At 32.4% G+C, this 144,179-nt stretch overlaps 1 protein-coding gene across 1 annotated transcript; it reads left to right on the forward strand.

The window, feature by feature from the left end:
• Positions 1–1,770: 1,770 nt before the first annotated feature.
• Positions 1,771–99,089, forward strand: LOC142331705 (uncharacterized). The gene is made up of 7 exons (XM_075377739.1): positions 1,771–1,930; positions 10,042–10,219; positions 63,680–63,779; positions 84,338–84,446; positions 88,255–88,340; positions 94,649–94,790; positions 98,950–99,089. The coding sequence occupies exons 1-7, from the start codon at positions 1,771–1,773 to the stop codon at positions 99,018–99,020; spliced, it is 846 nt and encodes a 281-aa protein (XP_075233854.1). The 3' UTR covers positions 99,021–99,089.
• Positions 99,090–144,179: the final 45,090 nt, after the last annotated feature.

Here is a 144,179-nt window from a genome sequence, read left to right on the forward strand (position 1 = left end):
AACTCTTTGGAGTCTCGAAGATGCATTGTTTAGAACAAGCACAAACTCAAGCTATAGTAAAACTTACTAACTTTATAATTTTAACCTTAAATTAAAGTGTTTTATTTTTTTAAACATGGTGTATCATAGATACCAAAATTCTGTCAAATTAGTCGCCATTCATATTAAATTGTTTATATGAACAATGGAAAACCTAGCCAGCTATGTCAAAGAATAAGTATTACATTAACATTCAGCCAAGAGACTCCTGTAAATACTGTTACCACTCCTCCTGTAGATGTTACCTCAACCAAAAAGCAAAGAGATAAAATTTCCTTTTTGATTAACTGTAATGTGGGTAAAAACATCCTACTTTGAAGAATCATATTTCATGCATTTTTGTAAAAACGACTATGAAAAAAATTATGATAAACAATATTTTATAAATCTGGTAAGCAACTTTTCAGCATCTTTTCAAAAAAACTGTACGTTGAGTATCTTTTACTTTCTTTTTTTTTCTGAAGTGTAATCTTGTACAGTCTCAGGTCAACCATTCCTGAGATGGGCAGTTAATTGACACCCAACCACCAATGAACACCGGTATCCACGATCTGGTATTCAAAATGTTGCATATCTGCATCATTTTTGAGTAACGGTTACACTGTTATTTGTTTTGTTTAATTGAGGTTCGACTTTATCTTGTGGTTGTTTTAATGTATGTATTTCTTTTATTACATAGTCAGTGATTGAATTTACCATTTTATTTTAACTCAAAAATTTATATTTTGTAAAAAAAATGAAATCATCTTTTATTAGTTTTTTGGGTAAGAGTAGAAATTTAAGTGATGATATTTTGGATGAGCTAATTAACACAAATTTTGAAATACCAATAGACAGTGATGTGGAGTCTGATGTTGATGTGGATTGCAAACCAACATATTTTTTAGTTAGTAAAGTTAAAGAGTATTTACATACTATTAACCATCAGAGAAAGGAAACATCTAGTTTTACTAATGTAAATTTACCAGAAATTTTTGATGATACAAATAATGAGGTTAGGTTTGAAAATCAAAGTGGAACTGCTGCTGATAATATAGGGCAGAACTAATCTGTAAATAATGTAAACCAAACGTTTGCAATATAGATAATAGTATAAATAATACAGAAGACCACTTAATAACAAATCCACTAATATTCGGGCTAAACTTCTCTGGAGAAACAAAGCGATTGATCCACTGACCAACAATGACTTTTATGTTTGCACAAAATTAACCGATTTTAATGATTTAGATACACCTTATCAGTTCTTTTCATACTTTTTTGATGTACAACTCTTAAATTTGATTGCAGAAGAGATACATAAGTAATATGTACAAATTAAACTGAATAACCATTTATACTTTCTGTAATAACACTGCTAAAATTTATATGTATATTAATTATGATGCCAGTTGTTAAACTGGATAATACTGGAATGCTAATTTAGGTAATCAATTAATAATAGAAACAGTGGGTGTAAATAATTTTGAAGAAGTGCAAAGATTTTTGCACTTCAATGAAAATTGTACCAAGAGGTCCTGATAGTTATGAAGGCTTTTCCATGTAAGACTTATTGCTGAATTTTTAAATGAAGGTTTTAGAAGTGTACCTATTGAACCTAATCTTATGATCGATGAACAGATACGTGCAACAAAAGTTAAGCACTAAATTATGCAGTAAAATTGTATGAAACCCCGTAAGTAGGGTTTCACATATAATTTTGAAATTTATTTTGGTCAAGAAAGTACCCAGATGCTACCTAATGAGCCCAATTTAAGCACATGTGCCAATTCTGTAGTAAGATTAGTCAGAAGCATTCCAATTGGACAATACAGCAAAGTATATTTTGATAACTGGTATACTAAACCTCCTGTGCTGTTTTATCTACAAAAACGGCAGATTCATGCCATTGGTACTTTTCAAAAGAATAGATTTCCTGGATTGAATTTCCCACAGAAAAAGATATGAAAATATCCTGTAGAGATGCATATTTTGAAAACGTAACAGAAGTAGACAATGTAGATTGGTCATTTGTTACTTGGGTAGATAATAAAGTGGTGTCGGGGTAGCATCAGCCTTTGTAGGGAAGCGTCCGTTTGGTAAATGTAAGCTTAGAAACTATTATCTCATATTTTGACAAAAGGAAAAACATTTATGTAGAAATTCCTCGTTGACATTCTGTTGAGCAATCTCAGATTTATGGGAGTAGTAAATTTATTAGACAATCTAGTTCGCAGCAGAATATATATGAAATCGAACAAAATTGTACTCCCATATTTTCTATCATCTTGTGGATCTGACTTGTGCAAATGTATGGATTCTTTTTGGAAGAGTAAAGCCAGACAGTAAGATCATACAATCAAATTTAAAGAGGAAGTAGCAATAAAAATGTGCAAAATAGGAGAAAGAGATTGTTTTAAATATGGCCATCCAAATGCTATTGCTTTTGAAGAAGAAATTAAAGCAAAGTGAAAGAAAGGTCCAGCAATCATTGCACTTCCTGAAGATGTTAGGCAAGATAAGGTTGAGCACTGGCCAAATTGATGCTTGGCTTTGCTGTAAATATCCAAATTTTTCTGACTACTCATAAAATAAATAAATAAATGTGGGAACTGCTCCCTAAGTCTTAGTTTTAATATGGATAGAAATTTTTTTAAAAATCTTCATTGTCACTAACGCCCAAAATTCATCACATCATCATTATTATGCTTTATCATTACTTGAAGTTATTTTTTGTAACATTTTTTTCTGCCCATTTGTAAATAGTAGTGTTCCTTAAATGTAAATAGTTAAGTGTGCTGTACAGAAAATCATTATTCTGTGCTTTTTAGGAGATACTGATCTAAATTTTTGTGTTGAAATATTATATATTTTATTATTTGTTGTTTACTAGTGTTATGTTGATTTCTTATATCACATCCTATGTACCATGTATTAAAAACAGAAATGTGGCTGTCTGCATGTTCATGCATATTTGAGTCAAACCATAAAATCATTCCTCAAAACATTTGCAGTAGAAAAATAATTTTTTAAATATTATTTATATATTGTAGGTGTGTAATGGTTGTCAATAAAATTATTTTTTTAAATAAATAAAAATCATGCATATAAGGGTTAAGAAATTAAGTTCTGAAATTAATTTTGAATTCCTTGAACCAAAGATAGATATATTTCTGGACCAATTTTATCTGTATATAATCCAAAGTTTAATTACTAGTCAAAAAAAAAAATTACCCTAGGTCCTTTTTACACTTGTCTGATTTAACTGACAGTTATTAATATTACAGATAAATTTAAGCCAGTTAATATTTCTGATAAAACAATTTCTCATTTAAAAGAAATCATATCTAAATCATTTTCCTCATGTTAATAGTACATACCATAGTTTGCAGAAGTACTTTGTTTCACAAGTACTTTGCTTCTTCTGGAGAACTCTTGGGTATAACATCACTGTTTTCTAGGAAATACTCTTGAAAAGTCTTTATATCTTAAACAGCATTATGGAAATTCATGATGTGGTCCTGAAGACTTTTCTGAACCCAGTCAATCTTGGCAAGTACAGTATTCCAGAACCAGAGAAGAACAGCAAACTCAAATGTTAAAATCCGATGAAACAACCGAATTGCATCACTTCTTGTATCTGAATTTTCATCCTGATCATTGCAATATTTTCCAATAGTTCTAGTTTTATTCTACCAAGTGTTCTAGTTTATAATGTATCAGTTTAACAGCTACTATTCTGGTACTCTGGGTTTCTGACTTTGACTTTGTTGATATACCAAGAGCAGTTTTTTCAGTCTCTCTCATTGAAGAGTTGACCATTAAAATAAACATAGGTAGCTTGAAATGTTCTGAAAAATGTCACACCTGCTAACTTCATGACTAACAGCATGAATCCCAACCAAATTAAGTGTCTGATTATCACTATTAAAAAAATGTAACTTTTGAGTTAAGCGCAGCAAGTCTTTGTTGCACTCCTGATTTGTAGCTAGACATTACAAATACATTGTTGTAACACTGTGATCGACAGTATTTGAAAGGTAATTTATCCTTCTCCAGTTGTAATATTTGCTGCTTGTTTTTTATGGGCTTGAATGAATCCTAAGAAAGACTCATTCACAACTACAATTTGTTCTTCAAAGTTATATCTACATATCTAATGGTCTCAGATATTTGTTCTTAGTAAGCAGCATCAGGAGTTGAATCAAACATTATTCTATAGAATTTCGCTTTCTGGATATCATATACAAGTTTTTCTCTAACTGTAGATGCTCAAAGCTGGACTAACTCATTTTGTATGTCTGGTGAAAGCTAAGTATTTATCTAGTGGTCTCGGATGTTTTTGACCCCCTGCTAGGGCTTTAACTTCCGGGCAAGGTGACTGAGAATTTTGTTTAAATTCGCAAATTCTTTACTTTGGGCATTCTTTTAATTTTTTCTGTTGCGCTCAACTGATAATATTTCTTTATTGAATATTTTTAAAACAATAGAAATATGAAATTAATAACCGATCAAGTTCCAACGTTATTTATGTTGCTTAATTGTTTTTTATATTATGAATATTCGAATTAGTATAATTTTAAATTTATCACATACATAAAAACTTACGATTATATGAACTTTATATTTAAGCGAATGAAAACGGAAATGACATCGGAAGTGCACTTATGAGGGGACTTTATATAAAATCAATTTGTCGGCCCCAGATGCTGCGCCCGGGAAAAGATTTCCTTCCCTTGCCACCCCCTTACATCATTGCATTCTGCTTCACAATAACGCCCGGCTTCACATAGCTCAAGTAACTCGAGAAACCATCTACAAATTTCTTAGGGATTACTTCCTGATCCCCGTACAATCCTGACTTTGCCCAATTGGATTTCCACTTGTTTGGTCCACTAAAGGAGGCGCTACGTGGTAAAACATTAATGACGATGACGAGTGAAAAAATGTACTAAACTGACTCCTACTTCAAGACAAAGATTTCTGTGAAGCAGGTATAAATATGGAGAGACAAAACAGGTTGTTGGAGATTATGTTGAAAGTGAAAAAAAATGTTGCATTGATTAAATAAACCGTTTTAGTACAAGAACAATTTGCGTTTATTTATTATGAAAACCTGATAATTATGAAAACAAATATAACTAAAATTATGATATTTTAGGAAAGGCGGCCAACTGCACAATAGTAATTTTTCTCCTTTCTATTATATATATATATATATATATATATATATATATTGGATTTTATGAAATTACTATTTTGAAAAGTGCGATTTCGTATGTTAAATAAGTTTTAAGGGCTCATTTATTTCAATTAACTTTTAGATCTAATTTATTGTTTAGTAAAGAAATACTGAATAGACTTTACTGAAAAACCGAAAATAAAAGTAATTTTATCATTATTTCTAATACTTTTATGTACGTAATTTTAATCGGAATTAAAATTATACGATCATCGCTAGCACCATCATATCTACACGGACGAAAAGTTACGTGTTTAAATAATACAAAATAAATTTACTGACATTTATTTTCTTAACGTTTTAGTAAATTATTTAGTTCTTTTCTGTTATGCGCCCCGTTCACTTTTTTTAAGTGTTACTTATGAATTGTTTTTCCACATGTTCACGGAGTGCGGAATCTACAACCTTCCTCCAACACAAGACTAGCACATTTCCATACGGAAACTGCGAGTTTATAGTAAAGCAGGCCAATTTTTTTCTCCGTGGCGCGAGTGGTAGCGTCTCGGCCTTTCATCCGGAGGTTCCGGGTTTGAATCCCGGTCAGGCATGGCATTTTCGCACGTTACTTGTCATTCATTTCATCCTCTGAAGCAATACTTAACGGTGGTCCCGGAAGTTAAAAAAAAAAGGCCAACTTTTAGCTCGTGTAGCCATCTCACTCATAATAATGGTTTTACAGTTTACTGTTACACGGCAACTAACGAAAAATTACTTTTAACTTCATAAAAAATCATACAATAGTAGAATATTGACAAAATGCAAACTTTCATTTATCATTTTGCAACTAACTTTTCCAAAAGAAAACATCGTACCGAAAAATAGTACTTTGTAAGTACTTTTAAAAACTGTGCTTCCTACTTAACTGAGTAAATCTAACTTAAGCAATACTTCAAATACGGAAAAGTATTATGCAGACTTTTTGGTCGCCTACGTAATTACATGCTGCATGAAAAATTAGCTGAAATGTAACCGATGCCGCCATAAAAATTCACACTTATATAAGTCCAATAGCTCTCTGATTGAATTGGACCCATAAAGGTTTTTCCTTTTGACCCAAACCCAAAACGACTCATTCGTTTGAGTTTGTGCACCCGACATGCGATCGACGAAATTTTTCACGTAATTGACCGTCTGATGTCTAAATTTCATACCTGAAATACATTGTATATGCCTTATGCTTTCCACATATCCGACACGCTGTGGTGCCAGGCTCGATAAACTCCAGATTGACGTTCTCGGCAAACATCACCGAATACCCACTGTTGTGGTTATACACGGCTGACGTTATGTTTCCTTCGTCTGAAACACGAAGATTCATCTACGTCTACGGTTTAGTTTACATCTCTTAATTTTCCTCTGATTCTTCAACAGCAAAACGGCGCAAACTTCGCGTAAATAATTTTTCCGATCAGTAATACTGTACAGACTCATATTTTACTAGTCGGCGCAAACTTTCGTCAGTCAGGAGTGTATAGAAAAGTACGTTTTAATCGATCAGACGTTGACTTTCTTTTTTTTTTGTTTAACCTCTGGGTCCGCAGTCAAGTAATTCTTTCCGCAGAGGATGAGATGAGTGTTTTGTAAAAATGCCATGCCTGACCGGGATTCGAAGCCAGGACGTCCGGGTGAAAGGCCGAGACGCTACCACTCGCGCCACGGAGGCCGGTGCAGACCGGACGTTGACTACGCACCAGCCATGTCCCCTTTCGTAAACCTACTTCGCAGTTACATTATCTCTTATGATATTTCCACCGGCCATATCTGTAAAAGATGACTGCATATCGTGCACGTTGCACACAACCGTCTCTTTACAGTTGACTGCACGACCTAACTCGATGAAAGACATCGCGACTATCTATACAAGAATAAAATTGAAAAACATTAAGGAGATGAATGATGAAAATCGTTATATTACCGCCGAAGAAACATCGGCACACAATGACTTAACATTGTGTGCAATGTTAAGATCTATTTTGTAACTAATCTGTAAGCCAAACTGTTATTCGGATAACAGTTTTACAAAATTATTTATTTATGTACGATAATATTTAATCATATGATATGATGATTTAAAATATATTCCATTGTAATTTTATATAAATCAGCGAGAAATAACAAAAAAAAACAAGGTGCGAGGCGCATAACAGAAAAAGAATTCTCTAATTTTTACATAAATTATGCGTGTCTGAGCTGAAGGCTCATCGTCAAAAAATGATCAAGACGTTTGTCAGTTTGATAAACTCTTACTTAAACGCTTTTATTTATAAATACTCTCACGCTCTGGGGCATTATTAAATTATTTAAATTTTACCTAAAATTGATATTTTATTATTGTTAATGTTCAATCTATTTTAGAGCTACTTGTTTGAAAATCATTAGTGATAAATATAATTAAAAACAAAACAAGTAATTATAATATAAATACAAAATTAACACAATCGTTAATTTGCTGCTAAAGTAGAATATTTTAATTCGGCGATTCTCAATCCTTTTAGCTTCACGATCCTCAAAAAGTAAAAAAAATATATATAATGAATATTTCGCGACCCCCAACCTCAACCTAATAAAACCTAGATTAAACTATTTGGCTGGGTCTGTTTTCTAAATTGTGCGATGAAATGAGCGAAAAATTTCTTCTTTTCTATACTTATCGCGGGGAAAGTCTTATAATCCGTTTATTGGAATTGTGAGATGAATTAATAATATTTTTCCAGGATAAATAAAGGCCATTCTCAATGGTTTTACAGAATAATGGGTACATGCTGTTGTTGGCTTGCTTAGCTGATATATTTTCGCATTTAAACGAATTTGTTTTGTTGAATGTGAATTTATAAGGACATTATGAGACATTTTTATTATGCTTTTATTAAAAAGCTTGATATCTGGATTATTTGCCTTCAAAACAAAAATTTTGACTTCCGAATATATTGAGAAAAATTCGAATTAAGAAGACATTATTATTCATCACAGTTTGGATAGCATGAAGATGTATTTGCGTGCGCTAAAACTTCAGTTGGAGGAATATTTCCCGGAACAAAAAAATGAATTCTCGAAGAGATGGGTACTGAATCTATTTAGTGAAAACGTTGCAGCGCTAAGTTACCGGTTGCGATTCACGAACAGCTCGTCGAAATGTCTGACGATAAAAGGTTACAATTACAATTCACGTCTGACGATTTAGATAAGTTTTGACTTGCTCATAGAAATGAATATGGAAATTCAGTCGCGGAAACATTGAAAATATTCCTTTGGCTACGTCTTACCTCTGTGAAAAAGGCTTTTAAAACTATGGTTGCGCTTAAAACTAAATATAGAAATCGTCTTTTATTACTTGAAAACAATTTACTTTTGTGTGTTTCTAACGTAGATCCATTTATGGAGAAATTTTTAAATGAAAATCATACTATCATACTCGACTATCTCATTAATTTATTTTCTTTACATGTGCACATATAAATGTAACTAAAATGTTTATAATAAATGATTTTTTTCTGATAAAATGATCTATATATATATATATATATGAAAATTATGTATCGAGAATAATACACCAATGTATTACTTTTATAATAATTAGTATAACTGTACGAATCTGTTATTTCTTATGAAAATTTGTTTATTACTTTATGAAAAATGAATGAGGACATAACTCAATATCTTTTACCGGGGCATTATACTAACATTAAATATATTTTAATCTGTTGAAATATATATATTTGAAGAAAGCCTGTCTAACCTTTCTTTTTCCTGTTTAGCCTCCCGTAACTACCGTTTAGATAATTCTTCAGAGGATGAATGAGGATGATATGTATGAGTGTAGATGAAGTGTAGTCTTGTACATTCTCAGTTCGACCGTTCCTGAGATGTGTGGTTAATTGAAACCCAACCACCAAAGAACACCGGTATCCACGATCTAGTATTCAAATCCATGTAAAAATAACTGGCTTTACTAGGACTACTTTACTTTACTTTACTTTACTTGGCTGTAACTCTCGACTTCCAAATCAGCTGATTTGGGAAGACGCGTTAACCACTAGATGAACCCGGTGGGTTATGCCTGTCTAACCTGGCTACATAATTCTCACCATTACGGCCGGCTGCCGCAGTATACTTTCGGTGGAGAATGGTACTTTTTCTTTTCTTCCCCTCCAAAAGTTTGCTAGTTTTTCACCTGGAAATATTGATATTAACAATAGTCAGATTGGAGAAATAATTCAATAACCCGATATAACCATTTATATTATTAAACTCCAAATAGCAGGAAATATTGATAATATTAACAATAACTCAAAAGTTTGTTAGTCTTTTATCTGAAAATAACTCAAAATAGCAGGAGATATTTATACAAAAATAACCAGGATGTAGAAATAACCGATAACACACTAACATGCTGTTTTATACCTGTCATTTTAAACATTCTCCATATTAACATATTTTACATATTAAAAATATAAGCATTATGTATAATTATAGATGTAAATTATAAATATAATCAACCAAACTTAACCTACGCTCGCTTCGTTTGCTGGCCTCGACTAATTAACACTTAATGTTTTGATTATTTAAATAATAAATAAACACGATAATTACTCAATTTATTATTTAAATACTCAAAATATTACTGTGTTAATTAGTGAAGGTTAGCGAGCGTAGGTTAAGTTTGGTTAAATTATATTTATAAAATAAATGGTTATAAAAATGGTAATATAATGGTTATATCGGGTTATTGGAAACTCTCTCCATCCTAGTTATTCTTAATATTAATATTTCCTGCTATTTAGAGTTATTTCCAGCTGAAAAACTTGCAAACTTTTGCGGGGGAGAGAAATTAAAAAGTACAGAGACTCAGACTTTGCGCCGACTTTCCCAGGTGCCCCACGAACAAAAACGTGGGGAAATTGTTATCACACGTGAGGCCGGTTGCCCTATGGCTAACGGATTTGATTCTTGGAGTAAGTTGTGAGTTCCGATTCACCTTTTACCTTTTTTTCCTCTCTGTATATTTTTTGGTACAATATGCAATCTCGATAGTTTGCCTGACGGTCGGATTGACACAAAGCACAGGTTGGAGGAATTCTCCTGTCTTTCCTGGAATAATCAGCTGTTCGGTAACCACACCTTACACGGAAAGGGCCTAATACAATTGTTTTTGGTGTGCCCGCACTGTTGGCACCTCATGCACTACTTGAGGCCTGTCAGTTTCCGCGGTGTTTGGAATGACCTGCTGCAATTTGTAATGTATTTTAACTCGAATATATTTTTATTCTCCTGCGGCTCTAGGTTTATGGAAAATGTTGAAGTTGACTTTTTTGTTACTCAGTGGCGTGTATTTACTTTGACCCTCACTCTATGCCCGTGTCCATAGATTTCTTCCTGTTCATCTGCGGTGAGATCGAGTGATGCAGGTTCTAATCGCAACACGAAAGGCTCGTCGATCCTTTCTAGCGAAGATATAAACTATTAATCTATGTCCTTGAACTACATTTATGTTTTTCTTGTACGCTTCAATACCTTTAGAAATTATTCTAAGTTGCTAACCTCCTACCAGTCGAATGTTGTAATCTCCATTACCCACGACCGTTTCTATCAATTCGTGTAAACTAAGCGCATCATTTATCCCGTTTCACCACAATGGGTGGTAATTACACTGTGGTTATCGCTCGAATTTCCGGATAAATTTTTCGTTGTCATCTCAAATTAATTTTCTTTGTGTTATGCTTGGATTTCTATTCGATGACGTTAATGGAACACGCTTTTTTAACGATACCATATAATCAGACGTTACATCGTCGATCATACCAGCTGGTACAGAATCCATCCTAACTTCGAGGTTAGTTGGACTGATTCCCTAATGTAATTAAAATAACTTTGAATATAATTAATTATAACTTTCAATTAATTGTTAGTTACCTCTTATCAAAACACAAAAATAACACGCAATAATCCCGCACAAAGCAATAACACACAATTCTATTTTAAAAATTCACCTAAAATAAACACATTTTATTCTGTCAATAACAGCTGATTAATGACTTAATAAGTATGAATTTATTACATATATTTATTATACAAATCTTAAGTAGAAATTCATAAAAAGAGTAAACTACGAGCTGGAAGAATTCATCCTTCTTGTATTATCCATGGAAATGGAAGAGGGTATTTCTTTTTTATTTATGTAATTACTTAACATTTAATCTATATTGCTAATATTTTCTGATAAAGAAATGTAAATGAATAATATTAATGTTTTTTTTTTCAATTTTTATTAATAAATATAATAATTTTTAAAATACTATAAAGAAAAATTCAGCTTATTAACAAAATTAAACGTAATTTATTTAATTATAAAAATAATTTTCCAACATTTTTCTAGATATTTTTTCACCAAACTAAGGGAAACTCTTCTGGAACTCAGCCATTCATCACTTCTGTTTGCTTTTAACATTTGTATCGCATTTACAACCAAAAACGGTGTTTGATTTTTATAAAAATTTCCGTGAGATTGTTTGACGTTAGATGAAACTGTAATTTTCCATAAAATTTTCTTTCAAATTGATCATAGCTATTTCTCTTAGATGTGGATGATGATAAATGCGATGAAGGGTAAACTTCTCTAACCTAGCCGCAGTATTTCTTTCATCCGCTCTCGGCATAGTCTACATCTGACTATTTCCTGCAGCACTAATCTCTCTATAAGCGGTTACGCCTTTGATATTCCCCTCTTTCATATTTTACTCCATCTTTAAGGATAAAATTTGTCTCTGGGACGTTTTACTACTACTATACGGCATATTTATCTTACTTTTAGTCATTACATTATTAAGTGTAATGAGAAAAAGTGAATTATCAAAATTTCGTATAATCGTTATCTTTTAAATTGATTTTCGAGAGAGCGATTTTTATTGTTCTTTCAGAAACACAGAATTTAGAAAATAAAGAATACGAAAAAAATGTCTATGATATACCGGAAATATCATTTCAATATTTATTAGTCAGTGATGCTAAATGTACGTGGAAATAATGAAAACTGTGAAAAAGCGTATGTTTCAGACAAATGTCAAATTATATTTTTGATTTCCTGAGATTTTTATTCGTAATTCTTTATTATATTTAAAAAATACTTATTTTAAATGTAAAATCCTTTATTAAAATATTGTGTGGAAGTTAATGAAATCAAATGTAGGGCTAACTTCATGTAAACTGGCCAACTTTATGTAAACTTTGTTCGCAAACTCCTCAGGAACTATTTGACCAAATGTTTTTAAAATTTGCATGAATTTTTTATCAAAAGGTGCACAATTCAAGTTTGGTATTTCTAGAAATATTGATTGTAGAGTTATATTTACTTTTTTTAAGTAATCGATTCGAAAATAAGTTTTTAGGTCGTTGAACTCGGTTTTTCAATTTTTTTATCGAATTTTGAATATATATATATATATATATATATATATATATACACACACACACATAGTTTCTACGTTGATTTCTCGATTCGATTTTTATAACCTATCAAACAATAACAAAGTGCATAGGTTATGTAAATAATAAGTAAACAGACTTTTGGAATATTTTAAAATTAGATTTGAAATAGTAATCTGTATTATAATAATATACATGAGGAAAGTTACATTAAAATAAATTGAGTTAAAAATTATTATAAGAAAGAATTCAAAAAACAATTGGATTTAATATTAGAAGTGGTAATTTAAATCAGCATGCCTCGTAGACGAAGAGCAGGTAGAACTGTTAGCCGCTTAACAACAAATCAAAGATGAATGAGGCAGAAACATAAAACGAGGTGTATGTACCTAAGAACAAAACCTCCATTGTACTATCAAAATAATACGTAATTTATAAATCTCCAGGAAATATTTTAAAAAGATTTACATATCCTATATTTTCACGAGTGTATCAATTGTCAAGGCTTATTCAGCAGTAGTTCATAGATATACGTGCAGATTGTAAACTAAATCCAAATATAGTTAGAGGGGCTGATGTTGAAACAATCATTCAGTTTTTAAAGGTTGTTGAAAATGAAAAAGTTCAACATTAGTTGGATCTCGAGATGAGTTACGACTATTGAATATTGTTAACGAATTTAGAAAATTTTCATAACATATAAAATAATATACACGTGAAGCAAACCTGAAATCATTATACTTATCTGTGATATATATATTTAAAAAAAATTTATTTATTGTAAGTTGATCATTAATAAATTTTATTTATATTAAATTATAAAATTCGATGATCATTTCAATTCGAATTGAATACATAAATAGGAAATGAATTAGTATCACTTTCCGCCCGTTTGTGGTCCAGACACTCCTAGTCAATTTAATAATTCTTATTTCTTTAAAATAAACTAGTTAATCGTTTTTTGTCATTGGATTAAATAATATAATAAATATTTTTTTATTAAACCTAAGGTAGAAAAATATGAATACTGTTTATTTTTACAACCGATTAAAGCAGACAATTATTTTTTTTTCAACAAAAATTTAACAGAAACTGGTTGAATTATTAAATTCGCTGATGTAATATTTTAAATATTTCATTTTAATAATTTTGTTAACTTTTATAAAAAAAAAAAAAAAAATAATTTATTAGAACAAGGTATAAATTCCCCTACATAAAATGATTATAGAATTTTTTTTTTTTGTAAATTGAAAAGAACACTTCTCCGGATCGAATGCCGAATACAATATTGTGTTAGTTCATTCTGTTTGGAAGCTTTTTAAATTTAGTTTTCCTTCACAATTTATAAAATAATTTATTTTCTTATTTAATACGTAGTTTTTTTTAAGAAGTAATTATTTAGGATATATAATTTAAATGGTATGGTTAATAATTGAATTCATAGTTAATAATTTTTTAAAAATAAATTATAAATCGGTGTTAAAATCAAGCATTAAATATAGTATATGTATATATAAACTAATAATAATAACAATAAAATCTGTGCGGTTTTAAAGGCCTGTCGTAAAAGGCGACAGGTTGTGCGCCTGCCATAAAAGGCGAATAATGGGTTGACCTCAATCCTAAGGTGTGACATAACTGAGAGGATACAGGGGTCAATGTGTATCTCTTCTGTGGAACACCGGGCGACCTCCTGTTTAAATTTAGCCTTACCAGTGTAATATGGGACTCTGTGTTGGCTGACCCACCCTTTTCCTAGGTACTCGTGGGAATAGAATGAATGATTCAAATAACCAATGACGGCTAAAAGTAGCTTAAAGTCAGTCGAACCAACACCAAGCAGAGCAAGCATGGCAAACATACTACCATAACCACATACTCCAAACTCAGCCACGGATGTTTGGCCAGGACAACCGGCAACCATCAAAGATGGCGAACAATGACCACTTACAATGGACTGATGACATTTATAGCGCTGTTACTACACCGCTAACAATCTAGAAACCTCAGGCTACAAACAGGAATTACACAGACTCTTTTTGGGTCATTACTTCCACCTCAAACTGCTAGTCACAGAACAGAAGTTAGTTGACCAAAAGTGTCATCATAAAGAATAACCGCTTTACAACACTTGAACTTTAAACCATCTAAGACACAGTAGCCACCAAAATATACACAGCCCAACACAATGATCAAAGTAATATAACAACCAGCAAACCAATTATGCACATATAACAAATCGTTCCAACACAACCAAGCTCATCTCCGATCAGAAACATAGTACCCATTACCAGTGCACAACAAAGAACAAATACCTCCCAAAAAGACATTCCAGACATAACTACTGCCTACTCACTACTTCCCCGTCACCTAGTTACAAATTACTTTTAATCACTTGTCACACAAGCAGCCAAAGAATTAATGAAACTACAGCTGATCCAATGGTTAGGCACTGACCCCACACTTAATCCTCTGGTGAATTTCAAGCAGAACACACAACAAATACTCAGTCTAATCAATATACATATATATAATATATGTATATATATATATATATATATTGATTAGACTGAGTATTTGTTGTGTGTTCATTATATATATATATATATATATATAATATCCCAGTACAAAAACTCAAGCACCACAGAAGATATCAGCACGATGATATGCAACAGCAAACCTCACACTCACACAGAACAAAGAGAAACTACTACAAAAACCGAGAAGCCCTAACATCACAAAATCAAAGCCCAGGTGGCAGATAAGAATTGAGAAAAATCAATAATATCAAAAAGGAGTTAGGGTATCTCACCCAATTCGTTATTGGCAATACCTTAAAACGCATTAAAAAAAGCTATGAACAATCTCAAATACAAGTTACTCCAATAAACATCTTAAAAAATCTATGACTCACCCAAATTGAAACTATCAATTTTCGCCAAAAGATTCCATAGGTATATCGAATTCTATGAAAGAAAAGAATTGAACAATCTCATCCGAAGTAGCAAGAAACAGGTCCACCAACAAACAATGTTGAACAAGCAAACAACCATAAAATCATCAGAAACACAAGAACCTCTGATTTCTGAAAAAATTTCTGGTCAGAACCCAAATTTCACAATAACATCTCCTGGATCAAAGCAGGAGAAGGCAATGACCAGCAAATAAGGACACAAGTACAAGCAGATATCACACTTATAACTCAAAATATAATAGAAACAAACAAACACACAACTGCAAATGCCCCAGCTTAGACAACATCCAAAACTTCTGGTACAAAAAATTCACCTCAACACATGAAATACTCGCAACAAAACAGCAACATGAAGCATAACAAATAAAAAAAAATTATACTTCAATCTCATACACTCCCTAAATTTCTCACCCAAGGCGTGATGTATTTCAAAGAATAAAATCCATCAAACTATCGACCGTTCACCTGCTTCCCAACCTTGAACAAGTTCATCACTGTTACAATCTGTAAGAAGATAGAACAATACCTAAAACAAAACAGCATTCTCACAAAAGAGCAGAAACGATGCAGGAAAACAACTCTAAGGATGCAAAGAACAGCTCATCATAGTTATTGTCATCATGGGACTAACTGAAAAAGAAAATTGAAATTTTCACACCTGTTACAAAGACTACATAAAGCCTTTGACTCAGATCCCACAGCTGGCTATCCATGCCAAAATTGAGTATCATGTGAGAGGTTCTTCATATTTATTTGCTGGAGAGAATAAAGTGAGTTCTGATTACTCAAAATAGAGATGAATATTTTCACTGCCGCTCCTAACTTTTATTTATTGTGTAAGTCTATAAGATAAAAGAACACGTTCAACCCTAACTTGAAAGAAATAACAAGTTGCACCTGCTATTTAAATTTCTAGAGATTTGTGTTCTAGAGATTTATAAGATCCACCCACATCTCAGACAGTTCCTTACACAAACATAGTGGACCAAAATCCACCTGAAAACACAAACCGAAGAAATCCAAACAGACGATCTCCATATACGACGCGAAATTTTCACTCAGCGCCCTTAGTTTCTGTCTCTGTCTCAACCCACTCTCAAACGTACTCAACAATACAGACTGTGGCTGTCATAGCAGACACCAAAAAACAAACCAACTCAGAATTAACCGCTGCATGGAAGATATTAAACTTTTTGCAGCCACAGCGACACAAAAGGTCGGCTAAAAGAATTTCTCACAATCATAGAAGCTTTCACCTCAGACATCAGTATGGATTTCAGAATGTATATATTTATATATATATATGCAAGGTACTCCATATTAATAGAGGCCAATGGAATAATCACCAAACGGAAACAGCAAACAATTAAATACGTGATAACATGCAAATACCTAGGCTTCCATCAGAATATCAAAATCGATCACACACACACGTAAAAATTCAACTCCAGAAGGAATTCCAAAACCAGCTTTGACTTTTAAAAACAAAATAAATTCCAAAAACTTCAACAAATCTGCCGTATCCATCCTCACATTAGCCTTTTGTATCATCAAATGCTCACACTCAGTACAGAAAATATTGATATCCTCATTCACTTGGAACTCACTAAACACAGGATGTCACTCGCCAGCACATGCAAAGAAAGACTCACCATAGAGAGAAAAGAAGCAGGTGAGAATAATCAGAATGCATTTACCGCACACAAAACAAATACCGACATTCAGGATTCTTTCATACGAACCAAACCAGCCTAAATATACCTATAGTAAAAGCTGACAAAAAACTACAACCCCCTCACTCTATCCCACACAAGCCCGCAGCAGACACGCACAATCACAACAAGAAAACATGAATACCTGATCACAAAAAATACTCCATGGAAAATATAGAAACCACATCACACAAGACCACATGAACAAAAAACAGTCATACACCTAGTTACAGGATGGTCAGCTGTTCCTCGAAACAGTTTCCTATTTGCCTTTCAAGACAAAGGCATTAGCAACCCGAAATTACAAAAAGTACATAGTCGGTGACCCATCCTCCACAAATGATTCGTGGAGGAGATGCCATGAACATCAATAAAAGGACACAGTGGCACACATCACAGGCGGATGCAGAGTTCTAGCCGGAACCGAATAGACAGCCAGACAACGCAGCAGCTAAAGTAGTACATCAAGCACTACCATAACATAAACTCATTAAAAACACAGATCCCGATTATAATTGCAATAACATCCGTACTCGAAAATACTAAATGTAAACTGTACTGGGACGTCGACATTTATACGGATTAAACAATCCCCGGCAATTACCAGACATCACCTTCCAATGCAAAAAAAAAAAACACCTACTTAATCGAGATTGCCATCCCAACGACGCAAACATTGAAATTGGTACCAAAAATATATCTAAATATACCGATCTAGCGAAAGGCTTTGGAAACAAGAAAGTCATCATCCCCCCATTTTGTGCGTATGGGGCGAGCCTTTATCTCCCGATGATCTGTGCAGGGATCCGCCTGTCCGTTTCAATTATCGTGGGCACGTACATAACGGATTTCCCTATCTATAAGCAAGAAGCGGCTGTTCAAGAAATTAAGATTATATAAAAGCCGCTACTTTGTAGTTAGTTTGTGCTCGGCAGAACTCCAAGGATTTCGTTCTACGCGCAGGTTGCTGCAGCTTCCTTTAAACCAGAAGACGTAGGCTTTCAACTGGCACCAGCTCTGTCTAGTATGGTCGAACGTATCGTCAATGAAAAATTGAAGTGTCGGCCATCCAGAAAAAAATTGCCCAAAACCGACGCAGAAAAAACAGATTTTTCCAAAACAAATTGTTGCGCAACCTAGGAATGAGCCTTCGACCAGTTCAAAAGGTGAAGAAAATTGAAGTGAAATCGCAGAAGACGTCTGAACATAATGCGTTTTACTGAGAGTAAAAGTTGAAGTTGAAATACAGAAAATCTCCACTAGGGAACTGAGAAGCCAAAAATAAAGATATTAGAAAAGAGAATTTTGGTTGACTAAAAGCTCGGAGAACTTTAAATGAGAGCCGCATTTAAAGCCGCCCCACATGCTTTAGCGGGGAGTGCATCGACTCTCGACTCCACATAAATAAATAAATATATAAATAGATAAATTGCTCACCGCACCGTCGGAGCCGGTTTCATTTGATGCCGGTTGCAAAACATCCTCCGTAATTTACTGCGGATGATCAGAAAACTTCATCTTTGAGATTTCAGACACCGTGGAATTCGATGTCGAAATCCTAAGGAAGATGGAAGAAAGAAGAAAACAAAGGTTGGCCTAAGAGTAAACATAGGTGATAGAAATAAGAGTGTAGATTATTTTATGAGCTTTTGTCGAATTTAATAAAAGGATCAGTTTTTTAATAATTATAGTACCTCGCAGCTGTTTTGATAGATCTCACAAAATTTCTTTAGAAATAGATTTTGTGTTTTTAAGTGGCTCTTGCCACTTAAAAACGCATACAACCAAACTTAAAGAAAATTTTTAATAAATGATTCATGAAACAAAAATTATCGTTCAGCTGTTATATTCAAATTTAAGTATAGTTAAGTGTGTAATGTGTTGGTTCCCAGGCACACGCACTTCGGCGCATGTGTATGTGTGTAACGAAATTATTTAGATTATGCGAAGCTCCAAACAGGCTTACCTTCGGATTGTACTTACGAAGTTCACGCGGGACTCCGCGATGGAGCTGTGTGGGAGTAGGCGTTCGTTCTCCTCTCCCGGGCACCGAAGCGGAGTCAGATAGTTTGAACTCATTTGAGTTATTAAGCGGGATTCTTTAAGGGAGCTAGGACCAAATTTCGCTGTGTTTAAACTTTAGTGGGAAAGTTTTGTTGAAGTGGTAGTTTCTCGGATCTGAGACATTCAATAAGTCGGCTCATTAATAGTTAGTGCTAGGCGCGGAGTCTTCATTCCGCGGTTAGGCTTCTAGCTTAGTTCCTGAGGGCGACGTGGTAGCTGCAGCTGTCCGGTGTCTTCTTTCTGAAGGCATAAACACAAAAACTATCTCGGGTGAACTTTACCAATACAGATGTCCTCGGGGCATCTGCATCGGTGGCATCTCTGCGGGGCCTGAACTGAAAGCTGTGGTGCGCAATCAGTTTGAGGGCGAGAAGATGTCCTCCGTTAAAGCCACTACTGGCTAGGAACGGAGGGGGTGATGTAGCGATCGGACACGCTACGAGGTGGGATCTTCTCCCCTCGGGGAGGAATCGAGATGTACTTACGAAGTGGTCAAACGTTTGTAATTTAATATGATGAAAGAATAATTATGTAATATAAACAAATAATTTTTCAAATTATTTACAGAGTGGCGCACGAAATGGTCCAACATTTGTTTTGGTAATAATTGTTAGGTTAATATTATTAATGTGTTTTATGTTGGCAGAAGTAACACCAGTTCATGAATATTAGTTTCTTCTCTTTCCGAGTGCGCTTTTTGTGTATCGTTCCAAGATGGCTGACAAATGAAGACTGACTGTTGAACAACGCGTAAAGACTGTGCTGCTTTTAAATGAAACGAAACGTATGATGCTTGCACAAAGACGGTTTCGTTCCCCTTTTCCAACTCGGCGGTCGCCCTCATTTAAAACAATACGTAAAATTTACGAAAAATTTAATAGTGATGGTTCAGTAGTTGAGAGTAAGCGCAAACGGCCTGCCCAAGTTCGTTCTCCACAGAATGTCGAAGCTGTCAGAGCAGCGTTGCTAAGGACCCGGGCAAATCAACAAGAAAAGCAGCAGCACGACTTTGGATGTCTAGGCGATCTGTGCAGCGAATTTAAAAAAAATGATTTGCAGTTGTATCCGTAAAAAATAACAGTTTCATCCAAATTAACGGTTGACTACAAACATCAAAGAATGGCATTCGCTGAACGAGCTGTGATTTTCAGATGATGCGTATTTTCTCCTAGACGAGGTTGTAAATAAACAAAATGTGCGTTTTTGGGCTTCTGAAAACACGTTCTTCATGAAAAGGTGCCTCACACTAAGAATTTTTATGGGCGCTACCTCATGGAGTAATAGGGCCATTCTTTTTTGAACAGTGAACGTTATCTAAACATGCTGCACACATAGGGAGGATGAGAGAGAGGAGTATTGCTCCCGTAGTGCCGTCTCTGGTGTGTTCGTGGAAGGTAGTTTGTTTTTTTACTCCGCGTGTGTAAGGTACACAGGTTATCTAAACTTCTTATGTGTGTATGCGCACAACAGTCAAACACCACGCCTCTGGAAGTGTGAAGCGCGCAGTTCCGTACAAAGACTTTTGTACCTTTTTCATAAACTAGGGGGTGGCTACTGACATTAAGCTTAAGGATTATATATATTGTACAAGTATAAAGAAAGAATTAAAGAAAAAAGAACTCATTATATTAAATTTTATTGATAATATCAAGTGGAATTAGAAGGTGCTGCAGTTCCACAGTGCTTACACGTAAGAAGCCACTGACTATAACCTTTTGGACATTTTTAGAATTTCTTGAATGTTTCTACAACATAGCTAAAAATGTTTTGACGAGAGTAAAAAAAAAAAAAATAATGTATTTGCCTGAGATCGAACTGTAAACAAGCTAGATTTAAAAGGTAAATTAAACGAAAAGGAATGCAAAGAAAATTTATGTTTGTTGAGGAATGGTAGTGACAGTTTTTGTAAAAAAAAGAAATTGATGGGCCTATGAAGAAATTATGACTCTGAGAAACGCCGGGTATATAAATTAAAGTTATATAAATGTCATTGACATAATCTATATTCAGATTTTTACATTGTAAAGAAAAGACAACATTTTATGCCAGGCTTAATAGTGAAATTCATTGAAGATTTGTCTTCTTCAGTGAGCCTATTCTTCATCTGCATTATAAGCTCACCAAATTATAATTCAGATATTTTATTTGTTACAAGTACAGGTTATGCAGTAAATATTATTAATAATCTCAGATAAAGCAACTTTGGCCAACTAGAGATTCTTTTACTTAATGTACTGTACTTTATATACGCTAAAGCAATAAGAAAAAAAAGAAAACAATTATGAAGTTTAATCATTTGGTGTTAATCTACGCCACTTAATAATTCTATAATAGTTTTAATAATATATAAAGAATAATTTGTTTCACGTTTTTTATTTTCAGCTCTTTGTACAATATGCCTGAACCAATATTAAAAACTAGTTGTTGTGGATGCACATTGGAATTAGGTACCAAAATTATTGCCTGGTTAAACTTAGTAAGTCGTTAAATATTCTTTTTTATGGATTTCTTAATCTATTTGTGAAAAACAGTAATTTAAAATATTATTAAGTTTAAGATGTTTTGTTATCTAATTTATTTATTTAATAATCGAGGAAAATCGGCTTCATTGTAACGAACAATTAAATAAATGTTGTACAATAATGGTCTCGCTGTTAGAAAAATCCATTTAATTATAATAAAAATTTGAAAATATGTTTAAATAATTAATTCCTCTTCATCATACAAAAGCATTATAATTTTTAAAAAATATTCCTTTCCCTCATGACCTAAAAAACATATTAAAAAATGTACATGATCCAATGCTCTCGTTACAAGTTGAGAAATGTAAATTTCGGCTACAGCACCATTTGTTCTATATATTTAAAACTTTTTTTCACACTAAAAAAATTAGCAAATTATTGCACGACTCCTTATCTATCAATATAAATAAAAATGTAAATGTTCGTTTGTTTAAAATCTTAAATCTCCGAAAGTTCTTCACCGATTGCTTTGAAATTTTGACACAACGTTGCATTCGAATACGCGCGTTTTTTTATGTTACTACTATTTATATGCCTAAGATGTCACACCTGTGACAGGTAAAAACATGCTTTTTTTAAAAAACAGCTTCATCTGTTGGACGTAAAACCAACACAAGCTATACTAAATATTTTACGATTCCATTTCAATGTTTCCGATATGTGTGTCCGCTATAGACTATAAAACTACTGGACCGATTTACGCGCGGGGAAAAAGGGAGAAAGGGAAAAATCGGAAAAGGGAAAACTCGAAAAAGGTAAAAAGGGGAAAATGGAAAAAAGAAAAAAGGGAAAAAGGAAATGGAAAGGGGAATTCTTTATATATTCTAATATTTTATGGAAAACATTAAATTAACCAGTAATTTAATATTTTAAATTACTGTTTTGAAAGAAGAAAAAAGAAAAGGAGATGGGGATACAGGATGGGGGAAAGGGAAACAAGGAAAGAGAAATGGGCGTAGGAAAGAGAAAGGTAAGGAAAAGGAAAGGAAAATGAGAAAGGGGAAGGAGCGAGAGGGAAAAGGGAAAGGTTAAAATTTGCGAAGTTCCGTAATGTTCATTTTCTTAATGTTTGATCAAACTTTCAATTGTGCTTATTTAATTTATATGTATACTCAAATCTAGCAATATCGAAGCATTGCCGGGTCTTCTAGTTAATAATAAAAATTAAAGAGAGCCAAAAACAAAAACACAAAAAAAAACATAATATATATTTTTTGAGGTAGGGAATAAATTTTAAAGAACAATTTTTAAGTAGATTTTGCCTCTAGATATAACCCCTTCAATAGAGACTAAAATAGAACAAAGAAAATTTTCAAAAATATTTTTCTGCATTTTAGGCCTGGGTCTATCATTTTAATATGTAACCATTTCTCGATAGCTCTATATACGAAGTATAAAATTTCAAAAAATTGTTGAAAAACATTTAAACCAAAAGTAGATAGATAAAATTTTCAAAAAATAAATATTTAAATTCTAAGAAGTGGTGGTTGATTTTTGGTTTATTTATACATGCGTTGTGGGTAACAAATTTGCTTTTTTAAAGTTTTCTCTAAAATGTCTCAGAAGAGAATGGAAATTGCTTTTTATTGCGATAATCCCCACACCCTTAACGAACTTTGAAAAAAAAAATGATATGATCAATATCCCATTTATAGAAATATTTGAGCTAAAATTCAAAAAAATCGTTTGGCCAATACTGATGTATTACTAAAAGTGATGCGGATGCATACGTATTACAATACATACGCACATTTATATGTTTGTTTTGGTATAGATGAACTAGTTGGACCCCAAAAAAATAAAGATTTGCAAAAATCCAGATACCCAATTTTTAACATGATCATCATTTCCCATTTAAATAGCTATTCTAGCTATATTCGCCATGAAAGGAAAAGTTTTATAAAAAAAAAGTAGGGTACAAAATATATGATGTTTAAAATTTAATATATAGCATAAAATTACAGAATTCTCGATTCCATGAAAACCAAGATAATGTAAAAGATGAATCGTGCTAATTTTTTTTTACATCTTTTAACTAGTTTTCCTACCGATCGTGGTGATTAAAAATCCAGAATAAAACATTTGGTTTTACGTAGTTATAAAATCACCTATTTACTATAAAAACTGGTGAATCATAAAAATTTTTTTTTTCTGTATTAGTTAAAAAGCATTTTTCTACTCATATAGTAGGGACAAAAATAATTTTATTTTCCAAGTACTTATTTGTAGTCAGGAATCCCGAATTTGGAAAGAGATACATATTTATATATATATTATTATTTAAAATATTGGTATTCTTATTTGTACTGATATTCATTGTAAATCTTAATCCTATCTTTTTTTGTTTTATTAATCTATACAAGAATACTTTTCCGCTAATTGTCGCCCGCCATGAAACTTCTCGTATAAGCCATATTAGCTAAAAATTCATTATTTTATTTATAATGTTTATTTATAAGTGTTGTTACCTAGGCCGTATTAACCAATAGACAAATAAATCAAATGTCTAGGACCCGTAATTCGGAATTACTTTTCTTTTCTTTCTTTTTCCTGTTTAACCTCCGGTAATTACCTTTCAGATAATACTTCAGAGGATGAATGAGAATGATATGTATGAGTGTAACTGAAGAGTAGTCGTGTACAGTGTCAGTTCGACCATTCCTGAGATGTGTGGTTAATTGAAACACAACCACCAAAGAACACCGGTATCCACGATCTAGTACTGAAATCCGTGTAAAAATAACTGACTTTGCTAGGACTTGAACGCTGGAACTCTCGACTTCCAGATCAGCTGATTTGGGAAGACGCGTTCACCACTACACCAAGCCGGTGGGTAAATTCGGAATTACTAAGCCGTAATTCGACTTCAGTATAGAAAAATAAAAATAATAAATTTAAAAAAAACAAAACTTTATCATTAATAATATGCTGTTACTGCTTAATATTATGTTTACTTAAAAATAAACGTCATCATAGTAATTGAGAAAGTATTAAAATCGGATTATTGCCACTGGCGGATACAAAGGGAGAGCCGTGGTGACCATCGCTCCTCCTTGGAGGTTAACATGGTGTATTTAAAAAAAAAAAAAATAAGTAATACTTTTAAAATTTAAAATGCAAAAACAGTAAAATTTATTATTTTTTTAAAAAACAAAACTATGAGAAGACGGTCTTCCGTCTTCTGACGGTTTTTTTTCTGATTCCGAATAGGGAAATTCCCGATTATCCATCAGTTTGTGTTTGATGTTGTTCGCAACGTATATAAATGGGGCTCCAAATTTAAATTTTGTCTAGAGGCTAGTAGAGGATTAATCCAGTATTGACTGTATTACCGTAAAAATTTTGAAATTCTTCATGGACGCGTTATGCTATAACATATAATATAATTTACCATCAAATTCTGCTAAAAAGAACTTTTTCGCAATCATAACACAATTAAAAGAGTGAAAAAAATTATGTACCCAAGTTTTGTAAGTCTAAATTGTTAATGTATCCTGAGGTTGTTGGAGAAAGGAAGAATTCGTAGAAATAAATGAGTTTCTGTTTCAAAAAAAAAAAAAAAATATATATATATAATTTTGTGAGGTATCGGTTCATCAACAGGTATTCAGAGGAAAAACGGGCAAATGGAAAAATACTTCGTATCTTAATTATTTGCGATCATGATACCCCGGGGACCAATATTGTGTGCAATAAATAATTTCAACTGTATACGTTATCATATCCGATATCGATATTTTTCAGTTAATCATGTTGAACCAAATTCGGTAACATACAAAAACTGTTGAAATATCGTAAAATTCTGCCAAACTTCGACAGAAACGTAAATTTTTTAAAGGGATATTTGATAATTAATTACAAAAATTTTTATAGCGTTATATTTTTCTCCCTACATAAACACATTTAAATTAAAAGCGTTACGATTTCAAGAGAAAACGATTTCACTGTGGGGAATTTGAACACTTACCGGAAATGGGATATCATTAACGGAAAATACCTACATAAGTCTCGTAATTTGTACAAAACAGTGAACGATAGATTCTTAATAGATTTGCCCACTTTAGACGTAGACCTTTTTGGTTTGTGATTGAAACGGATGTGCCAGGCGCACGAATGAGAACGGAGGCCTAGTTCGTTTGCTTTGTAAGCAGAACTTTGGAGCGACCAATTTTTTGAGTTGCTCCGCTCCTCCAGCATCAAAATATTTACTCCAATTCCGCTCCATGCTCCGGTTAAAACAGTCTTATAGAAATTACATTAATTTTTTCTTTGATATATAAGTACATAACGAAACAACTTGTTTATTTACAATTAATTTATTTATTATTAAAAAAATTTACATACAACATAAAATTTATTCGTTGATTTTTAATAAATAAAATGGCAGACAGCAAATCGTCCTTTATCGAATGCCGATTATCACTTAAAATTAAACTTAATCCGGAAAGTAAACGCTCAACACTTGCTTGAAAAGTTATTATGCTTGAAGCGACTCTGCATGCTTTTCTGATGCGCTCCGGATAATAGATTGACATTATCAAGGTGAAGGTATTATCAAGGATAGACTATTAAAGCCATTCGAAGCCATTGGGCTTCGAATACATTGAGCTTTAATTTACCCACATCCTCTACTGCATTGCAGTCTTCCTCAGTTTGTTTGTCTATTTCGTTGTCATCTTTATTATGTATAGTGGAAATTCGATGACTGTTTTCTCTTCTACCCAATTCTTTTTAAAAATCATCATCTTCCGAATCTACGTTTATTATATTACAGATTGACTGTGACAGCTTAACAATTGCTGGCTCTTCAGCCAAAGCAATTAGTATTTGCCTTTTGATCCGTCGTTGGATGTCTGAAAGACCTTTTCTCGCTTTTAGTTTTTCTGCCGCACATAATAAGATTCTATACCTAGAATCAACATACACTCCGCCAAGAAAATGTTTATTTTGAAAAAGCTTTTCTTTCCGCTTTTTCATAGAGGACAGAATTTCTAACGCAACTTCCTCCAAATTCTTTCATACATTTTTCTAATTTACATCATTCTTTCATAAACATCCCCGGAGTAAGATTGGCAACTTGAAGGGCAATTGTCGAAATATTTGGCTTTTCTAAAACAGCTCTGATATCTTTTTCGTCATCCCATTTTGTTTTGCTAAGTTCTAAGTCTTTTGTCCCGGCAGCAGGTACTCGGTCGCAGTAGCCTTTGGAAAAAAGAAGACGATCAATCAAGCATGGCATATGTAGAACCCCACCTTAGTACTGTATCTAGGAAATCAGTTTCATCATACATTTTCAGCAAAATATTACGAATTATTGGCGTTCGTAATTTTAGCACAACCTGTCCAATTTCCCCTAATATTTTTCATTATTCGTTCATTCTTTAATCCATCCCAAATGGCCCAAATAGTGTGAATCCCACACCTCATTAGTTGAATTTTTGCGTTATCATTAGTCCACGCTGACAATATTAGAGAAGGAACTTTAACTCACTTTTGTGAAATGTCTACATTAATTTCTTTGATCTCTTCAGTTTGTTCATCTTCTTTAACCTGTGAAATATTTTCATGATTGCAAAGTTTATTTACGGCGGCATAGCACATGTTGTGTTCGCTGCATTATCTACCGAAATATTTAGTACTTGTTCATCAATTTCAAAGTTTCTTTAATTTGATTTTTCATATATAAAGAGTTATGCCTTCCTTTAGTATCGACAGCATCCAATGTTTTTATTTATTTTCTCGTTTTTTTCTTTCCAAAATTGTAAGAAAATTTCTATTTCCACTGGTTGTAGCACCTAGCTTTAATAGAATAATTTTCCTTTTAAAGTTTGTCTTAGATTGATGCGAGCAGACTCTGCTGTGCTTATTACTGAATGACGAACAGCGTCATGTCCTGTCGATACACAAAGCTTCTGAGTCATTTCGCCAGCAATCTTTGGAATCCTTTGTTATTTAATGTGAACATAGTGAGTGGTGTTATACTCGTACAAACCATTTCAACAAGTCCCTATTAATATCCATAGTGATTGTAATCTTCGATGATCTAAAATGTGTATCAATTTTTGGTTGATCAGTTCTGCATTTCTTATGACATGAAAGTGCAATGGTAAAATTTTCGTGATTACGTTTTCTTCTTGCAGCGGTTTCGTCTTGTTGATCCTTCTTTTTAACTAACCCTTCATCAATTTCAGGATGATTATGCTTCACATGCCGCCAAAGATTGAACATTTTCGACAAACTAGTTCCACTTGCCTTGAACTTGCATTGTATTCGTCATTTACAATGTATTCCATCTTGGATGTGACTGACTTCTTCGCGTTATCATATTAAAATATGAATATCTCTTTAAGCTCTTCTTCCGTAAATCGACTGTCTATCATGGGTGACGGTTTTAAATTTTGGTTTGACAACATGGCTTAAATAATCAAATATTTAAGGGTTATTAAATGAGAAATAACGCATATAAACATTTGTGAATACAAAATAACCAAATGATAATTTTACCTCTGCAAACAAATTACGATACACTATTACAACAAACTGATTGCGAACAGAAATGAACGACTGTCACACCACGATCAAGCAACAACGCAAAAATAGTGAGGTTATGTATAGCTTGACAAATTTTCCACATGTTAAATAATATCAGTGTTGTAAACTTAACAATGCAAAATATCAAATGAGCCGGTAAGAATGAAAGTGCCGTAGGTCATTTATAGCCAACCGAAGAAATTTAATTTGTTAAAATTGTTATTGAAAAATCAAATATAAGAAATTAATATTAGTGCTGCTCCAAGTGGTGAATTTCTGTACCAATGACTAAAGCCACTTTCATTCTAAACAAAACAGAACTGTCAGAGGATTTCGAACATGGACGTAACTCAATTTTTAAATTCTATGACTAATGCCTCTTCCATTCTCACGGGGTCAAATATTTAAAAAAATATATATATATCGGAGCATACAAATTCTCGTGCTCCGGCTCCACTCCTGCTCCGAATAAAAATCCTTTGCCCCATCTGCTCCATGCACATACTCCAGTTCCACTCCAAAGCCCTGCTTATAAGTGTATTATAAAATAGTTGAAACGTTTGGTAAACATGTGTTTAGCATCCGTGACCGACTATATAGGACTGTCTAGGACTATATAGTGTGTCATTTTAAAACAGAAAAATGTTCATTTTCACTTGTGATTGAAATGGGTTGTTTAATTTTGTAAATTGCTATAATTTTGATCCTTCATTTGGTTTATTAGAATTGTACTGTAACTAATCGTCACAGTTTGTTAGTTTTTCAAAGTGAAAATTACTATACAGAGATTTAATAAATCATAAGAAGCTAGTTGTCATGTATATATTAAATATGAATGATCACTTTTTTTTAAATTATTTAAATTAAATTTTAGATATTCTATTTATTTATTAAAATAATAGTAATTGGCCATTATGGTTACCCATTAATAGTATAATTCCCCATTAATATTAGAATGATAGATGACAATAAATTTTTTCAGGATTTGAAAAATTTCACACCCTTTTGAGATTTGAACACAGAATATTTATTGTGAAAAAAAACAAATTAATATTGTGTTAATCTATATTGCTTGTAATAATGATTAACAACATATTATTAACATATATTGTTAATTTAAACACCCATATTACGTAACAAAAATTTGTTGTAATAAAATACAGCTCTAAACTTTATAGATGATAATATTGAGTTGAAGGAACAATTTAGTCGAATAAAGATTTTAGGGAAAAATAAATACTTTCAAATCTAAAAAGATGCCAGTGAAATGTGATATCAAATCAATAGTTCCATTATCTAACAACAGATTGTAATAATTGCAAAACAATTCATTTTATTTCAGTGATTAAGCTATCAAAGCATTAAAAAATTTCTATAATTTTAAAGAATTACTCAAGTTGTAATTACTCAGTTGTGATAATAAAAAAATAAATATCACTAAGTGCTAAGAATTTGTATTTTAATATAACAAAGTATACAATTATATATTTATAGTCAGCAGGAAAGTAAATTTCTAGTAGAGAATTACTGAGAAAGAAGTGCAGTGTTTCATAACAATGAAAGATACAATCCACATATTCCTCATGTATTGAAAAATCAGTCCTATTGAATTCTGGTGTACATATAGAACTTTATTACTTGAGTTTAATATGAAAATATTATATTCATTTGTAACTTAATTGAATAATTAATTTATTTTTAATACAGCAACTATTTTTAATCAAAAAATTATTTTTATGTACACATTTTAGTTTTCTACATTACAAAACTGAACATTAGTTTCACATCAAAGTTGAAAAATTTTCAGATCTCTGGGATACTGTATTTCTATTTTAGGCAGTTACATAAACTCTTGAATATTTATTAAAAATTCAGAAGATTATGTTTTTAAATCTCTGACAACATTCTGTGAAAGAAAGAAATTTCTATTGAAAGATATTAAACTGCCTATTAGAACACCCATAACAGCAAAAGCTATTCACTAAAAAGCAGACAAAAATAAAATTGAATCTAATGTAAATTTGGTAATCTAATTAAATGTAATTATAATGTGTTGTTTTAACTGTTAGGATTTTATAATTACCTCGTATCAATTAACATGTCATGAATGCTAATAATGAAAATTACTAGTTACTGAAGTTTTATCATAAATTATTAAGTTAAAAAAATTACTAATTATTACTTACTTTTCTAAATTATTAATTATTAAAAATACTTCAGCTGTAATAGAACATTAAACTCAAAGTAGCTGCTAGTTGTTTACTGCTCCACTCAGGCCTCACCAAAATTACATGTCAGAGCTTATCTGACAAGTTGTAAAATATTTGTCTATTTCAAGTAATTATTTAATATATTGATCAATTATGATTTTTTGTTTTTTTGTTGGCAGACTGAAGGAATTTGTTATTCTATCTTTTTTGCGTTGTATATTATTTTGATTATTCAATTCGAAGTAATTTCTAGTGATAACAAACATATATCTCCGGATATTAATGATGGTAAGTTATGAAAATATACTACTGATTTATTAAAATCAAATATTACGTTTATGTCTAATTATTCTAAAGTAATAAGAATAAAATATTTATTTATTAATTGAAATCATCTCATCCGTAGTTAATGTGTTGAAAACTAGAAGAAATGCTTTCAGTTTCTGAGTGTGACAGTAACTTCATATATGCCATAATTGTATATTAATTATCTTTTATTACATACATACATATATATATAATTACTGTAAACTCTTGATATGGATAAAACATACACATTTTCAAAATTAACTAAAAATTAACAGAAAGTCTAAGCTTAATTCTAGAGAATTTTTATTATGATTCATTTTGTTTTTGAATGCCAATTCTTGCTCATAAAAATGTACTGATAATGTAAATTAAGAATAATTTTATTATATTTTTTAAGTTTAAACATACATGAACAACATGGCATCAAAAGTGTGCTTTTCCAAGGAGGAAAACAAGGTTGTATTATATTTATACTTCAACTACTCTATATTGATATGAATGATTTTACATTTGTCCTCCTAAAAAAGCCGAATTAAAAATGGTATAAAAATATTAGGAATGTATAATACTTCTAATTTGCAGATATATTTGAATAAATTTGGAGATTAGTTTTTTAATGCAGTTGTTATTTAACAAAATGTAATTTTAATTGGGAAGAATTTTATACCAGTACTTTTGATCATCCAAAACTTTTGAGTCTGATTTGTATTGAGAAGTTTCTTGCCTTCTACACCACTTGAATGATTGTTCTTTCAAAAACTGTTAATTTTTTGGCAGTATTAAATGGTGCTATGGTGCCACTATGTCAATGTGTTTCTTTTTTTTAAGTGTTAAGGGGACTGGTAACACCCTATGCTGACAGTGTTATTTTCAGCAATTTTTCAGCATATATAAATTTTCAGCATATTATGACAGATACACTTATCTCTGTAACTACACATGCTAACAATTCTTACAATGCTTACAATTTTGAAATTTTTACCAGTTACTCATTCATAATTTCTTATCATGTAGTATCAGAATCGATGCCACAACATTAGTGATGAATATTTAAAATTTTTCAAATTTTTTATAAAATTCTTTTATCACTTGAAAAAGTAATTTAAAAGATCTAATTTTTTAATTAACACAGTATCACAGTTAATTATGGTGTGAAAGCTATATTATTATGTCAAGAATAAGAGGTAAAATTTTCATGTAAATATGTTTCATAGTTTTTGAAAAAAATATATTTAAACACTACAATTTTGAATTTTCAGAAAAATGGGTTTAAAGTTTTACTCACTGATTTTTTTATAATCATAATGTATATTAATTCTGCAGAATTATCTAGCTCCTCCTCATTGGCTTCCATCTTTCCAGTAATCTTTTATGAAATTTCTTCTTCTGCCTGGCTAACTTGGTAAGGTTCAAAACTGCTTTTTCTGCTTCTTTTAGATGCACTAAATCTTCAGATTTGAAAATTTGAATAGATCCTGTGGTTAATTTTATGTTGCTCATACACTAAACATTTGCTAATACACACATCATTAAATGTTAAAATAGCAACATATAAACCCAATTTCCTTAGTATTTATTCTTTCAAGTACTCTTTTAGGAATCTTTGTCCGCATCAGATTGTTGAAACTTTTGTTAATGTTTTGTGTATATCCATGAAAATATTATATAACATTGTGATTGATGAGTTCTGAAACAACTGCTGAGCACCTGTCATTTTCATTGCACCACTTGAACCATCAAAATTTTTGGTTCAATTGTCTCTGGAATGACCTTTTGTCATACTACACTTCTGGCAGTACTTACTCATTACTACTACATCTAAAATACGTTTCCTACGTTTACAGTAGTTACTCCAACAAATCAGTTCTTCAAGTTACGACCTAATTTTTGCCATGATCTGTCAATAGCAACAACAATATCAAGGTTACAATTTTCTTTCACAGCTTCTTCTATTGCTGCACTTATACTGCAGTACTATCTTATACTTATACTGCATTATATTAGATCTACCTCCTGTAAAGATGATAAAAATTTATATTTGTGAGTTTTTTGGAAAATGTAAACAGTCTATTAAAAATATCAAGATGTTGTACATCACTGGATGTACAAGTTTGATAATATTATGACAGATACTCACTATTTATCCATAGAACTTGCTTCAATGAAAATGCACTCTCTGTAAAAATTGATTTGTTAATACTCACAATTATAGGTACTAGGATGCCAAAAATTTATATTTGTGACATTTGAGTTGACATTTGGATCAGAGTAGCAATCCAGTAAACTTTGGATCGATATATGTCCAATACACTTTAGAAAAAAAAGAGTGTTTGGACATATTAAGGGAGAAAGCATGTTGCAATTAAAAACATTACAATTGACCACCCTGAAGAACACTTACTCAACTTACAATTGACCACTTACTCTAAGGAAAAACAATTTTTTAGCATGATTATTTAAATGGGGCCATCCCATTTAAATAAACCAAGAGAATTCTTAATTTCTGAATTTCCAGAAAAATGAATAGGTCAAAGAGAATCATTAGTACGGTCAACACATTCTACAGATCTTATACTACTCAAATTTTTTTTGTGAATCCATTTAAATTCCAGTATTTATATAAGTTTCTGTAGCAGATATTGAAGACCTGAAGAACCAAATACTTTTGTAAGTTAGTCTGTTACTCCTGATAAAAATACAAGGAGGGCATTTCAGGATAGAATATACTACTGATTAGAGGTTGGAGGTGGAAGATTCCATTTTAGGCATCTCTGCTCTTATTGCATTAACAAACTAATAACAATTTTCAATGTTTTTATTAACATTAGGTGTAAACGTTAATAAAAATGTTATCATTGTTACAAAAGTGAATTGATTTTTCTGATAGGTTTACATTTGTTAAATCTAATTATAGAATATTAAAAAATAAGTATCCTAAGTCATTAGGCTTTTTATTGATTAATATCTTGAAAATGGGTAGAAATATCAGTGCACAATTTTTGTTATCAATTTTTTGCATAGATTGATGTTTATATGACTATATTACTATTTAAAATGATAAAGTTGAATGCAATATAACAGAAACAAGATGGTGGTCAACATTTTAGAATAGATTAAAAAATATTTATCTTTTTTTTTTAATTTTTAAAGTTTTAGTTTTAAGTTAATATCAGTTTTATGTAAATTTTGTTAATTGTAAAATATTGTGGCTATAAATTGTTGTCATAATTATCAATTTGGCATTCAAAACAATATATATAACAAAACAAATATCATTGCATACAAATTACAATTACAAAACAAACATGAGGCCCTTGGAATATATAAACTAAACTGTTTCAACTGCATGAGATTCTACAATGGTCAAACAGGACACGATTTCAAACAAAAATACAATTTAACAGTTTAAAACTCTCAGTAGTAACATACAGCCAATTATCTCATAGACACAAATTACAAATTCATCAATATTGACAACAACTTTATATTCTACACATTCACATAAAAAGGTTGACAACTTCCTGTATTTGAACATTAGGAATTATATAAACAAACAAAAAACTAAAAATGTTAAAACAAATGAACATACACATAAATTTAATACATTTTTTTACGGTAATCTGAATACATGTCTATAATAAAAAAAAATAAAAAAATAGCTAGCAGTAACATCAGCCGATGGCAGTGTGTGAACAGCAGCATCATTTGCTAAAGATGGTCAGTCATTTACAAAAGATGACTGAAATCACATTGAAATTTTTGAAAACTTATATAATAAAATTTGATCAGTTTTTTGCTGCAGAAGTTTTTATTTTAAATTTATATTTATTTGTATTTATATCATATATGAACAAAAACAACAAAATTTTTATTTAATATTTTTAATTTTAAATGAGGATGTCACAGCCAATTAGCTGTCATATGCTGAATTGTTCTGATAATGCTAATTTTCGCATTCTCTTCTCATTAATTATTTGTTTTTCATTGTATTGGCCAATTTTCAACCTTCTCCATAACTTATTTCTAATATCAATAAATGTACACTCTAAATGTGAAGTAAGATGCTTTCTAAGTTCAATTCCATCTTACTATCTAATAACTGTATTTTTAACACTTCCTTAGCCATTGTTATTCAAGTTTTTATTTTGTTTTCATTTATCCAACCTTCTGTTAACATCATATTAGACTGTTTTAATTATTCAATTTTTCATTATTTTGTATAAAAATTCATTCCTTTTTATCTCTTATCCTCATTAATTTTTATTTCGAAACATTTATTTTTATTCCAATTTCTGTCACAATATCTTCTAATTTTGTAATTATCTGTTAAATGCCCTGTGCTTGATCTATTTAAACTATTATGTCATCTGTAAACCTTGTGCAATTTATGTTTTTCCTCCTATGCTGCTACCTTAACTTTCTTAAATTATTTTTAATATACATATTAAGCAAAATTTAGAATAAGTGATATCCATGTGATACTCCTTTCTCTACAACAAACTATTCAAATTATTGTTCATCCCGTACCTTTATTACTGTTGTCTGATTTAGATACAATTCTTTAACTAATAGTCCGTCACTTCAATCTTTTATTTATTTTAAAAATAAAATATATGCAACTCATTCTGCCATGACTACTGGAAATGGAATATATATATATATATATATATATTAAATGTCCAATATTGCTTAAATAATTATAAAAACAACATAAAATTTGAGGAGGGTAAAGATAAAAGTTTTTATATCTTAACATATTAACTACATTGTGGTAGGTGAGCTGTCGAGACAGCTCAACACATGTTTGTTGTTTGCTAGTTATCACAGAGATTGGTTAATTTGTACAGTTCACTGTGTATTGTTAATCTATGTTCTTTAATTAAATAGTATATAATTTTTGTTTATGTCTTCTTAATTAATAGTTTATTTTATCATTTTCTTTTATAATTAAGCAATTTTGTTTGGAGTATCAATTATATCCTCTTCATATTGAAAGTAAGTCATCGGGATAAAGTGTGTAGGCTCACAGGTAGCCTTCACTTTCTTCCAAATGTGTACTACAGTCATATTTCTGCTAATTGATGTCATGTATTGTTGCTTGGAAAGTTTTTTTGAATCTGTGATGTCATTTTGCATACGCTCTGTGTTTTTCAGACAATTAAATTTTTTGATGTTGGATGTTTCTTGAAACGTGTATTTTTTCTTCCTTCACTAATTTCATCAATGCACCATGGAAGAGGGAGGCTTCGTGGGTTTCCTGTTTGTTCTGGGAATATACATCTTGATGCTGAGTCTAATACTGGATTGGTTATAGTGTTGAAATCTAGTTGTTTTGGGGAGTTTCATGTCAGTAAAGATGCTTGTCCAATCTGCCTTATCAAACAACCAACTTTTGGGGATGGGATATATTTTTGTTGAGACATCAATTGAAATTCGAACTAGAAATTGATTCACTCCCATAGAAGTCTACTGAAACCTTGCAAGTGTACTTTGATATGATTGATGCACTTTAAATACTAAATCTATACAGGACATTGATCTGTTTCTGGCATTAAAATAAGTTCCTGAGCCATCATTTAATATAACAAAATTAAAATTTAAAAGGAACTTTTCCAACTCTTTCCTGGGGATCAATTTGTTACGGACTCCCAATTGGTGGTTGTATTGTGTGCATTAAAGTCATCTGTTAATAGTGTGGGTGGGGGAAGCTGGGTAATTAAAAGCAATATGGCATCCTTCTTCCAATCAAAATTTGACAAATATATGCTACATTTAGTGATCTGCAGCAGATGCTTCATTCTGATTGTGATCGCCAGCAGATTTGCCTTATTTCAACTGCTTTGGTGGAAGCTCTAGTCAACGGTAATATGGCTATCCTCTGTCTAATTTGGCAGTTAATCTCACTGATTAATATACTTCTTAAGTTGAAATTTATATCTCAGCAGGAATGTGCTTCCAGCTGACATATACAAATGGGTCCATATCATATACCAAATATTGGAGCTCAAAGATGTTTGAGAAACATCCATTGATGTTCCATTGAATGGTCGATTCTTTTAACATTTGGGAGTTAATTTCAGGAATTGTCCTTTGGCCAACACTCTTTTCTCTTCTATTCCAGCCTCTGAACTGTGTGTTGCTATAAAATTATGTTATCGCCTGTGTAGTTCTCAGTCTCCAAGTCTGAGACCAAGGAAGTGGTGGACAAGATCGGGCATAACTCGGTGCTCTGTGAAGGAAGCGATTCAGAGGCAGGAACAGGAGTGTCACTCAACAGGCGTAGGCCACCAGTTTGGAAAGAGTGTAAACAGACTTCCTTGTGTGATTTTAGGTGGTCTTTATGGTTATGGTTGTAAGACTATCTCAGAAGAACATGGCTTCAAAGGCTCCTGAGAGGGTTTGAAAGGGGATTCTGCATCAACATCTACAGTAGAAATAGTGACCGCTACCTGAGTATATGTTGTTGTTAGTGTAGGTTTACGACTGTTTACAATTTTTTAGCATCAAAATAGCTGGGCTTCTGGAAGGTTTTAATTTCCTGAACAGCTACTTCATCTTTGTAAACAGCACAGTTTCTTGATCTACATGAATGCTGTCGATTGCAGTTAATGGAAATGGGATAATCCTTGCATGGTTCTCTTTCTTGAGTTTCTTCATCACACAAGCATCTGTGGGGGTCTTCACATCAAACCTTGGTGTGACCAAATCACTGACACCTGAAGCATCGCAAAGATTGAGGTACTAAAACTCGCACATCGAGATGGTGTACCAGCGTTCATTTTCTCCGGCAGGTTAAGTCTATTAATAGTGAACACAAATATACAGAAGAAAGAACATCGCCATTCCTTTTCAGCCATCGCCATTCAGCCTTCGGCACTTTATCACTCCCTGTGTGTATAACTTCTCAATGATTTCTTTCTTGGAATAAAGTAAATTTTGACAGACAACAACATATTTTGATATATTGAGAGTGCTGTGAGGTTCAATGCGTATAGCAAATTCACCAATTTTGTTCAAAGCAAGAATCTTCTGAAACTGGATTTCTTTGGTTGTCTTAACGCAAAGACCAATGAATGATTTTTGTATTTCTTTTACTGGGCCATATGCACAATTAGTTATTTCACAAGTGAAAAAAAAGGACTTACTCTCACAAAACTAACATCTTCCTTTGTGATCACATGGTAATTAGGTCAGGTTGAACTGCACTTGAATATGGTTCTCTGAAGACTCCTCACCTCATGTTGAATTCTTCCTGATTCAGCACTCCAGTGAAATGCCTGGTTCTAAATGAGGGTGTTTACGTGAGCCCTCTGCCACAATAGTTGTTCAACTTGCATTATGCATTAATCCTTTCTGTAACAAGGCTGGCTGCAAGGGTGCACACCCCCACTTCAGAGCTACCAGACTTGCAGGATCGATCCCCGATACTCTTGTAGAACCAGCGTATGTCCTGGCAGATAGCAGATGCGCAATCTCTGCACTGACTACAGGCTTCTATTCAAAGCTTTCAGGGCTTTCATGCACTGACTTCTGTGGACGTGACCTTACTATATGCTTGCCATTGCGGGGGCCATGTTTACAACAGAAGGGTTTCTGTTTCATCTACAATCACATCAACCCTATCCCTATCCACCACATCACCACCTCTAAAGGTATATATATATATATGTATTGTACTTATGTACAGCGTCGCTGCCCTGGATGTGGAATGTATGTGGGTATGCTTCTGACCTCGAAATTATTTTACTTCAGGACAGTAAGGCTATTGATCTAATATTTACTAATATTTTACCTTTCTGTTTATTATTCTACTAAGATTACTAAGTAGTGTTTGTGTTTCATTGATATATTACTTTATCTTATCTTAGTATTCCAACTTTCCAGCTGATGATTTTTAAATTAAACTGTAGAATGTGTGCTTAGAAAATGTTGTGAATTATATATTGTATTAGTTATTGTAAATAATGTATTGTAAAATGAAATATTGAAAATAATGCGTTATTATTAACTACATTGTTTTGTGGAAGTTATAAAGCTCAGGAAAGGGTGAAAAACCATGTTTTCTGTAATTCTAAATGAAAGATTTATTTCTGATTAAACTAGTTTTAATAAAATTTGTCAAACAGAAGAGCTTATTTAATTGGTGTGTATTATATGTATTTTTTCTAACCGCTCATTAGAAATTTTTTATAACTCAAATTTAGTTTTCTTCTTTTGTAACCTAGACTATAATAAAAGATTATCAAGAAAACTGTGTAATTAATTATTACTATTTCAAGAATACTGTTATCTTAGTAATACAAATAATGAAATATAGTTAGAGATTTTTAAATAGTTTTGTATTAAAATTTACATATTTTTCTTTACATCAGCAGGTTATTTGCTTGTAAGTATTCGTATTATTTTATAAATATTTATTCATTGTATAAGAACTTCATTTTAATAATTTTTTTCTTTTCAGTTTCCTTTGAAGTATTACTTATTGCTGGTTCAGTCCTTGGATTCTGCTTTTTTTTAATAGTGGTGTTTTTCATTGGAGTATTTGCTGTAAGGATTAACAACAGTTTCCTATTCAAAGAAGTTTTTTTTAATTTAAAAATCAACCATCTGAGTTGATTTGATGCACTTCTTTGTAGAACAGCAACATACAAAGTTACCTAACTAAAGATTAATTACTGTAAAGTATAAAAGAAATAAAGTAACTATTACACACTTAGATATTATAAAGTAATTTATTGATGAACACTACTAATTATAATGAAATTTCAGTGATCTACAGCTCTGTCAAATAGGAATTGCTTGCATGGTTTTTCTTATAAGTGTATTTTAGAGTGTTGAAGATGATAGTCCCAGAAGTGTATGTTCTAAGATTGAAAGAAATAAAAGAAAAGAAATGAAAGATTAAAGAACATTCAGTCTACCTTTACAGCAAACATTTTTAATTAGTTTGTATTTTTTTTTTTTTAATTTTTGTAGCTCTTCACTGTACATTTTTCACTAATACTGTATCCTTCCTGATATAAGGAAACTAGATCTAGTGTCCAGATCACAAAATTGTATTAATATTTTGTAAGTAGATATTTCTAACAAGATAAGGAGATATATATTTAAAAAATTTTCTTATCAGATAAAGAAGTTTGTTGGCTTTATTTGCGATGATTCTGATCTTATTGCTCCATTTAAGGGCATCTGATTTAATAACTACTAATAAACTAATAATTAATAATGCCCATTATTTGGACCAGAACGCTCTGGATAAAATGCTACTACTTTGCTACAGAGATCTCCTGCGGGATAATCATTTTTATAACACTTAAGTAATATATTTCCTCATTATGAAAAACAAGAAAGAGACAATTTTATGGCATGTTTATTTCTATTTATTTATCAGATATGTTATTCCTTGTTGCATTATTTATTGTTTTAGTCAGTCGTAAAGTAACTTCTCTAAACCTTTATTAAAAGGAAACTATCTTAATAAGAGGTTGACCCACCATGATATCTGATTATTAGTTCTATTCTTTTACTTTCTTCATGCAGTCTACCAAGCCTGTGTTTTGATACCAAGAAAAATATCACCTAAATATTTACATATGCAGATAATTTTTTGAACAGATCTCTTACTCAAAGAAAACATGTGGCTTGAAATTTCTAAAGTTGTTAAATTTAGATCATACTGAAATTTTATATATAAATTCACTTTACCAGTTTACATCTTTTTATTTGCTCTTAGTCAGTAATTTGTGTTACATTAAATAATTTTTTGTTATGTATAATTTCATTTTTATGAAAATTACAATTATTGTATTATTTTATGTTCATTACAGAAACGTCCAGTTTTTTTCCTTCCATGGTTGTTAATGAGCATTGTTATTATAGTCTCGACTGTTATCTATGCAGCGTATGAGTTATTTCAAATTGGATTTTCTTTCCATTTTATTCTACTATTAATACATTTTGGTGAGTGGCATTTTATTAAAATAAATTGTAACAATCTTATTTTATATTTCATATGATTTTATTTTGTTAGAACTTCATACAGCGAAACTAGAATAATTTGAAAATTACATTAGAACTTTAAATTATTGAAAAATTCAAAGGGTTAGGCAAATTTATAACTTGAATTTTGTTGGTCAGGTTTGGATGAAATTATTATATGTAGGTTTGGCTTCATTTAAAGAAAAGTGTACATTTACTACTAAACAACGGAAATATTTATTAATTTATCTGTTCTTCAGAAATACAAAAAATACATTTTTTTTAAAACAGTCTGAACATCTGTTACTCGGCATAAAATATATTCTTACTTAATCACTAGTTCCTGAGCTTTAACTTTAATAAGTAATCTACTCAGTGGAGCATTTAATGTTTTTGAGAAAATAATTTTTACACATGTACTCATAAGGTTGAAGAGTTTTTGGTCTGTCACTACTTTTTTTTATTCTTTTGCTGAGCCCAATTTTCAAACTGATTGACATTGTAAAAAGGCCAATTTTTTGTATTTGCCAGTTTAAACACCACCCAGAGAACCAAAGAGAAAACATTTATGTACCTTGCAAGATCATGTTACCTATTTTAGTGTGTTTCTGGCACCACAGGTAGGCCTGATGTGTACGTATATGAAATATTATTTACATGTTAATTTATTTGTACCTCATTTAAAGAATTTCAAATAATTAAATTTTTATTCAAACAATTATTCAATACTTTTTTTTCTTATTTTAGTGGTATCCAAGGTCTATAACTTGGTTTTTGAAATTTGCACATTCTCAGGGTCACTGAGAATGTGACCCTCTTAGTTACTTAGGTAACTAAGAAACTTTTTTTGGGGTTTGATCTTATTTGAACTCCCAAAAGTAGTGAAGTTAAAAAAAACGTTTTTCCTTTTACCCTTTAATGTGGGAAATACAGTCACCATGGGTCTTTTACTGAAAGAATAGAATAATTTTTATACATTATTCGTAACTTGCATATTTATATACTTTAATATTCCACAAAAGTTTCCTCTTTAGTAGCAGGCTGTTGATGGCGAAACCCTCTGTAGCCAGACTTGTGTAACTTATCCTGTATTTGTTTTAGTGAGCATTATTTTAAAACTCATTGACAGAGTGATGTTAGTTCTATTAAAAAAAAAAAATGTATTTTATAAAGAGGTAGGTAATTTATTAAAAATGGCAACAGAAGAATTCTAAGGCTCTTACTAGTATGCCAAAGTAGTTATCTTGGTTACACTAAACCAGTTCTGTTTTCTGGTTTGGTAGAGGTGGATATTATTATTTTTAAGGAATAATTGTCTATTTTAAAAAATATTTTGTTCGCATGATTAGTATTTATAGGACACCAAACAAATGCTAATATCCATTTTTGTATCATGAAAGTTCATTCTGACTTTTTGAAGGATTCTTAAGTGATGACATTTTATTTCAGACCTGTGTTCAAGATATTATTCCTCAAATAAATGGTATATATCATAAAGATGATGTTTACCAGTTTTAGAATTTTATTTATCTGTATCTATCGCTATACAAGATATGTGATTCAGTTTCTGTCACAATAAAGTTTATATTTTTTATTTTACAATTAATATTAAATTTTATTAATTACTTGAGATTAATTAAAAAAAGCAATTCTTTAAAATACTGCTAACCAGGAAGAATGAATTAATTACTTTTCTTTAGTTTAATGTTTTCTGCTGTCTGTATTTCATTACATATCTGACACATAATAAACATAAATGTAGTCATTTACCTGATCTTTCAGTTCTTAAATAAACTGTTTATCTGGAAATGAATATTTTTCTTAACAAATTCAAATCTAACATTCCATTCCATGACTATATTCTGATTTAAGATGCCATAGTCAAATTCACATAATTAAATTATATCAAAATCTATTACATCACAGTAAATGTTTCCTTTATAAAAACGATCCGGAATTTGAAAAATGGTTTGATTTGGTACTTGCAAGGATTGTAAAGAATGGTTTCATTAAAAACCATGTAAAATTACAATTTTTTATATCGATTTGTCAATCTATATTTTACAATATCAATTTTTCAATTGAAAGCTGCAGTATGACTGTATTTTTGGGATAATTTTTTAATGACAAAATTTAATCTTGTATTTTTATTGGGTCCAAAACTAACAATTACATTATTTAATTCTTTTTTTTTTTCTTTTTTAAAAGGTCACTTTTATTAACATGATTAGAATTTGTGTGAAATATGCCATTTTTATAGTTTGTTTAGCATATATGTATTTATAGTCCATCAATGATATTATTTTGTCCTTCTCATAACTAATTTTTGTGGTAGATTCTTTTTTGATGGTAAACCATAATCAGGCCTGACCTTTAGTTTATGTAATTATCATGTACTGTTATCATTATTATTATTATTATTATTATTTCAGGGAGAATGAGTATAATGCTTGAAAATTTGTTAAATTAATACGATGTACTTTATTTTTGTTTTTATTTGCATTTATGATTTTATTATTTTTAAGTTGAGCTATCATTTTGTATTATGTATTATATTTTATTTTATTTTAATGTATGTGTACTTATTTAATCTTATTTACTGTACAAAGGACACTAGGAAAGTTTAGCAGTTCAACATTGTTTTTTATAATTTATCAAAATAATTTCACCACACATTATATATTTCTCCACTCTTTGAAGTTACCATTCTTTTAAAGAAACACTGTCTGTTTCATTGGAGATCTGGGCACACTTATTATCCCAAACTGTTAGGAGGTCATCATCGCTCTATAATGCCTCCCATTCAGTTTGTTCTTCACCTGGGGGAACAACGTTGTCCCAAGGAGTGAGGTTACGACTGTAGGGAGATTGCTCTAACAGTTTTATTTCAGGGCTGGCTGATTACTCGGATTAGTCCTTGGAGTGGTGCACTGGAGTATCATGATGAAGAAATCACATGTCCATCCTTAATTTTGAGCCCAGCTTCTTGAGAGTTTCAACAACTTTAGACAGGCATTCCTTAGTATACTGCTTTTGTGTAACTGTCCTCTGTGTCTCCGACACAACTTGCATTAAAGTTCTCTCACACTAAAAAATACAGCCACTGTTTTCTTCTTCTCTAATCTGCATTTTCAAACAGCCATGTAAAAAATTATGCAGTACCCAAAGAGTACAAAATTTTCTTACTTGAAGGTGGTCTCACAGAACAGCAAAAGCTGCGTGGACATTAATGACCAAGGACACCTTTATTTAGTGGTAGGTTTAATGTCTCTCTGTCTAAGCATTTTTCGTACTTCATAATGTTTACCTCAGTCTCTGACAAAGAGAGTTGACTGACCTTGGAGCATCCTCAAGGCCATAATTTCCTCTTTAAATCTCTTAGTAAAACTCTTACAATCTGATTTTAGTAGCATAATTACAATTTTGAAGGTACTTTTTTGTGGCCTGTGTTTTGACAATTTAACCATCCAGTTATAGTGAGAGGACCAGAACTGGTGAATTAAAATCATTTTGGTATATTATTGTTGATAACTTATAAAGTTTTGTGAATGTATATATCTTCATTACTGATAATCCATAAAATTATGTTAATATATATTTACACATTAACTAAACTCACTGTTGAATTAATCATAAATATCATTTAGTACTCAGATCTTATTTACATCAAAAGAATGTGCTACATAATATCAAGAGCCTGGTAAAAAAATGAATTATTGAGCAAAGTTCTTATTGATCAGCTATAAAAATGTTTAACCTATTTCTGAACATTTTGTATCAGGTTGCCATGAAAATTTAAGTTGGAATTGCTTATATTCGATGATGGAAACATGAATTCAAATCTATTACATTTAAATGATTTTGAATGTAAACTTTACTAATATTTTTTTGTTTATTTAAGTTTTGTTAGTGGTATTGTCTCAGGAGTGTAGCAGGCATAATTCTAAATTAGACTTATTGTAAACAAGTTGTTTACTATCTATTATGAGGCAATATAATTCAAAATAAGAGGATATTTTTATGTTCCATGTGCAATGGAATCCGATTTCATAAACAGGTTACAGACAAAAATTTAAAAACTATTAATGAAAATTCTGATTTTTTTTTTGTATAACAAGAAAATACACAATAAACAAAGTATGCACTTATGTTGTCTTGGAGAATCCAGTTCTCACTTATGAACAGATTCAGCCCTTTTTTACTTTTTTATATTCTTAAAGTTTACCCATGACCTTAATGTAATACTAATGATTCATTTTTGATCTTAAGCTATCCATACACTTACGATGATTACTATGATGTTATACTATATAAAAGAAATAATAATAATTTAATTTTATCAGCACAAAGTTAAATTTTTACTTATCATTGGCACTTGTTTCATCCTAGTTAATCCTGAGAATCTAATGATTGATGTGAATCTATTTAAGTCTCTAATAATGTCTCATCTTAGTTCCAAAAAGCTAACTTCCAATAAGGTGAATATAACTAATGTTAAATACCCATTGCTGCCGGCCTCTGTGGCATGAATGGTAGCATCTCGTCATTTCATCTGGAGGTCCTGGATTCGGATCCCGGTCAGGCCTGGCGTTTTCACACATGCTACAAATCATTCATCTCATCCTCTGAAGCAATACCTAATAGTGGACCCGGAGATAAAAAAAAAAAAATACCATTGCTAGAAACTTAATAAACATATTTCCATTGTAACCAATGTCTTATGTTTGACTGAATAAGATCCACCACCAAAGTGTAATTTAGGTTACAGATTGCTGTAAATCATTTCAAATTAAAATAAATTTAATAAATTTTCTATTTTTTTTCCAGTTATGAGAATATACTTCTTCTTGGTTGTATACAGTTACTATCAACAAATTAAGACTTGAGTATCTAGAACTTGAAAATAAACCTTTATTATATATCTACCTATTGCATGTATGGTACTATAGAATTTGTTCTACTTACAACAAATGCAATCAAGACAAATATTTTTCTTATTTTATGTGTTACTCATTTTATAAATGTGTGTAGTTTAAATAATAGTGTTATGCTCTTTAGTGTTGAGCAAAAACCTTTATACAGTTGGATAAAGCTCTTTCCTTCATTTAAATGTTTTTTTCTATAAATATTGATTGCTACTTTTACTAATTTTTTTTTTTTTTAGATTAATACTGTAAAACGTTTTATTATTAATGGAAATTCTTTTTCATTCTTACAATTTATTCTTCTTATTTAATAAATTATCCAGAAATAAGATATGCAAATGTAATAGAAAAGAAATGGAGAAATAATATGATTATAAACATGTTCATCAGTTGTGTACAAAAGAATTACCACACAATTTATATTTTCAATAGCCACCTGCTTTGATGGGTTAATCTATCTCTTTCGGATTTAAAACTACCACTACTTTTTTTGTTATTCAGCTTAAAAATTCACCAAATGATTTTTAATATTCAGTTTCTGAACCTTTTTTTAAAACCAACACAGAAAAGTTAATATAGAGAAACAGAAATGAATTTTGCAGCCTAATGAAAGCTATAATTTTGTTACTGCATGAAAAGCTAATAAAATCAGTTTTTTGTGAATGATTACTTATGGTCAATAGCGTGTTCTTAGAAAATTATTTGCTAATTTACAGAGCTGTGGTTTATATAACAAAAAATTCATATAATTTCTTTTCTGTACAAATGTGGTTGGTTATTTTTTAAACATTTGCCCCCAAAAAAATTATTATACTTGTAAATAAAATTAAAAAAAAAATGAATGTGGGTGGTTCTAAATTCAGAAGTTTTTGATTAATCATTACACGATGAACTACCTCAATAAATATTGATTTAATAATAATATTATCTATAGCTGATATCATATATAAACAAATTTCTCTATCGGAAAACAAAGTTTTGATTTATTGATAAACTATAATTTATTATCTTTTTAACCTGACCAATTTTCTTCCTGTTCTGGAAACAAATGTGAAGATGAGATGTGAAATATATTCCCCTTTAAAATCCCAGTACTGTAATTACCTGATATTTTTGTTAAATCCTCATTTCATGAATATAAAATTGATTGAATATATGCTTATTTGTTACGTACATAACATGTGAAGATTTGTTGAGTTTATCAGGATTAACAATTTACCCATTTATTTTCTTTAAAACAGGTGAACAAATGAAAGCCTAATAATAACATTTAATCTTTAATGCTACCACCATTTCACTTCTTTCTATGGGCACTATCTTTATTTTGTTGGTGTCTCATTAACAAGACTACTAAACTTATAAAATACAGCTACAATTATATAAGTTATTAGGAGTTTAAATGGATCTCAACTAAATTGCATGCTTATCCTACTATCATATCATAGAGACTTCTAAATGAATATGAATCAGCTATTCATATTAATAAATGTTAGAAAAAGGAGTAAACAGTAATGTTAGCAAAATAATATTTTTTAAACATGATATGAGTATAGCATAAATACGAAGACTGTGTTGAATTAGTTGCCGTTTGTATTAAATTGTTCATGTGAACAATGGAAAATCTAGCCAACAATATCAAAGAACAGTGATTACATTAAGATTCAGCCAAGAGACTCTTGTAGATAAAAAAAAAATAGGGAATTATAAAACAGAATATTTCAGGAAAAATGTTCAGTTTAAGTAAAGTTATTTAGTTTTAAGATCCCAGCGACACATTTCCATTTAGCGAGTGAGTTGTTGACACAACTTATTTCAAAATATTGAATTGTTTTGAGTTTCTCCCAAACTGAATTAGCAAAAGTTTTGGTCTACATTTATCAAGGTGCAGTTGAAATGCCGAAAAAGGAGAGCATTATAGTTTACAAGATATTGCATATCTGAAAACAGATGCTGAAAAATGTAAAAAATTGGGAGACTTTTTGTTAAAATATCTGGAAAGGGCTTAAGCATGACTTGTGTACATACATGTAGTTGACAAACTCTTCACTTTAGTTGTTTCTAATTACTGTGTTTTTAGTGATTCTAAGCAAATTCCTATGTAGTACTCTTAACAAGTGATTTTGTAGGCAGTGTTCTATATAAAATATAGCATATCTATAAACTGGAATCAGAATTCTCACCTTAATTCATCTCTTTAAAACTCTCTGATTTTTCAGCTAAAGCATTAATTTGATTTTATTACAACAGTGATTGTGAAGTAAGATTAAAGTATTTGATCAATGATCAAATGATCAATTATTTGATCAATGATCAATGACACACAGACACACACACACACACACACACACACTTTTTACTAAATACTGCTTCTGTAAAATATGTTATGTGTCGGCCATATTCCCCAATGGGGGGAGTCTTATTCTTTAAGACTTTGTGGGTTGGAGGTTCCCACTGGCCTAGCTTCTGCAGCTTTTCTTCACACTCTATACACAGAGTTGCAGAACACTTTACATTATACACATACACTATACCAAAAACATTACAGTAATTACAACATATAACCTTACACAACAACATTCTACACTATTTATTCTTTTACTTACACTCAGTGGTGTTGCGACAACCTATGAAACGCAACCGTACCCCAAGGTGGAAACCATGGGATACGGAAACCATCCAGCCATCGTGCCGATGGCTGGATGGCTCTACGTATTGAGTCTTGAATGATGTCCTCTGGACACTTGGGCGAACCCAGTTGTATTTAGCTTAAACTTCAGTACACATGCACTCTGCTGGAGTGGTCCAGATTGTGTCCTGAGTTTATGAGGTATAAATTGCAAATAGAAAGCGTGCCTTTTATTATCGAAGATCCACAAAATGTGTTAAACATTCCCTTTTCTCTTCATGTACTAAGGTAAGCATTGTAAAGGTCCCATGACACTTCCACTGGATATGATAATATCAGGTTCAGTATGTTATCTCACTTACTGAATAGCACATTACGATATCTTTTATCAATTTACAATAAAATATTCTCTGACCAGGTGTTTCCAAATTCCTGGTCAGAAGCATTGGACATCCCCCTATTGAAACCTGGTAAAGATAAATCACGCCCTTCCAGTTACCATTCTACATCATTAACCAGTACCCTGTGCAAGTTGATTGATACCTTGAGAGAAACGCCCCCAAACAATGCGGTTTCCGCCAAGGTAGTTCGGATATCGAGCACTTAGTTACCCTTGAATCTGTTATTCAAAACGGCTTCATACTTCGCCAACGCTTGGTTTTTTGATATGCGTAAGGAGTACGATACATCTTAGAGGAGAGGAATCCTAAATAAACTGCATGATTGGGATATACAAGGAAATCTCCTTGCATTTAATTTGGGTTTCCTTAACAGTCGTTCCTTTCGAGTTCGAGTTAGAATGACGATATTCTGAGGTTACACGCTAGAAAACGGAATATCACAGGTAAGTGTATCTTACTTGCAGTGGCCGTAAATAGTATTACAAACTGCATGCGAAAACCCGTTATGTGATCTTTATTTGGTGACGATTTCTCAATTTACGTAACATCTTGAACCTTAGCTACTAGCGAGAGGCTGCTCCAGAATACAATAACCCGTTTAGAATCGTGGTGTAAAACGACTGGATTCACGTTTTCTTTGGAGAAAACGAAATGCATCTGTGTTTCACGCTTGAGGGAAAATACTGATGCTGAAATGAGTTTTACATGCTGAACCAATTGAAGCGGTTAGATTTTAACCAGTGCACGGGTTTCACCAACGACTAACGTGTACTGGAATATCTAAAGGAGCTGAAGATAAGATGTTGAACTTGCTGAGGGTTTTATCTGATACTAGATAGGGAGCTGATCGAGTATACACGTTGCGCTTCTACCGAGCTCTAGTCCGTTTCCGCTTGGACTACAACTGTGTGACTTATTCGTCCGCACGGTCCACCGCTCTTAGGATGCTACATTCCGTCCATCATTTATTCATCTGTCTTGCAATAGGTGCTTTTAGTCCAGCCCTGTGGTAAATCTATTGGTGGAAAGTGGTGAGCAATCCCTTTCGAATAGACGGGATCAAATGATTTGCACTTACGTAGCTCATATTAAAGCGAAACAAATTCATCAATCTTTCGATGCAATGTTATCTAACCAACATTTGATTCGATACCAAGAACAGCCGAGATCTACTGCTCACTGAGCATCATAACTCACCGCCTTTTCTCAACTCTAAAAATACAGTTCTTCAGTCCTTAATGTTGCTCCATATTATTACCCACCTTGGTAGCTTTCTCTCGTTAATTACTGCTTTGATCTTCGTCAATATATAAAAAGAACACAAATCCGGTTATCGTACAAAACGAATTTTATAATATTAAAAAACAGCATGAATCCTGATGTTACAGTTTATATGGACGGCTCTAGAAATGTTAATTCTGTTGGTTGTGGTATTATGGTTGGCAACAGAACATAGATGTTTGGCCTTCCCAGCATCACCAATATTTTCGTTGTAGAACTGTATGCCTTTAATAAGGCCTTACATTTTTTGTTAGCCCAAAATTTCGATATTTTCGTGCTTGCTTACATTCCATGAGTGCCTTACACACAGTGACGTATACTTCAGACAACTTGTTGTCGGTAAAATTCAGTGTGTTATTTCGAAAATGACTAGACGTAATACAACAGTAAGCTTCTGCTAGATCATCAGCCACATAGAAATTTCAGGCAATGAACGCGCGGATAGTGCGGCAAAAGAGGCTTGTTTTCAGCCTCCTTTTACCAACTGTGCTGCTTCGAAAGTTCTTGTCTGTTTCCAAAACTGGTTAGTTCATGATGAGTGGCAAAGTAAATGATATGCTACTATAAACGATAAACTTCGCCCATTTAAGAACACAGCTTCACCGTGGAGCTACTCATGCAGAAAAAACCGTCGTGAGGAGGTTATTATTTGCCGTTTGCGAATAAGGGCACACTAGGTCATTCATGGATATTTGATGACTCAAGCAGACGCACCAATTGTGCTCGCTGCGACTGCCGGTACACTACATCTTTGTGGATTTTATCTGATATGCGGCATTACGTCGCAAGTTTAAGCTGGGGACTAACATTCGCACTATTCTTGGCGATGATGATTTAAGTTATCTTATGTTTAAGATTCCTTAGGGCTGTCCGTTTATATTAAAATACTTGCAATTGCTGTGTTTCAGCTACGTATGCCATCTGCCGTAAAGAAGATTGTTACTCAGATATATAACGTAATTTATCTAACATAATAACGTGATCTAACGATTTTAATCAGAACTATAACGTGGTGTATTTCTTCATTTTAAGATGTATTTTAATTGTTTGTAAACATGTTTTTGTTTTTATTTAATTTTTAATTGTGAATTTTTACTATATAGTTTTTTTAAAACACATACATCGTGTTCGGGCGATGATAATGCCGAAGCTTTTTTCGCCCAGGAAAAAAGTTCCAAAATTGGAAAGGTTCTTATAATTAGCAAGATACTTGACTTACCTGAGGATATGAGGAGAGGATTTCTCATTCCTTATGTTTTTTTACTTAGTAATATATATATTATATATCAGCAAAAAAAAAAAATGCTTTCTAAGCTACCCAAAATGAAGGTTATATTCAATACTACAAATGATATCTTCATTTTATTTACCTAATAGATTTGTTGATTAGCGAAAATCATTAGTCTCATTCAGAGTATCTCTAATAGATGCCTCTTGTAACTATGGTGAAGAAAGTTGGTTTTTTTTTCATCTGAAACTCTCTGATGTAATTCTAGTTTAATTGTATAGTCTGTTTGCATTACAAATGTATACAAAAACAGTGAAAGAGAAAACTATTCGTTTATCTTTATCTAGTGAGCTGTTAGTATACTCAACAATTCTAAAACTTGCCTGGTTCTACGGGATCCAATTGTTTGGTATCACGAGCAAGAGCAATGTCAAGATCTTACAGCGGTTTCAGAATAAACTAACGAGGTGTATAACGGAGACACCTTGGTTTGCAAGAAAAATTGAGATATACTTTATTTAGGGTTCCATATTTGCGAGAATGACTCACAACGTTTCAGTTCAAAAGTACGAACTGCCACTTAACGACCATGCAAATCACTTGACAGTGGACACTCCTAGGCAATGCGGATGACATTAGAGAGGTTGAAACGACTACTTATTTTGGACCTCACCTCATTACCTCCATACTGCCTTAGTGCGTCGATAGTAACTACGACTGAGAATGCTGTGCATTATCTGTTTGATTCTTATTTTTAAAAATTTGTTGCTTATTCATATTTTGCTTTCTTCAGATTATTTCATCGTCATTCAAGTATTAGTCATAATTACTTAATATACGTTCTTGCAACGAAACATCTTTATAATACTAGTGTGTAATTCTTTAGGAATTTCTCTGAGTATTCATTATCATGTGACTGCGTATGATTGCAGATACAATTTATTCAAGGTTTATATAAATGTAACAAATTGTAAATAAACTTTGAAAAATAAATCTGTCAACGGTACACACCACGCTCATTTTATACTGAATTTAAGAAATTGAATTCTACAAAGAATTAATAAAGTAAAAACGGAAATAAAATTCAAAACTATATTATCGATTGTATTTGATCGTAGAAGGTTCAGTCATTTCCAGTAAAAATAAATTTTACAGTATTTCCAGCTGCAAAAGTAATTTTAAAAAATCCCTTTCGGCACGCCGGAAGGCGGAGGTAGATTTCACTGGTGCTAAGTAGGGGATAAAAAAAATGTCCACCTAATGTTAAGGAATTTATTCAATACAACAGTTGCATGTGAAAAAGGTTTCACATATTTAGCATGTGACAAGCCCCATTTTCTTACAATTCCAGCAAAATTTTGGTAATTCCTTGCCTTAAGGGTTGGTCATATCAAAACTTTTTCAGACAAACGTTGTAGGTAATCTTTAGAGGATTAATGACCACATTAAACGATTCGATACTGTACCTAATTAGGGAGCTATGATTTTTTTTGTCTTCAAAACCCCATTTTTTCCACCTCCTAGGCTCTCTGGATTGGTAATATCAAAAAAATTTACTTAGATAAGTTTTAGGCCCTTATCCAAGGAATAGCAGGAACTTTAAACAAATCCGATATTTTATTTAATAAGAAAGTTATAGCGATATTTCGTTTTTCGAAAAAGCCCCCCCCCCCCATTTCAATCCCCATGGTTCGATTTTAGCCATTAACGACTTCGACCGCGATTTTTTATCGTTGTATTTTATGTATCAATTTAAAATTGATTGGCGCAAAATTACGGCAGTTATTGTATCAACAATATATATATATATATATATATACAGAGTGATTCAGGAGGATAGGGCAATACTTTGACAACTCATTCTGTCTGGAGGCTAAAAATAAGAAAAAGTTCATATAAACATAAGTCCAAAAACGCTTCATTAGCGAGTTATACAGAGTGAAAGATTTCGCCCAAGTTTCAGTTCCTCCGGGTAAATTAAGGCTTTCTGAAATTCTGGGAAGGTCAATTAAGGGGCAAATTTAATTGTTTCTTATGGTTTTTGAGCTGGGAAATCGAAAAAATAGGTCACAGAACTGTATCTCAGTTTCTAAGATATCCCATGTAAAACGACAAAAATAGGGTCAAAACACACATTTTTTTACGTTTGCTTTACAATAACGTTGTTAAATTGGGAATAAGTCATACATTTATTAAACATAAATTGTAGAGAATTTAATTATAAGAGGATTGATGTAAATAATTTCAACAGAAAATAAATAAAACTTTAAACATGTCGAAATCTACCTAAAAAAGTCAACGAATAGCATAAATTTCCCAATTTTTTGGAAGGGGCATATCTAACTCATCATTCTACCCCGTAGGGGAACACATTCACCATGGGACAGTTGCGGTCGCCACGCCACACCCTCCGTACCAAGCCCTTATGGGCTTTACCGGAGGTTATCTATTTTTAAATTAAAATTTTATCGTCATCAATGTCTAGTATGTAAAAGTCCTGCCACTTAAGAAGAAAATAGTAGAAAATATATTAATTGGAGGAATCCAGAAAGGGGCTAAAACAAACCCTATCAGTAAAGCCAACAGGTCCGTTTAACAATCATTCTTTGTAATAGTGCCCGCTGACACACCTGAACAGATGTTGTTCTGTGAGAAGAGTTAGCGGACCAGGGTAGGAACTTTTTGGGAAAATGTGAGAGCGGACGATCATTCTCATGCTTAAAAGTTGGGTCCGGTCCTGCAGGTCAAGAGATAGGAGTAAAAATACTCCAGGTCAGACCAGTCGACAGTCAATCTGCGAGAGAGTGATACGATAGAGTTTGTGAGAGAGTTCTAAGCGAGGAGTTATTACGCGAGTTTGAAGCGAGAGTATTCTGCGAGGAGTATAGCTGCTAATTTCTAGTGCGTACTAATTCGACGCGATTAAAGTGACATCAAATATAATTCCAGTAAATGAAAACAAGAAGTGGTTCGGTGAGTTACTATTAGACTATAAGTGACAGAGAAAATGTACTAAATTTTATTTCATAAATTGTTAGGGTAATTTTATTTGTGAACACCAAAAGTATTTGCATGAAAGAACTTTATACTTGTCTTATATATTGCACCATTGTTGTTAATACAAGACTAGTGGTTAAAAGTGTGAAGACCAGCGGACATGCTAATGTATTTTGTCAATGCGAGTGAATTCTGGATGTAATATTTAACTACATGTAAATAAATCCTGATTATTTTAAATTCTGTTTTGTATGTAATCACTGTTTATTATTGATATTTATCATTATTAATAGTATTGTGGTTGTGATTACTATTATTATTATTATTTGTTTATTATTGTTTTATATATGGTCTTAAATTAATAATTTGTAAAAACATTCTCAATTGTCAACTTCTCAATATCCTTATCATCGAGCCGCAAACACGCGACAATATTATTATAAATCAGGATAGGGCTGAAGATTCGCTTTTAGATTTGCGAAGTGTTATCCTCAAAAAGTGTTTTTTTAATTCATTGTTGCATTGAATCCGTGTTCTTGATAAAAATTTCCATGCGTGTAATTATAATTTTGAACAACCTTTAAAAAAATTAAATAATTCTTATAAAATTACATCAAAATATTAGTAGCCAACTACCAATGATTACAACTGTAATGCACTGGACGATTTCTAGAACAATTACAAAGTTAAATACGAAACAACTAAACCCACTGTTTTTAAAATTATGCTACAATAAAAGTTTTAGCTAGCATAATTTTAAAATTATGGTTGTAAACTAAAATAATTTTTAATTTCAAATAAAAATACCTCTATCCTCCTCAATACAAAAGAAAATCGAATTATAATTTGAAAGCTCCGGTTTTAAAACTTTTTGAAATCTTTGGAGGTCTAATATTAATAATTATAAAATACAATGTTATAATAAAATATCCAGTAGAAAAACATCAGTTTCAATATATTTTATTAAATGACGTGAAAAACATCTACTAAGAACAACTTAGCATCAATAACAATAGAATTTACATATGAACAAATCACATGTGAATCAATATTCGATAGTTTTTTAATGAGAGTAACCTAATTATGTAAGTATGAATATTTACAAATACCTATTACACAAATTTTAAGTAGAAATTCGTATTGTCTAACGAGTGGAAGAATAAAAACGTCCTGCATTAACAATGGAGTAAGAGGGTTTTTCTTTTAATTTATGTAATTACTTGTTTGACAAATTATTTTTTTATTTTTTATTTCATAATACTTTATTACCTAAAAAATTAGAGAATAAATAAGAAAGTGAGGTTAGAAAAGATTATTTTGTATGATAATTTTAATATTTCTTAATTTGAGAATTAAATTTTAAGGTTTTTGTAAATACCAAACAATTTCAATATTATAATTGTCAGCTTTTCTAATATACAACTCGTTAAAAATTTACAATTATTTAAATTTATGGTAATTGTTTAGTTGAGGTGCCTCAACCCGAAATCACAAAAAACATATCAAATTAATTCAAAATTAATATTTATTCATATATTTTAGGTGTCGGAAAAAAGAAAATTATAAACAATTGGACATAGGGATACAAATTAAAAAAAAAGAAAACTCAACAAAAACGCAACAGAACTACTAAAAACATTACTAAACAACTAAAAACGAACAACAAAACGAAAAAGAAACAGAACTATTAACGAAACTGCAATAATAACCACGAAGAAAAACACAACCGCAATCATCAAGAGCTGAACCTAACCTAATTAATTATTTATTACTTAAATAATCAAAACATTACTGTTGATTAGTCAAGGTTAAGTTTGGTTAGATTATATTATTTATTTTCATGTTTATGTCATTAAATATGTTTCACTATGATGTAAGTATTTTTTTCGATTTTCATTGTGTCCATCCGTTATTTGTATCATTATGTAAATTTTTATTATTTTTCTATTTTCCGACACCTAAAATACATCATTAAATGAATAAATATTATCTTAAATGAATTTGATATGTTTTTTCTGTGAGTTCGGGATGAGGCACCTCAACTAAATAATTACCAAATTTATTTGTAAATTTTTTTAATTGTAATATTAATGAAGTTATCGTGAAATTACTAAAAGATAATCACTAAGACTTAATCACTAAAAGATAGGCTAAATTACATTTACAGCCAAACACGGTTTTTGATTTTTATAAAACCTTGCGTAAAATTGCTTGATATTATATAAAATAATGAATTTCATAAAATTGGCTTTTCCAAAATGATGGTTCCTTCCTCTCTTAGATATGGATGGTGATTAAATGCGATGAAGGGAGAACTTTTCTAACCTAACTGCGGTATTTCATCTACTCTTGTCATATTATACAACCGCTTATGAACTGTACTACTAGTCTGTTTTTGAGCGGTAACGCCTTACATATTCCATTCTTTTATATTTTACATCTTTAAGGGTAACCTTTGTCTTTCGTGTCGTTTTGCTTCTACTATACGGCTTAAGAATCTTCCTTTTTGCCATTTAAACTTTTTTTTCTCCACTTACAGTGTAAAAAATGAATTATCCAAATTTTGGATAATCATTAAGTTGATATTAAAGAGGACAATTTTTACCGTTTTTCACGCACACACATAACTTTGAAAAAATAGCAAAAAGTAATTAAACAAAACACGAAGAAATACTGAAATTATCTTTTCGATATTTGTAAGTTTATGATGTCAGTTGTCCCTGGAGAAATGAAAACAGTTGTTTAATGTTTCAATTTAAAATTAGATTTTGGATTTTATGTAATTTATTTAAATTATAATCAGAACCCTTTTCTTTTTAATTATTAGAAGGAGCCTGATGAAATCGGATATATTTATTTTATGCATTGTCTGTATGATGATTTTTCAATTCGATTTTTATAACCGATCAAACAACAACAAACTTGTATAGGTTATGTAAATAATAAGTAAACAAACCTTCGGATTATTCCCATATCTGTGTTACAATAGTATACGTGAGGGAAGCTACGTTAAAAATAAACCGAGATAAAAATTTATTTAAAAATAAAAACAAAATCCATAAAACGTAGGAATTTCCGTTTTAGATTAAAAGTGTAAATAATTATATAAATGAGCATGCCTCTCTGGCAAAGAACATATTAATAATAATAGTACGTTCGAAGATCAAACAACAACAACAACAGATCAAAGATGAATGATGCAACAACACAAAACGAGGAATACAACGAAGAACAAAATGTCGATCACATTACTTATGAATAAAATAATACAGAATTTCCAAATTTCAAGGAAATATAGTCAAAATCCATTATATGCCCACAACGCTTAAACATTTTTCGATAGATTTTACTGTTAAGGGGCAATTAGAAAAGGTTTTAAATGACTAAAACAAACGGTTTTGGTTAGTTGTCGTATTTCATTATAAATTGTTTTTTTATTTCATTAAATTGTAAATTTTGTATTTCATTATAAATACAATATTAGACTATTAAGGTGGCTAGTAACCAACTATATCCTGAAGTATTGCCTCAAATGAGTTTGCTCCTGCTGGAAGTAAATTCACACAGATAAATATCCAGCTTTTTTTCCTGTTTAGCCTGCGGGAATCACAGTCTGTTACTACTTCAGAGGATGAATGAGGATGATATGTATGATTCTAAGTGAAGTGTAGTCTTGTACAGTCTCAAGTTGATCATTCCTGAGATGTGTGGTTAATTGAAACCCAACCACCAAAGAACACCGGTATCCACGATCTATTATTCAAATCCGTATAAAAGTAACTGCTTTAGGATTTGAACCGTGGGACTCTCGACTTTGAAATCAGCTGATTTGCGAAAACGCGTTCACCACTAGACCAACCCGGTGGATTAACTATCCAGCAAAAATTACACGCCCTTCGCCCTATCCTTCCCAAGCTACGCACAATCCCAACAAGAAAAGATAGACACCTACTCAAAAAATATTCCATGGAAGATAACACGTCAACTAAAAACAATCATTCACCTGGTTACAAGATTGTCATCTCTTCCTTAAAACAGATGATTTCCTTCTTGCCATCCAAAACTAATCGGCGACCCCATCCACCACAAATGACACATGTAAGAGATGCAATAATAAAAACAGTGGAAAATCTTGACTCCGAAGGGGAAGACATCCACTACGTCCAGTCGTCACACCATCCCCTCCGTACCTATCCCTTAGGGGCTTAACCGGAAGTCGCCTTCAACAAGCCTCAAGACATCTAGCAGTCTTGGCCTCAACCAAGATTCTACCGATGCGAATGCCATATGTGACATATCACATATGTTCAGTGTACTAAGGGTAATGTCCATCAGGATCCAACAGACATTACGCTTCAAGTTCTAAAATAAGACTATACCGATTGAGCTGACTACTACTATCTACCCGGTGAAAGGTCGCAGTCTTTAGCGTGGTATCCCTCCGTACCACAATACGAATAGAGTTCCTTTCCCTTACAATTCTTGGCCACGTGCCCTAACCCGGAACACTTGAAGCAACGGCTCACTTGTAAATGGTCCATAAACTTGCGGGAATGATGTTCAACTAAAACACGACCCTGATTCTCAACAAACTCTTTACGAATCTTCTTATCGCTCACAACCATATAATGCATATCACTATCCCGCTTACCGCCCGAAACACAATCTTGAATTTTTCCCGATAATCATCATAATCGTAATCCGATAAAACTATATTCTGATTCCAGGTCGCATTCAGGAAACCCTCCTCCCCCAGGGAATGTGGCACATCGTAAATTATTACCCTAGTCCGCAGAGGCTTTTTCGAGACGGCCTTAATTTGATATTTACGTAACTCTTCAATTTTTTGAATTTCACGTTCGGTTTCAGTATCGTTTGCCACGATCCATATCCCTTTCGTGTTGTCTCTGACTATCCTTAAACATGCTCCCTAGGATCAAGTTTCTTTATCAACCAGTGACGAAAGGCCAGGAGACTTGTGTATCAACACCACCTGGTGGCTAGAAGCAGGAGGAGCGCCGAAACAACCTCCGAAACCATTTAGCAACCGATTTAGGCCGAGAAGCCCTCGATCTATTCCGGTAACCGATCGTGTCTCTTCACTAATAACAAAAGCAAAAATCTTAGTTTGCGCATGCGGAGCAGGATATACGCAACTCTCTTATTCCTAACATTCCTCGGATCACAGACAAACTCCTCCCTTACAACCAAACAATTTTAACATATCAATCACTTCCGTCACTGTTTCATTCGAGACCAAATTTGATGAGGCCGACTATTTCTCGAGTTTCTTCAACGCAGCGACCTCAGCCTACTTGGCCTTCTTGGCCTACTTGGCCTACTTGGACTGTAACGCTTGCTTTCCGTGACCAGCATTAGTCGGACCAAAAATTTCCTCAACTAACCTAGCGTCTGAGGCAGAATCTTCAGCAGTTGCGCTAACATCCCCAACTGCTTCAACACCCCTCACAGCCTTAACTTTCCCAACCGCACCTGAAGTCATCTTCAGGTGCCATTATCCCCTTTCCTTTCCTCCGGGACTGCACCCACTCGGTTCGTTGTTGCGTCTGACTTGCAAGCTATAGCTGAAACCAAATACACAAGCAGACATAATGCAGCAGCTAAAGTAGCACACCAAGCCTTAGCCAAAATATAATTCATCGAAAACACAGATCCCTAGTACAAATACCCAACAACATCCATACTCGCCAATACTAAATGCAAAGTGTACTGGGATGTAGACATTCATGCGGATAAATCGATCCCTGCCAATAAACCAGACATCACGCTTCCAATCAAAAAAAGAAAAAAACAAATCACCGACGTAATCGACGATCCTACCTTCCTCAACGACACAACATCGAAACTAAATACACTGAAAAGTTATTCAAATGCAGCTAATTTGCAATGGAAATAAAAAGGCTTCGGTTGCAAGAAAAATTCAACGTCATCACCCTAATATCTCACCCACTTACATCCCATCTAATGCAGTTATAGCTCAAAATTTCTACCATTGTCAGATCTTTCTTTAATACAGAATCATAATAGTATGTGGAATTTGACATAGTCCGTCAGTGCAGATTAAGACCGCAGTCATGAGAGGAAGAGATAATAAGAAAATAATATTAGTAGCAACAATGTGTCTAATAGTTACAAAAGTGAAACAAAATTATTTCGCTTAGATAATAATTTTCATAGGCTAAATAAAATATATATATATACACACACACACACACACACACACACACACACACACACACACACACACACACACACACACACACACACACACACACACAAACACGTATGTTACATTTAAACAAAATTGAATATTGGGTGTTTTAAGATTAAAAATAAAGTTGTTTGTAAATTTTTATCAGTGATAAATGATATAAAATTATTTTATATATAGAAGTTACGATTCCAGTAATATATAGTCAAGTTAAAATTATTATAAAAGTACATGGTGTGAACCCATTTAAAATTCTAAATTCAGCAGAATTCGATAAGATAAGTGCATATTCAGATATACAAATTGTGAACCAGTTGTTGATAAGATAAGCAGAATTCAAAACACAGCACTACAAATAATATAATACGGTATTATACTATAAAATATAACTTTCTATATACGTGTATACATTATATACTCGTGTATATATATATATATACACGAGTATATTGACCAATACCAGAAAAATTCACTGGATTCCCCGGTTCCGCTCGCAGCAAGCCATAAGACATCCGCACCAAAACAACTGTCCAAGTGCTTTCCGCTGGAAATTAGCCAGCTGTGCACCAAATCCGGCGGACGCACCGAGGCTAAACTCTAAATCGATCAAGCGCGAGAATCGCGACAGCTGATCGCCAGTATCGAACTCCCGCCAGATCTGGCGGACCTTAAATAACCAACAAAACTTTCCATGACCACAAGTCTAGGCCACAAAGTACACAACACGACAAACGATAAAAAAACCCATTCATAAGTTATGAACACACAGATCCTTTCGTACAAATGTAGTTAAAACTTCCATGCAGTGTATAAAACACACTCACGAAACTCACAGAAAAGAAAAAATCACTATAATAAACCAAAAACGGCAGGAGCGCGAGCAGCGCGACCATTCGGCCCTTCCCACAGTCCTTACAATTATTATTATAATAATAATGATGATGATGATGACGTTCACGACGACAACGCTGACGATGACAGTGATAATGTGCGATAATATCTATGCACATGTCTGGGGCGGGTAACGACAAGTTATTTCGGTAGTTTCACTTTTATCGGCGGGGATTGATTTTGCTCAGGTGCTTCCCTGTGAAGTACGGGATTGGCGGACTTGAGCTGACCAGGCTGGTTGCGGTTGTGCTTTTCGGCTTTGCTGGTTGCAGCGGGAGATGGAGGTATGATCGTGATCTATTTTTGCCGACGCTATTCGTAGTGCGGACGAGGAGTCCCCATCTTTCTTCTCAGTTGTGGAGCCGGGTTATGGTGAGCTGATGTTAGCTTATCCAAGTCTTGCGCCGCTCAGTGTGAGTCAGTCACTTAGGCTGTTGGCAGGGATTGTCGTATGGGTTAGGGTACATGAATCCTTATTGTTATGTTCGGGCCCTGGGATGTCGGTATAATTGGTTAGGTTTGGTTTGGTTACCTGACTTCTCGCCCAGGGTTGAACTTGTGATAGGCGGTTGGCTGGGGAACCCAAGTAGCATCAATATTTCAGAAAATGTATCAGTGTTCAACAAAATACAAAGTTACTGGTATCTAGATTTATTCGTGAGGGTCCAAACAAGTTTACCTTCGGATTTTTCTTATGATGTGATTAAAATTTCATCGTCCATTATTACTGTCTGAAACATTTGTGATTTAATAAGATTTAAGTTTTTAAAAACTATTTTTTACTTGTCTGGTATCATAATTCTAAAATAACGCTCATAAAGCATAGCTCTAGGGCATAATTGAGCTTGGAATCAGATCTGATATAAAAGCTTGGAATTCAGTATATTCCTGAAGAAAGGCCTCTTTTTATTGACTCTTCTGAAGTTAGCATGAAAGCAGTTTTACTGCATAAGAAAGAGTTTTTATTGGTAAAAAATAGCCATCCATTCCATTAGCTCACGCAGTTAACATGAAAGAAACGTATGAACTATGGTATCAGAATTTGAAACAATAAAATACAAAGACCACGTGTGGCAAGTTTGCAGTGATCTGAAAGTCGTTGCGTTACTTCTTGGTTTATAAGGCGAGTTTACCCAATATTGTTGTTTTCTTTATCTTTAGGATAGTCGTGATAAAAAAAGATATTCACAAGTAAAGGACTGGCAATTGGGACGTAACGTTTTGGCTGGTGAAAAAAAAAAAGTAAAGCATTTATCGTTAATTGATAGTGGTTTTAAAATCATATTACCGCCAATTCACATAAAACTCGGACTAATGAAAAATTTCTTAAAGACAATAGACAAAGATGGACAAAGATTTATCATTTAAAAATAAGTTTTTATAAATTGAGTGATGGTAAGCTCAAGGAGAGTATATTTATCGGTCCACAAACCAAGAAACTGCTCAAGTACTCAACTTTTTATGATAACTTAGCAAATTTGAACAAGCTGCATGGAAGTCCTTCAGAGACGTTGCTGGTGGATTTTTGGTAAAAGAAAAGATGAAAACTATGTTTTCTTGTTAATAAGCTGTTAGAAAACTACAATGATTAGGATGTAGGATGTCATTAAAAATTCATTTCCTATACTACCATCTAGACTTATTTCCCAAAAATTTGGGTTGTGTCAGTGATGACCAAGGAGAGCGTTCGCCTTTCCATCAGGATATTATTCATCTGTATAATAATCCATGACGGACCATGGATCATAGGTACCAAGGAAGATGGGATCCTGGAATGACTGGTGACTACTGTATATTTTTGTTTAGAGAAACTTATCAACCATCGTACAAGCGAAAAATTTGTCAACATATTTTTTTTTTAAATTGAAGATAAGACGATTGTAAGGATTTAAACATCTAAAAATTGTTATTTTAAAGAAATTTCCAACGATTTAGGCTTTTATAAAATATTATTTTAAATTTGTATTAAAGTATTTCAATTGATCTGTGTTTGAATACATAAAAATGTAGGTGATTTAAATAAATTTTGAATGAATATACATAAATAATAAAGTTATAAGTTCTAATAGTTATAAGAAATATGCAAAGAATAATTTCTTTCACAGATTTTTTTTTTTAGCTCTTCGTTCAGTTCGGGAAGAAGAAGAAGAAGATTTAATCCTGTTTGTTGCGGATGTGATCTGGAAACATGTTGCAAAATTATTGCCTGGTGTTCCTTAGTAAGTCGTTAAATATATATATTTTTTAATGAATTTCTTTATTTATTTTTTAAATTCAGTAACTTAATATTACATTAACTTTAAATTAGTGTTGCGTTGTATTGTATTAACCTAATCCTTAATCATTAAGGAGAATCTGAATTATTTAACGAAAAATTAAATAAATGTTCCACAATAACGGCCTCACCGTTAAAACGATCCATTTTTACTACCTTATACGAAGTAAAGGAAGTATTGTGATCGCGAAAAATTTCGGTTTTCAGATTTCAACGGAAATATCCATTTTGACCATTCCTGTGTCCATTTTGACTAGTTTCGGCGTGACATCTGTACGTATGTATATATATATATATATATATATATATATATATATATCGCATAACTCAAAAACGATTAGCCGTTGACTGTTAAAATTCTGGATTTAGGACTGTTGTAACATCTAGTTGTGCACCTCCACTTTTAATTGCAATCGACTGGACCAAAAATGTTCAAAAAATGCCCAAAATCTAAAATAACTTGGATTTCGGACTTTTTCTTAACTGCAGTAATAAGCCCTCATTGAGAGCTGTTCAACTATAGATCATCAGTGTTACTTATTTTCATTGGTTCCAGAGTTACAGCCAAATGAAGTTTTAATTAATGAAATATTTGGAATTTACAAGGTGAAGGCACATCGTTCGATTCAGACTACATCTCCTTTTTTAACTTCTTTTTTAATTTAAATATTTTTGGAATTTATTAATAATTATTAACCTCAGATTGTAAAAAGATTTTTACAATAAATAATAATTCAATAATAACAATAAAAAAAAAATGAAAAAAAATGTCAGAAGTTATTAATGAAATATAATTAAAAATGTGTATATGTAAATTAATAGTCGTACAAGGAAGTCGTGTGTGCCCACATCAGATTTTTTATAATAACAATTTGAAAAAAATATATTTAAATATTCTTCTTCGTTATACAAAAGTACTATAATTTTTCTTTCCTACCACTCATAACTTTTAAAAAATATATTAATAAATGTATGTGACCAAATGCTCTGGTTAAATTTGAGAAATATAATTTGGCAACTACACCATTTTTTTACTTCCTTGTACGAAGAAAAGGAAGTAGAGTGATCGCAAAAAATTTCGGTTTCTAGATTCCAACGGAAATATCCATTTTGACCATTCCTGAATCCATTTTGACTAATTTCGGTGTGACGTAGATACGTATGTATCTCGCATAACTCAAAAACGATTAGCTGTAGGATGTTAAAATTTTGGATTTAGGACTGTTGTAACATCTAGTTGTGCACCTTCCCTTTTCATTGCAAGCGACAACCGAAAGAGTCCAAAAAAAAGCCCAAAATCCAAAAAAAATCTGGATTTTGGAATTTTTATTAACTGCAGTAATAAACCCTCATTGAGAGCTTTTCAAAGATATATAAATAGTACTAATTTCTATTGGTTCTACAGTTATAGCCAAATGAAATTTTAATTAATGAAATATGTGTACCTTAGGGGAAGGCACATCGGTTCGAATCAGACTTCGTCTCTTTTTTTTAAATTTAAATATGTTAATTTATTAATAGTTATTAACCTCTCATTGTAAAAAAAAACTTTTACGATGAATAATAATTTAATAATAACAAAAAAAATCACAAATTTGTTAATGAAATAAAATTCTGTGTACTTTTCATTTAAAAAAAAAAAAATAATAACGGGTAAGGGTAAATGTAATTTAATCGGCGTACAGGGAAGTCAAGTGTTGTCCACATCATATTTTTTATTTATAAATATTTTTTCACTTGAAACAGGCTGGCTGAAGTAATGTATGACTTTCATGGGTATTAAGAAAAAAAATTAAAAGCGTTAGAACCAGAAACAAAAAACTCTTATTTATTTTAGAAGTGGGGAATTAATTTTAAGAATTTTTTTTTAAATATTCATATGTACTTTCATTCGTTAAGTTTAGAAATTTTCTAATCTAAAATTTTTTGTAGCTCTAACAACCCCTTCAATAAAGGGTAAATAAGAAAAAGAAAACTTTCAAAAAAAACGTTTTAGGTCCGGGGTCTATAAATATTTTTAAAAATTGGTAGAAATTTATTGATAGCGCTATGTGTGATGTACGAGTATAAACTTTCAAAACGTTGTTGAAAAATATTTAAATCGAAGGTAGATAGAGAAAAAGAACAAAACTTTTATATACAAAGTTCATAAACAACTCTGTATATCAAATTTAAAAGGTGGGGGTTGATTGTAAAAAACCGTTTTTACTATTTAGTAATGAGTGAGCATTTTTAAGGGATTGCATTGCAAATAAGATTTGTTTTTATAACGGTTTCTCTAATATGCCTCTGATTAAAATCGAAATTGATATTTTTGCAATAACCCTCATTCCTTATCGAATTAACAAAAAAAATTAATATAATCAATGCAAAGTAATACAATCAATTTAATATTAAAAAAAAAAAGAAGTAATATGATAAATGCCACATACACAGAAATATTTGAACCAAAACTAAAGAAAATCGTTTAGGTAAATCCTGAGATATAAGATTAAAAGTAGTGCGACACGTATATACGGACTACATTTATACGTACACACACATGTTTATTTTTACCTAGATGAACTAGCTGGACTCTAAAACGTAAAAATTTGCAAAAAACCCGAAAAAAGTTTTGATATGATCATCATTACTGCGCAGTGGCGATGAGGAAGCGATTGATAGATTATACAAATGGTGTGTAGTATTTATGAAAAAGGGGAAGTTCCGTCAGACTTCAAAAAGAGTGTTATATAGTCATGATACCAAAGAAACCAGGAGTAGATAAATATGAAGAATACAGAACAATTAGCTTAACTAGCCATGCATCAAAAATCGTAACTAGAATTCTGTACAGAAGAATTGAGAGGAGTGTGGAAGAAGTGTTAGGAGAAGACCAGTTTGGTTTCAGGAAAAGTATAGGGACAAGGGAAGCAATTTTAGGCCTCAGATTAATAGTAGAAGGAAGATTAAAGAAAAACAAACCAACATACTTGGCATTTATAGACCTAGAAAAGGCATTCGATAACGAAAACTGGAATAAAATATTCAGCATTTTGAAAAAAATAGGGTTCAAATACAGAGATAGAAGAACGATTGTTAACATTTACAGGAACCAAACAGCAACAGTAATAATTGAAGAACCTAAGAAAGAAGCCGTAATAAGAAAGGGAGTCAGACAAGGATGTTCCCTCTCCCCGTTACTTTTTAATCATTACATAGAACTAGCAAGTAATGATGTTAAAGAACAATTTAGATCCGGAGTAACAGTACAACGTGAAAAGATAAAGATGCTACGATTTGCCCATGATAGTAATTTTAGCTGAGAGTAAAAAGTATTTTGAAGAAACAATGAACGGCATGGATGAAGACCTACGCAAGAACTACCGCATGAAAATAAACAAGAAAAAAACGAAAGTAATGCTATGTAGTAGAAATAACGAAGATGGACCACTAAATATTAAAATATGAAGTAAAAATAACATTGCTTTGCAATCAGTTGTTCATCATTTTGAAATAACTGACCACTCAATGTTATCTTTAAACTAAACTAAACTACTCCCTGACATGTGAATGTCAATTCCTTCAATAGAAACGGTTAATTTGATTTTTCAAAAATTAGTGTATCTATCCATAAAAATGAATTAGATAAAACCGACTGGTATTGTTTGTATATTTATGAACATGTAAATACGGTTTTTCATGCATTCTTAAAGACGTTTGAATGGTTAATTCAAAACTCATAAAGTAAAAAATTATAGGAAAAAATATAAAAAACCTCGGTTAAATTTTCACGTTTTAAATAAAATCGAAAAAAAAATTTATCCAGAAAGTGATATAATCAACTGTATAACAATAACTTTTAAACAATTACAAAAAACTACGCGATCAAGTAAAGTGTAATAGCTTATACTAAATTTCGATTTACAATGAAATTCTAACTAGTTTAAGGAGTAACCAGAAGGAACTTTGAGTATCCTAAATAAACTTATCGGTGAAAATAGTAACTAAGGAAATAAGCCAAATTAAAGGTAGCCATTGTCGAATAATATTGGACACTTTCTGCATTGCGAATGAATTAAATAAACACTTAGTGAATAATCTGCCATTTTCATCGTAATGAGACCGTCCAAAAACCGCGTTAAAACATTATTCTATTCCGAAAATACAATTCCGTCTTCAATGGTTTGTATGCCTACGCACAAAAGATAAATAGAAAATATAGTATAATCCCTTAAATCAAAAAAGTCCCCTGGGCTTGGTCAAAGTGCAGTAGATACAATAAAGGCTGTAATAGACAAAATATCTAATATACTAATCTTTATCTTTATTGTTCGCATGGCAACAGCAGTGTATTCAAAGCAATTAATCTATCATTATTTCAATATATCGTCACCACCATGCTAATGTAACGAATATGAAAAATCGAATTTTTCAGATTTGTTTTTTTACTACTAATCTGAACGTTCTTGTGGTAAATTATTCAATGCGTATCTTTTTTAGGAAGGCTAGTATAAACTTTTCACTTTTAAGGAATATACCTATATAGAATTTAACATCGAAACGGATTTTTTAACTCTCCTGAAAGGTTGAGATGTTCACATTCGTTACTTTAGCATAGTGGGGACGATATAAGAGGCTAAACGGAAAAAAAAGAAAGGCCCATCAAGTTCGAGGTGGAAATTCTTTGAGTAACTAATCCGGCATTATCTGTGTTGTCCCTCACGGCTGTGAGCTTTCGGCCGAGCTCTTTTTAGTATATATTAACGATTTATGGGGGGGGGAAGTGAGTAGTGTAAAAATGCCGGTTCTGGGACAAGCGTCATCAATGACGTCACGACAATGAGTTAGCTTGCGAATCCGAGTCTGATATCTTTAGAGATTCATGGATAGTAGGATTCGTCCCTTTATCGTTCGTTCCTTTATCGACATTAGAAGTAATAAAGAAAGGAAAATATTTTGGTAATAAAACAGAAGTAGTAAAAACGAAAATGTCAGCAATTATTGAATATAATTTTTGCGTAACAAATTATCTGAATGGGAATTTTATCTCGTTTATTATTTGTAAAAAAATATTTTTTTATAAAAAGTGATGAATAAATAGATTTATAAATTGAAAAGAATTTTATTGTTTTATCCTTATTTCCCGCCTTTAATATATAAGTTAAAACTTAATCATTTTAAATTCAGTTTATAATTAAACGATGGGCGTTAAGCAAGGGATAGCAAGAGAGCTTCACAAGCAAGCTCGTGGAAACTATTCGACAAGATCAGTCGAATTGAAAGGGGTAGATGACTTGTATCAGGCAGCCTTAGTAGAAATGATACCATACTCAAGGTTTAATAGAGGATATAAATATATTATTACAATTACAAATTGTTTTTCTAAATTTGCTTTTTCTTTTCCATTGAAGAGCAAAAACGCAGATGATGTTGTATAGGTTTTCGATCCCATAATTCATAAACAAAAAATGAAACATTTTCAAACCGATGATGGAAACGAATGGTTTAATTCAAAATTGAGATCGTTATTACTAAAATTCAATATAAATCATTATTCGACTTATTCTGATAAAAAAGCATCGATAGTGGAGCGGTTCAATAGAACTCTCAAGACTAATATGTGGCGTAAATTTACCGAACAGGGTGATTAACGATGGATAAGTATATTGGATGAAATAAAATATAACAATATTAAAAAAAAATATATAACAATAGGGTGCATCGAACTACAGGTTTTAAACATAAAGATGTTTCTTAAAAAATGACCGCGAAGTGCTGTTAAATATATTAAAGGTTGCAAAAAAACGTCATCAGCATACGACAGCGAATAAATTTAATGTTGGTGATCGGGTAAGGATAAGTAAGTATAAAGACATTTGCGAAAGGATATCTTCCGAATTAGACTAATGAAGTTTTTACAATTTTCAAGGTGAAACAAACACAACCTATAACGTACATTCCGATGGGAAAGGGGAGGTGTTAAAAGGGAGGTTTTATACGGAAGAACTTAGTAAAACCAAGTACGGCAACGTTTATTTGGTTGAAAAAGTATTAAAAACGTGGTGATAAATTATTAGTCCGCTGGTTGGGATTTGATAAGAAAGAGGACTCGTGGATAGATAAGAAGGACTTAATAAAATAAATTAGGTTTATGTAATCTGTTCAGTAGCAGAGATGGATGCCGAAGAACAAGATCGAAAGCTGACGGTAATTAATTTTAACCGTTTAATAGGCAAGGTATCCGATTTAAATTCGAAAAAAGGCATAGTCCTCTTCTTCCAGCCATCAGATGCTTGGTTGTAGGTCCCTCTAATTCTGGTAAGACGAATGCGGTTTTCAATCTTTTGTTCGATCTTAGCGGGTTGAGGTTCAGTAACATATATGTTTTTTTCTAAATCATTGTACCAGCCTAAATATTTATTTTTAAAAATTTTATGATTGATGTTGAAGGGCTAGGTTACTATCCTTATAGCGATAACGATGTTATTGTGGCACCGGAAGAAACGGAGCCGAATTCCATAATGATATTCGACGACGTAATATGCGAAAAACAGAATAACATAACAAAATATTTTACTATGGGCCGACACAATAACATCGATGTGTTTTATATGAGTCAAACGTATAGCAAAATTCCTAAGCAGCTGGTCCGAGATAATGCGAATTTTCTCATGGTCTTTCGACAGGATGAAAGAAATCTAAGACATATATATCATGATCATATTACACCGGATATATCATTTGAAAAGTTTAAAGAAATATGTAACGAGGCTTGGAACCGGATAAAAAATCAATTTTTAGTAATCGATAAGAAAGGAGATTTCGATAAAGGGCGGTACAGATTTAATTTTGACATCTTTATCGGAAAGCCTAAAAAAAGCATAAAAAGCGCTAAAAAGAGCTTGAAAAAAGCCTAAAAAAGCCCTAAAAACCTAAAAAAAGCTTGCAGGCTAGCGTGCACGCTTATGAATTAACCTAAAAAGCTTCAACATACTTAAAGAGAGATATCGAGTGTATGTTGTCAGATGAAACGTAAATGCCTACTATGGAGGATCGTGAGCGTATCACCGCGGAGATTGCCGAGATCCGCATGAGTATTAAAAGAAAACATGGTGAATTGGAGAGAGGAAGATTCGAGTCCGATCTAAGACTTCAACAGGATTTTAAGCCGCTTACTGAACCTCTGATTAAGATAGCAGAACAGTTCGGTTCCGAAGAGGGAGAAAGGGGAAAAAGGATAAAAAAAGAAATAAATTTTAAAGAAAGTCCGCTACCGAAAATCTCAGCCGATGAGTTGCGCGAAAAAGAGGAGCGGGATTATCGAGAATTTGAAAGAGGTTCGACATGGGATCTATGTTCGATCAACTAACTGAAGAAGATAGGATAAAACATAGTAAGCGTTCTTTAGGAAACGATAGATCGCGGAGTGCGGTTTCTGATGAACCAGAACGTGAAACTAAGCGGTCAACTGTCAAGTTACACCAGAAGATGGATACGTCTAGTCCGCTTCCATTTGAGTTAGCCCAACCGTCCAACCTTCCGATCCGGTAGACGATGAAATGGCCGGTATAAGACGTCGACAAAAGGCTAAAAGGTTTCTTTCTTATTCGGCTCGCCGCCGAGCTGAAAAGGCTGAAGGAACCGAACAGCCATCTAAAGTTGAATAGCCACCTAGGGTCGAACACGAAGAGACTTATGAATCGCAGCCCAACATAGAGCAATTGTTGAATACGCCCGAAGGGAAAATGCAAATGAGCATGTCTTTCAAGACAAGTATGCGAGAAGGGCTAGCACAGGAACTTATGCTTGACGCCATCAGAGATGCGGAAAACAACATGGATAACGTTTACGGTGTTTTGAAGGAAACGAACTGAAGACTGGTGATGCAATAATCGATTTCGATAAAGAAAGTAACATCCTAATAAGAGAAGTGAAGTATCCTGCGAGCCGAGGTTCGAATTACTTTTCGGGAAAAAACCGAAGTTATTCATGGAAGAAGATTTGGAAGAATATAAGAAAACTGTAATCGCAACAAATGCGCATGAAGAAATAATTCTGCTCTAAAACGGGTAAAGACTAATTCTTGATTTAAGTATCTGGAAATAATAAGCAAGTTTTTCCACCGTTTGTCTCAAAAAAACGAGGTGAAGGTTTAGTACCATCCGCAATGACTTTGAACGAAAACCATAAAGTTGATTACGTTTATTTTGATGATTCTAACGAAATCTGTGAGAGGTTAAAACTGTTGATTGCATCGAAAATGGCGGGTAATACTGCTCATGATAATGAAATCATATCAATAGTTGAGGAATTAAAAGAACGAGGACTGATAAAAGGAGAAGGCGCACTGTAAGCGAATCATTTGAGAACGTCAGTTAACAGGTTAGGTCAGACAGAATTCAATTCGAGAATCCCGTTTAGGTTACTTATGAGGGCGATATCGACGCCCGCGAAAAAAAATTTGCAATCTTGCATCAGCTGAAAATTATGATGATGCTGTTAACATGGATGATTGCTTATATTTAATTGAGCAGTATGCTGCAGATCATGATTTTTTTAGCGTGTGAAATACAAACGCATTTTAAAGTGGTAGATTTCAAAGTAACTCGCGCTAAAAACGCTGCTCATCCAGATGACGAAAATGATTTGGTAACCATGAGATATGTACGGTTCCTCATTCAACAGAAATTCGATGATGTCATCGCTAAAGTTGAAAATATGATAGGAAAAGAAATAGAAAATCCTTTAAGAAGCAAAATTACGAATGATCCAGTTGTTCGCCAGCGATTAGAGGAAACTATTTCTCGATTGAAAAGTGAGGTTCAGAAAAATGCGGCAACTCAAACGGAAAAAGAATCTGATATAAATACGGATGCAACGACTGAAGATTTTTAGCCGGGTATAAAATGAAGAGTGCGAACAAGTGTAACGTTAGTAGTAAAAGAGGAAAAGGATTGATAAGTTCGATCGGAAGTCTTCCAGGTGTTGTAAGTAACGTTGTAGGAACAGTACTCAATCGAGCTGTAGATCTACTTCCTTTCGAGGCTCACATACCTGGTTACCAATATTGCGGCCCCGGAACAAAACTAAAAGAAAGATTGAAGAGAGGTGATCCTGGTATAAATTCGCTCGATAAAGCCTGTAAGGCGCACGATACAGCGTATAGTATCTACAGCGATTCTCAGCGAAGAGCAAAGGCTGATTAAGAGTTAACAGAAAGAGCTTGGCAAAGGGTGTCTGCGCCTGATTCTAGCATTGCAGAGAAAGCTGCTGCGTGGGCTGTAACAAACGCTATGAAAATAAAGAGCAAATACGGCGGGAGATTAAAAAAATCTTCGGCCAGAAGTGTGCGAAAAAAAACTATAAGAAAAAAAAGGTGCTTATCTTGAACCATATCGATCTAAAACCGGATGCGGCATAAGAAAACGCCGATCCGCAGGTCGCAGACGACATCGTCGTCAAAGCAGAAAAAAGCATTAAATTTACTACGCAAGCACCCCATTCAACCTTTGTCGGATGCAGAGTTAATACGGTTTGCGCGAAAAATTAATCTACCCCACTTCAGAGGTGTTTTCATGGACGATACTTTACCAGCTAGAATAAATAAATTCGAATCGGGAGTAGTGAACTTGGACACAGCGTCCTCAATCCGGGCACGCATTGGGTTTATTATAAAAAAAAAGCGAACGTGTTTTATTTTGACAGTTACGGTAATTTACGCCCCTAAAGAGTTAGTCCATTATCTTAGATCCAACAAAGAGAAAGTTAATATTCAGTATAATTTAGACCCCAGACAGGATTTTAATTCAGTTGTTTGCGGACATTTGTGTTTAAAGTTTCTGATATGTTCTGCCTAAACGGAAAATCTTCTATATTGTCGGCAGATTTTTTCCTTCGATAGAACTCGGCGATGCCGGGTGGGAAATCGGTCTGATCGATTTTATGTCATATGGACAACATTCGAAATGTAGAAAAAGGAAAAAAATAATGTTTTATTATGATTACCAAGGCGAAAAATCGATAAAGCTTCCACCAGGGATGTATGAGATTGATGATCTGAGAATTAAATTAAAACATGCGATGGGTGGCTGTGATGAATCGAACGCAACTGATGATGAAAAACGAAAGCAACGAAATCGCGGTAAAGATAATACAAATTGTTCAATTAAAATCTGAATCGAACCTACCACGATGCACTCGTGTTTATTTTGTACTGAAATAGTAGATTTTACAAAGCCGTAATCTATCCGTACTTTGTTGGGATTTGATGAAGCAGTCCTACCGGCAAACGTTTGGTATACATCTCAGAAACCTGTTAGTATTTCATCTGTAAATTCAATACGCATAAGCTGTAACATCGCCCCCGGTTCATTTGTGGGCGGAGAAGAAGGTCATATTATTCACGAATTCTATCCCAAAGTTGGACGGGGATATAAGATAATTGAAGTACTCCACAGCGTCATTTATCTTCCGGTCAACACCAAGACCATAGGAATATAACTGTGCACGTTTTTAATCAAAATTCGGAACTAATAACTTTCGGCGGTGAAGAAGTGACAGTGAGACTACATTTACGACGAAGAAACGATGGTGTTGATTTTCATTAATAAAGCAGAATATAAATCCCCTCCCGCAGTCTCACTAACAGACAGTCGACCTGTGAAGCTTAAACGGTTAACACGAGAAAACGTACGATTTCTGGAAACTTTAGGTTTTAACGTCTTACAAAAATGAGCGGACAGATAATAAATGTTGATACTGCGAACGCCGTATTTGATGAAACCATTACGGGTAAAGAATTTCATACTCATTACCCTTATGCTGCATCAACATTTAATAATAGTGACAAAATTAGAATTCCTGTCCAGCAACAAGATGTGTGTACGCTACCATGCGAAAGTTATTTACTCATCGACGGAAAGTATGATGATGCTAACGGAGCTGCAGATCCTGCACTAAAACTATGCAATAATTTTGGCGCGTTACTTTTCGATGAAATCCGTTACGAAATTGCAGGACAGGAGGTGGATAGGGTGAGAAACGCGGGGATAACTTCAACGATGAAAAATGCTCTATCATTGAGAAACTTCGAAAAAGATTCTATTTTCATGAACGGTTGGTCATCGGACGGCGTTGATGATATACAACCGGTCAACGGCGTATATATCAATGGCGAATCGGCAACGTTTAAAGTATCACTTCCGCTGAAGATGCTCTTAGGCTTTTTTGAAGATTATAATAAAATACTGCTAAACGTTAAACAGGAACTGATCCTAGTTCGGGCTTCCACTAACAATAATGCTGTTGTCGTTCCAGCTGGAAAAACATTTACCTTCGGAATAACGAAAATTAGATGGAAAAAGATTATCGCTTCTCAGACTGGTAGATAGAGATGAACCGATTTCGATGATGTTCCGAAAGTGGAACTTATACGAATATCCAACTCCACCTACCAGTAAAGATGTAATTTGGACAGTTAAAACAACAACGCAGGCGGAAAACCGTCATTATGTCATCATTGGATTTCAAACATCGAGAAAAGGAGACGCAACAAAAAGAGCTTCGAATTTTGATACCATTTCACTTAATAACATACGTTTATATCTGAATTCGGTATATTATCCTTATGAACACATTCAAGGAGATAACATTATATTATACGAAATGTTTAAGAATTTCTATCCTTCCTATTATAACAGGAATTCTCAAGCGGCATTAATTGTTCCATCTAAGTACTATGTTATGCTGTTGATCTTTATAGATTGCTCAAAACAAAACGACACTTTGAAAACTGGCGCGGTCGATATTAAAATCGAGATAGAAACTTCCGCCAACATTCCCGACAACACAACAGCCTATTGTTTGATGATAAGTGATTGCATAATGCAATATTCTCCTTTAACAGGCACAGTCAGAAGCGTTTCCTAACCAGTATAGTCAGTTAATCGGTGAAGTCAACATGTCGGTCTTTATATCGGATTTTACTTTTTTTCGTTTACCCAACGCTGATGTTTACATTAAAGAATAGTTTTCATTCCTATGGATGGACACAGATTTGAGCAATATCTATTCAAACCGCCTTTCGACTATGATGATATTCCATCTTAAACTACTAGAGTTTCAATACAAAACTTCCAGAAAAAAATAGGATTCAATTGGAATTCAGGTTTTATCGAATACTTGAGGTTATCATCCATTTTTGAAAATTTAGCACCAGTGTGCACTATATATGTAAAGAGTAAAGAAAAGAAAAAAGTATTAGAACAAATAATAAGCAATAAACTGTATGTAGTAAAAGACCTTGACGGTTGTGATTGTCCTTCTATCGATTTATTCAGTTCTTCAATAAATAAAGTGTGCCCCTTCAGTGAAAAACATGAATGCGCCATGAAAAAAGCTATATGGTTATACATGTGGTGGAGCGAGCAAAGTTAATTTTATTATATGTTGGAGAAATATACATTTTTTCCAATGATTATAATAAAATACTACACTACATATATTTTTACACATGCTGAAGTAAGCACAAGGGGCGACTATGCAACCCTGCTTTCTTACCTATATGAATATAATATATACATCTACTAAATTACAATAAAATCATACATACATTGATTATAATAAATTCTACTGTTACCAATTTTTATTGTACAATATAGAATTATATTGTTCACTAAACAAATAGTTAACATTCATCCGATCTTTCTGTAAGAAAGTGTATCTTTACAGAATTATAGTGTTTTTTATTAATTAAAATTGAAACAATATCGTATAATGTTTCTGTTGATAAAACAGAAAATAGATATTTATCTTCCCCATCCTCGTCATCATCATCATCATCATAAAAAATTTTAATTTTATCAAGACAAAAATAGACATCGGCTATTTCTTTAATTGAAATAGAACATAATGAAAAAAGATATTTAGTAAATAAGAATAACATATTTTTGAATCGATGACATTCTTGAAATTAAACCTGCTGTATAGACTGACTTCAAAATTTAATTCATTTTCGTCTAGTAATGAAAGTAAATGCCTTAATGGTTCGATAACTTCCATTAAACCGCCAGTTATTGCTGGAACCAAACGTAATGTCGAACATGCTACTAATGAAAGCGGCTTGGTTACTCTAATTCAATAATAACTGCTGCAATAATTTTTTGAACATTTTTTAACTGAAAAAAAAAACAAAATTGAAAATAATTTAATGATTAAATAAACGTTTCTAAAGGGATATCAACATGCCTTCAAGGTAATGATAATATCTCATTAACTGCGACACGTTTATCATCATAGCTGCTTAATGCTAGTTTGTTTACAGTTACAGTTTCGACTAAATGTTTTTTTGATCGAATCAGTTTCATTTGAACATATCAATCTTTGTAGCTATCATCGCCTACTTTCAGTAAACTGAACGCCTACTTTTTGTAATAACTGATATTTAATTTGTTTTTTACATTTTTTTTATTCCTTTAGCTAGCTTTTTTCGTTGAAAAAGTGTATAATTTTGCTCTTAATTCAATAAATTCTTTTATAGGAATGCCGTTACATTCATCCTTAAATTTACCTAAAACTTTTTTATTTTTAATTGAAAAAAGAGGATGCGAAACAGGAAAATCGGACGTGTCAAAATACTCGATTAAATTTTCATCTTGTAAATCTTAGTAAAAATCATTAGTCTCTATTTCATAAAAAAAAAGCTATCGGTATCCATATAAAGAAGATTAAACTTAATCTATATTTTTTCTTCATTACATTATAATAGAAATTATACATTAATGTCTTACTAAGTTCTAGCACTGATAAACCCACATAAAGAGGTTTATCTAATTTTATTTATTCTTTGGACCACTGAACTGCGCAAAGATTTTCATCATATATTATTCTATCTTTAAATGTTGGTTTCGCGATAAGTTTCATCAACCTCTTTTCTGACGAAACCAATTCTAAATTAATACGTTTCCTAACGTTTTCCATACACTTCCTAAATACTGCATTGTTCATTAACTAGAATAAGTCTTTTTCAAAATCATTTGTTGCCGATTGGCGATTTATAGTATTTAAGTTTATATAGCTTTTTAACCAAGGAGATTGATTGAATTGCAGTATTTTATGTACTTTAGTTACACTAAGTCCATTACGAATAGCTTGCTTTAGATTAACAAAATGACTAATGTAATTAGTTTTAGTTTTTAATGTTGTTACTACTAATTTTGTGTGGGATGAAAAGGGGGAACTTCATTTATCGGAAGAAATAGAAGATCACTGTGCGCATTATGAAGAGATTCAGGATACTCCACGTCAACTTCAAGAATATAACCGATTATACCATCATCTTTAAAGGATAATATAGTATTAGTTATTGATTGCTGAATTTTTTTTCAACCTATCCAAACATTTTGTTTCGGTAAATGTTGGCTCATTGCCCAACCGTATAGGTTATTGGCATCTAGATATGATAAATATCTGTGCGGTAATTTATTATCATGTTCTTCAGGTATGTAAGGATTGTTTGCCTTCGCATACTTTTTAACACAAACCGATATTCCCCCTCTAATACCCCTTTCTAAAAACATGTAAATATCATAATCTGTGATTAATTCGAGTAAAACTCGCGTCTTATAAAGCATAGCATCAAGTGGAAAACCGGGAAGTGTAAAGTAATATGCGCAATCTAAACCGTATTCTTTTAAACAAAGTAAACGAAAATTTTCGAATACATCAGCTAAAAGAAGTACATCGCATTTTAAATAGAGATCGCTATATTCACCTAAATTTTTTATATTGAAATGATTCCAAACAGTTTTAGCATGAATATAATCACTTTCGTCAATATTTCCTCCTGTAAGCGAACTATAAAATTTCTCTTTAGGTGGTAGTTGAGTACCACCTTCCCAGGAGTTTGTGTACTCATAAGGATAAACTCCTTTTCGAGTTACAAGATGGAGTTCATCTCGTTTAAATAATTTTTCTAAATGAAAAAACTTTTCGGTGGGTAATGTTTTAACTAAATAATCTAAACTAAATGACATAAACCGGATTGAATCAACGAAACGAATAGACATATGGTTACTGATAATTTTTGTAAATGAAATATACTTCTCAGATGTATTCGGGATTAAATTTATTCATATCCTAACGCTTTTACAATAAAATGCGAAACATAATTTGAGCTGTTATGAAGAAAAACAAGAATAAATGTTTGATTACGCCTTTGTAAATTGCATTTATTACAAAGAGCAGCTCTATATTGACCTGTTAAATGGCAATGATCATGAACTGGAATCACCTGCGAACTAAATTTAATTTCATACATCTGACAAGAAACCGCAGAATCGAATGCAATTTTATCTTCGTCAGTAAATATAATTTTTTTATTAATTTTTAAATATTTTTCTATTTTTGAACAAATATCTACAAGCACTGCCATAAATTTTTTAGCAGCATCTTTTCCTCTATATAAGAAAGGAGTCGAAGGTAGAGTATTTCGCATTAAATCAGGAACTGATGGAATTGAAACAAAATATAAACAAAAACTCATTGGAATATGGTGTTCTGTAGATACACTAAAAGATTTTTCATTGCTGGGATAGCTGCGGAAACAGGCTTTAATATGCATTCAAAATCGGCATAACAAGCAATTGGCACTGCAAACATATGATGAAAATTTTTGAATTTTAACATAGGTGGGCAGCCGTTAGATTCAATCTCGGGGAGAATAATTTTTTCTGGCGCATTTACTTTACATTTTTCTATATGCTCATTCATTTTTATAGTTGAATATTTATCTGTTTTATAAAATGTAAAACATCCTTTGCAAATAGTAATCCTAAGGTTATTTTTGGTTAATTGGGAGCCGATCAATCTTTCAAAATTGGTTATATAACAATAATGAAAAAACTTCATTGTCCGTTAAAAGTAACAAATCAAAATGTTCTTGCGTTCTTGTAAACATAATTTAAATGGAAATATTATTCCTTTCTCGTCAAATGAATTTACATTTACAGAAACATTATTTTTTTCTTCAAAAATTTTTATCTCTCCTAATGGCGTAGGAAACTTTATTCCGCGAAAATTGAATTTATCTGAAAGTGCCTTATATCGTTTATCTACTCGCTCACGATGAGTGCCTTTTATAAATCGACAAAGAATAGACCATTTAAAACAAAATTCATCATTATTCTTAATATTAATAACCGCATGCTTTTGTTGGAGTTTGCTTGGTAATGGAAGATAGCATGAGCCTCTTAAAGGCCGAAATTTGTTTATTCTTACTAATATCCCATCTAAAGTAATAAGAGTCCACCCACTCTGTTTTCCTTCAAAACTAGCTTCCTCCTCAAGCAACTGTTCGGTTGCGTCCTGAATAGCATTATCTATATCGTTTATTCTATATATATCAAAATTACTAGTTTTAAATCCTACATCTTTTATATCGCCTGTCATAAGCTTTTTATAAGTTAATTCTATTAATATATTAAATTTAACAGAACCATAACGAGCTAATGATTCTGTTAATATTAAAACAATATGTTCGCTAGCATTTTGCAATGCTAACCATACATCTGAACAAACATCATTATCGTTTTTGTAATAATATGTTAAAAGATTGCTTGCATTTTCAATTAGAGTAAACTCTCTCCCACATGCTGAACTGCTTCCAACCTAACTCTTTTATATCTATTGTCCATTTTCCTGTTTCAATCCTGTGAAAAAAGTTTTTTAATAAACATTATTTTTAATGAATCAAACAATTAATCAATCATTTAATTTTCTGGTTGTAAAGAAGAAACATTTACAACCGGTCTAACTACTTTATACTTTATACCCGTTTTCAGTTTTACAATTATCGCACGCTTGCGAAATAATATCATTAATTAATTCAAAACGTTCATCATCCTCATTAATAACCATTTCCAATTTAGTTTTGATTCTTTTATACCTATTCTTAAACGAAAAACCTTCAATATCATTCGTCTCAAACAACTCTAACCTCACCAAATATTTTCCCTTTTTTGCTGGTGTCCAGGCTATAAATTGCTTATCATTGAATTTCATTTCAATTGATTATGAATAAGTCAAAGGTTCACGTTGCAGGACAGCCTCTTCGTTTAAATTGTCTTCAATAGTTCTTTTTTTAATATAGACTTTCATATAACTCCATATTTCATCCACATCAGATTTTAAAAACTGCGGCTTTTCGAAATCATCCAATCCTCTTGCCCCTACAAGAATCTCGCTACAGGGTAATGTTCTTTGTAGCGCTGATTAATCTTCTCATCAGCTGGAGAATTTTGTGAACCGGATGGACCCGGTCTAGCTTCATTTTCCGCAAGTTCGGCAGCCGCCATACCTTGTAACATAATTTCACCGTTGTTAACGAATTGGACATCATCGGATGTAGTAAATCTTCTTGCCCAACTCATCTGTTTAAAAACAAATTCATTATTTTATGTTTTTAAAATAAAATTTCGTATATTTTTCGAATGTATAATTTGTTCAACATCATCAATAAGTAAATTAAAAACATTTTTGAAGAAATACAAAAACTAAGAGAAATGCAAACAGATACTGCAACAAGTTCGCTGTGCAGAATATTATTAAAATCAACGCATATAAGTTCATTTAAGCATGTGATAAATACATAATATTTCTTATATTGAACTGATTTATAATCTTACTCCTATTCACGATTTTAAGTACAAAATTATGTGGAGTAACAATTGCAATTTTCCACTGTAAACATTTCAAAATTTTTATTTCATAAACGAAAATATCATTTATACTATATAATCCAAAAGTCAAACTAATTTATTCGCTTACTGAAAAATAATTGTATGCCTCAATAAATTTCGAACTTATAAATAAGTTCGAAATTTAGAAGTTAATAATACACAAGCTATTAACCTCAGTTCCGCACATTCAACTTTTTCTTTCGATAAAAACTGATTTAAATAAATAATTGCATTAGTAGCTACACTGAAATATGAATATTTCTTAAAACAAAGATCTCTTATCCATTTTTTAACATTATGTATACTATCAATATTTAAATTTTGATTATTGTTCAAATTAATTCTTGTAGTAAATTGCAACTGCTTTTTAATTTAAGTTAAAAATACTATATCTGAAGTTAAATTTTCATCACACATTGCTAATACTTCATCCTGGCATGATTCTAAACAAAATAGCATGTTGCTGAAAACAAAAAGTTATATAATACAAATTAATTATTGAATTTAAATTAAATTAAGATTTAAAAAAAATAACTCAAGACCAACCCTCACAGTGTAGAGGATGAAATATTGTGGTAAATGGAATTGGCTTTTCTGCTATTACTATTACAGCAGGAGGAACTTCTATATCCTATTCATCATCATCAGAATCTAACGATTCACCTATTATATCCACAACATATTCGGGAAACAGTCTTTGACAATCATCAAATAAGTCCCCTAATGCGCGAGATTCAAATGGGACCAAATACTATCTGGTTTGACATTCTGGTCCAATATTCTCACATTCACTACATACGTCTTCATCACTTTCGTCAACCTCTTTATCAATCTAACATATTTTTAACATCAAATTAATTTTTTCTGCACACACATTTTTAAACGTACTTTTACAATGATTTATCTGAAAAAAGGATACATAAATTTTATTTTAAATAATAATTAAAAGTAAAATAAAAATAGTATTTCAAAGATTTAAAAATAACTAATACTAAAATTAACTCACCGTTCAAATAAAAATATTCTTTTCAATATACATCAAGTGTTCAGTTATTATAATTTGTATTGAAATCTGAAAAGAAAACGAAAAATTACTATTTAGTATATTTTATTGAGCGTAGCAAAAAATATAATTTGACTTATTATTAGTGACGTCATTGATGATGGCGGACGAGGGTATGACGTCAGAGGGGTGTGTGACGTCATTGATTGACACTTGTCCCAGAACCGGAATTTTTACACTACTGAAGTGCACTTAACGGTGCTATCACAACATTTGCAGATGACACAGCCTTAAATTCTAAGGCAAATGATAGAAGTGAGCTTTGTAGCAGGATCCGTGACTATATCCGAGGCTTCGCATCTGGTTTGAGTACAGCGGCTGAATACAAAAACGTCCAATTTAATCGCTTTTAAATTGAGGTCAGATTTTGAGGAACCATTAGCCCTACACTCAAATAGTTGTAAAACTTGTGATTGCAGTTGTAATCTGATCAATGAAACGGACTGCGTTAAGTATTTGAGAATAACCCTGGATTCTGGACTTAAATGAGCAGTTCACATACAAAAATTAAAGATAGAATTTGTATGTGCATATCGAACACTTTTTTCCTTAGCAATAGTTGCCCTGATTTTGTAATGAAATCTCTGTACTACCCTTTAATTGAAAGCAAACTGCAGTTTGGTGTAACAATATGTGGTGGTGCTTATCGCAGTGTGATGCATCTCTTGATCATGGGGTAAATTCCGGACAATCTCTAAGAAACCTCGTCTAGTGTATTCATTAGAGATTTTTCAACAGTAGGACTTACCACCCTTAAGATACCTATATTTTTACAAGGTCTTTGAAATCTTTTTTATCAGATGTTAGCAAAAACAACAAAATTACTTTTGGCGAGTACACAACCTACGATCAGTTGGGAACTTCGTACTACCAAGACAAAATAAAGAGATACAACACTATACCCGATGAAATAAAGAACTTTACTTATACAAAACTTAAATCTAATACTAAACAATGGCTTTTAGGAAAAGATAATGTTGATTGTTTATTTCTTTAAGCTGACATGATTGTCTTCTGTATACATACATATATTCTTTTTTATCTATAAACATTTGAACAAATAAAATAAATTAAATTTATGTTGGTAACTTCTTCTATAATTATGTAATTCTAATGGTATCAAGGTTTATGGGCATAAGTTGAATGTTAATTCTTATTGTAAATAATAAATATTAGTATTTTTTAATTTACTTTTGTTACAGGCAGCACACTGCCTTTATGTTATATATATATATTTTTTTTTATTCATTAAATGCAATTAAAATATGTGGTGGTAACTCTCATACAGAGTTTTTCTCAGGAGTAATTTCTATTTTCTCTTCACCTCTAAAGACACTGTAACAATAAATTGTCAGAAATAGATATATTCGATACTTTAATAATGTTACTATTTTGAAAGTAGAATTTACAATTAAGCCGATAACATTTTTTTTGTATGAAAGTATAATGTAGCTATGAAATTATCTCAGGAATGGGCAACCTGAGACTGTACAAGACTACACTTCATTTACATTCATACACATCATCCTCTCAAGGAATAACTTCTCATGGTTCCAGACGCTAAAACAGAAAAAAAAAGGTGCTTGCATTTTACTGCCCACTCAGGTCTCACAAAATATTACTTACAGGACTTACCTGAAAAGTCGTAAAAAGATTATTTATTTCGAGCAATTACTTAATATATTTATCAATCATGTTTTTTTTTTTTGTTTTTGTTAATAGATTGAATCAATTTTGGTTACCGCTATAATTTTTTTGGCAATTATCATAATCAGAACCAGTTCAGAGGTAGCTTATAAAAAAGAAAAAATAGATGAAGTAGAATTATTAGGTAAGTTATGCAAATGTATCGCTGATTTATAATAATCATATATTATGTTTATATCTAATTATTCTAAATTAATTTGATTAAATATTTGTGTTTATTAAATGAAATAATTTCATCAGTATTTAATGTGTTGCAAAGTAAAACAAATGCTTTCAGTTTATTAGCCTGAAATTGATCTTCCATGTATCATAATTATATATTAATTACTTATAAATATGTATAAAAAAACAATTTTTATTTATAAAAATTTTATCATAAACTCTTGTATGTTAAAAATACATATATTTTCAAAATCAACTAAAACTTTTCAGAAACATTTGTGTCTCTGTATTCTACAGAAATTTTGTTATAATTCACTGTAGGATGTTACTTGGCAATTCTTTCTCATATCAATATACTGATAAAGTAGATGAGGAATATATATTAAGTATAAATATATTTTTTAAGTTTAAACACATATGAATAACATGGCATTAAAAGTGTGCCTTTCCAAGGAAAAAAAGGTTAAAAATTCTCCTTTTTACTTGAAATACTGTTTTTTTTTGTCTTCAGTCATTTGACTGGTTTGATGCAGCTCTCCAAGATTCCCTATCTAGTGCTACTCGTTTCATTTCGGTATACCCTCTACATTCTACATCACTAAAAATTTGTTTTTCATATTCCAAACGTGGCCTGCCTACACAATTTTTCCCTTCTACCTGTCCTTCCAATATTAAAGCGACTATTCCAGGATGCCTTAATATGTGGCCTATAAGTCTGTCTCTTCGTTTAGCTATATTTTTCCAAATGCTTCTTTCTTCATCTATTTGCGGCAACACCTCTTCATTTGTCACTTTATCCACCCTTCTGATTTTTAACATTCTCCTATAGCACCACATTTTAAAAGTTTCATATCTTTTCTTCTCAGATACTCCGATCGTCCAAGTTTCACTTCCATATAAAGCGACACTCCAAACTTACTTTCAAAAAACTTTTCCTAACATTTAAATTAATTTTTGATGTAAACAAACTATATTTCTGACTGAAGGCTCGTTTCGCCTGTGCTATTCATCATTTTATATAGCTCCTGCTTCGTCCATCTTTAGTAATTCTACTTCCCAAATAACAAAATTCTTCTACCTCCATAATCTTTTCTCCTCCTATTTTTACATTCAGTGGTCCATCTTTGTTATTTCTACTACATTTCATTACTTTTATTTTGTTGTTTATTTTCATGCGATAGTTCTTGCGTAGGACTTAATCCATGCCATTCATTGTTTCTTCTAAATCCTTTTTACTCTCAGCTAGAATTACTATATCATCAGCAAATCGTAGAGTCTTTATCTTTCCTCCATGTTACTGTTACTCCGAATCTAAATTGTTCTTTAATATCATTAACTGCTAGTTCCATGTAAAGGTTGAAAAGTAACAGGGATAGGGAACATCCTTGTCTGACTCCCTTTCTTATTACTGCTTTTTTATTATGTTCTTCAATTATTACTATTGTTGTTTGGTTCCTGTAAATGTTAACAATCGTTCTTCTATCTCTGTATTTGAACCCTAATTTTTTTTAAATGCTGAACATTTTATTCCAGTCTACGTTATCGAATGCCTTTTCTAGGTCTATAAATGCCAAGTATGTTGGTTTGTTTTTCTTTAATCTTCCTTCTACTATTAATCTGAGGCCTAAAATTGCTTCCCTTGTCCCTATACTTTTCCTGAAACCAAACTGGTCTTCTCTTAACATTTCTTCCACTCTCCTCTCAATTCTTCTGTGTAGAATTCTAGTTATGATTTTTATGCATGACTAGTTAAACTAATTCTTCACATTTATCTGCTCCTGCTTTCTTTAGTATCATGACTAAACACTTTTTTTGAAGTCTGACGGAACTTCGCCTTTTTCATAAATATTTCACACAAGTTTGTAATATTTAATCGCTTATATCAATCGCTTCCTCACCTTCACTGCGCAGTAATTCTACAGGTATTCCGTCTATTCCAGGAAATACTGTATATTGATAATAATGGTTTTAGATTTGTCTTCCTGACAATTCCAAATTGAAAAATAAATACTTCTAATTTGCAGATGTATTTGAATAAATTTAGAAATTAAAGTTTTTAATACAGTTTTTATTTAATAAAATGCAGTTTTAATTAGAATTTTATTCCTGTACATTGTCTACAATTTTCATTCATTTGGGTTTGTATTGAAGGTGTTTGTCTTTTACACCACTTGACTGAGTTGTTTTATCAAAATGTGTTTCTCTTTTTGCTAATACAAAATGTTGTTACGATGTCAATATGTTGTCATGATAAGGAAATAAAGAAAATAGTTCATTATCTACTATTTATTGACATAGATTCAATTTGTAAAGAAAATTATTTAATTCCTTGTTTCAATGAACCTAGATGATTTTCACAAAGAAACTCACTTCAGAAGTATACTTCTTTTACTAGGCAATCAGTGCAATTAGTTATTTCACGAGTTTACCCTTGCAAAGTAATCATCTTCCTTCATTATCATAAGACACATAGGTCTGGCTGAACTGCTCTTGAAAATGGTTCTCTGAAGACTCCTCACCTCATGTCCCTCCGGCGAATGGCTGGTTCTAAACGAGGGTGTTTATGTGAGCCCTCTGCCATGACAGATTGTTCAACTTGCATTATAAGTTAATTCATTTTGTAGCAAGGCTACATGCAATTGTACACCCCCACACTACACAGCTACCAAACCTGTAGGACCAGTATATTTCCTGTCAGAGAGCAGATGCACAATCTCTGCAGTGATGTCAGGCTTCTACTCAACAATGCTTTCAGGACTTCAAGTACCAACATATGTGGGCACTTAACGACATGCTTGCCACCATGTGGGGTATGTGGACAATGGTAGAGACTGTTACACCTGAAATCGCATAAGCCCTGGTCACCACATGGCCAGATCTAAAAGTAGTAAGTACATTTCCAAAATATTTTTAAATTGTGGGTGATCTGCAGGTAGCCAAAAAGTCTAGTTCTTATAGTGTGATCGGTGGATAGAAATCAGGTCAGAAGAAAGTTAACATTATCAAGAAAGACACATGGAACCACATTAGCCAGCTATATTATTTTACTATGTATGTAAAATTGTTGCTGCCCTAGACGTGGAACATTGGTGATCTCAGGGCAATAAGCTATTGATCGAATACTTAGTAATATTTTACTTTTCCAATTATTATTCTATTAAAATTAATTAGTAGTGTCTGTGCTTTATTGATAATATTATTTTTTTATCTTACCTTATTATTCCAAATTTCCAGGTAATGATTTTTAAATTAATAATGTATTGTAAAACGAAATATAGAAAATAAAGCATTATTATTATTTTTGAACTGCATTGTTTTGTGAAAGTTATAAAGCTCAGAAGTGGGTGAATAACCATGTTTATGAAAATTCTAAATAAAATGTTTGTTTCTAGTTAAACAAGTTTAACGGAAATTGTTAAAACAGTAAACTTTAATTTTTAATGAGTATTATATATTTTTATAACTTTGTTAGAAATCTATTATAACAAAAATTTGGTAGCCTTCTTTTGTTAATAAGATTATAATAATATTAAAAAGATTAAGAGAACTGTTTTGTTTACAGTTAATTAAGATTATAAGAATATTAGGTTTGTTATCTTAAAACATAGATAAAGATTAGTTTAGAAATTTCTATATATTTTTCTATTAAAAATGACCTGCTTTTTATTTTAGCAGGTTATTTGGATGTAAGTATTCACATTATTTTATAAATATTTATTTTCATTTTGTTGTTATAAGGATTGTATTTTTATATTTTTTTTTGTTTTCAGCATATTCAGTATTTACATACATAGTTGGTTTTATTACTATACTTTGGTTGATTGTATCAGTATTGCTTATCAAGGGAGTTTATAATGTAAGGATTAACTGTTTACTATTTAAAACATTTGTTTTTAATTTTAAATCAACAATTTCAGTGGTTTGGTGCAATTCTTTCTAGTTTATATTCTACCCCATCATTATACTAATGCCATATTTTCTTAATCCTTTAGACTAAATACATTGTATTTTTCATACACCCTAATCTTTATCTTCCTTTAGTGTTTGCATCCCTAAATTTCCTTCAAGAACCAAACTCACTCTAACCCTGGATGTCTTAATACCACACCAACCTTGCCTTCTTTATTAGATTATACTACATCTTTTTCTAATTTCTTTTTACAACTTCTTCTTTTTGTACTTTATAATTATCATCTCTTCCTTATAAATTCACTAAATCTATGTTGTTTTCTTAATCTAATTAACAATGATCTACAATTACGTTTGGTTGTCTTAATAATATCAGAAAATCTTTTTTTGTCTGTTTCATTCATATTTATCCTAAAATAACAAATAATTTTAAGGCTGCTACTACTTCATGTTATGCTTTTCCTGAAACTGAATTGATCCTTATGACCTTTCATGCTATTCTATAAATTAATGTATTAGTTTGGAAATATGACATTTTAAAATTTACAGGGTAGTATTTGAATAATTTATCTGCACCATCCTTTGAAATTCCCATTTTGTGAAATTTTCTTTATTTTATCTTTTTAAGTGGTAACTATCATTCTTACTACACATTATGAACTTTATATTGCTCTATTAAAACTGATTTGTTATTATCACTGACTAAGCAAAGCAAGAATTAAGTATGATTTTGTTCAAAATTTTACCTGTGTATTTGTGAAGTAGTTAGTCAAATGTGTTTTCCAAATTTTATGAAATTCTGTGAAAAGATTTTTAGCTATTGGGTGGAACAATATACTTGTTTACAGAACGAAGAGGCAGTAAATTGTGATAATATTCATGATTTATTTTTGATTAGAAAACTAGAAATTAAAACTTACAAATTTTTAATACATTGCTAGATTGAGCTGTTAATAGCACAACAGCAAAAAATTAATTTCATATAAATTAAAATTAATTTCATTTTAAAATAATTATTATAAACTTAAGATATCAAAAACTAATTTATTGATGACAACATTTGGATACAATGAAAATTCAATGATCTATAGCTTTTTAAAATAGGAATTGCTTGTATGGGTTTTCTTAGAAGTTCATTTTAGAGTGTTTAAGATAGCATGAGAAGTGTTTATTGTTAGATTGAAAGTGATTCGACTACTGTGGTTATCTGTAATATCCTCAAGATTTTGAAGATTCAATAAGATCTCTTTTTTGATTCTTTTGCTCTAAAAAAGACAGTTAAAAGATATCCAAATCTATCATCACAGTAAAGTTTTAGTTAGTTTGGAATTTTTTGTAGCATTTCACTCTAATTAATTATTTCAATTGTAATTATCATCAATTATAGTTTAAATTATTAATAGAATAGTATCCTCTCTGACGTAAGGATGACTGAATTATATTAATATTTCTAAGCGGTCAGGAGGTAGATATTTGAAAGATTTTGTTAGCAGATAAAGAAGTTTGTTGAGTTTATTTGTGATGATTCTGATCTGATTAATCCATTTAAGGTCATATAATTTATTACTAATAGCTTAATTATTAATAACATGAATATTTTTTGCCCTTCAAAGTATTCTGTTACTAAAGAATGAAAATCAATGGATCTAATGTTCCCTACAATTCTGTTAGTGAAATATTGAATAATTCTCTTTATGATCTATCTTCTTTTGTGTAAAATATAATAACATTTTTAACAGCCATAATGTTAATTAGAATGTGAAAAATGCCAAACCTGTCCATGATTTGAAACAAGAATCTTCTGGATGAAATGCTGCAGCTTTGCTACAGTCTGCTATCATTTTTTTTTAAATTCTGTAAACTTTATATTTTGTCAGTGATTATTTCAAAATAGATAAATAAATAATAAATGATACATTGAGCATTATCTTCAACAATAATAATTTTTATTGACAGTAAAATTTTATTTATTGGTATAACAAATTTTTAATTGAATACTTATATTAATAAAGTATAACAAATTTTTAATTGAATACTTATATTAATAAATAAAATCAATAGGAAGAAATTTATTATTATTATTTTTTTTAATAATTTATGATGCATATTTAATTATAAATAAATAATTATTTATTTATTACATATAAACAAATATATCTTGTATATGTAAAAAAGAAAATGTTTGAAACAGCATCACGTGAGAACCAACTGACAAATTGCTTTAAACTTTTCAGGAACATTCATGTTATCCTAGGGAATGCTTTAACCCATAAATTGAAACTCTAAGCCAGTTTGAGGGTGAAGTTGTGAATTAAAGATATTCATTAAAGAAACAGAAATTAAACCTTTTACTCTATTATATTTTTGTCACCATGGCAACAGAAATACAATGAAGAAAAATTCTTCATTTCTTTAATAAATATCTTGTAAAATGTATTTAATATTCACACTACTGTGCATACTACTATTCTGTCTTTTGTGATTTATTTTTCCAAGTGTAAAGTTTGTAACCTTCTTTATCATTTCCTCTTCTCTTTTTTTCGTAAAATCTTTCATTATTCATTTTTCTTCTTTTTCCTTCCATGTAGTTTTTTCAATCTTTTCATTATGCCCTCTAAGAAGAGATCAGATGTATGATGATCAGAACTGTCGCTAAGCGTAGCTGGGTTGGGAGAAACCAAAGCAGAAAGAGAACAGTGCATGAAATTTCTTATCATGAGGATAATGAATGTGTTGGGGGTTCAGATGGGACGATCCTGGCTGGCTATATGGTTGGACCCACCGGGTTGGTCTAGTGATGAACGCGTCTTCCCAAATCAGCTGATTTGGAAGTCGAGAGTTCCAGCGTTCAAGTCCTAGTAAAGCCAGCTATTTTTACAAGGATTTGAATACTAGATCGTGGATACCGGTGTTCTTTGGTGGTTGGGTTTTAATTAACCACACATCTCAGGAATGGTCGAACTGAGAATGTACAAGACTACACTTCATTTACACTCATACATATCATCCTCTGAAGTATTATCTAAACGGTAGTTACCGAAGGCCAAACAGGAAAAAGAAAGTGGCTATATGGTTGGGCAAGTGAAATAGTTGAATTTTTTTTTCTTTTTTAAAATCTAATTCATTACATATAATAGTATAATAATATCAAATATTTCAACTGTTAAATAAAATAATTTACAAAATGTTATTAATGAATTATATGAGAATCCACAAAATTATATGTAATATATATGCAGAAAAAATTAAACATTTAGAATTAAATTCTAATAAACATTTCATCTCCTTTGTATTTTATAAAATATTTTCTGTTATTAATTATGGTGGATGTTTTATCTCCTGTTAAACATTTGTGTGCTGAGGAAAATTATGCTGTGCTGTATAAATTTTTTTACATATTAGAAGAATGCAGGCAGCGCAGAGAAATATTTTGCACTTTTACTAGTTTACACATTTACATGTGCATGTACATGTGTACGTATAAAATTATAGAACATACATGTACATATACATATATTTTGGATAATTTCTATATTTTTAAAAAATCATTGTATATTACCTATGTTTATCCTTTCTTATATTGATTATGATTTAAAACATAATTCAGAAATGAAAATAAAATATACATCATTAGGCATTACATACGAGGGTTGACCAGAAAGTAACTTACGTTTTGAAACAAAAAAACAACCAAATAAAAAAAGAACTTTTATTATATACAATTTAAAGGGACAATCTTAAACTATTTTTCTACATAGTCACCATTTAAATTGAAGCACTTACATAACGATGCACAAGCTTTTCAGTTCCTTCCCTGTAGAAATCTGCCCCTTTAGATTTTTGGCACCAATCTTGCACAAAACTTGTAACAATCACAACAAGCTTCCCCGATTTAATTTCATGCAGTAAACTTCGTGAAATTTGGGGGAAATGAAGCGAGAGTTCCGTAACCATAATGCGGCGATTTTCACGAATTTTATCGTTGATTTTAATCGTCAGTTCATCAGTCACAAGGCTAGGCCGACTACTGCGGTCCTCATCATTGCCATTTTTAAACTGAATGCACCACTGCCTCACTCCGCCATCACTCATTATTCCATCTCCGTACACCTCACAGAGTTGCCGATGAATTTCAAATGGTTTGAGGTTATTTACCAGTAAAAAAACTAATCGCTGAACGCAGCTCACAACTCGATTTTCTATTGAAGCTCACATTTCAAATTCTCAACGAACAAAATAGAAAAATCACAGTCCGCACGCTACGACAGCTTGATGTGTACTGAGTGGAGAAACATTTTGACGCCAAGATGGTGGCTCTATCCCCACCTATTTCCAACGCTAGGCACAAACCTAAGTTTACTTTTTGGACCGCCCCTCGTATAATTTTTTAGGTTATTCTTAGGACATGTGTACAAGAGAGCATAATATGCCATGAACTTTATGATATAAAAATAAAAGTAACATGTTATTATATAAATAATGTGAGCTTGATGAATAATTTGAGGGAAGAGTAGAACTAAATAGTTGAATTTCAATTATTTATATTTTAACTAAAATGAATTTGCTATAACGCAAATTATCTAATTTCAATATTTAGTTGTTTTTTGCTTTCTTTTTTACTTCCTTGTACGAAGTAAAGGAATTATTGTAATCGCGAAAAATTTCGGTTTTCAGATTTCAAAGGAAATATCTGTTATGACCATCCCTAAATCCATTTTGACTAGTTTCGGCGTGACATCTGTACGTATATATCTCGCATAACTCAAAAACGATTAGCCATTGACTGTTAAAATTTTGGTTTTAGGATTGTTGTAACATCTGGTTGTGCACCTCCCCTCTTAATTGCAATCGACTTGGCAAAAGTGTCCAAAAAAGCCCAGAATCTAAAAAAAAAACTTGGATTTTGGACTTTTTCTTAACTGCAGTAATAAGCCCTCGTTGAGAGGTTTTCAACGATATAAGTGTTGATTCTTTCCATTAGTTCCAAAGTTATAGGCAAAGAAAATTCTAATTAATAAAATATTTGGATTTTACAAAGGGAAGACACATCGGTTCGAATCAAGTATATTAATAATTATTAACCTCTGATGTAAAAAAAAATTACGATAAATAAAATTCAATAGTAACAAAAAAAAGATATGGAAAAAATATTATAAGTTTTTATGTAATTTTCAATTTAAAAAATGTGATGACAAAATTTAGCTACAGTCAATTTGCCAATACACATTCCCAACAGAATACATCTAATAAGATCTACTATGAGGATTCTGATAAAACATTTTTTAGGTTGATGCTCCTTTTCAAAATCTTACCCATCTTTCTATAGGTCTAATCTTTTACTGCAATCAATATTACAAAGATGATGTAAATAATCATTTTATATACAGTAAATTATAAATTTTAATGTTATGTAAGTAAACCTTTCTTAGATGACAGGCGTAGACTACTCTGATCATTTTGCCCTATGAGAATGTAAATTTGTAGCATATGAAAAAATTGCATGCCTAACTAGGATTTGTACCCAAAAAACTCTAAATCAAAGGCTAAAGCAATACCACTTCGTCAGAGAGATCGGCTTGACTGTGAGTTCTGAGAACTAAGGTTATAAAAACTGGTTTTGAAAATTGGAGGTGAGGATACAACTAAGAAACGAAGGCTATTTCATCATAGAGAAAAAATATTTTATTTTTATAAAATATATAAAACTAGTACGTTAATATTAATTTACTTGATGCAGAATAATTATTATTTAAAACAGACAACTAAATAATAATTAATAATAACTAATTAATAATATATTAGTTTTATATATTTTAGAAAATAAAAATTTCTTTCTCTATGATGAAATAACCTTGGATTCTTGGTTATACCCTCACTTCCAACTTTCATCACCAGTTTTTATGATCTTTGTCCTCAGAAAGATGGGACCTACCTAAACCAGAAGCTGACCCACTATGAAGTGTGATTATTAATTTTATTCTTTTACTTTCTTTAAGCAGTTTACAAAGCCTGCATTTTGATACCAGCTACCTATACATATAGTTTCTGAACAGACCTCTTACTCAAAGAAAACAAGCGGTTTGAAATTTACAAAGTTGTTAAATTAGATCATACTGAAATTTTGTATATAAATTCACTTTAGTGATGTACGTCTTTTTACTTGCTCTCAGTCAATGTTTGTGTTGTGTAATTTTTTATCTACAATTTTATTTTTATGAAAATTATAATTTTTGTATTTTTCAATATTTATTACAGAGACATTTAAATTATATGTTAGCATGGATTATATTGATGTTTATTAGTATAATTTTTTATATGATTACTAAATTCTGGAATTTAATTAACAATCCAGGTTCTATAAACATTTTGGAATCAATAGCAGTCTCAATCTATATGGGTCAGTGAAATTTTATTAAAATAAATTATAATTAATTTATTTTTATGCTACATAATTTCATATTTTTATCATATATTTTTTTTTATTGTCATTGTTCATCGATTACCAAGATCATTAGCTCTTGTCAATTCCCAAAACAAAGAGTACGAATAAACGATAACACATAATTAAAAGTATAAAATTACAATAAAAAATTATACATACGTATATAATCACTTAGTCGCTGATAAAAGCTCACACAACCGAATGGGATGTAAACGGTCCCGTTCCGTACAAAAATATAAATAAAACTAAGAAAAGAAAAATCTAACTATCCTCTGTGGATATAGAATATATGTCGAAGACATGCCTCCAAAAATTAAATTTAAATACCGGCTGTAAAAAGAAAAAGCAGCAAGTTTCTAATAGCACATTCCTCATTTCTCAAAATTCTCTTTATTCCTCCTTCTATTTTAAATTGACGATCACATGTACGAAGCAATCCTCCAATAAGTGTTTGACTGTCAACGGTTGCTGACACTACTCAGGGTTCGTATGTCCTATTCGCAACCGTGTTATAACAACCTGCTCTCTCCTTTTGATCGTAAATGGAGTGGTCCACTTGCGAAGAGAGTCTTTCATGGCGTTAAGTTCTGTGGTTAACACGTTCCAAACTCTGTGCAATTCGCGTCTGACACAGTCAGACACGTAACACTTAACATCGCCAGGTCTGATGGGAATTCCCTCGGGCTCAGGCTCGTCAGCAGCCACTCGAGATGCCTCATCTGCAGCCTTGTTACCAGCAATACCGTAGTGTCCCGGGATCCACATCACATCAATGTGCTCTGTTGCTCCTTCTTAATCGGCACCTGGCGCAGTGCAAGAATCACTTTCACCAAGGAGTCCGTTGTGCACACATCCTGCAGTGCTTGAATACCACTCATTGAGTCGTTGCAGTTTAAAAAGTACGGTCCATGATGGTGCTCACAATATCTCAGAGCAAATGGCATAAAACTCAACCGTATAAACAGATGCAACTGCCGGCAAGGACCACGAATGACTAACGCCAACACAATGGAAGGCACTGCCAACGCCGTTCGTCGTCTTAGAGCCATCCGTGTATAAAACTAGTTCCTGATTGTGTTCGCTCACAAGCTCTCGAAAACGATAAATTATTTACTTTTGACGGAGACAGTCCTTAAACTCAGAGTAATTTATACTAACGAGATTAGGCTTGCTATTGTTCACTAATCGCTTTCCGGGCAACATGGGATGTGTCAATTATCACACTCCTTTGCATTAGCGCGTGGATCTTCCACTGAATCATCAGTTTTTCAAGACTTATTATTATTGTTTCACTCGGTCCGTGCTGGGCGGGACTTCGGCGACGTGGGCGACTTCCTGCTCTTCTCGATGGAGGAACTGGAGGGAGTCCTACGGTCGCTGAAAGGTAAAAAAGCCCCTGGTCCCGACGGTATACCGGCCGAGGTACTCAAGCTAGTGGGGAGCTGCAGGCCACGTGTATAATGCATGTCTGAAGGCTGGGTCTTTTAGCGCCAGGTGGAAGATCTTGGGCTAATGCCCAAGAGCAAAGAAAACCCAGAGACGCCCTCCTACCGCCCATTGTGTGTGCTTGACACAGCTTGGAAGGTATTGGAGAAGCTGTTAAAGAAAAGACTGGTTGCCGCGATGAACAGGCACGTGGCCTGTCACCTAACCAGTACGGTTTCCGGCAGGGTCGATCGACCTTAGACTCAATTCAAGAGGTTGTTGAGGCAGTGCGGCGAGCAGAAGACCACAATCATTTTTCGCGACGTGTGGTTCTTCTCGTTACTTTGGATGTTAAAAACGCTTTCAACTCCGCAAGGTGGAGCGATATGATTCAGACCCTGGAGCATTCATTCTCCTCAGAATGGTGAACCTGTGGAACCGCGGTCTCATTTACGACCGCGGCAGGCTGGGGTAGGACTACGTTCACGTCAGGGGCGGCGCAGGGGTCGATTCTCGGCTCCGACCTTTGAAACCGTTCATGATGGCTTGCTGAGGCTGTAGATGCCTGAAGAATCTGTCTTGGTTAGGTATGCTGACGATGTTGCGCTACCTGTCGCAGACCGCGCCCAACTGAGGCTCAGTCGAGCCATGCACAGAGTCGGTGCCTGGCTGGACGACCATGGATTGTCTCTAGCGCTCAGCAAAACGGAGATCGTGATTCTAACGAAGAAGCGTATCAACAACTATCTCTTTCTGCGGTGCGGGTAGGGATAGAGGTTGTCGAGACCAAGCCGGCCGCAAAGTACCTCGGTATGATGATTGACCGGAAACTCAGCTTTGCTGAGCAGCTTCGTAGAGCCGTCGACAAATCTGCGAGTGCAGTAACTCCTCTCAGCCATTACAAAAGTACAGCCAAGTTTTATCACTTGTTCACAATACTATATCTCGTACGGAGATCTTGGATTTTCAAAATTTTTATCATTTCATAGCACCATGTAAAATTAAATGCCATCTGACCTTCAGTCAAGTTATGCGTCACCTAAAGGGACACAGCTTTCTAACTTAAAGGTGATTTCACAGAATAATAAAAACTTGCTGGTGCAGTAATGCCCAAGGTCGTCTCTATATGGTGGCATACCTCAAGCATTTGATGGTCTGTCTCAGATATTTTTCATACCGCATCAGTTTTTCCATCAAGTCACAGTCAAAGATACAGATCAACAGTTCAACAATTTTATACACGATCAGTGTTGATAAATTAGAGTGCAAAATTGCTTGATATTCAGTTTTTGACCACAATATCGCTACCTATTTTCACTAACACAGCTAAAAAGCAATGTCACGGAGACAGTGACTAGAGGGTCTTCAGAGCAGGTTCGGACCTGTCTAAACAAACATAAACTTGTAACTAGCTGAGGCGATAACATTCCATGGAATTACAAAACTTCCCTAGTGCCCTTTGTATAACTTATGATGATGTGGGGTAAAAATCATAATAGGATATAGGCAAAAATTAAATAATCATATACAGACATTTTTATAATATATGAGACATATTAATGATTTTAATAGTATAATTACAGTTTCGAAGATACTTTTTTTGTAGTGTAGTAACATGACAACTTAGACATCCATTTTTACTGATTGGTTCAGAGTTGTTGAATTAAGATCATCTTAGAAAATTATTGTTGTTAACCTGATTATAGATTATAAGTTATATGTGAATATTTATGAACAAGTTACCTAAACTTACAGTGGAATCGATCATAAATATCACTTACTGTGCTACATAATATCAAGGACCATGTAAAAAGAGATGAATTATTGAATATAGTTCTTATCAATTAACTATAATGATTTTTAACCTCTTTCTGAACTTTTTGTTCAAATTGCTGCAGTGAAGACTTAGTTGAATTTTAAATTGCCAATGACTGTCAGTGATGATGAAATCTGAATTCAAATCTGCTACATTTAAATGATTTTTAATGTAAATTTTATCGGTGTACTTTCTTATTTATGTCATATTACTCTATTGTCTCAAGACTGTTGTAGGCATAACTTTAAACTACACCTATTACTGATTATAATTGTTTGCTATATATTGTGTGGTAATATAATTCAAAATAAGAGAATTTTTTATGTTTTATGTACTTTGAAACATATTTAATAGAGAGGATCTTAAGGGTTTAACAGAGGTTAATGGGTTCATATTGCCATCTGTGTTTTTACCTAGTAAATTATTATTAAAGAGTAAATAAGATTTCTGATTTTCAACTAGCTTAAAAGTAGCAGAAGCAGCTTTACAAATAGTAAAGGTTTTATTTTATTGATAATCTTTTTTTAAAATTTGGTATGTCTAATCAGATTTCATTCACAGGTAAACTTTTTACATCCTTGGCACTTTTTCATACTCTATTCTAGGTATACTATTCTATTCATTTTTTATCCTCTAATTCTAGGGATCTATTGCGTGTATGTGAATCTATGTAATAATAATGTCCCATCTAACATCCAATAAGGTGAACATAACTTAATATTACAAACCTATTGCTAAAAACTTAATAATTAGATCTCTCTTGTAATCAGTGACTGTGTTTGACTGCATAAAATTCACTACAAAGTATAATTTAGGTTACAGATGGCTAAATCACTTCAAAATTAAAATAAAATAAATTTTCTGTTTTTTTAGGTATAAAAGCATACACGCTTTTCGTTATACTCTCATTCTATATTGAAATTAGGAAACAGCAAGGTTACTAATTTCAGCAAGTGCAACCAAGAACATTTCTATAACATCTATACATTACATGTATGATAATAAGAAGCACAATCAAGACAAATATTTTTATGTATAATTTAAATAATAGTGTTATGTTCTTTAATCATGTTCAAAGGTATTTATGTAGCTGAATAAAAAAATTCTTTCACTTTTTCTATTGTTTTTTTTTTATAAATATCATTAAATATTATAAAATTTTTTATTCGTAATGTAAACTTCTTTCTTAGAGATTTTTAAAAATATTTAATTCTATTCTTTTTATGTAACAGAATAGAAATCAGGTATGCAAACTTAAAAAACAAAGGGATGTAGAATAAACATGTTTAATAACACGTTTATAATCATGTTCATCAGTTGTATACCAAAGCATTATCAGGGAATATATTGTCGCTCGTTTGCGGTTCGACAAGGATACTGAGAGTCTAACAGAAGTAAAAAAATAATATTAATAAAATAATAACTTTTTTTTGTGGAATCAAGTGGGATGAATTTACGCACGGTGTATGGGCTATCAATGTTTTTCTTGCCATCAGCGGACTACAGGTTAAGCCCCACCGCGTTTTACCAGTACTCGCCCCGAAACCGTTTTACACATTATTTCAGGCCGAGTCCTACTCATAGTTAGGCCGCTACCTAATTTTTAGCTGGCTCAGGACTACCTTAGCAGGTCGCCCTTCTTGCTCTGAAAATGCTCTCGACGAATCTGGCTACACTCTCCCAGCTGCTCAAGTCATGGAGCATCAGCGTAACACCGTTGTAGAGGCTCATTGCTCAGAGATACGCCTTTAGTGTCTCTCGATTTATCACTCCCTGAGCATATTTGAAAAAGGTGTGCTCTACGTCGTCCCGTACACCGGGCGCGATATAGGCAGTCGGGGAACGGCGCTATCCCTTAGGCATGGAGATAAGCGCGGAAGTACCCTCAAAAACCGATTCACGAAGTACTCCCACCAAAATACTAAAAAATGTAGATGTAGTACGATACATACTATGGAACCTTTAAAAGCTTGGAGGCCTTTAATTGAGAGGGCGAGCATTTCAGCCGGCCCACAGACTTTAGCGGGGAGTGCATCGAGTCTCGATTCCGATGTACTGCTGACGCACCATCGTAGCAAGGAATGGTCGTAGCAAGGTCGTCTCCATGGTTTACGACGACCAGATGATTCCACCTCTGAGGCCTAAGATACCTTGGAATTCGACATAGAGGCTTTTAGGAGGATGGAAAAGAGAAGCAAAAATGGTTGACCTAAGGGTAAGCCTAAGCGATAGGAATACAGAATGAGATTAAAAAAATCTTATAACGAAAATATGTTTTTAATATTTGTGTGATATTATAACAGAATTTGAAATATTTGGTATTTCATTAGAAATGGTTTATGTGTTTTTGAAGTGTTTTATTATGTAAGTTTTAAATGGCAAGGACTCTTTTCACCCTTGCCATATTGTGTTTATTAATAATAACAATATATTACAAATACTAATTCAAATAAAAAAACAAAATTGATTTAAGGACAATTAAATTATAAATACCAGAATACAGTCAACTTTACTATGACTAATAGTAATTGCATTAACAACAAGATAATAGAGTCTAAAGTTAATACAATTCACTTACAACTAGCCTACATTTTATGAATGAACAGAATATTGTCACTTTAAGTACTGTTTACTCACCGAACAACTACAACCATTGTCCACAATGTAATATTCGTGACGTACTGTTTTCTTTCTGTTACCGCAACCGAGTCGACTCAGGCTTGCAAAACTACTGATTATGTCCGCTGGTTACCGGTAGTATATACCTCCTGACTTACAGAACCAGTTTACAAAGGGGCTAGTTCCGACTAGCCCCTTTAATTATTGACGCGTAATAATTTTCATTGTGGCGCCATTACGTTATAAAAGTTATTATTTCGGCCCGGTAATCCTTTAACCGGTCTGGTCGAATAGGAGCTTTCGAAGATGCCATTGTCTGTGTATTACGGGGTAGTTATTCTAGATAAAGAATCCCATTTAGGACCTTCTAAATTTTTCTCTCTTTCTTCTTAATTGGAAGAAATACGTTACCTGGCCCATTATAATATATTTTAAATCGTCATCTGCTAGGATGGGTTAATTTATCTTTTTTGGATCTAGAACTACCATCTTTTTGTTATCCTATTTAAAAATTTAGCAAATCGGTTTTTTAATATTCGAACTTTTTAGTTTAAAAAAAAAAAAAAAAAGTTAAAGGTAAAAAAGAAATTGTATATATATATATATATATATATATATATATATTGAAATGTATATATATGAAAGAGAAAAAGGCATAGAGCGAGAATATATATACACATACATGAGTGTATACTAAATGTAGTTGTAGCGGATGAGAGGTGGGAGATAAACTGCCGGTGGTTCTGAATAATCCTCCCTCTCTATCAATCTCTTTCTTTCTTTTTTTCAATATACATGCCCATACACGCGTATACGTAGAGATTAGTATACGGTAAAGATAGACTGTAAATTATAGTTAGCCGTACACGTTGCTTCTCGGTTGTGCTTTTATACATATATGCATTGAAATTTTTGTTTATTATATGTCAAAGTGTTTGTTCATATAAAATATTTCAATACGTAGTCATAATAATAAAAAAAAAATAATTGTTTAAATTCATTGTAACATATAATATTTGTGAAGAATACTGGATAAAAAAGTGAGTACATTAAAAATGTATTTCATGTTTATATCATTGTTAACTATAATACACATTAAAACATGTAAATATTTTGTTATTGTTACCAATAATTAATAAATCAAATTAGTTAAAATTTTTTGTTAATATTTTTCAATTCATTATTCAATCATTTAATTATATGTTTTAATAAAATTAGCGCAAGTTAGAAATACTAATATAATTATAAACCACTAATCGGTATTCATTATTTGAAGTTTTCACTTCTGTCGGCCAGTCCCGCGACTGCCTTTTTACCCCATTTTTGAAACCTATAAATATAAAGATGATAGATGAAAGAAATTTCTCTTTAAAATCTCAGTACTTTAATTACCCGATAGTTTTATTAAACCCTCATTTTATGAATATAAAAAGTAATTGAATCTGTGTTTGAATTTTATAAATAAAAAATGAATCAGGGTGAAAAGGTAATTTACTCATTTACTTTCTTCAAAGCAATTGAACAAATGAAGGCCTTATAAATAATAAAATTTAATTTTTAAAGCTATCAGTACTTCACTTCTTTCTACGGGCACTATTTTCATTTTATTGCCGTCTAATTAAGAAGACTGTTAAACTTGTGAAATACAGCTATATTTATATAAACCACTTAGTAAATTTTGTAAGAAGAAATGAAATGGGTTTCATCCGAACTGAATCATATATCCTACTATCACATCATGAATTATGAATCAGCCATTCCTATTAAGAAATGTTAGAAAAAAGAGTAAAAATAATTATTTCATAGACGTCTTCTCTAGTTCCTGAATGGCTACTTTAAATTCAAACATGATTGAATCACATTTTCTTCGAGGATCGATTAAGTTTATTTTAGCAAAATATAAACTAAAAATGGACGATTTTATTTTTAATGCTCACCTTCTGGATTTTTTAAGTTGTAATATAGTTAATCGAATATTTTTATGATAATTTTAATTTAATAAAAATTAAAATAGGTTAATTAAAAGTATTTCTAACCGAAATTTAAGTAATATGAAAAATTAATTGCTCATAAAATTGTAATCAGCAATCAAAAAACTGATTATAAAATTCAAACTTGAACAGGCATTTTTCCAAAATTTAATTTTAATACACACTTTGCACGATAGAATTTCCTTTAAGCAGCTCTGAAAATTGAATAAGCTTTTTTTCAAATTTGGAGATGTCATTAATAGCCTACAGTATATTCATAATTTAACAAATTTTACCTGAATCCTAGACGGCTTTCGCTGCACCAGGCTTCTTTTCCGATTTCTCTGAACTCTTTGGAATCTCTGACTCTGAAGACGTAATTTAGAACAAACACTGCCTCAAAATATAAAACTTACTAAATTTATAATTTTAATCTTAAAGCGTTTTATATTTTTTAAGTTGCAATTTACATTAATCTACTCCTAAATTGAATTAGCAAAATTGTTTGATCAGCAGTTATTAATGGTGCAGCTGAAACATTTATTACTACAGAAAATGGAAAGCATAATTATTCATAAGATATCTATCTCATATGTACATCTGAAAAACAGATGTTAAAAAATGTAAAAAAATTGGGAGATATTTTTGTTAAAATATCTCTTAAGTTCTTACGTGTGACTTATGTGTATACATGTAGTTGAACTCATTATTTTATCTGTTTCAAAATTCATTGGGATTTCTACTGAGCCTATGCAAGTGCTTAAGTATAAAATTATATATACACACACACACACGTACGTACACGTGTATTTATAAATTTACACGTGTATCAGCTAATGCATTAATTTTATTTTATTGTATCGAATTGTGAAATAATGATCAACTAACTACTTGTTCAATGATCTGATCAGAATGATTTGGACCTTGCTTTGCATCTGTGTGTATGTGTCCGCGTATGCGTGTGAGAATAATACAGGACCGAAGTAAATTTATTAACTGAATTTTTTTTTACATTATTAATTTTATTAAAAGTAACTAAATTAATGAGTGTATAACAAATAAATAGATTAATGGAATATTAGTTAGAAGATAGTTTTGTGGATTTTGACTAAATCCTGCTTCTGTAAAAAAATGTTATTTGTGGGCCATAAGCGAATTTTATATCGCCTGGTTGCAGCTAATACATGACACACATCAGTTTCAAAACTGGAAACATTCTACTTATAAATTAGTAAGATCCCATTCCTGACTTGCTAGGGGATGTGAGGAGAGGATTCTCCTTTCTTATTTTTTTAATTAGTCATATATATTATATATCAGCAAACTAAGTTTTCTAAAATTAAGGTTATCTTAAATCTTACAAATGATACCTTATTTTATTTACTACATAGACGTGCTGCTATACTGGTTTACTACATAGAGGTGGTGCTATAGGAGAATGTTAAAAATCAGATGGGTGGATAAAGTGACAAATGAAGAGGTGTTGCGGCAAATAGATGAAGAAAGAAGCATTTGGAAAAATATAGCTAAAAGAAAACAGACGTATAGGTCACATTTTAAGGCATCCTGGAATAGTCGCTTTAATATTGGAGAGACAGGTAGAAGGAAAAAATTGTGCAGGCAGGCAACGTTTGAATATGTAAAACAAATTGTTAAGAATATAGTATGTAGGGGTATACCGAAATTTAACGACTAGCACTAGATAGGGAATCTTGGAGAGCTGAATCAAACCAGTCAAATAACCGAAGACAAAAAAAAAGTGCTGTTTAGTTTAAATCATTATTTTTATGTAAATCATCGCTGAAGGTTGGTTTTTTTCATCTAAATTTCTACGATGTAATTCTTGTTTTATAGTATAGTCTGTTTTCATTATAAATATATACAAAAATATTGAGAGAGAATATTATTTGTTAAAACAGTATTCTTGCATATATCTCAAAGATATGATATTTCATATTTTTGAAAAAAGTGTAAAATTCTGTAACTGTGTATTTTTATTGAGGTCGCTGCAAATAAATTTCCAATCAAATGCACGTTTATTGAAAAATAACACAATAAGTTTATTATTAAAAAAAACTTTTTACACTTTTTTTTAAAGTTAATTATTATGACAATACAATTAACTGAAAAAATTAATCATTTTAATTTTTTACGAGTGAGAATTAAAAAAAAAAAAGGCATATTTAGGACAATTCTTTTTTTAAAAACATATTTTGATTCGGTGTCATAATTTGATTCAGTCCTAGTAAAGTCAAGTTATTTTTACACGGATTTGAATACTAGATCGTAGATATCGATGTTCTTTGGTGGTTGGGTTTCAATTAACCACACATCTCAGGAATGGTCGAACTGAGACTGTACAAGACTACACTTCATTTACATTCACACATATCATTCTCATTCATCCTCTGAAGTACTATCTGAACGGTAATTACCGGAGGCTGAACAAGAAACAGAAAGAAGACAATGTGAATAAGAAAATAAGATTCGCTGTTTAATCAGTACATGAAGTTTATTAGATTAATACACAGTTTAACACTTAAACAATAATAACACGATTACAGCTTATACGAGCTTATACTCGTTTAATAATGGTTATAATAGTTAAGAATTGTTTAAACTGCGTTTAGTAGTGGTTCATTGTTCAGAATGATTTTCGTTTACTTCAAGTTTAATAGTATATAACGTTTATGAGTTTAAATTGGTTATACGAGTATAGCAGTTCGCGGTCAAGGCGCGACTGCCTCTCTCTCACTCGCTACAATGAAAGATAAAACGGAAGCCGAACACACTCAACTCGAACGCGTAACAGAGATCTATTATCTTCTATTTTTTCTGTCGAAAGTGTCCCTTGAACATCGGGCTCAAAATTTATTTTATCATTTACATTGCGTGATTTAAGAAATTGAAACGGCGTAGATCAAACAATAAATTTATATGTTTTGTGTGCCAGTACTGTTCTATGATTTGTATACACAATTTTTACTAGTTTCTGAACTGAAAAAGTATCATATTGAGTTTTCTGTTCGTAAAAAAAAAAGATTTTTCAACACCAGGTGACATATATTTTTGATAATGGGGCTTCTATGGTTAAAGTTAAACGGTTCTGAATTATCACGGCAGTTTTTTTAAAATATCTATGTATTTTTCAGGATTGTAAATATATTCTATCTCCTGTAATCTTTAGGTATACATGTCAAAATTTTCGGATATATTAGCCGTAGCTATGGCCTCGTACGGGGAAAATTTGGGTCACTTATTTTTTTAATAAACGCTAACCAACAATCACATTTTTATTTTGGCCCCCAGCCGCATCATAAAAAAAAATAGATTTAACTGTTGGAAACAAGAGTAGCTTTTCTGTCCCAAAATCAAGTAGTAGTGAACACACAATGCATTTACACCTTTTTTTATTTTTATTGTTCGCAGTAGTAGTAAAATGTACTACTTTTTTTCATTATGAAGAACATTGAACCCAAACATACACAATGATAATTTGTAAAATCGGCTAGTAGAGTTAAGACGTGGCAGTGGAAGATTTTGAACGAAATCATAATATTATTACTGGGAAAAAGCATCATACTTTTTTTTTTAATAGAATCGTGTGCTTTAAACTTTTTAAAATGAATGTTGTTACTTTTATACGGATTTGAATATTAGAATATTATTTGATCACTCATCGAAAGTGCGACACCTCAGCATCTTTAGAGGTTGGGTTTCAATTAACGACACATCTCAGGAATAATCGACCTGAGACTGTACAAGGCTACATTTCATTTACATTCATGTATACTATCCTCATTCATCTTCTGAAGTAATGCCTTACGGTGGTTCCAGAGACTAAACAGAAAAGAAAGAAAGGTGAATGTCGTATTTTGCTTTAAAGTACTCAGTGGATCATTTCTAACAAAACAGAGGTTTTTGAGCAAAAATCACAAACTTCAGTTTTTGAAAGTTAATTTAATTTTCAAAACTTATAATAGGAATGGTATTTAATTTTTTTTTATGATTCTTTCCCGTTGTTTCAACGTAATATTCTTGAAATAATTTGGGTTATATCAAATTGCAGATTTTCAAAATATTTTCTTTTCAATTTTTTCAACCCGTACTGAGATTCTTTGTGAGGGATTGTTAGTAATTGATTCTTAATTAAAATTCATATACTGTTCTACTTTATCACTACAGTTATGCTTGAGTACCTATCTTTCAGGAAAGCAGCCCGTGTTTTCAACAATTTTCTGCTGTATTATTCTAGAAAAGTTTAAACAAATTATTAGGCTTCTGCAAAGCTCGTCATGCTTTCCTTAATGAACAAAATTATATTTCCGAACTTACTTGTGAGGATTTGTGTTTTCAAACTTACTTCGTTGAACATCATTCCTTTTTAAACATTTTGATAAATGTTAAATCTTGTTGTTTCCTACTAACTGAAGAAAACAAAACGTAAATGTCATTTTTTATTTGGTCACTTATATTTTATGACGGTAATTAGACTTACAAAAATTCATTTTCACATAAAGACTAAACAACCTGATGAGCTTATTTACAGTACATAACCTTGAAATCCAGCCTTTTTTTTTTTTTTTTTTTTTTTTTTTTATATATTTTTAACCTCCGAGTCCACAGTTAAGCATTACTTCAGAGGATGAGATGAATGATTTGTAGCGTGTGTGAAAATGCCATGCCTGACCGGAATTCGAACCCGGGAAATCCAGCCTGTACTGTAATAAAGTTACGAACAGCATAATAACACAGCTCAATAAATATCGTCACCGCAAAATTTTTAATCGACATAGAGAAACGATTAATGGTGGTCATATAGAAGAAAAAATGTAGGAAAAAAATAATGCTTTGACGGAAAAATGTTTTTTTTTTAAGTCCCCTTTTCAATAAATTTCTCAATTAAGCCCACTATTTTTTAAATTATGCTATAATGAAAATAATTTTAATTTAAAATTTAAATACCTCCTTTACTCTCCTCAATACAAAAAAAGAGAATTTAAATATTCCGTCCGGTTTTAAACTTTTGAATTTGTTTTAGGCCCGTAGTTAGTATAAGCTACAATGTTACTCGTATAATAAAACTATGATAAGTTTCAATATATTTTTATTAACTGATATGGCAACATGAAAAACATCTACTAACAACTAACATTAATAACAATAGAATAATCAATAACATTCGATAGTCGATATTTTTTTAACGTGAGTAACTTATTAATTATATTTGTATGAATATTTACATGTATCTATTATACAAATTTTAAGCAGAAATACATACAAAGAGGGTCTTAACGATTGGAAAGAGTAAATCCTTTTTGTATTATCCATGGAAATGGAAGAGGTATTTCTTTTTAATTTATGTAATTACATGTTTTACAAATTATTTTGGTATTTTTTTATTTATTATTCATTATTAGATAAAGAATTAGAAAATAATAAGAAAGTAAGTGAGGTTAGAAAGCATTTATTTTGTACAATAATTTTAATGGGAGGATTAAATTTAAAGCTGTTTGTAAATGCCAAACAATTTCAGTAACATAATTGTCAGCTTTTCTAATATACAACTCTTTAAAAAATTTATAATTATTTAATTTAAATTTATTTGTAGATTTTTTCTCGTATTAGCTATAGAATTTATGAAGATATCATAAATTACTTTTAGTTAATATATTCGTGATTTGTTGTTTAACAAGAATTCTTTAAAGTTTTTCATATATTTCTGTTATTAGAAAACTGAAAAATGAAAGTGAAAAATTAGTGGAAGTTAGGTATTTCATCACTAAAAGATGGCTTAAATTTTAAGCCCTAGGAAAATTCTAGAAAATTACAGTAACGTCGCTACTAGAATTTTCTGATACGGAAATGTAAAATAATATTTTTCAGTTTTTATTAATAAATATAATAATTTCTAAATAACTATAAAGAAAAATTCAGTTTAATAACTAAATAAAACATAAATAATTTAACTATAGAAATAATTTTTCTAGATACTTTTCCACTGAAATAAGGTAACTCCTTCATTAACTTACCCATTCATCATTTATGTTTGCTTTAACGTTTGTTTCAGAGTTACAATGAAACACGGTTTTTGATTTTTATTAAACTTTGCGTGAGATTGCTTGATATTAGATGAAATGATAGCGCCGGCCTCTATGGCGCGAGTGGGGTAGCATTTTGGTCTTTCATCCGGAGGTCCCGGGTTCGAATCCCGGTCAGGGATGGCATTTTCACACACGCTACAAATCATTCATCTCATCCTCTGAAGCAATATCTAATGGAGGTTAAACAAACAAAAAATAATAGATGAAATGATGGTAACCCATCGGGGTGTTCTAATTGTGAACTCGTCATCGCAAATCAGCTGATTTCGAAGTAGAGAATTCTAAGGTTCAAATCCTTGTGAAGGCAGTTATTTTTATACGGATTTGAATACTAGATCGTGGATACAGGTGCTCTTTGGTGGTTGGGTTTTCAATTAACCACATATCTCAGGAACGGTCGACCTTTTTTTTTTTTTTTTTTTTTTTCCCCTACTCCCCCGGGCCGGTTATCCAATTAAGTATACGCAGCCCGAGGGAGTGTCCTTTTACTCTAAGGGGGCCCCACCCACCGGCTGTATGTCCGGCACGGCAGTTTGGCCCCCCCGGTCGGATCTTTTCTTTTATTATTGCCTGCCTCAAATTCCCAGGACCAGGACCGAGTCCGGCTATGCCGTCCCCAGCCCCAGCCCCAGGAACCGGGTCTCGGTCTTGTACTTTGCCTGCCTCTAACCCCGCTGAACACCGGCATGGCCCGACTATGTCGTTGCCAACCGCGGCCAGCAGGGCCGGGACTCGGTCTTGAATTTTATTACCCCATTATTAATGTTAAAATCCTCTCCTTCTTCCCTCATCATCCTTTATCCTTATTACTTGGGCCACGAAAGATTCAAATTTGTGCCAGTTGTTCTTATTGGCAGTCAGGAACGATAGCATATCTAAAGCAGTCAAAACCTGTATCCCGTAGCGCCATCTCAAGGGTAACCATCTGGGGCATGTGAATAAGGTATGTTCCACTGTGTCCTCCTCAACACAATACATGCATGTTGAGGAGTCTCGACGTCCGAATCGATGTAGGTAATGTTCGAAGTTTCCATGTCCTGTCATGGCCTGTGTGGTATAAAAGCTCTTTTCACCATGTTTTCTTTTAATCCATATACGGATGTCAGGAACCATTCTTCTTGTCCAAGAGGCAGTCACGCTTCTATCCCATCTCTCCTGCCACTTATCATATATAATTTCGTTGGCCTCTCTCTTGTCCATGCCGTGAAAACGTAGCCATTGCTCAAGGACCAAGAGTTCTATAGGTGGGACCGATGCCAACACGCACGCAGCCTCATATGAGATGGTGCGGTATGCGCTTATAACCCCAATCAACATCCTCCTGTGCACACTCTGAATGCGTCTGACATTTTTTTTGATGTTCATAGCTCTATGCCAAATCGGGGCGGCGTATAACAAGGTGGAAGTCAATGCAGAAGCAATAATCTTTCGTTTGGAAGCTTTCGGCGCAGCTGTTCTTGACATAAGGCCCAGCAAAGATTTCAGTAACCCCTCAGATTGCCCACATTTATTGGCTATGTGGGAGCTGAAGGTCAGCGACTTGTCGATAATTACTCCTAGATATTTAGTGTGTTGTACTCTCCGTATATTATATCCGCCTATTTTGAGGTCTAGGTTGCGTATGTTTCTTCTGCCTGCTAATATGTTATACTCACATTTTTCAAGGGACAGGGTCAGACCGACACTTGTCAGCCACTCGTGAATGGCACCCAGGGCAATGTTCGCTATAAATTCTAAGTCATCTACAGCTCTGGCCCCGACAAGAACGGCCAGATCGTCAGCATACGCCACTAATTCGGCGCCTACAGGCATTTGTAGTCTCAGTATATTGTCAAACACTATGATCCATAATAATGGGCCAAGAACCGACCCCTGAGGAACACCGCCCAATATCTGGTGCCTGATATTTCCGTCGAGTGTTTCAACCACAGTCCACCTTTCGTTTAGATAGTCTGCCACTTGTCTCTGGAGGTATGGGCTGACCTGTTTTCTGTGCAGCGCCTCCAATACTGCACCCCACCTGACTGTGCCAAAAGCGTTTTTAATGTCTAGCGTGATAAACAGAGGAATTCTCCTGGTTCGCCAGGTCCCGGCTCTAGTATCATGTGCCCAGGATACTATTTTATTAATGGCATGAACTGCCGACTTTCCCTTTCTGAAACCATATTGGTTATCATGTATTCTATTCCTGTCTTCTAATTCCTGGGATAACTTGTCGGCGATTAGCCTCTCCGCCACCTTGCCCATGTGATTAATTAAGCTAATGGGCCTGTATGCTGTCAAATTTGCATCTGTGGTTCTTTTAGGTAAAAATACGGTTCGGGAAGCCTTCCAGCAGTCAGGGAAAACTTTGTGCAAGACACCAAAATTGGCGATGTCTGTAATCTCCCAAGGAACTTTTCTCATTAGTCCCTTGAGGATAGCGGCTTGAATGCCGTCAGGTCCCGGACTTTTTATGTCTCTAAGGCGGCCTATTGCTTCTTTGACCTCTTCTTGCGTGAATCTATATCTTTCACAGTCCGGCCATTCAAATCGGCAAGCATCTCTGACCGGGAACAAATCTGTTAGTTGTGCAGTTGCATTCTCCGACGTGAGGACGGGCAGACGTCGTCCGAACCTCTTCATAACTATTTGGTAAGCCCGCCCCCAGGGATCGGAGTCCAATTCAGAGCATAATTCCCTCCATCGGTTCCTTTTTGCACGCTTGATCATGTAGTTAAGCTCTCGCCTTGCCGCCGCAAATTCATTAAGTGCGGCTTCAAATGGAGGGCCGCCTCCTGCTCGTAATCTATATTTCTTCCTTCTCCAGTACTGTAACCTGTTGCGCTGCAGGGCAATTTCTGGTGACCACCAGTAAACTGGATGCTTTCTGTTAACCGATTGGTGGATCCTGGCCGTTTCCTCTGTAATTATATTCTGCAGGACTAATGGTGTGAGCTCATTATTATTTGCCAGTTTAGCAGCAGTCCTATTGACAACCATATCAATTTGCCATCCGTTTAATCGTGGTGGTTTAGAAGAGGCATGGGCGGGAGCGTGAGAGCTGTCCATGACCAACAGGGTGGCACGATGGTCGCTGCCTGTGTCCGATTCGAGCACACACCAGTGGAAAGTGTGTGCGTCCCATCTACTATCAACCAATGTTAAATCGAGAACCGTTCTGTGTCCTCTTGCCTCGAAGGTATATGTGCCGTCGTTAAGACAAATAAGGCCAGTAGCCATCATCATATCCGCGAAAATCCGACCTCTGTTGTTTGTGTATTGACTACCAGCTATAATGACTTTACAGTTAAAGTCACCCATTAATATGACCCTTTTGGGTGCTTGTATTATTAAAATCGTAATTCTGTCAATATATGTCTCAAAGTCCTCCAGAAGAACATTAGGACTAATATAGCCAGCAACTAAAACAAATTCAGCGAAAGTGATGGCAAGGATACCCTCCTCACGATGATACAGTTGCCACGGGCATCTATTACTGTAGCTCCTAACTGCTACATCCCATCAGGAACGGTCGTTCCATCAGGAACGGTCGACCTGAGACTGTACAAGACTACACTTGATTTACATTCATACATATCATCCTCATTCATCCTCTGAAGTAATATCTTACGGTGTTTGCGGAGGCTTAACAGAAAAACAAGAGATGAAATTATGATTTTCCATAAAATTATCTGTTCTAAAATAATGATTTTCTCTCTAAAATCTATTTCTCTCAGATATAGATAACGGATAAATACGATGAAGGGAACATTTCTACCTTAACCGTATTATTTCTTTCATCTGTTCTTGTCATATTCTACACCTTACTATTTCCTCCATTACTATATTTACTTACTTGTACGAAGTAAAGGAAGTATTGTGATCGCGAAAAATTTCGGTTTTCAAATTTTTTCGGAAATACCCATTTTGACCAATTTCGACGTGACGTCTGTACGTATTATGTGCACACCTACGTACGTATCTCGCATAACTCAGAAACGATTAGCCGTAGGATGTTGAAATTTTGCATTTAGGACTGGTATAACATCTAGTTGTGCACCTCCGATTTTGATTGCGATCGACTGAACCAAAAGTGTACAGAAAAGCCCAAAATCTTAAAATGTTTGTATTTTGAACTTTGCTTAACTGCAGTAATAAGTCCTCATTGAGAAATTTTCAACGATATATCATAAGTGGTACTTATTTTTATTGGTTCCAGAGTTATAGCCAAATAAAAGTTTAATTAATGTAATATTTGAATCTTACAAGGAGAAGGCACATCGGTTCGAATCAGACTTCATCTCCTTGTTTTAAGGTTTTTTTTTATTTAAATATATTGATTTATTAATAATTATTAACCTCAGATTGCAAAAACATTTTTATGGTAAATAATAATTCAATAATAACAATAAAAAAAAAAGAAAAAATACTACAAGATATTAATGAAATATAATTTTGTGTACTTTTCATTTTAAAAAAAAATGTATAATGTAATAGACATTTTTTATAATTATTCTTAACTCGCAGATTGTCATAATATTCGTCCTATTAATCAAAAAAAATTATTTAAAAATCTTTTTAAAATAAAGACTTATATAACAATGATTCTCAACAAAATGCAAAAAATTGGGGAAACCATGACTGTCCTTGTTTACCCGACAACGTCCATAGTAGGAGTGGTTGTATTTAACGTGTAATGTTTGTTTTTTTTATAGTTCCTCAGATTCAACCAATTTTTGGATAGTAAGTGGTCTTCTGTCTCGAAGTAATATAGTCTACCTTATATTGTCTTATATGAAAGAGGGGTGCTGCTACACTTAAGAACAAAATTTCAAAACTACGATATTTTTATAAATTTTAATGATTGTATTTCATAAAAGGATAAAAAACTCTCTCACGTAATTTTTTTTCAAAAATTCATCATTCTCAAGATAAAAGCGAAAAATGTGCTCAGCAAAAGGCAGCAGGAATGCATCGCGGCTAGCATATTCGTGCGTTAAATGTACATTAACATTCAAATTTTTATTAAAATATCACAAACTTTCTAAAGAAAAAAACATATTCTAGAATTTTCTTGAACACCGTAACAAGTTACAGCGTAACGTTTCTTGAATATGGTTAAAAATGTTTTAACTACAATAATAAAAAAAATAAAAATACCTAATAAATATTCTTAAGATCAAATTGTAAACAGACTAGTTTTGAAAAGTTAAATTCAACAAAAAGGAATGCAAAAAAGATTTATATTTCTTTAGGAAAGTTAGTAACAACTATTTTCATATAAAAGAAATAGATGGGCCTATGAAGAAATTATGAACCCAAGAAATGCCGGGTATATAATGTAGCATTGCTAAATATCATTGATATAATCTATATAGATGTTTTTCCATTTCAAAGAAAAGAAAAGATCTCATACCAGCTGAATAGTGAAATTCACTGAAGTGAAGCCTATTCTACGTCGGCATTATAAGCTTACAGAATATAAATGTCATTCAGACTTAACTATTGATTGTTTACCTCTATTTGATGGAAGTACCTGTTACACACAGTACACTAATACTCTGAGAAAAAGAATCTTTGTCCAACTAGTTTGTCCTTTATTTAATGTATTGTACTCGATATGTACTTAAGTAATAAAAAAAAAGAGTGTAAATTATGAAGTTTTTATCTACACCACTTTGTATCAACTGTCAGGTATAATAATTTTCTAATAGTTATACAAACATATAGAAATAATAACAATAGAAATATACAAACAATAATTTGTTTCACAATTTTTTTTCAGATCTTTATATAATATGGCTGAACCAATATTAAACACTTGTTGCTGCGTATGTTCATTGGAATTAGGTTCCATAATTATTGCCTGGTACTGCTCAGTAAGTCGTTAAGTATACTTTTTTATGGATTTCTTTATTTTTTTATTTAAATTGAAGAAGGAAAGTGGCCGGAGGACTTTTGGGTACCAATAGAAAAGAAAAGAAATACGAAGCAGTGTGAAGAACATAGAACGATCAGCCTAATATCACATGCACCTAATGTACTATTAAGGGTTCTAAATAAGATGATATACAATAAATTGGATGGCCGGCCTCCATAGCGTGACTGGTAGCGCATCTCAGCCATTCATCCGGACATCCCAGATTCGACTCTCAGTCTGGCATGGCATTTTCGCGCACTACTTGTCATTCATCTCATCCTCTGAAGCAATACTTAATTATATACCCACATTACCTATTAATTTATTATTATCAATTTATTATAATACAGTTAGGTACAGCTCTAAATTTTATAAACAATAATAGTGAGTAAAAAGGAAGAATTTAATCAAACAAACAACACTTAGGGGAAATAAAGGTGTACTTTCAAATTTAAAAACATGTCATTGAAATTCATCATCAAAAAACAGTTCTGTTATTTAACAACAGATTGCAGTAGCAGAAAAATAATTTATTTTATATCAGTGATTAAGTTATCAAAGTTATCAAACTATTCAAAGATTTCTAGGATTTTTAAGTTTTAATGAATATTTTTAGTTTAAAAAATTTGTATTAATTTTAATAAAACAAAATATACAATTATATATTTATAGTCAACAGGAAAGTAAATTTCTATTAGAGAATTAATGAGAAAGAAGTGTGGTGTTACATAAAATTGAAAGTTATAATCTACATTTTCCTCATATGTTAAAAAACCAATCCCATTGAATGCTGGTATACATATACAGCTTTATTTCTTGATTTTAATATACGAGTAATATATTCGTTTGTAAATTAATAAAGTAATTAATTTCTTTTTAATACAACAACCTTTTTTAGACAAAAATTTATTTTTATCTCCATGTTTTAGTTCTCTCCATTATAAAATTGAACATTAATTTCAATCCAAAGTTTCAAAATTTTCAGATCTCTGGGATACTGAATTTCTACTTTTAACAGTATGTAAACTATCGAATATTTATTAAAAATTCACAAAATTATCTCTTTAAATCTTTGACAAGACTCTGTGAACATAGTAAATTTTATTACAAGATATTAAACTGCCTTCTAGAACATCCCTGATGACAAAAGCCATTCACTAAAAAGCAAAGACCGAAGTAAAATTGAATCTAATGTGGATTTTTTAATCTAATTGAAGTTATTTATAGTATAGTTTCAACCGTTAGGATTTTGTAATTACCTCACATTGATTTACGTGTCATGAATGCTAGTAATGAAAATTACTTATTACTGATGTTTACTCACGGGTTATTAAGTTAACAAAATTACTAATTGTTACTTACATTTTTAAATTATTAATTATTAAAAATACTTCAGCTATAATAGAATATTAAATTGAAAGTAGGTGTTAGCAGTTTACTGCTCCATTCAGGCCACACAAAATATTACATGCAGAAAAGTTGTAAAAAATCTATTTATTTCATGAAATTATTTAATATATCTATCAATCATGATTTTTTTGTTTTTTGACAGATAGAATTAATTTTTACTTCTTTCTTATATTTGTTGTATACTTTCTTTGCTCTACACACATTTATTGAATCTAAGTACATGAAATTTATGGATGAATTGACTACAAGAGGTAAGTTATGAGAAGATACTGCTGATTTATAATAATCATATTTTATTTGTATCTAAATTAATAAGAATAAAATATTTATTTATTAATTGAAATAATCTCATCAATAGTTAGTGAGTTTTAAAGTAAAACAAATGCTTTCAGTTTCTGAGTGTGACAGTGATTTTCCATATGTCATTACTACATATTAAATACTTTTAGTTATGCTGGTATACAAAATTTGATTTATTTTTTGTCCCAGAAGTGAAAATTGGTGAATCTTATATCATTTTTCCCCCAGAATTCAAATATGGTTTCATAATTAGTCTATTGTGTAAAGATTTTTGCAGTCAACTATTTTAATTTTACAGCATTACAAATTTAAAATTCATTATTATAATATAATCTTACCTAAAAAGTAGTAATGTTTGAATTTCTATGATATTTTGTATCATAACCCAATTTTGCATGCATAAGAGGGATGACATTTCTCTTTCGAGTCCAACAATAGTCATATAGCATGCTCGGACCCCACTTGCCCTTTTACCATTTTTCCATATCTGAAATATCCTGATGGGTTATTCACCATTTTCATTACTGACTTTTCCTAGATTTGGTGGGAAGAAATCCAAGTGTGAGTTCAATAAGTGAATCTTCAGTGACATGTTGCATCCCATGATTTTATAAGATCATCCACTATTTCTTTTTAATTTTTGGATTTGTTTCCTAAGAATTTCTGGCACATGATCTTAAAAGACTTCCATGTTGCTTTCTCCACTAGTTTAACGTAGTATCAAAGTTGTCATCTTTAATTAAATCTGTAATTTGAGGTCCTACAAAGATTACTTCTTTTGCGTCAGTTCAACGATTTTGCTTCATCAGTGAAGCAGTTTTGCTTCACTGATCTTTAGAAATTTATTTTTAAGTAAGCGAATCCATTTCTTTCACAGAGTTTTGCATAAACCAGAGTTTTATATGGAACAGAAGCAAATAAACTCTTTTTTGAATAACAAGTTTTTTGAATAAACTCTTTTTTGAATTAACAACATTTTTATTTCCTGGAGTTAGTGCTGTTCGATTTGGCCATTATTTCTGTATATAACGACTTTTTCGGTGTCTGCTGTCCCACTCGCAAAGAAAGTAACAATTTGGTGAAACAAAGTTGAAGATCTAGCAATAGATCAGTTATTTTCAAGTCACCCCAGATATCCCACTGAAATTCTTCATACTTTATTTTATCTAGCAGAAGTTTCATGTCCACATAAGTTTCTTTCAGATCCATAAGCTAGTGGCACCAATGGAAACTCATTTTCAATGTGCAGAAGCACGGCTTTCAGACTAGCTTTAGATGAATCAGTGAACAAACATCACTCCTCTGTTTTGTACTCAAAACTAAATGATTCCACTACAGACAAAACATTATTACAAAAAACAAGTCATCTTCAAATACAAAAAATTCTTAAGCCATTATGACTATTTTTTTAAAATATATACTTTTGCTTTGTTCCAAACTTTTAATCGTAAGCCTAAAACTTTTGCCTGCTTTTTTGATAAATCCAGATCTCATACAAGATCATTGAGATCCCCTTGTATTGGTTTACCAGATGAAGACAAAGCTTCATAGTTTGGATCAACCCTTACATCATCAGTATGCCAAATCTTGGTGTTGCTGATTATCATTGAGTATATTTTCTGGTGGTTTAGGTTCAGGCAGTTCTTCACAGTAAACCATAGGCCTCAAAACAGATGGTGAATTAGGATATGAAATAGTGTGCTTTGATCTTTAACTAATGCTCGCAGTATTAGTCAGGCGAAAGTAGTAATGAGCAGCATGATCATTTGGTTCCTGCCAAATCATTGGAACAGCAAAGTTCATGTGTCGAGAACCCTTTGACCAGTTTGTAAGGAGTCTGACACAAGTATAACAGCAAATGTGAGGGCCCAATGTTTGTCTTAGTCACCAAATTTGCAGCCAAAATAAATTTCATAACATTTTTTTGATGAAAGTAGTAAAACTACATTTCTGAAATTTAAATTTTACCTCATTACTAATGTAACAGCAAAAGCTGTCCAGGGGATGGGGCTTATACGATTTCTGGGCATTTTGTAAAATCACACAATATACAATCATTACAAAAAATATTCACTACATGTCTTGAATTCAAGAAATAAAATACAAATTAATAATACGTCATAACTGAGAAACATTACACCGAACTATGTAATATTAGAACATACACTAAAGATTTACAAATGTCAACAGAGTGAACACTGAACACATACTGTCCAATGTCTTGAATCAGCAACTCGTATATTATGATCAAGACAGATGTTGCTTATGTGACAAACAATGATGGCTAAGTCAGTAAGAAAACCATCTTCTGACTAATTTTGGAATTTCTTATTATCCAGCAGTTATGACTAATTGTATTGTTCTATGGTATTCTTTTTAGCTTCTTTAACAATAAAATAATCATTTTTAAAAGCTTTTAATCAAAACATTTTTTTTAATTCATTTTGTGTATTATAATTGTGTAATACGATAATACAATTGCATAATTTCCATGGTGTATATAACACTAAACAGGGTGTAACTTGAAAACGATGAAATAGAAAAATAGAATAATAGAAAAAAAAATAGAATAATAGAAAAAAAATAGAATAATAATAGAATAGAAAAATTCTATTAACATTTTTAAATACAAGGAGAAAAATACATATAAAAACTATTTCTACTTGCTCTGGGGCAAAATTTTATATACCAGTGAATAAATAAAAACAAAATTATTTATAAAAATTTTTTTAAATTTCAAAAATTATTTAATTCATTGTTCTACTTTTTGAAAATTCCTTTTGGTATATCACTGCTGATTTCACTCTTATTTTCCCACGAGAGATATCTAAACTAATGCTTATAGATGAAAAAATCCACAGTGTTATCTCCCCTGTAGAGTATCCAGCAAAGGAATTTTATGTTTTTTTGCTAATTCATAATACCAAATTCCAGCTGATCTGGAATAGGTTGTACGGTGTTCATAAAAATCAGCTAAAAGATTATTATTATTAAAAGTTTTATAGTTTATAATGGTAGAAAAGACCTAAATATTTGCTGCATATCTTAGGAGTAAGATATGTCTTCTTTTATAATGTAATAGCATTTTAACGGCATCAGAACTTTCTTAGATGTGATTTTGTAGATTGTTGTTTAGAGTTGCCCAGATTTTGTTAATGGTTGTTTATAAGTTTTTTATTTTCCGGTAAAACCTTCCGGTAGGTTTTAACTTCCTGAACAGCTACTGCATCTTTCTAAAAAGAACACTTCTTGATCGACAAGAGAGCTGACCTTTGGAGTTAACGCAGACGGGATGATCCTTCCTCGGCTCTCCTTCTGGAGTTTCTTCCAAACAAGTATATTTGCGGTCTCTACATCGAAGCTTGATGCGGCCAAATGACACCGGAAGCATTGCATAGGTTGCGGCACTAAACTATCGAGACGGTGTGTACCAGCGCGCACTTTCTTCAGTAGGGTAAGTCTATTAATGGTGAGCACATGAGATGCAGAAGGAAGAACATCGCCTTGGTAAATATTTCGAGCTCCCAGCTCGGAGGCTGGGAGCTACACGGGGAATGACATAATTTTAAAGCAGGAAGCTGTTCGGAGGCTGAAAAAGAAGAAAAAAAGGGTTGGCCAAACGTTTTTTAAATATTTTTCCCACGGGCGTATAACGAGATGTCGTTATCAGCGCCCGGACACAAAATTGCAATAGTAAATAATTAAAATTTACCTTCCTTTTACAGTTTAGTCTTCGGCACTCTTATCATTCCCTGTCTGTACAACTGCTCGGTGATTTCTTTCTCGGAACAATTAAATAAGTCTCGATAGACGACAACACATTTTGATGTATTGAGAGTCCTGTGAGGATTCACACGTACAGCAAATTCACCCATTTTCCTCGCAACATCTCTTCAGCGACTTGATTTCGTTTTCACGACGCAAATACCGTTGAACGTTTTTCGTTTCTTTTACTGGTCTATCAGCGAAATTAGTTCTCACCTTAGCTAAATAACCGTCTTTGTTCGTTATCATAAGGCAGCTAGATCTGGTTGAACTGCTCTTAGAAAAGGGTTCTCTGAAGACTTATCACCTCATGTCTAATTCTTCCTGATTAAGCACTTCGGTGAACGGCTGTTTATAAGCGAGGGTGTTTACGCGAGCGCTTTGCAACGATAGATTATTCAACTTACATTATGAATTAATTTCTTTTGTAGCAAGGCTGGACGCAATGGTACACCCCCGCTTCAGAGCTACCAAACCTGTAGGACTATTCCGATACTCGGATGGAACAGGCATACGTCCTGGCAAAGAGCAGATGCACAATCTCTGCACTGACTTAAGACTTTTACTCACCAAAGCTTTCAGGGTTTCCATGCACCGACATAAATGGGCACCTTACTACATGCTTGCCACCGCGTGGGGCATGTGGTCAATGGAAGAGCCTCTGTTACACCTGCAATCACATCAACTCTGGCCACCAAAACGCCACTCTCTAAAAGTAGTAAGTCCGTTTCCAAAATAGTTTTTAATTGTGAATGAACTGCAGGGGGCCGAAAAAGTCCAGTTCTTATAGTGTGCCTGTGGATGGAAATCAGGTCAAAAGGAAGTTGAAGTTATAAATAAAGACATACGAGACTACGTGCCAGCTATATGTATTTTACTTATGTGCAGCTGTTGCCGCCCTGCACGTGTAACATAGGTGGTATGTTCCGGACGTCTAGATTATCTATCTCGGGGAAATAACCTATCGATCTAATACATAGTAATATTTTATCTCTCCGTTTATTATTCTACTACGATTAATTAGTAGTGTGTTCGTGTTTCATTGATTGTATTATTTTATCTCATCTTACTACTCCATTTTTAAACGTGATGATTTTTAAATTAAGTTGTAGAACGTGTGCTTATAATGTAGTGAATTATATGTCGCACTAGTTGTCGTAAGTAATATGTTGTAAAACGAAATATAGAAAATAAAGCGTTATTATTATTTTTGTTATTACTATTGTTAGTATTAACATTGTTTTGTGGAAAGCAGAAAGCTCGGAAACGGATGAAAAACCATGTTTAATATAACTTTAAATGAAATGCTTCCTTATAATCAAACAAGTTTTAATGAAAAGTATAAAACAGCAGAGTTTAATTTAGTGTGTATTCCATATTTTTCTATCTTTTCGTTAGGAATTTATTATAACTCAAATTTAGTTGCCTTCTTTTGTAACTTAGACTAGAATAATATTTAAAAAATTAAGAAAACTATTTTGTTTATAATTAATTACTAGAATTATAAGAATATTAATATCTTAGTAACAGATAATTATAAATAATGAATTAGTTTAGAAATTTCTATATATTTTCCGATTTAAGATTACGTGCTTTTTTATATTATCAGGTTATTTGGATGTAAGTATTCATATTATTCTATAAATACTTATTCATTGTAAGTTATTATAATCGCTACATTTTTATATTGTTTTTGTTTGTTTTCAGTTCCCATAGGAATATTATGTTTATTTGGTATTTATAGTGCAGTCAATTTGGTTATAACCGTGTTGCTTCTCAAGGGAGTGTATATTGTAAGGATTTAACCATATTTATACCGTTTCCTATTTATAGCACTTTTTTTATAATTTCTAAATCATTTAAATCAAACCGTTTCAGTAGTTTGAAGCAATTCGTTCTACTCTATATTCTGTCTCAGCATTATACCAATAACATGTTTTCATAATCATATAGACTAAATACACAGTGACCCACCGGGTTGATCTAATGGTGAACTCGTCATCGTAAATCAGCTGATATCGAAGTTGAGAATTCTAAGATTCAAATCCTAGTAAACCTTTCTTTACACGGATCTGAATACTAGATCGTGGATACCGGTGTTCTTTAATGGTTGGGCTTCAATTAACCACAGATTTCAGGAATGGTCAACCTGAGATTGTATAATACTACATTTCATTGACATTCATACATAATCCTCATTCATCCTCTGAAGTAATTACCTTACGGTGGTTCCGGAGACTAAGCAAAATAGAAGCTGACAACACAGTTGTAGGACTTTCCCGTCACGCGGTTTTTCTCTCATGCACGGCTTGTACACACATGTACACATAACTTAATTTAAAATATTTATCATTTTATTTAAATACAATATTTTTTGTTTATATAATTCAATTATTCTAACTAATGCGTGGTTATGGCAGAATTAGCGGCCACTTTAAATACTTTTTAACACTTTAAATATTATTCAAATATTTAATTCTACCGCTCACCTGTGACGTCACACGATACCACACGTCTACAACAGCTGTACGTCAGTGCTACATTAGCGCTCCTTGTAGTTTGAGTGGGTGCTATTGACGTAGTATACCCATTTAACCAGTAGTTTATTTAGAAAATCTTTTGGGGCTGGGGGTGTGATTTTGCAGAAAGCTTTTTGCAAATATTATTATTTTTTAATTGTTAACAAATGTGTCTTTGAAAAATAAGACCTTAATTAGGCGAAATCTCGAAATACTGAGGGTGATCTGATCTTTCTGTACAGCTTCGCCTGCTTGACCTTTTAAATTGAAAATTTAATGACATCGCCCCATATATATAGAAGTAATAATTTGACCAAGTGGTAAAAATAGGTCCAGTATTTCTGGAGATATAAAGTGATTTACAGTGAGATACCGAACACACACATACATACGAACATCGGGAAAATTTCCATCCCGTTTTTTTGGGATCCTTAGGTGTCAAAATGTAAAGGTCCAGTGAAAACCGCATATGCCCAAATTGGACCGATTACAATACTTTCTCTTCTACAGTTATAGCTCTGCTACAGCGCTAGACGGGAAATTAAGAGAGGCTAAATACATAGTATATCTCATATATCGTAATTTTTATCTTCCTTTACTGTCTGTATTCCTAAATTTCCTTCAAGAACAAAATTCACTAACCCTGGACGCCTAAATGGTCCCAACAACCTTGCCTTCTTAATTAAATTATAGTACATCATTTTCTACATTATTTTATTATAACCTATTCTTTTTGTCCTTTATAATCATACCTTCTTATAAATTCTCAAGCTTTTGAAACCATATTTCTAAAGCTTTTGTTCAGTGTATTTCTGTTTTTTATTTTCATAACATCATTGTTTTGGTTAATAACAAATAACGTGTGTTATTGGTTGTAAATCTACGTTTCTTTTTATCTAAATAAAAATGACCGGCAATTACTGGTTACTCCGTGTTCTTTTGTTTTAAAATTTGACTTATTCAACTTTATTCACATTTAATTTATTTGAATTTCATAACATTGTTTTATACTACCGTTATATAGTTGACCTCACAACTACAATGAATCCAACTTCTACAATGAATCCACACCTTTTATTGATCCCTTTAACTCATTGGTTGTCTTAAACAAAATAACATCCAAACATTTTAATATTTCTTTGTTTCATTCACATTCATTCTTCAAATAGCAGATAGTCTTAAGATTACTATTACTTATTATCGTGCTTTTCCTGAAACTGAATTGTTTCTTGTAACCTTTCATGTTATTCTATAAATTAATGTAGTAATTTGGGAACATGACATTTTTAAAACTTTTAATGTAGAATTCAACTGTTCTTGCTTTTGAAATTCCAGTTTTGTAAATTTTTCTTAATTTTATTTTTTTTGTATTGTTCAAGTGGTAAAAAGGATCATTCTTAACTCTTTCTATTGTACTATCATTATTACAATTTCTTATGAAATTTTATATTGCTTTATTCAAACTGATTTTTTATTATTATCGACTGAAAAGCAAGAATTAAGTATGGTTCTGCTCAAAATTTTATTTGTGAATTTTTGAAGTAGTAACAATCAAATGTGTTAAAAGAATTTTATGAACGTTTATGAAAAGATTCCTAGCTATTACGTTCAACAATTTATAGAATGGAGGCAGTAAATTGTGATAAGATTCATGATTTTTTTTTTCATTAGAAAAATAGAAATAAAACTTACATATTTTTTTAATACGTTGCCAGATTGAGTTCGTAATCGCATAACAGCAAAAATCATCGGTAATTTTAAAAGAACAATAATATAAAAAGAAAGTAATGCAACTTACTATCAAAATAAAAAAAAAAAAAGTTTGAGAGAGACCATTTAATAATAATTATATTCTTTTTTTTTTTGCGGAGGGAGGTGGAAATGCATTTACGCACGGAGTGTTGAGCTCCCACTGATGGTACTATCCAATCACTATCAGCAGACTACCGACTAAAACCACCCTTCTTTCTACTAGGACTCGACCCGGAACCGTTTAACACATTACTTCCAGTCGAGTCCTCCTATACTAGCCTGAGAAGCCGCTACCTAATTTTCATGACTATCCAGGTCACCTTTTTTGGTCCTGAGAATGTTGCCGACAAATCGGGCTACACTCTCCCAGCTGCTCAGGTTACGGAGCATCATCGCAACCACGTTGTGGAGGCTCAGTGCTCCGAAATACGTCTCTCTCAGCGTCGTTCCGTACACCGGGGCAATACAGGTAGTCGGGGGATGGCGCTTTCCCTATGACATGGAGGTAAGCGCGGAAGTACCCGTGACCCGTTAAAAACTGTCATTAGTACTCCACCTCTCCATTCCACCGCTCCGTCCATGGTCTGATCAGAGGGATAAGCCTTGCGTTCCATCGTCCTCTGGTCTCGGGATCCCAGGTTTCTTGCCATGCGAGAAACGTGCGAGTGCGTTCCTCGTTGGCAATGGTCTCCCGGTCTTCACCTGCCCGTCCCCTGCTGTACGCTACCTGGCGCTCCCTTTCCAAAATAGCAACGGGTATGACGTCGGCAACCACCAGTACTGCAGGCTCGGAAACCGCCCAATACACGGAAGCGACTCGCAAGGCTGCGGTGCATTGCACCTGCGCGAGCCGCTTCCGATTTTTTGCAGCTGTTAATGCCTGGACCCACACTTCCTACCCTTATAACAGGATGGAATGTGCACCGTGAACATCTGTCGCTGTCTGCTGGCCTTCGGTCCGCCGACATTCGCCATGATCCGGTTGAGAGCAGTTACGGCTCTCGCAGCTTTGTCGGCGGCTCTCCGAAGCTGCTCAGCAAAGATGAGTTTCTGGTCAATCATCATACCGAGGTACCTTGCGGCCGGCTTGATCTCGAAAACCTTCACCCCGACCCGCAGGGATAGAAGGGTGTCAATACGCTTTTTCTTTAGAACCACGATCTCCGTTTTGCTGAGAGAAATGATAATAATAATAGTAATACTGCTCCGAACTTATCCAACCCCATGTCCGTGCAATAACATCTACGCACATGTCTGGGGCGGGTAACGACAGGCTATTTTGGTTTATGTTGGCCAACGGAGCAATGATTTTGTTCAAGAGCTCCCTATGGAGTACGGCATTGGCGATCCTGAACTGTCCGAGCTGGTTGATGTAGTGCTTCTCGGTTTCGCTGTTTGTAGCGGTGGTGGGAGGCATGACCGTAATCTGTTTTACCGACGCTTGGCGGAGTGCGACCGAGAAGTACTCATCTCTCTTCTCGGTTGTTGAGCCGTGTTGAGGGTTGGCTGCTGTGAGCATTGCTTTGCTGAATCCTTGCGCCGCTCATTGTGTTAGTCGGCCCTTGGCAGAGATTGAGTTAAATGCACTGCAGAAGAACATCCGAACAAAGTTTTGACATAAGAGATTTTGACCAATTCCAAAGTTTCTGGTGAGAGAAGAAAGAAGAGGATTTTTCTAAAGTTAGTCCTTTCGTGATTCCTCGTGGGATTAAGGAAGATGCATGAGGACTTTTAAAAGATATCAGGAAGACAGCTATGAGCTTGTTTTTGTGGAGACCGTCAGTGACCTACAATCATCACTGCTATTGAAAGCTATTATGATAGGACTCATCAAAGTTGAGGTTGTACCACATGGTACACTAAATACCTCCAAGGGAGTTATGCAGGGACCTTCTAAACTGCACAGAAGAAGAGATCATCGAGGAGCTTTAGGAACAAGAAACTAATCAAAAGCTGATGAAGAAAGAAGCGGATGTCTCTCACAAAAACTTTTTCCACAAACCAAGAATGAATCTTCGACCAGTCAATAGAAGAAGAATGCGAAACACAATTGAAGAACTTTGAAGGTAAAGCACACATTAAAAAAATCCCTACTCAGGGACCTACAAATCCAGAAGTAAAGATTTTGGAAAAGGAACATTTTGAAAAACCCTAGTTTTGATGAATTTTTTAAGAATCTTAATCAAAAGACGAGTATTTACTTTCTTTTGTTTGAAAGTGAATTCATTTTCATAGTATTGCAACATTTTGTTAGAAATGGTTTGAGCTTTTTTAAGTGTTTTAATGGTTTTTTTGTAGTGTTTTTAGTTGTATTGTTAGTTTTAAATGTTTTTTAAGTGGCAAGGGCCCTTTACACCATTATGATGTTGTGTTTCCTTTGGGATTCTTTAATACACTTTGACAAGTCTCATTTCTGGATGATCTCTTATGACAAGGCTAGTCTACTGATTAATGTCACTTCTGTTTTTATCAGTGACGGAAAAGGAATTTTTCTTTTTGGTGTGGAAATGGGCTAATGACCACATCGTCGATGCCTCCAAAACCTCCAAAAAAAAAAGATTATAATAATGACAGATCTTCAATTAAGTTGTTTTGTTTGATGACCAAATGTCTTAATTGAAGATGAAATGCTATAAAGTATAAAACAAAAATAAAGATAAAGTGTATGATTATTATGAACTTAAGATATTGCAAAAATACTAAAAACTAATTTATTGATGAGCACTCTTGGTTATAATGAAATTTTAATGGTCTACAATTCTGTCAAACAGGAATTGCTTGCATCAGTTTTTTTTTGGAAGTTCATTTTAAAGTGTTTAAGATAGCCTCAGAAGTGTTTATTGTTACATTGAAAATAATTCTACAATTATGGATATCTGTAATATCCTCATAATCTTGAAGATTATGTAAGATTTCAGTAGTATTTTCTTATTAATTTCTTTCTATAAATGACAATTAAAGAATATTCACTCTATCATTACAGAAAACATTCTTTAGTTAGTTCAGAATTTTTTATAGTGTTTCACTGTACAATTAATAGAATTATATCCTCTCTGATGTATGGACACTAGATCTAGTGTCCAGTTGATAAAATTGTATTATCTTTTAGGTAAATATTTCTAACTAGATCAGGAGATAGATAGTAAAAAGATTTTGATATCAGATAAAGGAGTTTGTTGGCTTTATTTGTGATGATTTTCATCTGATTAATTCAATTAAGGTCATCTGATTTAATAAACTAATAATTAGTAACATGAATATTTTCCTGACTTATCTCCTTCAAACTATTCTGTTACTAAAGCTCAAATAATCCACGGCTCAAATGTTCCCTACAATTCTGTTTGTGAAATATTGAGTAATTCTCTTTGTGATCTATCTTCTTTTGTTTAAAATATCATAATTATATTTTTACAGTTATAATGTTAATTAGAATATGAAAAAATGACAAGCCTGAGCGTGATTTGAAACAAAAACCTTCTGCATGAAATGCTACAGCTTTGCTACTGAAGTCTGCTACGGAAGAATAATTTTTTAAACACTTAAGTAATATAGTTTCTCATCATGAAAAATTTTATGGCATTTATTTCTATTTATTTATCAAATATGTTGTTCCTTGTTAATTATTTATTCATTGGTTTTCTTTTTTCTTTTTCCTGTTTAGCCTCCGGGAATTATCATTCAGGTATTACTTCAGACGATGAATGAGGATAATATGTATGAGTGTAAATGAAGTGTAGACTTGTACAACAGTCTCAGTTCGACCATTCCTGAGATGTGTGGTTAATTGAAACCCAGCCATCAAACAACACCGGTATCCACGATCTAGTATTCAAATTCATATAAAAGTAACTGCCTTTACTAGGATTTGAACGCTGGAACTCTAGACTTCCAAATCACCCCATTTGGGAAGACGCGTTCACCACTAGACCAACCCGGTGGGTGATAATTCATTGGTTTAGTCTATCATAAAGTAACTTTTCTAAATGTTTATATTTTGTCAGTGTTTATTTCAAAATAAATTAATAATGAATCATACATTGAACATTATCTCTTTAACAACAATAATTTTTATTGATAATAAAATTTTATTTATTGGTATAACAAATTTTTAATAAAACAACTATATAAACAGATAGCATTAGGAAAAAAATTATTTTTTATGTAATTTATTACATGTATTTAATTACGATATATATTTATATTTATGTTTGTGTATATATATATATATATATATATCTCATTTATAAATATGAAAGTTTGTTTGCAACAGCATCCATAAGAATAACCGACTCAATTGGTTTCAAATTTTCAGGAACATTCCTATTAACCCAGGGAATGTTTTAAGCTGTAGATCGAGACCCTAGGCCGCTTGGGGGTAAAGTTGTGAATTAAAGTTATTTATTAAAGTAACAGAAATTAATCCTTTTACTCTATTTATTATATTTCTGTCACCATGACAATGAAGATATAATGAAGAAAATTATTTTTTTCTTTAATAAATATATGTAAACGAGTATTTAATATTTCCCTACTATAGTTACTACTATTCTGTCTTTTGTAATTTTTTTTACGTATTTGTAAAGTCTGTAACCTCTTTTCCTTTCTGTTTTTTGTACATAACATCTCCTTTCATTATTCATTTTTCTTCTTTTTCCTTCCATGTAGTTCATTCTTTTTCATTATGCCATCTTAATATATATTGAATCTAAGAGGATCATCAAGTGCCACTAAGCGTAACAGAGTTTCATGAGAACAAGAAACCAAAGAGAAAAAAAATCAGCCTGTGAAGGTTGAATGAGGATAACTTTGGTGGTCCAGATGGCGGGTCCCTTGGCTAGACGGTTGGGCAAGTGAAGAAAGCGCTGACTGGGCTAGTAATAAAAAAATAAAATAAAATATAAAACAATACTTATAATAGTGTAATAATATCAAACATTTTAACCCTTAAAATAAAATAATTACAAAATGTTAATAATAAATTATTTGGGAATCCACAAAATTATAATATGTAATAATTAATCACTATGTAACATGTAAGCAGAGAAAAATAAATATATAGAATTAAATTCAATAAAAACCATCTCCATCATATTTTATAAGATATTCTTCATTATTAGCAATGTTGGGTATTTTTCCTGTTAAATTAAAATTAAGTATGCTGTGGTATATAGATTTTTTTTTTTTACATAGTAAATGAATGCTGGCACAAAAGTGTTTCTCACTCCTACTACTTTATTAGTAAATTTTTAATTTCTATTAATAATGCAATATCTCTATTATTGAATTTGAATATTTATATTTTAAATAAAATGAATTAGCTAAAATGCAAATCATCTATCTGATTTCAATACTTATTGTTTTGTTTTTTTTATAATTAAATTAGCTAATTTTTATTTGGCAAAATTAATATAATGGATTGTTGCAAATAATCAACTTGATGTGGTTTTTTTTAACCTAATTCTCCGATGAGAAATTAATCGATATTGCGATTAATTACATGAGCTGTTTCTTTATTAAAGTCATATTTTAAATTACTTGTAAATTGTTAAAATTATGATATTGCATTAAATGAATCAAGAAGTCTCGCTACTTTTTGAAATGATAAAGAGAGAAATTCAGGTACAGTTAAGCAGAAAATTAATGCATATCAGTCGCTATTTCTAGATTATTTGCTATCATTATGTTATTTCTTTATAAATTGCACGTAGAAGACTACAACAGTGTTAGTGTCAAGGAATCCTGGAAATTTAAACACTAAGGTATATTGCAATCAAGAGAATAAGGTAAAGTACCTGTTACTGTGAAAAAAATGCTAATGTTAACAATAGTGTCTTTTCAAAGATGAATCAAAATTATATTGCTATTCAGTTAGGAGGATTTGACTGAGAAAATACATTATTCGAAACAAGTACTGAGGATTCATAAAAGAGAGTTTCTTTTAAATATTTGAGGATACACAATCAACTTATACCTATTAGTCAGACATCTAAATTTATTCTTAAGCACTATCCTACAGTATAATATTTTACCATTTATCCTATGTTGTACAAAGGTTAATCCATTCATTAAAAACTCCTGCATACTCAGATTGTACAGGATGTAAGATTATCTAGGTGAAAAAAATGAAAGCTACACTGAATTTGCCAATATATTTGGCAACAGAATCATGTAAACCAGAAGCTGACTCACTATGATCTGTGATTGTTAATTTTATTTTTATACCTTTGTGTATAAATTCACTTTACCAGATCGCATCTTTTTACTTCTTCGCGACCAATAATTTGTGTTATTTTTAGTAATTTTTGTTATATGTAATTCTATTTTTATGAAAATTATAATTTTTATGTTGTATGTTTATTACAGAAACGTCCAAATTATTTACTTCCATGGATTGGATTCACTATTTTTTATATACTTTTTACTTTTCTCGGGTCATACTTTGATGTAGTTTCAGAAGAAACTTTAATAGCCATAATAGACCTAATACGTTGTGGTCAGTGACATTTAATTAAAATAAATTGTAATGAATTTATTTTTATGGCTTATCATTTCATATTATTTCATTATTATTACAACTTCGTATTGTGAAACGAGAATAAAATGGCGATTATATCAAAGGTTTAAATTATTTAAAAATTCAAACAGGTTTTTCATGATTTTTGCGAGGTTATAACTTTTTTATTAGTATAATACACAAGAAACTTTTTTATTTGCCATAAACATTTTCAAAAACACTGCAAATTGTGCAAATTTGAGATTTTTATCACCAGTCCCATCAGAGTTATTTGAAGCCAAAATTTGAATTTAAAAAAAAATAGTTTTCAAAAATTCATAAAAATTTAGGGGTAAGTACATCACCATTAATATTATTTATGGCAAAACCACTAACATATACCTACATATAAAAAAATAATTCAAACTGTGTATGCCATCCTGTCAGTTGAAAAAATTTCAAAAAGTGAAATTTCACAGTTTTTCATGTTCAACTTTATTGGTAATTTTCTCATAGAAAGAAGATAGATAGGTAAATAAACCTCTGGACCAATCTTTTACCTTGAGAAAGTATAAATAAAGTGTTTTTGCTTCATCCTTCCAGGACAAATAGTTTCTTAGTTATGATTTTTTGCGTAAACCCTTACAATCACAAATAGGTGTGCGCACCGTAACAAAACTGACCATCACAGATAAACTGCTTAAATAAAAAAATTAAAAAAAAAAGTTTAAGGTCCTGAGACATGTAGGAAACAAGTGGATAAGTTTAAATATTTTTTGAACTGTGACAGTATATGTCATAAAGATGATTTTTACCGGTTTTAGAATTTTGTTTGTTTATGTATCTATCTCTATATGAGATATGTGATTAAATTTCAGTCACAACATAAAGTTTATATTGTTTATTTTAAAATTAATATTAAATATTAATAATTTTCTCATAGTTTGTTACGATCTTAGAGATTAATTTAAAAAAAATTTCTGTAGAACACTGCTAACCAGAAAGAATGAACTTACTTTAGAGTAATGTATTCTTCTGTCTGCATTAACAAGTATCTCATTATGTTGCTAACAGATAACGAACTCATGGACGGCAGTCAGTTACTTGATCTTTTAGTTCTTAAATGGAGTATCTATTTGGAATTAGATATTTTAATCAACAAATTCAAACTCATCATTTGATTCCATGAATACATTTTAATTTTAAGATGCCACAGTCAAATTGACAAGTTAAATTATATATCAAAATCTACATCATGGTAAATGTTTCCTTTTCAAAAAGAACCTGAAATTTGATAAATGGTTCAATAAATTTAATACTTGCAAGAGTAAAGAATGGTTTCATAAAAACAAAAAAAAAACATAAAATAACAATTTTTTATATTAATTTTTTATTATTTTCTTGTGATATACTTGTAATTTTTCCTAACATCTAAAAAATCTATTTTTTAGGTTGATATTGTAAAGTTGCATGTTATGATATGATACTACTTTTGGGTTAATTTTTAATTCTGTGTTTTTGAAGCGCCCAAAAATGACAAATACATTACTTAATTCTTGTTTTAAATTTTGTGTACTAGATTTTTTTTTTATAATTATGTAGCATATATTTATTAAGGATATTTCAAAGGAGGAGAGACTTCAGAACAAGGGCATTTTTTATCTTTTTTATAATTAATTTTTGCACTAGATTTTTTTCTTTGGTGACAAACTTTAATCTTGTGACCTTTGGTTTTGTATTTATCATCTATTTATTTTGGGTAAAAGGAGGATAATACTTGAAAATTTTTTACAATTTATATTATGTACTTTTTTTATTATTTACTTGTACATATGATTTTATTTTCTTTAAGTGTAAGATATTTTTTTGTATTATGCTCTATCTTTTATATTAATGCATGTGTTCTTATTTAATCTCATATATTGAACGAAGGGTACTAGGGGAAAGTTTTGCAATAAGACATTACTTTTTATAAATCTTCAAAATAACCACCACACATCATACACTTATCCATCCTTTGAAGAAACCAGTCTTCAAAGAAACCCTGCTTGATTCATTCAAGATCTGCTGGGCACACTTATCATCCCAATCCCTTAGGAAATCATCATTGCTTGTAAATTGCCTCCCTTTCAGTCTGTTCTTCACCTGTGGGAACAAGAAGTTACAAGAAGGGAGGTTGCACAAACAGTTTTATTCCAGTGCTAACCAGCTGCTTACAGCAGATCTTGGAGCAGTACACTGGAGCATTATCATGATGAAGAAACCATGTGCCCATCATTGAGTTTAGATGCAGCTTCTTGAGAGCTTCAACAATGTTAGACAGGCATTCCTCAACACACCACTTCTCTGTAACTGTCTTCTGAGTTTCCAAACAACTTTGTCTAAAATTCCTCTTATATTAAAAAATATGGCTACCATTCTATACTTCACTGATGTGGATTTTCAAATAGCCATAGGATCTCCTCTTCTTTGAACACCCACACTTTATTCTGAGTCATGGTCGGGACATCAAAATAGTAGTCAAGTTTCAACACCTGTCAAAATACTGTTAACATAAGGAGATTTCCGATTTTCAAACTTTTCATCCTTTCATAGCACGATAATAAATTGTATCCATCTGATCATCAGTCAAGTTATACAGCACCTAAAGGGTATGAAGCTTTTTAACTTGAAGGTGATATCGCAGAATAAGAAAACTGTTGGTGTATTAATGCTCAAGGAATCAAAATTTTAGTGCAAAACTGCCCGGTATTCGGTTTTCAACCACATCACTACCTTTTTGCAAAAACACGGCTAAAAAGCAATGTCATTGAGAAATGACTAGAATGGCTACAGAGCAGGTTGGAAATTGTCATGATCCAGTTTCTTGTCCCAAAAATTGTAAAACTTTTCTAGTATTGTTTGTATAACTTATAATGATGTGGGATAAAAAACATAATAGGAAATTGGTAAAAAGAAAAAAATAATATACAGACATTATTTTTATAATATATGGGACATATTAATGATTTTAATAGCGTAATTACAGTTTTGAAGGTATTTTTTTGTCTTAGTAACATGACAACTTAGCCATCCAGTTATACTGAGGGACCAAAATTTTTGAATTAAGATCATCGTAATATAGTATTATAGTATTGTTTACTTGTAAAGTTTTGTGAATGTGTTTGTTTTCATTTCTGATAATCTGTTAAGTTATATGAATGAATATATGTGAACAAGTTAACTATTAACTGACAAACAATTTAACTTACTTAAACAAATTAACTAAACATCAAAAGACTGTTTTACGTAATATCAAGGACCCAGTAAAAGAAATGAATTATTGAAGATAGTTCTTATTGATCAGTTATAACGATTTTTAAACTCTTTCTGAACTTTTTTGTACCAAGTTGCTATGAAAATTTCAGTTGAAATTGGTTATCAATGATGATGGAAACATGAATTCAAATGTATTATGATTAAATGATTTTGAATGTAAACATTATTGGTGTACTTTTCTTAATTATGTCATATTATATTAGTAAGTCGATTCCTGTGCAAGTTTTTTTAGCAGTGTTCCTGTATGAAGCTATCCAGCTTCTAGTTGCCGTTACACAAAAACTACCACAAGGGGTCACCAATCCCTCATCAAAAACGGCCCACCTCGGCGAACTGTCCTCTCCAGATCGACGCTACCCTCCCTAACTAAATACACGCACGGTTACACTCGATCGAGATCCCAATCGTCACGGGATTTTGTCTTCAATATTATAGTAGCTAGCTTCTCCACATTTCCCCAGGCCTGCCTACTGGAAAGCACATAACCCATAGTCCCCTCTAGAGTAAGCCAGGTCAAACCCGGCTCCTGTCGAACACGTCCCACCTGCAACAGTGGTATTTGGTGTGAGGGTAGTAAGACGTAAACAGGTTTGTTTCAGGATCGTAAAACTGAAAAAAAATGCATAATAAAGTCAATGTTTTTAAATCATGTCAGGGCTTTTAACTAATAAATTATTATTATTAAAGAATACCATAATATTTCTGATGATATCAACTAGCTTAAATGTAGCAGAAGCAGCTTTACAAATTGTAAAGGTGGATAATCTTTTTTCAAATTTGTATATTTATATATATTCGATTTCATTCACAGGTAAATAGACAAGTATTCTAAAACTTTATTCATGAAAATTCTGATTGTTTATTCGTTTTATGATATAAGAAACTACTTAATAAATAAATTATGTTAACTTGGAAAATCCAGTTCTTAGTAATGAACAAATTCACCTTTTTTTTATTATTTCTTAAAGTTTACCCGTGACCTTAATGTAATACTATTAATTTTGTTGATGTTAAGATAAAAAAAATACTGATGATTATGTTGCTACATGAAAGAAGTAATAATAATTAATGATATAATAAGAATAAAGTAAAATGTTTACTTATTAGCACTTTTCATCCTGAATTCTTGGGATCTAACGTATTGATGTGAATCTACATAAGTCTCACATTAATGTCCCATCTAACATCCAATAAGATGAATATAATTAATGTTACAAAACCTATTGATTAAAACTTAATAAATAAATCTCTCTTTAAACCAGTGTCTGTGTTTGATGCTATAAGATCCACCACCAAAGTGTAATTAAGTTACAAATTGTTAAATCATTTCAAAATTTGAAATAAAATAATTCTTATACAATTTTTTTTCAGTTATAAGATTATACATGTCACTGGTTGTATACAGCTACTATGAAGAAATTAAGAATGGAGAATCGGGTTCAAGAATGAATGTATAACTCATGTTTGATACAACAGAATTTCTTTTATTGGCAACAAACGAAATAAAGACAAATATTTTTATTATTTTATAAATATGTATATTTTAAATAATAATGTTATGCTCTTTAATTATCAAAGACCCCTTTTCTGTTGCTACTTTTATTTATTTTTTTTTTTTACATTATACAATTTTTTTATTCTTTATGGAAAATATCCCAGTTTTGTTTAATTCTTATTAATTATTGTTCTATAATTTTGTTCTTCTTATTTAATAGTTTATCCAGAAATGAGATACCCAAACTGAAATAAGAAAGAAATGTAGAAGTATGTTTACAAACATGTTTATCAGTTGTTAAAAAAAGTGTCATCGGGGAATATAGTGTTTACTGTTTGACAAGGATACTGAGAGTGTAAAAAACGTAAAAATTTCTTATAAATACAGTTTATTACTCAAAAAATATATAAAATACGTAATAATAATAATATATAATGTACAAAGTAATAGTTCAAATAAAAAGACAATTGATTTAATGATGATTAATACCACAATACAACTTTTAACAATATACCACAGTAACAACTTATTACTAGTAACTAATATTGTATTAACAAAAAGATAACAATGAAAAAGTTTAAAAGTTCATACAATTCACTTTCTACAAGTATTATTAATTTTACTGTTTACAAAAGAAGTTCCCTACACTTTATGAATGAACAAAATACTGTCACTTAAATTACTGTTTAGCAATAACTCTCTGAACAACAATGGAATACTCGTGACGTACTCTTCACTCGTTATCATCCTCTTGCTGTTACCGCAACCGCGTCGACTCGGGGTTGCAAAACTACCGACCCTGTCTGCTGGTCCCCGGCAGTATTTATACCTCCTGGCCGGCATAACCAGTATCCAACTAGTCCCTTTAATTGTTGAAGCGTAATAATTTTCATTGTTCGCGCCATTACGTTTTTCTATAAGTTCTTTTTCCAGTCTGGTCGAACAGGAGCTTTTAGAGGTGTCATTAGCCAAACAAAGTTTTGACCAAAAGGAAGCGCAGCGATACCAAAATGTTTGTTTACTAGAAGGAACCCCGACGGAGAGTCTTATTCTTAAAGACTTTGGGGGTTGGCGTCCCCACGGGCCTAGCCTCTGCAGCCTTTCTTCCCACTACACACTTAGCTGCAGAATACTTTACACTATACACCAAGAACACTACACGAATTACAACTTATACATTTACTCAACTACACAACAACATCCAACACAATTTTCTCTTTCATTTACACTCGGTGGTGTTGCGACATCTTACGAAACGCAATCGTAACCTAAAGTGGGAACTAACGTGCCGATGGGTGAATGGCTCTACGTAGTGAGTCTCGAACGATGTCCTCTGGGCACCACAGAAAACCCAGTTGTGTATTTAGCTCTAGCTCCAGCACGCGTGCGCTTTGCTGGAGTGGTCTATTATATCGCCGGTTCTCGTGGGACCAAAATTTCAGTTCCTTCAGCAAATTCTATGATGGTTGGTGGTCCATCTGAAAAACCACCAAATTCAGTCTAGTGAAAAGGACTCGGTCAGCTTCGTCTGACGAGGATAATCTTGATACAGCGGACGAAGATGGTGTCAGGTGTACGAATGTTCGCTTTGTGGTTTGTTCGAAATAATCAGGAAGATGGCTCCCTTCAAAAGGTCTCACCTTTCCTGATTAACAAATGCGTCACAGGTTGTATTGGTTCTCTGAGGAACATTAAGAAATTACGTGGTGGAACAATTCTGGTGGAAACATTAAACGATGAGCAGAGTCGCTCCCTATTACGTCTCACCAATATGGGCAAACATAAGTACGAAATGCCACAAGACCATAAATACCAGCCGAGGAGTAATTTTTTGTCGTGACCTTCTAGAAATGAATTTAAGTGAAATTGCTGATGAACTTCGTACTCAAGGTATTGTAGAAGTGAAACGTATAATGAAACGGCAGAACGGAACAGAAGAACCGACACCGTCTCTTATACTGACATTCAGTCTTCCTGTTCCTCCAGAAGTGGGTTACCTCTCCGTTCGGTTACGTCCATTCATACCCAACTCACGGCGATGTTTCAGATGCCAAAGGTATGGTCACACTACAACATCTTGCTCGAGAATGGAGATCTGTGCTCGATGTGCTAACGAAGGTCACAATGACACTAACTGCGAGGAAAGTGAAAAATGTGCGAACTGCAGTGGTTCACATACAGCCAGCTCCCAACCTTTAAGGAAGAAAAGGCAATGCTCAAAATCTGTACTGAGCAGAAACTATCTTTCCCGGCTGCACGTAGGGAGTATAGAAAGATAGTTAACTCACGGAACCTCGTCAAACCAGATGTTTCTTTCGCCACCGCTACGTCAAAACAAACTCCTTCAAATGTTCATAATCAACAGTGCGGATCCTGCAGTGAATTAAGAAACTCGTTCAGATGCTTTCTGATCAAGTTACTTCGCTTACAGCCACCATTTCAAAGCTGACAAAGATGAATAAAAAGTCGTACATCGCAGTAAATGAATCCACCATATGAAAGTTCCTGCTACCGAAGTCCTACCCGGCACGGGCAGAGACTACCACAGCTGGTAGTAAGCCAACTAATAAGCTCCCCATAAAGGAAACCCTCATAACCGCCCCCTTTGGGATGTCAATAGCGGCATCCCATTTTAATAAATCTCCTCCACCATCACCCCATATATTGGAGGATATGGTTGAAGAACCTTCCGACCCAAAGGCGTCGGAGTTATCTAAAATAAAGAATACGAAAAAGAAAAACCGAATCACATAAAACTAAATTTTATATGGTTTCCTAAGTATATTTATTATTATTATTTTTTTTTTCTCCTTATGAACATTATTCAGTGGAATGTTAGAGGTCTTTGGTCCCGTATTGAAGATATTGGAGTACTGGCACACGTACATGATCCGATAATCATGTGTTTCCAGGAAACTCATCTTCTACAACATGACCCAGGACACTTCTGTGAGAGATACGACTGTGTAGTAGACAGTAGAGAAAGTGTTGGAGTGGCTATTTTCATGAAGGATGAGGTATCAGCTACAAGGATTCAACTGACCACTCTCGTTCCTGCTGTTGCAGTAAAGATCTCTATCCCCTTTAAGTTACATATCTGCAATCTGTATCTCTCACCATACACTGAGTTCAGTGCTCTGGATATCTCAAATCTCCTCACACAAATTCCACCTCCATCGTTAATAGTAGGAGACTTCAATGTCCACCATGTTTCCTGGGGCTCGACCTTCTGCTCCGCTCGAGGAAATATAGTACACAGTGTGAGACAACCTTTGTTTGCAGAATAATGGATCTCACACATTCATGTCTTTATCATCTGGTACTATGTCTAACATCGATCTCTCCATATGCTCATCGAATTTACTCCCTCATCTTGATTGGTCTGTTTGTGATGACTTTCACGGCAGTGACCACAAACCAATTATTATTGGTTTCGGTGTCGACCACGAGGTTAAGAGATGGCCACGAAGGTGGATTGTTGAAAGGGCAGATTGGTGGGATATCATAATAAAGCCTTCCAATCACAGTATGACGATGGTGCGAACATCCTTGAGCAATGCTCCTCTGTTACGTCCATGATACTTGAAACTGCCAGCAGATATATCCCACAAACATCGGGTAATCCTAAACGTCCTTCCGTTCCATGGTGGAATGATGATTGCAAATGTGCTATTAAGAATCGACGGCGAGCACTATGCAAATTTAATAATACAACTGAACATAAATTTGTACCGCAGGGCTAGAGTGGTATGCTGTCGGGTCTTCTTGAACGCTAAGAGGAATTCATGGACGAAATATGTGAATACCATCTCACGTACTACTCTCACGTCTACTGTGTGGAAAAAATCCATGCAATTTTCAGATCGTCAAGACAATCTATTCTCGGTCTCATTGATGAAGAACTCCTTTTATCATCTTCGGCTGTAGCAAATACTTTAGCAAAATCTTTCCGCTCGGTGTCTCTCATTTCTCATATAATAACGATTTTCAGAGTACAAAGTAGATAGAAATATTGTCGTTAAACCGGTGATTCGGTTGGTGAATTGAACACTCCATTCGTATTTAAAGAATTTTTACATGCACTTAAGAACCCACGTGACACTTTCCCTGGACCAGACAACGTTCGCCTTGGTATGCTTTCACACCTTCGTAACTCAGCACTACAACATCTTTTGAATATTTACAATGGTTTATTCTCCAAACAAGTCTCCCGGCTGGTCAGAAGCATTTATTATACCAGTACTAAAGCCTGGTAAAGACAAAACCGATCCCTCAAGCTACCTCCCTATTTCTTTAACAAGCGTGTTGTGTAAAATAATGGAGAGAATGGTAAACCGCAGGCTTACATGGTAATTTGAGAAATATGGCTTTCTATCTTCGGAACAGTGTAGTTTCCGACAAGGACGATCTTCCATTGACCATTTCGTAACAATGGAAACAGCCATACAAAAGGCGTACGAGATAGCCTGGCGACGTGGTATTCTTACACCCTCAAGAGATGGGGAATCAAGGGCAATATGCTTGCTTTTATCCAGGGATTCTTAAATTACCGAACGTTTCGTATTCGTATAGATGATTCACTTTCAGATAGTGTTGTCTTGGAGAATGGAGTACCTCAAGGTAGTGTACCTCAAGGCAAGTGCCACCTTATTTTCTCTAGCCATAAACAGTATTACCAATTCTGTACAGGCTCCTGTCTCATGTTCTCTATTTGTTGACGATTTTGTTATTTAAATTGCGAGCCGTTCAACGCCCACTGCAGAGCGACTACTACAGAACACTATATTTCACCTTGAGGCTTGGTCCAGAACTACTGATTTCACATTTTGATCCGACAAAACGAAATGTGTAGTCTTTTCTTGGCTACGAAACCCTTCTGTTCCGCAAGTCTTTCTAAACAGAGAGCTTATTGCTATCTCTCCTTACGTCAAGTTTTCCCGAGTTGGCTCCGGGATTAACATGGGTTGACATGAACCCGATGGTCCAAGTTCTGGTTACACGGACTGGCTAGTACATACTTTGTATGGAACTCAATATGTTTTTTGATACAGTAACAATACTTTCTCTTGGTTATATTATTTAATAGTAAGATTAAATGAAATGATTAGATATGTGAAATAAAATATTGGTACCACAGTTCCGCCGCAATCCACCACAGAGATGATGTCGGAGTTTCAAACCCATACCTTTCCGATGAAAGGCTGGAACGCACGGAGATCGGTGGAGTGGCATATAAAAAGAATTTAAATGGAATTTGGAGGCGTCACTGAGATTTTTTCTGGAAATCTGATGCAAGTGTATAAGTTATTTGTTAAAATTCTCTCTAGAAAATAGATTATTATATATCAGTGAGGGCAGAAGACTTGGTTTTAGTTTTGCGAGCAGGTTAATCCTCGAAAAGGGTTTTTCAATTCATTGTTGCATTGAATGCATGTTCTTGATAAAATTTTCCAAGCGTGTTATTATAATTTTAAACAACCATTAAAAATATATAAAATGATTCTTATAAAATTACTACAAAATAATAGTAGCCAACTACCATGTTCACAATTCTATTGCACTTTTTTCTTTTCTTTTTCCTGTTTAGCCTCCGGTAATTACCGTTCAGATAATACTTCAGAGGATGATATGTATGAGTGTAAATGAAATGTAGTCTTGTGCATTCTCAGTTCGATCATTCCTTAGATGTATGGTTAATTGAAGCCCAACCACCAAAGAACACCGGTATCCAAATCCGTGTAAAAATAACTGGCTTTACTAGGACTTGTACGCTGGAACTCTCGACTTCCAAATCAGCTGATTTGGGAAGACGCGTTCACTACTAGACCAACCCGATGGGTTAAAATTCTAATGTACTGGACGATTGGTAGATTAATTTACCAATCGTAAATTACGTTCCTAATATAAACCAATCGTAAGTTTGGTTTCATAAGAGACAATTAAGCGCACTGTTTTTAAAATTATGCAGTAACTAAAATCATTTCCTACCAAACAATTACATGAACATACGCGCGATTAATTTCAAATTAAAATACCTCCTTTAACCCTCCTCAGTTTTCAGTTATAAAACTTTTTGAGAGGTCAGAAAGTAGTATAAGCTACAATGTTATAAAATGTTCGATGAACATGAAAAAACATCTAATCAGTTCAATATATTTTATTACCTGACTAGCGTACCCCGTCACGACTTCGCCCACAATATAGATGTAGCTTTACTCGCAGTGCTTTTTAATAGCAAACTTATTTTTTTATAAATAAAAAAATATTTAATCAACAATATTATATTTAGATTTTCATTAAATCCTAATAAAACGGCAAATAAAAATTTTTATGAAGAATACTTAATAAATATATGATGAACAATGAATTTTGCCCAAAACTTAAATAAAGGAAAACAAAAAAAGGAAGATAAAAGTGAAAAATATTTGTTAAACCAATCCATTTTATGAATGAATTAAAATAGTTCAATATAAAATTCCAATAAAGAAAAACAAAAAAATTATTACAATCCCTAATCTAGCATCCCCATCGCTGTTTCGCCTGTGCTCTATGGTTACTTGCGCTTCCCGTCACGATCAGAGGATCATGGCTCGCTTCGCTCTCCCTTCCAATTTTCTCCCGCTTCTCTTTTCCTTACTTCCCTTTCCCCTTCCTCTTCCCACATTTCCTTCCCCCTTCCTCTTTCCTCTTTTATTTTTTCTCTTTTCCATTTTCTTTTCTCGTTTTTCGTTTTTTCCCTTCTTCCCTTTTTCTCCTCTTCCCTTTCACCATTTTCAATTTTTCCCTATTTCCCTTTTCCCCTTTCTCCCTTCTTCCCCGGTTTCCAATTCCAGTTGGTTTTCGATGAATTTCGGTATAGGTTCATTTTGCTGCTATGCAGAAATTATGGTAAAATTCTTTGTTATTCCTAATTTAAAAAGAAAGCCTTTTCCGGACACATGTTTATTATGAACTTTTTTCATTATTTTAAACAGAGAAATGCAGCTGTAAAATTTAACAGCATTCTTTTGGAGTACTCACACACTCATTCTGTCGCTGCGCGCGCACTCGATGTATTACTTATTTGACAGATGTAATGAATTAATTAATTTCCACACTTTACCTACGCTTTTAATCTCAACCAATTTTTTTAAAAGCGACATTTTCAATTATTTGCTTTACATATTCTAATTTTTTAATTCCATTTTAATTTAATTATTTATTTATTTTAAAATTAATATTATTTGATTTAATTTTAATTAAATTTACTTAATCCCCTTCCTCTTCCCCCATTTCCCTTTCCTTTTCCCCTTTTTATTTTCCCCATTTTCTCTTTTTTGATTTTTCCCTATTTCCCATTTCCGATTTTTCCCTTCTCCCTTCTTCCCCATGCGTAAATCGGTCCAGTAGTTTTTTTAGTCTACAGCGGACACACAAATATTTTCAATGGAAATATTTTCAATGGAATCGTAAAATATTTAGTATAGCGTATGTTGCTTTTACGATCAAAAGCTCGCGCTTTTAACACGACATTTAGTTTTTTATTGATTTGAACCCCTTCAAATCAAAATTTCGCAAAATCCTTTCTTAGTGCACGCCTACTTAAAGATACGAAGGTATCCTGGCAATTTCAACTCTCTACCTATAATAGTTTTGGTTGTACGTTGATTATGAGTCAGTGAATCAGTCAGGACATTCTCTTTTATATAAGGTGTATGACAACATGAAAAACATCTAACAGCTTATCAATAACAATACAATTTATATATGAACAAATAACATGTGAATCAATATTCGATATTTTTTTAATGCGAGTAACCTAATTATATAAAAATGAATATTTATTTACGACTGAAAATTTCCTACGACAAAAATTTTTAAATAGAAATTATTATTAATGTGTACTAGAAACCAAAAGAGTACATACATCCCTCTTGTAGCCGTGGAAATGGAAAAGGGTAGGTATTTATTTTTAATTTATGTAATTACTTGTTTAACAAATTATTTTGAAATTTTTGTCTTTTTATTCGATGCTACTTTAGTATGCGGCTTATCGTCAACTTTACACATTATTATGCGGTCTACCACAGTAGGTAAACCTATTGTGCCTATATAATTTGTATATGTAATGTTAATTAGACGAGGTTAGCGAGCGTTAGGTTGTCACCTTTCTTTTTTTTTCTGTTCTAGTTGGGACGGATTTGCATTAAAGCTTAGCATGGCCAAAGGAGAGTGTCCCTTGACTCTTAACGAGCTTCCTCACCTGCCAGCTGTATGTCCGGTGCGGTAGGTTGACTCCCCGGTTCGGATCTTGTGAGATTTCTTCTTTTGCCATGCCTCTAACAAACCAAAGTGGGGTAGTCCGGGCCCGACTGAGTCGTTACCGGATCCCTATTATAAGCAATATATATGCCAAAAAATTACTTCAAATTTAATGACAAGTGTTATACACAGGAAAATACCTTGCCGATGGGATT

This window comes from Lycorma delicatula, chromosome 10 (assembly GCF_047948215.1).
Source record: "Lycorma delicatula isolate Av1 chromosome 10, ASM4794821v1, whole genome shotgun sequence".
Lineage (NCBI taxonomy): Eukaryota > Metazoa > Arthropoda > Insecta > Hemiptera > Fulgoridae > Lycorma > Lycorma delicatula.

Coding starts and splice junctions, on each gene's coding strand:
- LOC142331705 (XM_075377739.1), top strand. CDS start 1,771: ATGCTACCTAATGAGCCCAATTTAAGCACATGTGCCAATTCTGTAGTA. Junction 10,220..63,679: donor TTTGATTCTTGGAGTAAGTT/GTGAGTTCCGAT, acceptor TTTTTTTTTTAG/CTCTTCGTTCAGTTCGGGAA. Junction 84,447..88,254: donor AGATGAAGTAGAATTATTAG/GTAAGTTATGCA, acceptor TTTTGTTTTCAG/CATATTCAGTATTTACATAC.